This window comes from Acipenser ruthenus, chromosome 34 (assembly GCF_902713425.1).
Source record: "Acipenser ruthenus chromosome 34, fAciRut3.2 maternal haplotype, whole genome shotgun sequence".
Lineage (NCBI taxonomy): Eukaryota > Metazoa > Chordata > Actinopteri > Acipenseriformes > Acipenseridae > Acipenser > Acipenser ruthenus.
Genome location: NC_081222.1, coordinates 3,644,875 through 3,753,307, shown reverse-complemented (window position 1 = coordinate 3,753,307; position 108,433 = coordinate 3,644,875). Strand labels below are relative to the sequence as shown.

The 108,433-nt window shown below is 43.3% G+C and overlaps 4 protein-coding genes across 6 annotated transcripts; 2 read left to right on the top strand and 2 right to left on the bottom strand.

Annotated features, from left to right (window-relative positions):
- Positions 1-21,517: 21,517 nt before the first annotated feature.
- On the bottom strand, positions 21,518-40,953 carry LOC117401992 (kinetochore-associated protein DSN1 homolog). The gene is made up of 12 exons (XM_059007086.1): positions 40,779-40,953; positions 40,127-40,163; positions 39,903-39,960; positions 38,840-39,226; positions 37,212-37,285; positions 36,309-36,381; positions 35,953-36,031; positions 33,866-33,925; positions 32,549-32,620; positions 26,627-26,783; positions 26,056-26,143; positions 21,518-23,618 (listed from the first exon to the last, which is right to left on the bottom strand). The coding sequence occupies exons 1-12, from the start codon at positions 40,868-40,870 to the stop codon at positions 23,548-23,550; spliced, it is 1,248 nt and encodes a 415-aa protein (XP_058863069.1). The 5' UTR covers positions 40,871-40,953; the 3' UTR covers positions 21,518-23,547.
- Positions 40,954-41,032: 79 nt separating this feature from the next.
- LOC117962730 (multivesicular body subunit 12A-like) lies at positions 41,033-61,187 on the top strand. 3 transcript variants are annotated; one of them, XM_059007088.1, is made up of 10 exons: positions 41,033-41,280; positions 46,221-46,304; positions 47,262-47,345; positions 48,257-48,353; positions 49,739-49,868; positions 50,903-51,040; positions 51,392-51,498; positions 52,339-52,397; positions 53,758-53,817; positions 58,956-61,187. In XM_059007088.1, the coding sequence occupies exons 2-10, from the start codon at positions 46,221-46,223 to the stop codon at positions 59,034-59,036; spliced, it is 840 nt and encodes a 279-aa protein (XP_058863071.1). In that variant the 5' UTR covers positions 41,033-41,280; the 3' UTR covers positions 59,037-61,187. The 3 variants fall into 3 exon arrangements, with proteins under 3 accessions (XP_058863071.1, XP_058863074.1, XP_058863073.1); XM_059007091.1 differs by having other exon boundaries at positions 41,035-41,280; positions 51,395-51,498; XM_059007090.1 differs by lacking the exon at positions 41,033-41,280 and adding an exon at positions 41,356-41,618.
- Positions 61,188-61,902: 715 nt separating this feature from the next.
- LOC117965653 (endoplasmic reticulum transmembrane helix translocase-like) lies at positions 61,903-99,564 on the bottom strand. The gene is made up of 26 exons (XM_059007085.1): positions 99,154-99,564; positions 98,201-98,290; positions 97,329-97,519; positions 96,695-96,767; positions 93,734-93,889; positions 93,415-93,484; positions 91,454-91,560; positions 90,819-90,948; positions 90,029-90,084; positions 88,429-88,555; positions 86,449-86,586; positions 86,017-86,137; positions 82,760-82,917; positions 82,144-82,319; positions 81,105-81,215; positions 76,261-76,386; positions 75,728-75,836; positions 74,753-74,952; positions 73,933-74,029; positions 72,885-73,066; positions 72,428-72,542; positions 67,645-67,841; positions 65,686-65,828; positions 65,032-65,143; positions 64,147-64,290; positions 61,903-63,612 (listed from the first exon to the last, which is right to left on the bottom strand). Exons 1-26 carry the CDS (start codon positions 99,484-99,486, stop codon positions 63,502-63,504), a joined length of 3,573 nt encoding a protein of 1,190 aa, XP_058863068.1. The 5' UTR covers positions 99,487-99,564; the 3' UTR covers positions 61,903-63,501.
- A 589-nt stretch (positions 99,565-100,153) lies between these two features.
- Positions 100,154-106,872, top strand: LOC117968258 (coiled-coil-helix-coiled-coil-helix domain-containing protein 5-like). Its single transcript, XM_034915883.2, has 4 exons — positions 100,154-100,287; positions 101,761-101,901; positions 102,754-102,905; positions 104,633-106,872. Coding segments are annotated over exons 1-4 (324 nt in total). The 5' UTR covers positions 100,154-100,285; the 3' UTR covers positions 104,662-106,872.
- The last annotated feature ends 1,561 nt before the right edge of the window (positions 106,873-108,433 follow it).

The window sequence follows — 108,433 nt, the reverse complement described above, 5'->3', positions numbered from 1 at the left end:
GGGGAAGGGGAGAAGAATGTTCATGTCTTCAGACCGCCTTCTCCGCTGTGATTGGCAGCTGCGGTTGTCTTGGAGACGGTGTGGGGGAGGGGGAGTAGAAACGTTTATTTTGACCAGCACCGCCCCTCGCTCGGAATGATCGACAGGCCGGGAGCGGTTGCTAAGAGACGGCTTTCTTTATATATTTTGAGGAAGCCACTTTGAGAATCCATCCATTGTTTCGTAGTTTAAGAATATGTGTTCTGGTGTAAGTGTTGAATTTACTGGGTCAGTGCTGTATTTTTAACAAACGTACATTTAAAGTTATAGTAAACAACTTAACACTACCTCCCCTCATCCCAGTCCCTCAGCTCTAACCACTACAGTCCCACACTGTCTCCCAGTCCCTCAGCTCTAACCACTACAGTCCCACCCTGTCTCCCAGTCCCTCAGCTCTAACCACTACAGTCCCACCCTGTCTCCCAGCACCTCAGCTCTAACCAGTTAAAGTAACAATTGAATATTCTAAATATGTGAAAAATATATACAGTATATCTGAAACATAACACCGTGTTTGATTATATTTCAGATACAGTGTAGAATTTAGTATACAAAAAAACATACAGAGTTAGCAGTTCTTGGAGACAGAATGGCTGTAGGGATGCAAGCTCCCTCCCTCTGTGCAGCATCTCTGTGCACCAGACAGCATGGAGCACACTAGGCATGTTGTGTTGCACAAGAAGACTAGGCATGTTGTGTTGTAAGAGAAGACTAGGCATGTTGTGTTGCACTAGAAGACTAGTCATGCTGTGTTGCACAGGAAGACTAGGCATGCTGTGTTGCACAGGAAGACTAGGCATGTTGTGTTGCACACGAAGACTAAGCATGTTGTGTTGCACAGGAAGACTAGCCATGTTGTGTTGTAAGAGAAGACTAGGCATGTTGTGTTGCACAAGAAGACTAGGCATGTTGTGTTGCAAGAGAAGACTAGGCATGTTGTGTTGTAAGAGAAGACTAGCCATGCTGTGTTGTAAGAGAAGACTAGGCATGCTGTGTTGTAAGAGAAGACTAGGCATGTTGTGTTGTAAGAGAAGACTAGGCATGTTGTGTTGCACAAGAAGACTAGGCATGTTGTGTTGCAAGAGAAGACTAGGCATGTTGTGTTGTAAGAGAAGACTAGCCATGCTGTGTTGTAAGAGAAGACTAGGCATGCTGTGTTGTAAGAGAAGACTAGGCATGCTGTGTTGTAAGAGAAGACTAGGCATGTTGTGTTGTAAGAGAAGACTAGGCATGTTGTGTTGTACAGTACAAGACACGTGCTGTAGCGCAGGAAGCAAAACAGAAACTTCAAAAGGACTTCTTTTCTAAATGCAGGTTCTGTTACACTGATAGTTGAGCTGATATTACCAATGTGGGCTTAATCAGGGCTTCTGATTTCATCCTAATAGAATAAAACAGTATTAACGTGACCATCTATATTAATGTTGTGTAGCTGTCATAAATCAAGGAGGCTTCCATTAAGTGCCATTGTGCTCATTTGAGGACAGCCTGCTGTGTAACTCTAATTGGAGCATTTTCAACTGGCATCTATCTGTTATTTTAATTTGCTCTTTAACTATATTGTTATGATAACTTACTCTAATTTTGTTAATAGAAAAGGTTAACTTTAAATGTAGCTGTTAATTCTGCAAATACAGCCCTTCAGATGCTTTTATGACGCCGCAGTATAAAATAAGAAACTGAAGCCAAAAAATGATCCATTTCTTGGTGTTTTCCTCCCCACAGTGATGATGAAGCTCCATTTTCTATGTGTTGAGCTTCATAGCCGGTGTGATATTTCACTGCTCTGATTACAGGCGCGTCTAACTTGACTGTCCTCAAAACAGGACGCAGCAGTTTGCAGCTAAAACTAAGGTTTTAAAACAAATGTTAAAATGTAGCAAATTACATAAATACAGCTTGTGTTTATTATTCCAAAGAAAATGTTATTTGGTACCTAATGGATTAAATATTGATCTTTTAAAGTGTATGATATATATATATATATATATATATATATATATATATATATATATATATATATATATATATAAAAGGTTTTTTAAAAAATGTACACAAAAAGTTTAAAAGCTTAAAAAATATTTTAAATATTTTATTTTCAGGACGTTTCGGGCAAAAGCCCTTCTTCAACTGTTTAAAAAGAAAAGTAAACTCAGTGCAGTAAACTTGTTGTTATTCAAGAATTGTAATTATACACAAATTCTGTGGATGGTGTCATGATTATTAGAATAGAATGTTCATTCCCAGAGGTTCCAAAGTTCCCAGTTTGAAGATAAACTCTCGTTCCTTTTGTTTCCGAGCAACATTTGTTCCATAGCACTAACTGATCACACAGACTGTGATGTCTTCAGCAGTGTGATCATCACTGTTGAAGTGATGGGCTACTGGAAATGCAGTGGTGTTTATGCGAATACTTCTTAAGTGTTATACAAACCGGTCTGCTAAACGCCTTTTAGTTTTAGAATTCACATGGGACATCTCAGAGACTGGCACCAGTATATGATCTCTAGACATTTCCATCACAGCTGAGAATTCCACTACAACACCACTATTCACTACAAACTTACCGACTCTCATTCATATCTACAATATGACTCCTCACACTCAAGGGCTTGCTGCGACTCAGTTCCCTTTTCCCAACTTAAGACTCAGACGTATTTGCAGTGATGATCAAGACTTTTTAATTAAAACTGAGGAAATGTGCGGATTTTTTTGCAAATTGCGGTTTTCCAGACAAGATCATCAACAGTGCTAAATCCTGTGTTTCGTGTTTAAACAGAAAGCATGTTTTACAAACCACTAAAAAACACACAGTGAACAGAATTCCTCTAGTCCTCACTTACCATCCCACCAACAGAGAAGTACAGAAAATTGTGCAAAGAAATTTTAAAATTCTACAGCAAGATCCATCTACAGCATCTATTTTTAAAAATCCTCCACTAATGTCCTATAGAAGAACACCTAAAAGAATACATTCGCTCTTTTGCAGAACCTTTAAAAGGCACAGTCCCATGCAACAGACCACGATGTATGACATGCAAATATATTAACTCCCAAACTGAGGTCAGAGGCCCTAAATCATCACTCCACATCCACCAGCCCTTTACATGTACTTCTAAAGGAGTAGTGAACTGCATCATTTGCACACAATGCAACCAATTATACACTGGAGAAACTAAAAGACGTTTAGCAGATCGTTTTGTGGAACATTTACGAAGCACTCGAATCAACACCTTGACATTTCCAGTAATAATAATAATAATAATAATAATAATAATAATAAACCTTTATTTATATAGTGCAATTCATGTACAATACAATTCAAAGCGCTTTACATACAGAAGAAAAAAATACAAAAATCAATAATAAACAGTAAGAAAAGAGTACAGTTATTAAAAACAGAAAGAACAATAAAACTCAGAATAAAACATAAAAATGTTATGGAAAAGCTATATTAAAAAGGTATGTTTTTAATGGAGATTTGAAGATTGCAATTGAAGGTGAATCTCTGATAAAAGGGGGTAAGGACTTCCAGAGTGTGGAGGCATTAAAACAGAAAGCAGCCTCTCCCATCCTTTTACCATTCTCCCTCGGAATACATAAAAGGCCAGCATTTGCAGATCTCAGAGTGCGTTCAGGCTGATGAGGAATTAGCATATCATTTAGATATTGAGGAGATAGTCCATTCAGTGCTTTAAAAACTAGTAATAGAATTTTAAAATCAATTCTGTAATGCACAGGAAGCCAATGCAATGATGCCAACACAGGTGTAATGTGAGCCCTTTTTTTTGTTCTAGTTAGCATTCTAGCAGCAGCATTTTGCAATAGCTGTAGACGTGATCTAGCATGACTTGTAAGTCCAGAGGATAAAGCGTTACAGTAATCCAACCTAGAAAAAATAAAATCATGTACTAATTTCTTTGCACCATCCAAGGACAAGAATGATCTAACTTTCGCAATGTTTCTTAAATGACAGAAGGACACTCTAGTAATGTATTTTATATGTGGTTCAAAGGAAAGTGCAGAATCAAAAATAACCCCCAGGTTTTTCACTTCAGATTTTATATTTGATTTTAGCATACCTAGATCAATATTTGTCAAGTCCATCTGTTGATTAGAGCCTAAAAGTAAGACTTGTGTCTTATCAGAATTTAACTGTAAGAAATTCTGAGACATCCAGCTTCTAACATCAGCTAGACATTTGAAAAGAACATTGATAGCTGTTGTGTCACCTGGTTTAACAGATATATAAATCTGTGTGTCATCTGCATCGCTGTGGAAATTCACCCGATACTTCAACAGCAATAATCACACTGCTGAAGACATCACCATCTGTGGCATCAGTCAGTGTTTTGGTACAAATTATACTCAGAAGCAAAGAGAACGTGAGCTTATCTTCAAACTCTGAACTTTAGAGCCTCTTGGAATGAACATTCTATTCTGACATCATCCTCAGAATTTTTGAAAAGTTTACTGCACTGTGTTACTTTTCTTTCTACACAGCTGAAGGGCTTTTGCCCAAAATGTCCTGAAATAAATTATTTTTTAATCATTGAAACTTTTTGTGTACATTATTTTTATTTTATTTTTTAAATATTTTTTCTTCTTATCAACCTGTATATATATATATATATATATATATATATATATATATATATATATTATATATAAAATACAGAAGAATAATGAAATAATGCCAGACAGAATTCCAGAATACTGTACCCCTTTACTCTTTTTATACTGTATATAATAAAACATTATAAAATTATAAAGACATGCATTTTACATACATATCCAAAAATGTGACTTTTTCAGCTGCAGTTCCAAATCAAATTGAAAACAGAAAATACACAGCCATATAAGAGTAAGATCATAACTGATAAAAGCACACACACACACAACCCGTAAGCAATGAGTGTACACAGATACTCATTGCCATTGGAAACAGATACACACTCAGACTTTATACTGTACAGCACCCCTCTATGGAGTGCAGAGGATGAATACCCAGCTGGGACAGTGCAAACTGCTACTCTGTCATCGGGACGCAGTTAGTTAATCAATTCCGAATGAACAGTCAATTCATTTACATGATACGTTTAGCATAATTTTATCATGTGCTAATGAACGTGGATTAATAACAGGGCTGGGATCTTGATGCCTGTATTGTGCTGAAGTGACACAGCCGCATGGCTTTTCATCTGAGCAGCACGCTTCATAACGGGTCAGCTGGCTGTCTGGGGAGAGCAAATCTTCAGACAAGAGAACAGGGGACGTGTCTCTACACCTGTACAAGTGTCTGTCACACTTTCTGCAGGTATCGGGAGAACACAAGAGGTTATGTCAAGTTACAGCATATTACTGTTCTTAATATATTCCTCCGTAACTTCAAAATAATCTGAATTCTAAGGTAAAGCTTATAGGAAAGCAAGTCTAATAGACAAATGTTTCTGCTGGTGTCTTCTGTAGTGTGCTGATGAAGGCACTAGCAGACAGTTTCACCTTACTGTGAGCAGGCATACCGTAGGGAAGGGTGTTCCCATTCACAGCTCTTGCGGAAATGTTATACTGAGAAAGACAGACAGCCACACAGACAGTCAGTCAGTCCGTCAGACAGACAGGGTTCGTTGGTGACAGTGTGGTCATCACTCGCTCACACACGTTCTGCAGAAAGAAAGACCGAACCAAATAAACAGTGAAAGATAGAATGGAAGACTGAAATATGGAGAAAAGGAAGAAAAATAAAATAGAGAAAAAAGATTGAAAGATAGAAAACAGAAAGAAACAGCTGACACTGATCTCTCGATCACATTCTGAAAAAAGAAAGAAGGAAGAAAGAAAGAAAGAAGAAGGAAGGAAAGAACCTACTGGAGCTGGGTGACTGGCTCACTGGCTGGTTGATGGTTGGCGGTTGCTGCGCGCCTATTAAAGCGGCGCCTGGAGGCAAAGATACTGCGGGAGGAAGGTTCCCCCCTGCGTCCACAGCCCCCCCCCCCCACACAGAAATGAGGAGCTGCTCCACACTGATTTGCAAATCAAAGGGCAATGGCTGTCAGGGCTGTTCACTGCGATTGCCATCACATTCAGAGCTGGGGAGACATGCAGAGAGAGAGAGGGGGGCAGGAGGGGGCTGTGTGTGTCTGCATGAGTGTCTGTCTGTCTGTGAGTGAGTGAGGGTGCATGTGTCTGTGTTTGTGTGTATGTTTCTCTGTATGGGTGCCAGTAAGTGTTTTTGTAACTGTCTGTGTGTGAGTATGTCTGTACGTATGTGTTTGTGTGAACGTGCATTAGTGTCTGTGAGCCTCTCTCTCTCTCTCTCCCTCTCTGTGTGTGAGTATGTCTGTACGTATGTGTTTGTGTGAACGTGCATTAGTGTCTGTGAGCCTCTCTCTCTCTCTCTCCCTCTCTGTGTGTGAGTATGTCTGTACGTATGTGTTTGTGTGAACGTGCATTAGTGTCTGTGAGCCTCTCTCTCTCTCTCTCCCTCTCTGTGTGTGAGTATGTCTGTACGAATGTGTTTGTGTGAACGTGCGTTAGTGTCTGTGAGCCTCTCTCTCTCTCCCTCTCTGTGTGTGAGTGTGTCTGTACGAATGTGTTTGTGTGAACGTGCGTTAGTGTCTGTGAGCCTCTCTCTCTCTCTCTCTCTCTCTCTCCCTGTGTGATGGAATGCCGATGAGCAGGTTTCTTGATCATACAGTGTAGAGATGGATTGGCCCCTTATTGCTTCAGAGTTTTCTGCAGGCGATAAGCACCCAAAAAGAGCAGCATTCAGGCTCCTAGTTATCCATCTTTCTATTTATTTATCTATCTATCTATGTATCTATTTATTTATTCATTCTAGAGGTAAAAAAAACCCAAAAACAAAACAGCAACACTGTATGCTCAGTGAAGTACTATGGAAATCAGAGTATGCTGCAGAATGTGCTCCCCACACTGCTCCAATCCGTCTTGACTGACTATACTGTCTGCTTTACTTGTTAGAATGGTTATGTATATATTAAGGGGGGGGGGGTAATTAATTAATTGCACAATCTTGAATCACAGTTTTGTTAATCGAGTCATCAAATTTAATATGACGCTATGCAAACAGGTTGACAGACAGTCAGAAAGACAGACAGACAGATGCAGTGACAGACAGACAGACGCAGAGACAGACAGACAGATGCAGAGACAGACAGACGCAGAGACAGACAGACACAGATGCAGAGACAGACAGACAGACAGATGCAGAGACAGACAGACACAGGACAGACAGACAGATGCAAAGACAGACAGACAGACAGAGAGACAGACAGACAGATGCAGAGACAGACAGACACAGACAGACAGACAGACACAGAGACAGATAGACAGATGCAGAGACAGCCAGATGAGGAGACAGACAGATAGATGCAGAGACAAGCAGACAGATGCAGAGACAGACAAACAGACACAGAGACAGACATACAGGTGCAGAGACAGACAGACGTAGAGACAGGCAGACAGACGTAGAGACAGACACAGAGACAGACAGACAGACAGATGCACAGACAGACGCAGAGACAGGCAGACAGATGCAGAGACAGGCAGACGTAGAGACAGACAGACAGACACAGAGACAGACAGACAGACAGATGCAGTGACAGACAGACAGATGCAGTGACAGACAGACAGACGCAGAGAAAGACAGACACAGATGCAGAGACAGACAGACAGATGCAGAGACAGGCAGATGTAGAGACAGACAGACAGACACAGAGACAGACAGACAGACGTAGAGACAGACACACAGACAGACAGACAGACAGATGCACAGACAGACGCAGAGACAGGCAGACAGATGCAGAGACAGGCAGACGTAGAGACAGACAGACAGACACAGAGACAGACAGACAGACAGATGCAGTGACAGACAGACAGACGCAGAGAAAGACAGACACAGATGCAAAGACAGACAGACAGATGCAGAGACAGGCAGATGTAGAGACAGACAGACAGACACAGAGACAGACAAACAGACTGACGCACAGACAGACAGACAGACAGATGCAGAGACAGACATACGCAGACAGACAGACACAGAGACAGACAGACAGACTGACGCACAGACAGACAGACAGACTGACGCACAGACAGACAGACAGACAGACGCACCATCTTTACTGCTCTGATTTAATGCAGTAATGAAAGTCTCCCTCTCCTCTCATTTAGTTTCTTACAGTTTTACCTGAGATGGCATAACTCCTTGAGCTGGTGTTTCTCAGGTACACGATGATGGGGAGCAGTGCAGGTCTCAGCTTTCTCAAATTCAAATTCAAATTAAATTAAAAAATGCTTTATTGGTATGAAAAAATGAAATTGAGTTTGCCAAAGCAATTCAACAATAAACATTATCACAAAACAGTCCAGACAATACAATACAATGATAACCCTCCCATTTCCCTCCCTCCCTCCCTCTCTGTATTTACAGTGGACATGGGTGCGCATGAGTGCCTGGTCCCCGTGCTCCAGGGTGTCTACACCAGGGTCTGTCTCTCTGTCTCTCTGTCTCTCTGGGTGTGGCAGGCAGCTACATGCTGGGCAGCTAGCTCTGCTGTCTGCTGCTCCTCTCCTAACAGAACTGGCAGGTTTTTTAAGTCAGAGAGCAGCTGGAATGTTGTAGCCTGATTGGCCAGTTTGGGAAAGTAAGTGTCCCTGGTTTGCTTATATTGGGGACAGTGTAACAGGAAGTGCATTTCTGTCTCTACCTCTCCCAGATCACAGTGGCAACACAGCCTTTTTTCTTTGGCAATCCAGGTTTTTTTGTGCCGGCCAGTTTCGATGGCCAGGCTGTGGTCACTGAGTCTGTACTTGGTCAGGATCTGTCTATGTTTTGTGTTTTTGACCCTGATCAGATATTCTGCCAGGGTAAATTCTTTTTTTAGGGCCAGATAGCATTGTAATTTATTGTGTGATTCAATTTCGTTATTCCAATGTACTTTATAATTGTTTTCCAGATTTAGATTAATTTGTTTCATTTTTTGTGCTGGGAGTTTTTTGTTGGTGGTGTTCTGAAGCTAGCTGGTGTTAATTTGACTCATTTGGCTGAGCGTCAGTACCATTCTACTGAGGGGATTCTCTTGTGGGGGCTGTGTGCAGCTCCGCAGTGCAGTGTGGTGGTAGGACTGCGGATCAGCCTGCTGTAGATGGACCCAGTAGTTGACGTCTCGTTTCTGTATGGAGTGGAGTAAGGGGAACCGGCCCAATTCAGCCCTGCAAGCGCTGTTGGCTGCACTCCTGTGAACCTGCAGGAGGTGTTTACAAAATTCCAAATGGAAAATTTCTATGTGGCTTTGATCCCATTTGTTATAATCGGGGTTCATAAGGGGAAATAAGCCAAATTTTTATTGGTGGTTTAATTTTGAATAGCCGATTTTTAATGGCATAAAAAGCCCTGAGCGCTTTATCTCTTAATGCATTTATAGCCAGGTTGAAGTTCCCAGACGCACAGATTTTTAGACCCAGGTAATTGTAGCTGGTGCTGTGCTCTCTCTCTCTCTGAGGTACACGATGATGGAAGAGCAGTGCAGGTGTCATCTCTCTCTCTCTGGTACACAATGATGGGGAGCACTGAAGGTCTCAGCTTCGCCCCCCCACCCCCCGCTCTCAGTGAAGGTCTCAGCTCCCCCCCCCCCAGTGCAGGTGTGTTCAAGGGGTCTGTGGGCTGCCTGACCCCTCTGCTGGAGTTGGGTTGGGGGGGGGGGGGGTTGGGGCTATCAGGATTTCTCCTGGGTTTTCAGCCTCATTTTCATTTAGATAAGTATTGATCGCCACAGCAACAGCTAAGGCTGCCCTGATTATCAGGCATATTCCACACACAGCCCCCTCTCCCTCTCTTTCTCTGAATTAAGATGGTGTGTACAGTACACAATGCTAGGACGGACAATCGTGTGTGTGTGTATATACACAGACGCAGAGACAGACAGACAGACGCAGAGACAGACAGACACAGAGACAGACAGATGCAGAGACAGACAGACACAGAGACAGACAGATGCAGAGACAGACAGACAGATGCAGAGACAGACAGATGCAGAGACAGACAGACAGATGCAGAGACAGACAGATGCAGAGACAGACAGACAGATGCAGAGACAGACAGATGCAGAGACAGCAGTTCCTAATAATTTTCCTTTAAGGTCTCACTGAACCGACACATTTCAATTGAAAGCTGGTTAAACTTTTAATTCACACAGTTAGGTTGTGCTGTGTGTACAATCTCCAAAGTGCTTTCAATTAAAAACAAATTGTTGCCTTTTAATGTGTAGACAGGTGAGTTTCGATGCAGATCCACATTATAAACACATAAGGATAACAATATAACAATAGTGTGCAACGTCTTCAGGTAGGGTTATATATATATATATATATATATATATATATATATATATATATATGCACTTGCATTATTTCTGTTGTATTTATTTATTTATATATTTGAATAAATGCGTCTTGTTTTTTTGTAAATCATTCAATAGTAAAGGTGTTTTTGAAGTCTCTCTCCCTGTGTCTCGGTCTCTCTTTCATTCTGTCTTTTTTTCACCTGACAGACACAGATCCTCCTCATTAGAATGACGGCTGTCAGCGCAACACTGAACCACACCAGTCTATTCCACTGTCACGCTGCAGCACACTCTCATTTTTTTTAGGAGGGGGGGGGGGGGGAAATGAGGTACAAATATCAATGATGCCACTGCAATTGTGGGACGTCTTGCTTATTAAAATCATGAATACCCTTGGCTTAAACCATGAATAAAAGTTTCCCGCACTCAAATCACAGCAAAGTGTAATAAAGCACAGTGGAAGCATGGTAAAGCATAGGAAAGCATTGTAAAGCACAGAGAGCTGTGGTAAAGCATAGGGAAGCATTGTAAAGCACAGAGAGGTGTGGTAAAGCATAGGCAAGCATTGTAAAGCACAGAGAGGTGTGGTAAAGCATAGGCAAGCATTGTAAAGCACAGAGAGGTCTGGTAAAGCATAGGGAAGCATTGTAAAGCACAGAGAGGTCTGGTAAAGCATAGGAAAGCATTGTAAAGCACAGAGAGGTCTGGTAAATGAAATTATGATTATGGCAAATGAAAGTGTAGCTATGGGAAAAGCGCAGTCATACTGTGTAAATGTACTGTGAGAAAGACTTTCCCAAGCAGTGGAAGACTCGTAGAAAACACAAACTCATGAAATATACAGGGTGAGCCTTTCACATTGTATCAATGAAACCAAATGAAAAGCGGGCTCATGCAGAACTGCTAAACACCCAACAGTGCTGGGTTTAGAAACACTAAAAGAAACAAATTCAAATGAAGACATTGAAAAAGACTTCCAGTTCAATTCAATTTCCTATAGTATTTCCAAATTATAAATTGCATGGATTGAGATGTTCTTAATATTTTTTTCCCCACTGGCTAAAGCTTTAGTTGCATATAGCTGTTAATTAAGGGTAACATCTTCATGCAACTAATAACAATACTACTACTACTACGACTAATACGACTGCTAATAATACTCATAATAATAATAATAATAATAATAATAATAATAATAATAATAATAATAATAAGTCACCAACTGACTACTGCACACTGTACGCAGTATTAAATAGTGGTCCGTGTATTGTTGAATTTCTCTATATTGTCTCTATATTTTCTATATTTTACCCAAGAGTTCTGCCACCGCGTGTTCGTTTGGAGTCACTACATCACTATTTTTCTTTTCTTTGTAACGGAGCTGCCGCTCTAGGTAGGCTCCTGCACAATATAACCATGCTGGCTCCCGCACAATATAACCATGCTGGCTCCTGCACAATATAACCATGCTGGCTCCTGCACAATATGACCATGCTGGCTCCTGCACAATATGACCATGCTGGCTCCTGCACAATATAACCATGCTGGCTCCTGCACAATATGACCATGCTGGCTCCTGCACAATATGACCATGCTGGCTCCTGCATAATATGACCATGCTGGCTCCTGCACAATCTGACCATGCTGGCTCCTGCACAATATAACCATGCTGGCTCCTGCACAATATGACCATGCTGGCTCCTGCACAATATGACCATGCTGGCTCCTGCACAATATGACCATGCTGGCTCCTGCACAATATGACCATGCTGGCTACTGCACAATATGACCATGCTGGCTCCTGCACAATATGACCATGCTGGCTCCTGCACAATATGACCATGCTGGCTCCTGCACAATATAACCATGCTGGCTCCTGCACAATATGACCATGCTGGCTCCTGCACAATATGACCATGCTGGCTACTGCACAATATGACCATGCTGGCTACTGCACAATCTGACCATGCTGGCTCCTGCACAATATAACCATGCTGGCTCCTGCACAATATGACCATGCTGGCTCCTGCACAATATGACCATGCTGGCTCCTGCACAATCTGACCATGCTGGCTCCTGCACAATATGACCATGCTGGCTACTGCACAATCTGACCATGCTGGCTCCTGCACAATATAACCATGCTGGCTCCTGCACAATATGACCATGCTGGCTCCTGCACAATATGACCATGCTGGCTCCTGCACAATCTGACCATGCTGGCTCCTGCACAATATGACCATGCTGGCTCCTGCACAATATGACCATGCTGGCTCCTGCACAATATGACCATGCTGGCTCCTGCACAATATGACCATGCTGGCTCCTGCACAATCTGACCATGCTGGCTCCTGCACAATCTGACCATGCTGGCTCCTGCACAATATGACCATGCTGGCTCCTGCACAATATGACCATGCTGGCTCCTGCACAATATGACCATGCTGGCTCCTGCACAATATGACCATGCTGGCTCCTGCACAATATGACCATGCTGGCTACTGCACAATATGACCATGCTGGCTCCTGCACAATATGACCATGCTGGCTACTGCACAATATGACCATGCTGGCTCCTGCACAATATGACCATGCTGGCTCCTGCACAATATGACCATGCTGGCTCCTGCACAATATGACCATGCTGACTACAGCATAAGTGTCCTGCAGTCAGTACTTTCAATGCCCTCTATCTACCAAACAAACATCAAACAAACAACCAAGGAAAGAACTGAAAGCAACCACGGGCCGGCGGGTTAAACTAAACCTAAACCGACACCAATAAACTGCCTGCAGCTTTAATCGCCTTGTGTCACCGAGCCTCTTAATCATGCGCTGTTACCCCCAATCATCAGCTCCTGGGCTTCTGAGAATGCAATGCCATCGCCTGCCCTGAGTGCATTGCAGCTCAACAGTCGTGATTAGATTTCCGTGCCACAATTCGCTTTTTGAAAGGAAGATGTTTTTGCTTCCCTAACGGGCCGCGCATCTCCCGTCCCGTCCCTAATTCTTCTGTCAGTGTGAACTATTTCATTAGTTCCGCTGTTCGTGGCCCCGAACGAGCGCCCTCCCCAGGTTTGCTTCTCCGCAGCTGGGCCCGGCAGAGCGGCCCCCTACCCTTCTCCAGGTCTGGTGCCCATCCTCCGGTAATTAATCAGACACATTTAGCAAATACAATTAACCACAAGAAGCAACGCACCGACCTGTCCTCACGAGCTGTACTCAACAGACCCTGCTCTCCGAGCCCATGCCAATACCCACAGCATCAGCAAAGTGGAACAAAGCGCGGTGAAGCACGGTAAATCACAAAGAGGTGTGGTAAAGCATGGTAAATCACAGAGAGGTGTGGTAAAGCATGGTAAATCACAGAGAGGTGTGGTAAAGCATGGTAAATCACAGATAGGTGTGGTAAAGCATGGTAAATCACAGAGAGGTGTGGTAAAGCATGGTAAATCACAGATAGGTGTGGTAAAGCATGGTAAATCACAGAGAGGTGTGGTAAAGCATGGTAAATCACAGAGAGGTGTGGTAAAGCATGGTAAATGCATGCAAGAAGTGTGGTAAACCTTTGACTTTTTTATAAGGGTATACAGCACATGTATTAAGCTCGCAAAGCTACAATATACAGATTCAACATTGAAACTGTTTCTGTTGTGTTACGCAATACAATCAAAACGCACAGCTGATTATGGGCTTACGCTAGTTTTGCATTCCGTTTGATTTGCATTGCTGTTCACACGCAGTGTTCAGTGGCAGTGGGTTACAAGTGAAAAGGATATTGTTGCTCTACAAAGAGTGCAAAGAAGAGCAACCAGAATTATCCCGGGTTTAAAAGACATGTCGTATGCAGACAGGCTAAAAGAATTTAATCTATTCTGTCTTGAACAAAGAAGACTACGCAGTGATCTGATTCAAGCATTCAGAATCCTAAAAGGTATAGACAGTGTCGACCCTGGGGACTTTTTTGACCTGAAAAAAGAAACAAGGACCAGGGGTCACAAATGGAGATTAGATAAAGTGGCATTCACAACAGAAAATAGGAGGCACTTTTTTTACACAGAGAATTGTCAGGGTCTGGAACCAACTCCCCAGTAATGTTGTTGAAGCTGACACCCTGGGATCCTTCAAGAAGCTGCTTGATGAGATTCTGGGATCAATAAGCAACTAACAACCAAACAAGCAAGATGGGCTGAATGGCCTCCTCTCGTTTGTAAACTTTCTTATGTTCTTATGTTCTTAAGACTCTTTGAAACAATGTGAAAACCAACGAAATATCACGTTCTAGTTTACGTACAATAAAACACCGTTTAGGAATCATATTTTAATTTACCGTTTAAACCTGCAGACCCGCGACAGTCATTGTACAAAATCAAACTGATATGTGAGGTCTCTGTTTGGGTGATGTAATAAGCCGGAGTTTGTCATTATCAGCATGTGATTGTGATTGTAGGTCCACTCATTTCATTGGTGGGCTCTTAATTCCAGTTCAGTTTTGCTGGCTTCATGAACAAGGCTCATTGTGTGTGTGCTCGGCCAGACTCCGCTCTTTGTCGGTATCGTGTGTCACTCGCCTCACAAGGCAGACAACCCGACGCTGGGCTAAATACAGACTCACTGACTCTCTTCTTTATACAACCGACCATTACAAAATGTGTGCCAGCCACTCTGTGTTTTCATCTCTGTGTTTTATTGTGCTTTATTACACTTATAAATGCTTTTACTGTGAGAAACTTTTACAAGGCTTAGTTTACCATGGTTTGTGTTTTTTTTATTATGCTTTACCACAGCTCTCTGTGCTTCACAATGCTTGCCTATGCTTTATTACACTGTGCTGTGCTTTTACTGTGAGAAACCTTTATAAGCTTTAATATTCTGCAAGACCTACTTGCCACAAAAGCAACATAACCAATGCAATGAGTTTCAGTACATGCGCAGTACATGTATACTTTGTGATGCTAATTGCACACTACATGTATGCTTTGTGATGTACATGCACAGTACATGTATACTTTGTGATGTTGACTGCGTGTTTTTGTATGTGTTAAGTAAAATAAGTGTGTGTATTTTTGTGACTGTCTTTTAGCAGGAATGTGAGTGTTTTAGTAGGAGTGTGTGTCTGTTGGTGTGTGTTTTAGTAGGAGTGTGTGTGTGTGTCAGTGTGTGTCTTAGTAAGATTGTGTGTTTCAGTGTTTGTGTGTGTGTCAGTGTGTGTGCGTGCGTCACTCAGTGTGCGTGTGTGTTGGGGTGTGTGTGTTTGCGAGCCCCTCTGCAGGCCCTGGTTTGGTCAGTGCCCTTGCCGTCTCGGCAGGGTCGCCCTCACAGCTTGTCTTGGGGACGAGGAGGTTTTTTGTTTTGGTTTGTTTTTTCTATTGATATTATTTTATTGAACAGGGTTTCAGGCTGGCTGCTCTGGCACAGACCTCTCTCTCTCTCTTTCACAAGGGGCTCGCAGCCAGGCTTTCATACATCACATTAGCATAATGGGGGAGCAACTGAGTCACTCTGGAAATGTCAAACCAGCGTTCTGCATCAGCAGCTCTGCTAGCTGTGCTGCTGGAGACAGCGAGAGAGGAGAGGAGAGGGGGGCAGGAGACAGGAGAGTGGAGATGAGAGTAATGGAGAGGAGTGGGGAGATTTGCAACAGAGAGATACAGAAGAGGTTTGAATACAGAATACAGAAGGGAGTGGAGGGGAGAAAGGGCAGTGGGGAGTGGAGGGAAGGGAGAGAGGGCAGCAGGGAGGGGGAGCGGGGAGTGGAGGGAAGGGAGAGAGGGCAGCAGGGAGGGGGAGCGGGGAGTGGAGGGAAGGGAGAGAGGGCAGCAGGGAGAGGACAGTGGAGGGAAGGGAGAAGGAGAGGGAGAGGGCAGCGGAGAGGACAGTGAAGGGAAGGGAGAGAGGGCAGCGGGGAGGAGGAGAGGGGAGTGAAGGGAAGGGAGAGAGGGCAGCGGGGAGAGGACAGTGAAGGGAAGGGAGAGAGGGCAGCAGGGAGGGGGAGAGGGGAGTGGAGGGAAGGGAGAGAGGGCAGCAGGGAGGGGGAGAGGGGAGTGGAGGGAAGGGAGAGAGGGCAGCTGGGAGAGGACAGTGGAGGGAAGGGAGAGAGGGCAGCAGGGAGGGGGAGAGGGGAGTGGAGGGAAGGGAGAGAGGGCAGCGGGGAGAGGACAGTGAAGGGAAGGGAGAGAGGGCAGCAGGGAGGGGGAGAGGGGAGTGGAGGGAAGGGAGAGAGGGCAGTGGGGAGAGGACAGTGAAGGGAAGGGAGAGAGGGCAGCAGGGAGGGGGAGAGGGGAGTGGAGGGAAGGGAGAGAGGGCAGTGGGGAGAGGACAGTGAAGGGAAGGGAGAGAGGGCAGTGGGGAGAGGACAGTGAAGGGAAGGGAGAGAGGGCAGCAGGGAGGGGGAAAGGGGAGTGGAGGGAAGGGAGAGAGGGCAGTGGGGAGAGGAGAGTGAAGGGAAGGGAGAGAGGGCAGCAGGGAGGGGGAGAGGGGAGTGGAGGGAAGGGAGAGAGGGCAGCGGGGAGAGGGAGCAGGGAGTGGAGGGAAGGGAGAGAGGGCAGCGGGGAGAGGGAGCAGGGAGTGGAGGGAAGGGAGAGAGGGCAGCAGGGAGGGGGAGAGGGGAGTGGAGGGAAGGGAGAGAGGGCAGCGGGGAGAGGACAGTGGAGTGGAGGGAAGGGAGAGAGGGCAGCGGGGAGAGGGAGCAGGGAGTGGAGGGAAGGGAGAGAGGGCAGCGGGGAGAGGGAGCAGGGAGTGGAGGGAAGGGAGAGAGGGCAGCGGGGAGAGGACAGTGGAGGGAAGGGAGAAGGAGAGGGAGAGGGCAGCGGAGAGGACAGTGAAGGGAAGGGAGAGAGGGCAGCGGGGAGGGGGAGAGGGGAGTGAAGGGAAGGGAGAGAGGGCAGCGGGGAGAGGGAGCAGGGAGTGGAGGGAAGGGAGAGAGGGCAGCGGGGAGAGGGAGCAGGGAGTGGAGGGAAGGGAGAGAGGGCAGCAGGGAGGGGGAGAGGGGAGTGGAGGGAAGGGAGAGAGGGCAGCGGGGAGAGGACAGTGGAGTGGAGGGAAGGGAGAGAGGGCAGCGGGGAGAGGGAGCAGGGAGTGGAGGGAAGGGAGAGAGGGCAGCAGGGAGTGGGAGAGGGGAGTGGAGGGAAGGGAGAGAGGGCAGCAGGGAGTGGGAGAGGAGAGTGGAGGGAAGGGAGAGAGGGCAGCAGGGAGTGGGAGAGGAGAGTGGAGGGAAGGGAGAGAGGGCAGTGGTGAGGGGAGGGGGAGGGGCAGAGGGAGAGGTTAGATAGGAAGGGAAGGAGAGGAGTGGTTAACGCAGTGCAATCAGAGCCCAGGTATTTTCAAGGGGTACGTTTTAAACACGTTCCTCCTCCATATGTTTTTTTTTTTTTTTTAACCAGCTCCACACATCCTATTCCTGATGCCTGACTTGCACTGATTTCCAAAAAACACCCTTTCAAAAAGTAGCTTGAACTGCCAAATCAAGCAGGTCTACATGCTGGTGAACCTTGCATTCTTCCTGTTTGTTATACACACAGCATCAGATAATACAGGCTCTCTGTCAGCACCAAGAGCCTGTACCCTGACAAACATGATGGGATTCCTTTAGAGCATTTCACAGCACGAAGGAATTCGCCTGGACTGCATCAGTTTATATTCCGGGATAATTATGTGGTTGATGCAATCCAGTGGGATTCACTCAGTGCTCTAATAAAACCCAGCTGTAGCTTATCAGGGTATGAGTAAAGTGATTTATTTATTTATTTTTACAGATTTCACAACTTTTGTGAAATATACCCATCGCAGTTATCTTGGCGAGAGCCAAGTTCAAATCAGCATGAAGTTTTAACATCTACTCTCGTGTAATGGAAATCATGTAATTCCCCACGAAAATTCCCATTTCTGAGAAAGAATAGTGTAAATAGATCTTTTTTTTTGCGCTTGGTTATTTTTACGTATGTTTTTTTGTTGTTGTTTGTTTTAGTTTGAGAATTCACTGATGGTGAAAACAGACTGCCTTTAAAATGTAGACATGAAAATGTAAATCTTCTACAATGTAGGAACATTTGTTGTATAAACTGTAGAGAAAAATGATCATTTTTCAATGTGACAATGCTGTTTTTTCTACTTTCATAAATCTTATATTTAAATCGTGAAACACTGTCAAATATCTATTTTTAGACCGTGAAATAAGTAATTTTCTTAGGGTGAAAAACAAAAAAACACTGCCCAGGGTATGATTAAATCGACCCCATAGCAATTTTGCAAAAATACTACACTAGGGTAGCTATTGTTTCAATAAACATTTTTAAACTGCATAGGGAAAAGACTGAAGAAACAGTGCATATGAAATGAAACGGTCTGACTTACTGTACCCTTGCTGTACAGTGAACACCAAGGATAATGCCTACATTTGGACTGCTGTTTTTGACCACGCTTAAAATGATGTATTTCTATATTTAAAAAGGAGATAAGCTCAGTGAGCAAGGGGCTTGAGTGGGAAAAACTGGGTGATAAAAGGGCCACCCCTAGTCATTCTGCATTCCTGAAAACACATAACATTAATGCCGATTAACTATTCAGGGATAGCCGGATATTTAGTAAGTTAGGGGTCCGAGTGGGGTAAAAAGGGCAATAAATAAATGTGTCCCCCACCCTCATTCTGCGTCAAGGCTGAAGACACCGCAAGTGTGTATCAGACACATACAGAGACTCTAAACCTTTAAAAAAAAAATCAGTTAAAAAAAAAAAAAAAAAACAAGAAACCGAGCAGCCAGGATTTGATTCCAGACAGCTAGACACTCTGCTAACAAGCGAGCCTGTCATCCCAAGCAATCTGCTGGCAGAAAGCGCTGACAAGGAAACCTGTCTGTGCAATTTTACTGCAAGGTACTGATGACAAGGAGCCCGCCACCTGGGCTGCAGCACACGGTCCTTCGAATAATACTGCAAGACATCGCCGAGGGCGCGGCTGCAAAACACAACCCCAGCCTTGCAAACCAACCCCAATCCTGCCACACTGCCGTGCAATAGGAGCTTTACACAGCTTCTTTACTTTGTATTCCTGAGTAACTCCAGTTTCCATATACATCGCTTGATTTTCTTAATTAGGATCGATAGAATTTTGCTCAGAATTAGACATTAGCAAATGACTTTGCTTGTGTGATGATAGGACACCCATGCAGCTCTAGCTGTGGTGGAGGCAGCACAATTGCAAGCAGCCTACCAGACCTGGGGAGAGGTCTGCTTGGAGACAGGTGTGATAGTGTGTGTGTGTGTGGGGGGCAGGTGCCACAGAGGAAAGGCTGGTTAGACTGCTCCCAGACTCCGTGGATCAGCAATGGCAAACTGCACCTTTTTACAGCTCCACTGACGTCAGCACAAAGCCACCTTCAACAGTAAGGCCACCCCTTGTATTCGGTATGAAGGCCACCAGCTGCATCAAACCACTGCTCGATTAGCTCTCTAATGAGACGGACAGGCTCTAACCTTTTGTAAAAAGAACAATTAGAAACTAGAAAAGTAATCTGAACAGTTTGCATAAATAACATTGAAGTAAAATTCTGGTTGAGTCACAGCACCATCAGAATGCATCAGAATGTATTAGAATGCACCATAATGTATCAGAATGCACCAAAATGTATTACAATGCATCTGAATGCATCAGTAGCAGGTGGAGATCTTGCACTCAGAAAGTCAGTGATAAAACATTTGAAACGTTCAAACCACATCACATTACTGCATTCAATTGTATTTCTGGATGGCGAGGGGCTAAAACTGGCGAGCGCTTTAGTTCACCGACAGGCGGGTTTCCTTGTATGTAAAAAATAAAAAAGACAAGTTGACATCCTCTCCGGGATAGGAACAGGAACCCCGTGTTGAACTCAGGAGAGATTACAGTGACACGCTCCCCTCCCTCTCGCTCCCTGTGCGCGCACTGACAGCCATTTGCATCTTCATCTCTTTCCATCAGCTGTGGCCCAGGCCGCTAGCAGTGCATAGAAAACTAAACTGTCTCTCGCGGCCGAGACACAGAGAACGAGGGAGAGGCTGAGCCCACGCCTCTTTAAGCACATAATTCATGTTCTGTTTTCTGCTGTCATGTATCATTTGATGGCTGATCACAAACACAGCTGAATTCTGCATTTACTGTGCAACTGGAGAAGCGGGGCTAGCATTGTCATTTGAATTAATTTGGATTTTTTTTTTTTAATAAAGCCCTTTGATAGTCAAGCATCTTTACAGTGATAAAAATTAGTGATGGAAATAAGACTCCCACTGCATAGCAGTTTGATCCACTCCTGGTTTTACTGTGAGTTTAATAAGACACATCTGAGCTTGTTACCTATACACTGTGCCTAATAAAGGTCGTAGTAAAACCTGGAATGGGTGAAACCGCTCTGCAATAGGAGTTATTTCTGTCCCTGTAAATTCCCCTTGTATTTTCAATATTGTTAGACACACAGCGCATGGTTTTATTTGTCTGCAGTTGAGATAATTCTATTAACAGTATAAAATATAACAAAATGTGGTATTAAGATTTTTATAACATGATTTCTTTTTTTTTTTTTTTTAATTCAATTTGAAATGCCCAGTTGTATTTAGGGAGGGCGAAGATGAACACATGCTGTCCTCCGAAGCGTGTGCCGTCAGCCGACTGCTTCTTTTCACTCTGCAGGCCTGCCATGCAGCCAGCCCAGAGCTACAGCATCGGAGGACAACGCAGCTCCGGCCAGACTACAGGGGTCGCTGGTGCGTGGTGGGCCGAGGACACCCTGGCCGCCCTAAGCCCCCCCGGGAGGTCCGGTCCGGTCCATGGTCGGCAGTGGAATAGCCTGGACTCGAACCAGCGACATCCAGACTACAGGGCGCATCCTGCACTCCACGCAGAGCGCCTTTACTGGACTCGGGAGCCTCATAACATGAATTTTTAAGTCATCTTGTCCGTAGATGTTCGATAAGAATATAAGAAAGTTTATGAACGAGAGGAGGCTGTTCAGCCCAACACTGCTCATCCGGTTCCTAGCAGCTGATTGATCTCAAAACTTGGTCAAGTCGGGTCTTAAAGAATCCCAGTGATTCTGTCACAAGGCACTGTTCTCTCACTTAGACACTTAAGACATGTGAATCTCAAATGAGCAAAACATTATTTTATTAGGAAAGTACAAGTTAAAAAAGCTTACAACATTAAATAGCTTAGGCATACAAATACATACATGCCATTGTTACATTCCAAGACACAAGCCACATTTAACTTCTTGCAGTGAACCAAGACAAAAACAAAAATGGAACATTTCTTAGTCACCTTCAGGAACAAAAATTCTAAAACTAAACACAGGGATGGAAATAAGACTCCTAATGCACAGCAGTTTCACCCATTCCAGGTTTTACTACAAACTTGATTAGCCACAGTGTATAGGTAACACGCTCAGGTGTGTCTTATTATTAAACTTACAGTAAAATAAGAAATGGATCAAACTGCTATGCAACGGGAGTCTGATTTCCATCCCTGAAAAGATTAAACACATTTAAAACACTTAACTTATTGGGAATGCTGGTAACCACTCAAGATAACCTCCAACAAGAAGCTGGAGGAGAGTTTTAAATACAGGACTACAATATTAATGTGTACAAGTGTACAACACCAAGGTATACATGGAACCGACTATAAAGAAATGCTGGCATTTACTGGTAACTAAATAACCACACTCTGCATCGTTCCTGCTGTATTTCACATGCACATCACTCATAGTTGAGGCTGCATTGTTTTTCACGGTTATCAGAGTTCCGTTAAATGTACCCTTTACCATGTAATATGGAGTTCCCCAGTGAAAATTCCCATTTCTGAAAGAACAGTGTCAATATGCTTTTGTTTTTAGTTTGATAATTCACTGATGGTGAAAATAGAATGTCTTTAAAAAGGTGGCCATAATAAATCAAATATTCAGCAATTTAGCTGTTTTTCAGGAAAGTATTTAAATATTTATTTTTAGACCGTGGTGTGCTGTGAAATAAACATTTTTTTACATTGAAAAAATACATCCCAGCTGACAATGCTTAGACAAAAATTCAAAAATATTTGGATAACGTTTAAACTCTAAAATTAACTATTCACACCCCCTACAGTGTAGACAGGGACTTGGCAAAACTTAGCAAAAAAGAAATCCCTGGGCTTTTAGCGAAATGACTCGCAGGCTTCATACTGAGCAGCGTCCTGATTGCTACACTCCAGAAATACCAGGATCACAAACACACCACTGGAGCAGAACATGTTTCAGCAAGAGTTCAGAATCATATCCACAGAACAAGGGCGCCGTCCAGTGGTTCCGCAGCGGAACTGCATCTTTACCCAGGTCACATTTCTACCAGACTCTTGCGTCAAAGCATGAGTGGGCTGTATGTACAGCGTGTGAATTTCCACTGTCCGAGACCTCGTTCTACAAACAGTGTTTAAAAGAGCACTGCGATTTCCAAACCATCACCAGCCACTAACTATGCCAAAATGCAAGCGATACAATCTGCAGTAAAATAAATGTTATAAACTAAGATGAGAAAGACTTCTTTGACATTTATTAGGTTTCTTTTAGCATTTCTAAAGCAGCAACTGACCCTTGACTTGCATTTTAGAGTAACTATCTTAAGAAAAAAGCTAGTGGAAACGTCTGCCATTGAAGTTTCCTTTAGTCTAAATGCTTTTGAAAAGTAAGGAAAAAAAATAAACAACTGGGGTAAAGATTAGCGGTAGTTTTGTTTGCTTTACCATTAAATACATGCACAGTTATCGTAAGCTTTTATCTGTTACTTTTAAAAATAGAAATATAATCCAAGATGAAATCCCCCCACATTTTGACACAAAGTAATTCACTTTGCAGTCCTTTGATAACTGGGCCCTCTCCATCGTGTTTTTATAGGACAGGCTTCTATTGTGTGCTCAATAAGAACACTTCTAAGCCCTGGCCAGTGGAAGGGGTCTGCGCAGCCCTCTTTCATGACCCTGGCCAGTGGAAACGCAGTGGAAGGGGTCTGCGCAGCCCTCTTTCAGGACCCTGGCCAGTGGAAACGCAGTGGAAGGGGTCTGCGCAGCCCTCTTTCAGGACCCTGGCCAGTGGAAACGCAGTGGAAGGGGTCTGCGCAGCCCTCTTTTAGGACCCTGGCCACTGAAAGTCTAGCAGCTCTTGGGGAGATGGAGAAGCTTCTTGACCGGAGATCCCTCCAGGCCTTCGAAAGCACTGGCAGCTGCAATAGCAAAAAAAAAAAAAAGTTTCTGAATATGTTAACATTGAATGTTATGTGTTATACATCAGTATTTAACAGGGGTGGGTATTTGCAGCCTTCATTAATACAGCATGGACAGATATAAGACTCCCGTTGCAAAGCAGTTTGATCCATTCCTGCTTCATTATGAGTTTAATAAGACACTCCTGAGCTTCATAGCTATACAATGTGGCTAATCAAGCTGGTAGTAAAACCTGGAATGGGTGAAACTGCTATGCAATAGGAGTCTTATTGACATCCCTGTACAGGGAGTATAAAGTTGTTTTTGTTTTTTTAATAATGTTAAATGTAGTGTTGATTAAACCGGGGCTTCTCAAACTCGGTCCTGGGGACCTCCTTGTGTCTGCTGGTTTTCATTCCAGCTGAGCTCTCAATTACTTAACTAGACCCTTAATTGAACTGATAATTTGCTGAATTACACCTTTATAATTGTTTTCAGCTCTTAAACAGTTGCAGAGTTCAAGTTACTTATAAAATTATTATTATTATTATTATTATTATTATTATTATTATTATTATTATTATTATTATTATTATTATTATTATTATTTATTTCTTAGCTGACGCCCTTATCCAGGGTGAATTACAATTGTTATAAGATATCACATTATTGGAATCATAGTTGGAATAAAAACCAGCAGACACAGAGGGGTCCCCAGGAACATGACTGGGAACCACTGCTCTAACCCAGTGCACCCAGACTACCCCTGCTCTAACCCCCTGGAATAAACATCACGCATCACAGCGATGGAAATAAGACTCCTGCTGCACAGCACTTTCACCCTTTCCAGGTTTTACTACGAGCTTGATCAGCCACAGTGCACAGGTAACAAGTTCAGGTGTGTCTTATTAAACTCATAGTAAACCCAGGAATGGAACAAACTGCTATGCAATGGGGGGCTTATTTCCATCCCTGCATCAGGTCTTTGGAGATGTTGGGAGTTCACTGTGTTCTGAACACGTAAATACATTTTTACAACCCCTCATCTCTTATTTTTTTTATTATTATTTTTTTTTAATTTAGTAGTCGCCAATTAGTTTTTTGTTATATTTTTGACTCGGAAGGGGCGAAGATGAACACACGCTGTCCTCCGAAGCGTGTGCTGTCACCGACCGCTTTTTTTCACACTGCAGACTCACCGTGCAGCCACCCAGAGCTACAGCGTCGGAGGACAATGCAGCTCTCGGGCAGCTTACAGGTGCCCGGCCAGACTACAGGGGTCGCTGGTTCGTGGTGAGCCGAGGACACCCTGGCTGACCTAACCCTCCCTCCCCCCGGGCGACGCTCGGCCAATTGAGCGCCACCCCCTAGGAGCTCCCGTCCACGGTCGGCATAACCCCTCATCTCTGATAAATACCAAATTTATAACACATAAGCTTCATGCATGTATGTATGTATGCATGCATGTATGTACAGTATGTATGCATGTATGTATAGCATATAATTCTGAATTGAAAACCAAAAGCTCTGCTGCCCTTTACCAGTTGAAAGCCAGACTGTCTGGAACATCCTGAACTTTATAAGAAGTCAGTCTGTGTATATTTTGAGCTTAGATTGTTGATAATGGAGAATTTGGTTTTGTATTTCTCCATTGTGTTTTGCTGTTGTGCAATAAAACTTGCCATTAATCAAAGTGAACCCCAGAGTCTTTCAAGTGGCTCCCCCAAAGCCGAACCTCTATTCCATTCATAGATAAACTGAGGTGGAGGAATGGATGCAATGTGACGCTGTTCTTTATCAGTGCTGCATTCAAATCAGCTTTTTTTCTGATAACATTATAGACATTTATGCATTCATTGTGTCATCTATCTGGCAGCAGTGTGGAGTAGTGGTGAGGGCTCTGGACTCTTGACAGGAGGGTCATGGGTTCAATCCCAGGTGGGGGACTCTGCTGCTGTACCGTTGAGCAAGGTACTTTACCTAGATTGCTCCTGTAAACACCCAACTGTATAAATGGGTAATTGTATGTAAAAAATAATGTATAAAAAATAATGTAATTGTATGTAAAAATGTGATATCTTGTAAGAATTGTAAGTCGCCCTGGATAAGGGAGTCTGTTAAGAAATAAATAATAATAATACTTATTTTATTCATTTTACAAATTTACCTACAAAGTAGGTATAAATATAAAACTGATGCACAAGTGGCACACAGACCAGCGATATCCAGTACATGAATACACTACATTCAGATGTGTTTATAAACCCCTCTGTTAAATACTCATTTATAACACTACACTTTTGACCGGAGACTCTTCCAGCCCTTTGAAAGCATTCACAGATGAAATACAACATGTTTGTTGCTGGTAATATTAAGCTGGATTTGTCGGGTATTGAGTTTTCGCAGAGCACGCCTCGCATATTTCATTCCTGTTTACTTTTTTCTCAGGTTTCTTACCGAGTCTTGAGGATGTTTCTTTTAGGGTCCTCTCAGCCTCGTCCTGAAAAGATCTCAGCGAGCGAAGCAGCTTCTGGTGAGAATCCATCTGTGTGACCAAAAACAAGCCATTATTTCGTCTCTCTTTCAGCGTTTCTTCATCCAGAAATTCAAACACGCATTACTCCACAGCCTCAATTTAATAATCATTTTTCAGTCCAGGATAAACCCTTGAGATGAAACATCTCATTATCAAGAGTGCCCCAGGCAGGTTACAACTCGCATCCATTCATTCGTACAAAAGACGTATACTATGATCATACAGCATGAGCTGAATAAAGCAATTGTTACCCCGACGAAGGCACTGGCCGCTTGTCTACTTGATTGAAGTAGTTGATTTGAATAAGCCATGGCTGTTTGTTTGTTTGTTTTTTAAAACCACTTTACAGCACTTGCTTGCGCACCCCCCCTCCCTGGATTATATCAACTACTTATCCCTGGTACTGGTCAAAATGTTTGCCACTGAATTTCAGCATTTCTGAATTCAGCAGCTATGGATGATAAACTCCCAAACTGAGCTATCTCCACTCACCACCAGATCCAGTCTGCTGACGACGGGTATCTGGCCACGCAGGATGCGTTGATAGTCCGGTTTGCTGCGCAGCACGGCAGCCACAGACGGGTCCAGTAAGCCCAGATCCTGCTCCGGGGGCAGGGGTACACCAGACACCTTCGCCTGCTCCAGGGAGCTGAGCCACAGACACACACACACAGACAGACAGGGGGTGTTAAACTGCGAGACTGGGCAACTGGGACAACAAAAGGGGAGTGGTTGGGGGAAAAGAGAGAGGGGCACTGTCTTGCTATCTGTGCTTAGAGGATGCTAGTGCCAGTGAAAAATTGCAGACATATTAAGAATTTCCATATCACAATATCGTGGGATTAAAATAAATAAATAAATAAATAAATTCACGTACGCTCGCAGAGACATTCTTTTTATTGCTAATACTGCTAAACATACAAATGCAGTATAATCAAGTTTATTTTATATTAAGATACAACAAACCCTATGCATACCATTCATTCTCTGTCTAGCAGGCAAACACCTCACACTAAAGTATTATTAACCATTGTATTCTATTGATTGGCGTTTAGATACCAAACGCTATTTGCATGCTGCATAAAGCACTATTGGCATTATTTTGAGATATGCACATGCGTTAGCGGCTCATTACTTCTGCCATTATTAATGTATTTTTAAAATGTGAACTGTCAGTATTATAAATTAGATGTACTTTTAAAACTTCAAAACACTCAAAATAATGCAAAATTCATCATGACACCGTGCTTAATACTTTAGAGGTGTCGTGAGTCAGCATTCACACGCAGAGCAGCTGAAGATTCAGTTATTTCCAGACTGGCTAGAAAGCCTGTGTGCAGTGAAGTTCAGAAATATTTCAGTTTTGAGGTGGCTGATGATGGAACAGTAAGATAACAGACCTTGTTTTTCTCCACTGATATTGTGAAGCAAAGCACCGCTAAGTTAAAGTCAGTTACTGCTTTGCACATGTAAACGTCTGCTGATGTTTGACATTGCAATTGCGTTATTATATTTCTGTGTTTTGGAAGACTTCGATATTATCGATATCGAAATATGTGCACGATATCGGTATACAATTTTCATATCGTTACCCACCCCTAATTTTTATATTTATATATATAGTGGAGTGTATTGTATACAGGAGCTATTTTATTTTTAACGTTGTACAGCGCTCTGTGTGTGTGTATGTATATATATATATATATATATATATCATGGTAAAGTAGTGGGAGGATGTGTGCAGAGCACAGGATCTGCACATGGGTGCTCGTGTGTGTGGTTGTCTGGTGATGGGAATTGTGTTTAATTGTTTAATTGAGTGATATAAAAGGAACAAAACAATGAATGTTTGGTGTGGGATTAAAACATTGGATAATTATTATTATTTGTTTATTTAGCAGACGCATTTATCCAAGGCGACTTACAGAGACTAGGGTGTGTGAACTATGCATCAGCTGCAGAGTCACTTACAAATACGTCTCACCCGAAAGACGGATCACAAGGAGGTTAAGTGACTTGCTCAGGGTCACACAATGAGTCAGTGGCTGAGGTGGGATTTGAACCGGGGACCTCCTGGTTACAAGCCCCTTTCTTTTACCACTGGACCACACAGCCTCCTAATATTCAAGCTATAAGGGTGTGTGCAGGATCTATGAAATCTGCTACGATTAATGCGCTGCAGGTTTTGGTACATGAGATGCCACTGGAATGAAGGAGGAAATTATTAAGCATTAAATACTGGATTGAGGTTAATTCTCTTCATATAGCATTTCCTCCATGGAAGATAGATGGATAAATCACTAGAAAAAGGAGATTTGGGAGACAAATGGAGGAACGTTGGGTTTTTGGATGCAGAAATGGATAACGGAGTCAGGAACTGAGAACCTGAATTTAGTAAAGAATGTTAATTTGAATGCGTTACCAGAACGGTTGGTGGACAAACCGATTTGCTGTATAGATTTGAGTGAGCAAGTGAAAAAAGGAGGGGAAAAAAGTGACTTGAAAAGAAAGTCAAGCTTTTGTAAAGGATAAGAGTAAAGAGGCTTTGTGTTTATATACAGATATAGAAAAATCCAAAAACAGGAAGAGTGGCAATGGCGTCCAATATACCAGAACTGGATATCTGTAAAATAGCCAAGCTGTCTGACCAGTTATCAGTTCATGTAGCAGAAAGGTAGCTATTCTATTTGCGATAATTAAAATTGCAGAATTAAATCCTAAGAAAGCAGTCATATTTACAGACTCATTAAGTGTGCTTAATGCTTTAAAAGGAGCTTTTGTGAATAGGAAAGAGATCCTTTCTGAGATAATTCAATGATACAAGGATTGTACAATAAAGGGAATTGAAGTTAGGTTACTATGGATTCCTGGGCATTCTGGTATACTGGGCAATGAAATGGTAGATCTAGCAGCAAAATAATGGGTTAAAAAGTGAGACGACTGATGTGGTGATTCCTCTGGGATCTCAGGAAACGGAAGTCTTTGTAAAACAAGCAATAGTAAAAGAATGGCAGGAGAGATGGGATACACATGTACAAAAAGAGTTTATTACAATATTCAGAAAGAGGTAAATAATAGCTGGGTAAATAAGGAACTGGACAGGAAAGAGGAAAGATCTTTGGATCGGATAAGGATTGGGCATGCTACTCTGAATGAGCATTTATTTAGATTAGATAAACAGATCAATGGTTTAGTGAGAAGTGTACAAGGGCAGCAGTGTGGAGTAGTGGTTAGGGCTCTGAACTCTTGACCGGAGGGTCGTGGGTTCAATCCCAGGTGGGGGACACTGCTGCTGTACCCTTAAGCAAGGTACTTACCTAGATTGCTCCAGTAAAAACCCAACTGTATAAATGGGTAATTGTATGTAAAAAATAATGTGATATCTTGTAACAATTGTAAGTCGCCCTGGATAAGGGCGTCTGCTAATAAATAATAATAATAATTCCAGAGCATTATGTAATAACGTGTGAGAGATCTGAAGAACAAAGAAAGAACTGGAAGAGGAAGTTGGTGAACATGGAGATATATGATCCAAGCATTAATAGCTTGTTGGGAAAAGGGAAAGAGGAAGGGAGGCAAGAAAAAGAAAAGATAATAATGAATATATTACAATAACAGGAACAGCAGGAATTTTATAGATGAGAAATTAAGACGATATGGGGAAAAAACTACAGACAGAGGGCGCTAATCATCTAAATATATTGATAGAATGCACTCTGAAAAATAAAAAAACATATATAAAAAAAAAAAGGTGTGGTGTTTGTTGTGTATTCGAGTGCTTGGAGCAGAGACGGAGAGTGAAACAGAGCAAAACAGAGTAAGGAACCGTGATAGCGAGGCTTGGGTGCTGGTTTGTTTACTCTAAAGAGTTCAGTGTGTAGGGTTTTTGTTCAAACTTATTTTGTTTCTGTGTTTGTTTTGTGTTTATTAAAAGTGCGCAGAAAAGCGCTTAACCTGCAAGTTCCTGTTTCTGGGTCATATTTAAAGGGTGCAGACCAATTATATATATACAGCTCTGGAAAAAATTAAGAGACCACTGCAAAATTATCAGTTTCTCTGGTTTTACTATTTATAGGTATGTGTTTGGGTAAAATGAACATTTTTGTTTTATTTTATAAACTACTGACAACATTTCTCCCAAATTCCAAATAAAAATATTGTCATTTAGAGCATTTATTTGCAGAAAATGACAGCTGGTCAAAATAACAAAAAAGATGCAGTGTTGTCAGACCTCGAATAATGCAAAGAAAATAAGTTCATATTCATTTTTAAACAACACAATACTAATGTTTTAACTTAGAAAGAGTTCAGAAATCAATATTTGGTGGAATAACCCTGATTTTCAAGCACAGCTTTCATGCGTCTTGGCATGCTCTCCACCAGTCTTTCACATTGATGTTGGGTGACTTTATGCCACTCCTGGCGCAAAGATTCAAGCAGCTCGGCTTTGTTTGATGGCTTGTGGCCATCCATCTTCCTCTTGATCACATTCCAGAGGTTTTCAATGGGGTTCAGGTCTGGAGATTGGGCTGGCCATGACAGGGTCTTGATCTGGTGGTCCTCCATCCACACCTTGATTGACCTGGCTGTGTGGCATGGAGCATTGTCCTGCTGGAAAAACCAATCCTCAGAGTTGGGGAACATTGTCAGAGCAGAAGGAAGCAAGTTTTCTTCCAGGACAACCTTGTACTTGGCTTGATTCATGCGTCCTTCACAAAGACAAATCTGCCCGATTCCAGCCTTGCTGAAGCATCCCCAGATGAGTCCAATTTTCAGCTTTGCCCAACACCTGGTCGTCTAATGGTTAGACGGAGACCTGGAGGGGCCTACAAGCCACAGTGTCTCGCACCCACTGTGAAATGTGGTGGAGGATCGGTGATGATCTGGGGGTGCTTCAGCAAGGCTGGAATCGGGCAGCTTTGGCATGAATCAAGCCAAGTACAAGGTTGTCCTGGAAGAAAACTTGCTTCCTTCTGCTCTGACAATGTTCCCCAACTCTGAGGATTGGTTTTTCCAGCAGGACAATGCTCCATGCCACTCAGCCAGGTCAATCAAGGTGTGGATGGAGGACCACCAGATCAAGACCCTGTCATGGCCAGCCCAATCTCCAGACCTGAACCCCATTGAAAACCTCTGGAATGTGATCAAGAGGAAGATGGATGGTCACAAGCCATCAAACAAAGCTGAGCTACTTGAATTTTTGCGCCAGGAGTGGCATAAAGTCACCCAACATCAGTGTGAAAGACTGGTGGAGAGCATGCCAAGACGCATGAAAGCTGTGCTTGAAAATCAGGGTTATTCCACCAAATATTGATTTCTGAACTCTTCCTAAGTTAAAACATTAGTATTGTGTTGTTTAAAAATGAATATGAACTCATTTTCTTTGCATTATTCGAGGTCTGACAACACTGCATCTTTTTTGTTATTTTGACCAGCTGTCATTTTCTGCAAATAAATGCTCTAAATGACAATATTTTTATTTGGAATTTGGGAGAAATGTTGTCAGTAGTTTATAAAATAAAACAAAAATGTTCATTTTACCCAAACACATACCTATAAATAGTAAAACCAGAGAAACTGATAATTTTATATATTTTTTTATATATATATATATATTAGCTCAAAGAGTCAGCTGCCCAACGTTTCGATATGTTGTACATATCTTTCTCAAGGGAGCCTGTGTTTGAATCAAAACATTGGAGGTATTTATAGGTTTTTGACAGCATGACAACTACTACTCAGGTGTCTTATTAAACTTCTTGTAAAACCAGGAATGGATCCAAACCACTATGCAATAGGAGTCTTATGCCTCGTTTCCACTGCCAGTCCCCCAGGTACAGCTGAGCTGGCCAGTCTGGAAGAGGTGTAGCTGGAGGCTGTTTCCACTGACGCTCAGCTACACCTCAAACAGCACAGCTTTGTATCTCATACCCAACAGGGCCAAACTGTGGTTTTGACACAAACGGTTTTGAACAATGGAGGCTGTCAGCGAAAGCTGTGCTGAACACAAACCGACAAAGTTATTGCTTCGTGGGACGCAGAAAAATTCCAGCTTCTCCTCAACATGTGGACAGAAAACCACATTGAAGAGGAGCTGTCAGGCACAGTTAGAAATCTGAAAGGGTTTGACAAAATCACTGGAACTCTGCGGCAGCAAAGGATCGATTGCACTGCTATTCAGTGTTGAGATTTAAAAAAATGTAAAAATGAATACAAGATTAAAGATAATAACTCAATATGACCTTTTTACTGCAGCACCACTACTTCCTGGGTCAGCTCTACCTGACAATGCCACTGGATCTTTAACTATCCCTCTCCCAGACTGGCCAGCTCAGCTATACCTGGGGACAGGCAGTGCAAACAAGGCATTATTTCCACTCCTGCAAGAGTACAGACAGGGGGACAGTTTCTCACCGGAGAATATTCTCAGCCCCACTTTTGTGTTTGTGAAGAAGATCATCCCAGGCTTTGCACTCCCCAGTGAGCCTGCCAGGAAAGAAAGAAAAAACTGACTTGAATAAAACAGCCTCACACTGCAGCGCACACGTCCTGCTGTAGAACACACTGCCGCTGACCTCTGCATTCAACAAGCTTGTCTTTGACAATGATCAGGAGAACAATTTGAATTTATTTATTTATTTTTTTTAATAAATGTAGTTGTTGCCAATTATTTTTTAGTATTTTCTCCCAATTTGGAATGGCCAATTATTTTATTATGCTCAGCTCACCGCTACCACCCCTGCGCTGACTCGGGAGGACGAAGACAAACACACGCTGTCCTCCGAAGCGTGTGCCGTCAGCCGACCGCTTTTTTTCACACTGCGGACTCACCATGCAGCCACCCAAGAGCTACAGCGTCGGAGGACAACGCAGCTCTCGGGCAGCTACAGGCAAGCCCGCAGGCGCCCGGCCAGACTACAGGGGTCGCTGGTGCGCGGTGAGCCGAGGACAACCTGGCCAACCTAACCCTCCCTCCCCCCGGGCGGCGCTCGGCCAATTAAGCGCCGCCTCCTGGAAAGAATAGCCTGGACTCGAACTCTACGCAAGTGCTTTTTACTGGATGCGCCACTCGGGAGCCCCTATTTGAAATGTTTAAAATTTGGAAAATGTGTTACGGCAAGAGTAGCACTAATCATACACTGCCTCACCTAAGCAGTCCAAGCTCAGTGCTAATCAGGGTCTGTGAAACCTGCCATCCACGTTTAAACTCAATGGGTCATGTTTTCAAAGCGTTTACCGGTCTTGAATTCACTCCTATTTTCTGAAAGTGGTAAAACTCCCTGTTCATTTGACAAAACTAGAACCAAAACAACCAAGTTACGTGTTTCAAGTTCACTTGAACCCTTTAAAAAGTTAGTTTTGTTTCCTATTTTGTACTGCTACCAGGATTTTTCTTTCTCCGTTCAGAAAAATAGTGAGGTGAACCTGCTTCTGAGAGCATGTAAACTTAACATCTGGTAATAATATTGGATGTGCCATTTGAAATGGGCAATGATAATAATAGTCATGAACTGTGCCTTGCATAGATCTGAGATCTAAACCTTTAAAACCACAACAGGTTTTCTAAAAACAGATCAGGAACATTAACATCGTGGTTTCGTCTGTTTTTTCACTGACATTGTGACTGTGAGATCTACACTCTCAGCTAAATTGTAAGTGTAGCTGCTGTGAACAGGTTGCAATGGGGACATGACAGCACAGCAGGGGTGACAGGCAGGAGGCAGTACGTACCTCTCCACAGACTCTCTCACCTCGTCCATGGCTTTCTTCATCTCTGGGTTTGGAGGAACACTGACAAAGGAAAAAAATACATAGCGGTCCAATTCATCAGCATACTTAGAAATTAAGAAACACTTTTGGGAAAAAAAAAAAATCGATTCAAGATCCCAGTGACACGCCACATCCTCTGTTTGATAAAATACTTGTTTAAACCTTTTTAAAATCAGGGGTGTACAATAAATGAATATCACAATAGGATATCATGACATGCAGGTCGCAATGCAATGAGCATCACGATACGAGCAATGGTGCTGATGGGCTACTTCCGATGCCTAGTAAGATCACATGATCATTTAAACGATGGACCATTTTGTTAAAAAGACAAAAATGAAATTAGTTAGGGAAGAGTATGTATTCATCATACCAACTATGAAACCCACTCATTCTTCATTCGAAACCCACTGGGTGAACTGTAAGGAGCTGCGCTGTGCTGTGGGGTGAACTGTAAGGAGCTGTGCTGTGCTGCGGGGTGAACTGTAAGGAGCTGTGCTGTGCTGTGGGGTGAACTGTAAGGAGCTGTGCTGTGCTGCGGTGCGTTTGTCTTGTGTTACGATACAATCGATGCGCACCTCTGTTACGATGCATCATGTGAAGAAAGTATCGCAAAGAACTGATACGCAGTAAATCGGTACACCCCTATTTAAAGTATCACTGCTTCAGAAGACACAGTGCCTGCAAACACAGTCCCTGCGCGCACACAGTCCCTCCACACAGTCCCTACGCACACACAGTGCCTACGCACACACAGTCCCTGCGCACACAGTCCCTCCACACAGTCCCTACGCACACACAGTGCCTACATACAGTCCCTACGCACACACAGTCCCTACGCACACACTGTGCCTACATACAGTCCCTACGCACACAGTCCCTCCACACAGTCCCTACGCACACACAGTGCCTACGCACACACAGTCCCTACGCACACACAGTCCCTACGCACACACTGTGCCTACATACAGTCCCTACGCACACACAGTCCCTCCACACAGTCCCTACGCACACACAGTGCCTACGCACACACAGTCCCTACGCACACACTGTGCCTACATACAGTCCCTACGCACACAGTCCCTCCGCGCACACAGTCCCTCCGCACACACTATGCCTACACACAGTCCCTACGCACACACAGTCCCTACGCACACACTGTGCCTACATACAGTCCCTACGCACACACAGTCCCTCCGCGCACACAGTCCCTCCACACAGTCCCTACGCACACACTGTGCCTACATACAGTCCCTACGCACACACAGTCCCTCCGCACACACTATGCCTACACACAGTCCCTACGCACACACAGTCCCTACGCACACACTGTGCCTACATACAGTCCCTACGCGCACACAGTCCCTCCGCACACAATGCCTACACACAGTCCCTACGCACACAGTCCCTACGCACACACTGTGCCTACACACAGTCCCTACGCACACACAGTCCCTCCACACACAGTCCCTGCGCGCACACAGTCCCTGCGCGCACACAGTCCCTCCGCGCACACAGTCCCTCCACACACAGTCCCTGCGCGCACACAGTCCCTCCACACACAGTCCCTCCGCGCACACAGTCCCTCCGCGCACACAGTCCCTCCGCACACACAGTCCCTCCGCACACACAGTCCCTCCGCACACACTATGCCTACACACAGTCCCTACGCACACAGTCCCTACGCACACACTGTCCCTGCGCACACAGTCCCTCCGCGCACACACAGTCCCTCCGCACACAGTCCCTCCGCACACAGTCCCTCCGCACACACAGTCCCTCCGCGCACACAGTGCCTCCGCACACACAGTCCCTCCGCACACAGTCCCTCCGCGCACACAGTCCCTCCGCGCACACAGTCCCTCCGCGCACAGTGCCTACGCGCGCACAGTGCCTACGCGCACACAGTGCCTACGCGCACACAGTCCCTCCGCGCACACAGTCCCTCCGCGCACACAGTCCCTGCGCGCACACAGTCCCTGCACGCACACAGTCCCTACGCGCACACAGTCCCTACGCGCGCACAGTCCCTCCACATAGCAACTTACTCTTGGGGTTTGTCGGTGCATTTCTGAAAGGCTCCTTCGCGCTCCAAGCTCTCAGTAAGCAGGTTCACCTCATTTGTGACTAAAACCAAAAAAAAAAAAAATGAGGAGTTGGGAATTGGAATAGAAAAACAGGGACTGATCCCAACCCTGTTCATGCCTTCTAATTTAAAGTAGTGCGTTGGATTCACTTTATCAGGTCCATTTAGGATGTTATAGACTTCAATCAAGTGCCTTCTATGCTGAAGAGGTGGAATTGTTTAACCCCTTTGAGCTGCTCTGCATGCAGAAGAGGTGAAACACAAACATGCCAATAAATCAATCAATCAATAAATAAACAGACAGACACAAAGGCTTACTGTCAGCTTTAAACTCCTGCAGATCAACCTCTTCTGTGGGTTTTAAAGAAGTTTCAAGCTTCTGTATTGCAAACTGTAAAAAGAAAAAAAGGAAGAAAAAAAAATCAAAAATCGATCAATTAGTAAAATACAGGAAACATTTCCAAACCCTATTGCATCACTGGAATTAAAGAGTCATTTAAAACCTCCAGTTCATTGGAAACGTTTTCAACAGAACTGTTATTTAAGCACACTTCATCTTTTTAAACAGAAAACTGTTTAACTTTGTAGAGCAGAAAAAAAAAAAACTAAAAAGAAAATATAAAAATATACATCAAATGTAGAAAGAACTTAAGAGTAATTAGCCAAGTTATATATTATACAGTATATATGTTAGGACCCCCAACCCGAAATACACCCCCCATCTAGATCCGGTCGGGGTTAATTAACACTTTTAGAACCCCAAAATCTTTTCGTGTTCGGGGTGGAGTTGTCTTGCGAATGACCCCATCATCGCAATGCAGAACATTCACTTAACCCAAACCCGATCTGGAGATCATCCGAAGACACAAACAGTGAGCAGCAACATCACAGTGCGCGTCAGTCTTCCAATTAAAGCTACAGTACCACATTAGATGCGCAGTACACAACACAGTACCATCATTTTTGCTGTATTCAGAATAAAATAACACATCAAATAGCAACCTAAATATTTTACATTTGTTTAATTCTAACAATCACATTAATAAAATATATATATTTTTGAATTCATCTGCAAGTCACTGTGCAGCTTTCAAACTTAAACTACATCCTCAGTCTTCCTAGCTATTTCTACCATGCTATCTGAAGAAGGTGGAAGCCGAAACGTAGAAGCTAATTATAAACATTGAAGTTGAATCTGTACATGTTATACAAGGACATTACCTGGACAGACTCCTGAAACAGTTTGGCCAGCCTCTTATGCTCGGGCATTTCTATGCTGATAGCCTGACTGAGCCCTGCAAAGAAGACACAAAAAGCAGGCTTTATTTACTGACCAGTTTGTCATCACAGCTCCCCAGAGGCCCACAAGCTCCCCTCTACCATCAATGCCATGAAGCCTCCCTCTAGAAGACTCATACAGCTTGTCAGTGCCCACTATTAAAGGTGGCTATTTTGGTGCCTCTTTATAACTGCGTGCAATTAAATGTTTGGCTGACAACAAACAGCTTTATTTTTTTGGTTCCGCAAAAGTCTGTTAATACATGGCCTCCCTTTTCTGTTGGTTTTTTGCTTTTGTGTCGTACAGTGCTTACAAAGACAACACTATACAGCTACACAAGAGGAAGGTGTTCCCTGTGAGGTCCCTGGTTCAAATCCTCACTGACTCACTGCGTGACCCTCAGCAAGTCACTTAACCTCCTTGTGCTCCGTCTTTCAGGTGAGACGTTGTTGTAAGTGACTCTACAGCTGATGCACAGTTCACACGCATCCCCTAGTCTCTGCAGGTCGCCTTGGATAAAGGCATCTGCTAAATAAACAATAGTGGAGGTGGGCCGTACATTTACACTATTTATCCATTTGTCATGTAACTTGTCATTAACAGGGACGGCAATAAGACTCAGGAATAAGACAGCAATTTCACCCATTCCAGGTTTTGATATGAGCTTACTATTACGACAAGATTTTTAATTTTTTTTTTTTATTAAATCCAAGATTTCAACCAGACTGCAATAGTAAGTAAAGCACCTGAAGACGATTACATGTCACAATGTTTATAAACATTGCTTGGCTCACAAACGCTGTGCAGCGGAGTCACTACATCCTTTACACAGGAAAGCCATCAATTTCCTTGAGCGCAGTGTTGGGTCTCAGTTTTTCAGCACAGAAGAATGCAGTGCTTTGCATTTGTTGCTGTCTCTTTTGCTTTCTTGTTCTCTACGTGTTTACGACAGTATGATCTCAATGGTATTGACTCATACATGATCAATGGAATGACAGCAAAATCTGTAGAATAGTATCCCACCGACCATCCTCATATAGATAATCAGAAAATGCTTTAGCTCTGTCTGTTGCTGAAACATTTTTTTTTTTCTTTGTTGGTGCAGTTGCCATGTTGAGTTTCAGCAGATGAGCGAGTCCCATGAAGAATTAATTCAACTTGGCTGGATGAAGTGCAAAAAATGCAGAAAACTTGGTTTGCTAGGAGAAAACACAGCACTGCAAAACTCAATTTCCAAAATGCCTAATATCGCGATTCCGTCCACGGAAAATCAGTAGCCCTATATAGGTAGCAAGCTCAGGTGTGTGTCTTATTAAACTCATAATAAAACTGGACCAAACTGCTATGCAGGGATGGAAATAAAGCCTGCATTGCATAGCAGTTTGATGCAATCCTGCTTTCACTATGAGCTTAATAAGACACACCTGAGCTTGTTACCTATACACACTGGGGCTTATCAAACACATGCTAAAACGGAATGGGTGGAACTACTATGCAATGGGAGTCTTATTGCCATCCCTGGGAGACACCCACACTGACAGGCAAATAGACAGATAGACAGACAGCTGACCTGCAGAGTCCTTGGGCAGTGCTGGGAGTGACCTCCTCCCCCTGGCCCCTGCCTTGCTGATGGATCTCCTCCAGGACTTTCTCCTGCTGCGAGGGCTCAGCCCTGTCCTCTGCTTGGGACTCTTCCAGCCAGCCCGCCCCTGGTTGGGGCTTTTCCCCCAGGGACTGGCTCCTCGGGGGCTGGCTTTCCTGGACAGGCACTTGGGGGAGGGGGAGGTGCGGGGGGTCTTGCGGCGTATCCCCCCGGGGCTGGGGCTCGCAGAGGAGCGACGCTTCGTTGGGGCAGGGCTCAGGGAGATGGGCCCTTTGTTTCTGGAGACGCGCCTCGTCTGCATTGCCTGCTCTCCCCCCTTCTCCTCCTCCTTCTCCTCCTCCTCTGGTTCAGGCTCTGTGGATTATAGAGATGGAACCATGTTATACGTTTAATGTGAGCGAGAGTAAAAATAAATAAATACAAATCATAACATGCTTAGAATTTGAAGGTACACTTGTGATTATGTTCCCTATTGGAAACTTTCCCCAGCTTGCTGGATGAAACACAAACACCAAATATTATCCATAACTATTAAACACTCAATAGAGCTACATATAGGAACATTTAAATAAAACTTCAGTTTCTTTTAGTATTTATAAATATGAAATATTAAATATTGCGAACATGGCTGAGCAGCGTTTCCTACACTTCACAAAAGCAGACCTTATTGAAGACATTAGAGTTTTAATCCGGGATGCTAGTTTTTCACAATAATAATAATAAAAAAAATCTCTAAAAAACAATGTTTATTTTTTGCAGTTAAAAAAATAAAACAGTCCCCAGTCTACATTATTCTGAATTAAGTGGATTCCTAGCATCCCTGGTTATAGGTACAGTCATTAAACAGAGTTGTACTGTCGATACGGATTCTGTCCCGTTGGGGAGATGAGTCGAGGTTCAAAGCTGTATAACCATGAATGCAGACGAGCCGGCTGTTTTGCACAGTGGTTGTCTCTCGTTGTAGTGTGCAGGGTCGCCTCTGCACCCAGCCTCCGTTCTGTTTGGACCAAAACATTGCTTATATTCTTACCAGTGCCTTCCATAGCCCCTGGCTCACACTCTGCCATAGACTTCTGTTCTGTGGAAACCTACGAGAAAGAACAAGTCACATTTCGAATGCAGTATCAGTCATTACTATTTCAATGGTCGACAAAACACATTTTTTTACATCTTCTATAGAATCTGGCTTTCTAGTGCTGTCTAAAAGAAGAGTCTTTTATATGTACAACATTTACAGATTTTTACAAACCTCACCTTCGGAGGTATGACTTCATCCTGAAAATCTTGACAGCTGTAAAGTAAACAGAAAATGGTCTCAGAACTCCCCTCAGTGAAGTCTATTGGAATGATTAGGAGCCAGGAGTTTGAGCAGGGTTAGAAACTCACACAAACCCTGGTTTAGACCCCTTGTTTAAATATTATTGTATTGATCAATTGACAGCAGAACAATCTTAGCTCTGCTCCGAACTGCCACATTATAACGACATGAATAAGTTCCATCTGAAGGTTTTACTATACTGACATTTAGTACAGGCGATTATTTAATTAATAGCACATTATTCATTCATGTTCCAGCGACATACCAGTACAGTAATTACATAACAGTAGTTCTGTGATGGAACTTCCAGTAACCAACAGCAACCAGTTCAGTTTATAAAGCAACAAGCAAATAAATAAAGCAATGTTTCGTGCTACCGGAGAATCCGTACCGTTTACACAGCGACAATATAAAATTAAACAAGATGAACATTCGGAGTGAAATATAAAACTGCCATTCGGTTCATGTATGAAAGGTAATTCGTTGTATTTTTTTTAACATTACTGCTGCACTGCTACACTAGCGTAGTTTTTTTATGCATGTTGCCATCGTTTATGTAAATAAACTACACGTAAATAATCCTCAAACCTGTCTTTCAGTGTCACGCCGAGGTCCTGGTCTGTCATTTTGTTTTGCTCTCTTGAATCTTGCCCTGCAGTTGAAGTTTCAGCCATATACATATATATATATACAGTATTTTTTTTAACTAAACCCGCCAATAACACCACAAAACCAATGGGACACTGGGAAATGTAGTTTTTAAAAGAAGCATTCTCGAGCCCACTTTCTACTGCGCATGCCTGCCGGGATTTGTAGTTTTTAACCACAACTTCCGTTGCAACGTCAATAGACAGACAACAGTGTCTTGACTTCTGCTTATTCGGAAACATATTAGACAGAACAGAAAAAAAAGTTGACGAACGACTCGCAGCAGCTTTCTTACTTAAGAGGTCTTAAATATTTTTGTTTTATTTTGCCATAAAAAAAAAAAAACAACGATCAAAACCGGAACTTTAACAAAACTTCCTGGTGGCAATTTGGAAAACAGACACCTAAGTAAGATTATCGTTACGTGTGATCTGCTTAAAAGGTAAGTTATTGTTTTAACGCGTCGTTATATAACAGTGTGTGTTTTAATTGGATAATTTGGTGAATAGATAAGGATCGTTACCGTGTCGATATCGTGCTGTAATTAGCGCGATTGCGTTTGCGTGGCATTGTTACAGCAACAGGTACACAGACACACCTGTGTATGTACCCTCAAAACACCGTACACATAATGGAGGCTCATTGTGTGCGGTATTAACAGTGCAGCTCTCTTTAAATATAAAAAACGAATCCGTAGAAAATCTACTGGCACTTTTTGAGGTTCATTATTAACTCCAGCATAAATTGTACGGTGAGAAAATCAGGAAAAGACTGCTGCCGGTAAGTTTCACACCATCAAGGGTGAAGAAATGTCAATGTTGTATTGTAAGTTTTGAGAAAGCGAAATGGGACGTTATATTACGCATGTGATCTCTTTACAACGCGTTTCTGTGCCTTTACCCATGCTTTTAATTTGGCACTTTGCTAGGGTTTTACTGTGGAGGTTTTTTTTTAATGGTAGCAGTGATTGCAATATAGCCGTTTTAGTTTCAAAGATGTGTTTCCCGAACAAGCACCTGTTTAATTAAGCTTACGACAACTACAAATGAAGCCAACAGGTATAATTTAAATAAACCTGACTTTATGATTTTATAATTGAAAGTGCGTGTTATTAAATTTTTTTTACCTTTTGAGAAAAACAAAAAAATAAACAAACAAACGTTTAAAGGTTACCCGATGCGGAAACAGACTAACAGAAGTAGATTGGAGTAAAATATTGAAAACATCCACAGAAAAAGGATGGCTGTTTTTTAAAAATGTAGTACTGAGGCGCAAAACAATTACATCCCAAAAGCAGACAAATCAACATCTAAAACAAAATGGTTTAATAGATTCGTTTTTTTTAAATGTTCAGAGAAAAAAGACACTTTACAGAGCGTTTAAAAGGGACCAAGAACAAAGTACACAGAGAGAGAATGTTTGTACCTGCAAACTCAAATCAAAAAGGAAGTTAGAAAGGTCAAGAGAGAGATAGAAATCAATATTGCTAAGGGGGCTAAAACCAATTCCAAAATGTTTTTCCAATATTATAACAGCAAGAGAACATTCAAAGAGGAGGTTAAATGTCTAAGAGACACAAATGGCAAAATCATAGATGAAGAAAAAAAAAATAGCAAATATATTAAATGATTACTTTTCACAGGTTTTTACAAAGGAGGGCATGGACAACATGCCCCACATGTCAACCTGTTCATATCCAGTTTGAAATAAGAGTGCAAAGAAGAGCAACCAGAATTATCCCGGGTTTAAAAGGCATGTCGTATGCAGACAGGCTAAAATAATTGAATCTATTCAGTCTTGAACAAAGAAGACTACGCGCTGATCTGATTCAAGCATTCAAAATTCTAAAAGGTATAGACAATGTCGACCCAGGGGACTTTTTCGACCTGAAAAAAGAAAAAAGGACCAGGGGTCACAAATGGAGATTAGATAAAGGGGCATTCAGAACAGAAAATAGGAGGCACTTTTTTACACAGAGAATTGTGAGGGTCTGGAACCAACTCCCCAGTAATGTTGTTGAAGCTGACACCCTGGGATCCTTCAAGAAGCTGCTTGATGAGATTCTGGGATCAATAAGCTACTAACAACCAAACGAGCAAGATGGGCTGAATGGCCTCCTCTCATTTGTAAACTTTCTTATGTTCTTCCTCTGGTCACTGGAGCAGTGAACCGGGTTTGTGGCACGCTTCATGGTTGTAACCAGAGGTACTGTGGGATCGAGGTTTCCTGTCAAGACGGCGACACAAGTTTACAACTTGTTTCTGTAACCTTTTCTGAAAAAGATGGACAACAGACATGTACCGTGCTCGTGCTCCCCGCAGTGCAGGAGGTGTGAGAGGTGGGCACAGCACATATAACACTGTGTAGCAGTTACTGTTCATAGTCACAAAAGACTGAGTGGAGGCGGTTGTGTAAATGTGTTTAATATTTTAATGTAAGATGGTCTGTAGATTATAGTCATGTATAATAATGGGGCTAATATAGAGATCTATCTATCTATACTATATAGGAGGCTGTGTGGTCGAGTGGTTAAAGAAAGGGGCTTGTAACCAGAAGGTCCCCCGGTTCAAATCCCAGCTCAACCACTGACTCATTGTGTGACCCTGAGCAAGTCACTTCACCTCCTTGTGCTCCGTCTTTCGGGTGAGACATAATTGTAAGTGACTCTGCAGCTGATGCGTAGTTCACACACCCTAGTGTCTGTAAGTCGCCTTGGGTAAAGGCGTCTGCTAAATAAACAATATAAACAATATATATATAGTGTGTTACGGGCAAAAACACAAAACCAGTAAAACAAACAGATTACTAGCAGATGAGTCCATTTAGTAATAAATAATAATAATAATAATAATAATAATAATAGTCCCGAAAATAAAAATGCTGTATAAATCAGATTTTGTTTAAACATCCAGAAATATCCAGTCCCCCAAAAATATATATTTTAATCCCAAAAATAACTGGGGGAAAAAAAAAAACAATGGCAAAAGAAAAAGCTTGGTCCCACCGGTAATCCAAATGGAGAAGGCTGATTCTTCAGAGATAATATTCTTGCTGATCACGGCTTAGGAATGAAGATCCGCAGCAGGGCAAGGCATTCACTCTAATAACACAGCTGCACTGGAATTGTATGCCTGTTATTTATAGCTTTTTTGTATTTTTACATAAGCTATACTGACTGAACTACAATGGATTACAAACTTTACATTTCAACTCCATTTCAAAAAGTGCGTGCATGACCCAGGACGTCTTTTTTTAAAGGGATACACTCCTATAGAAAAACAAACAATGGGCTCATTTTTTTCTTTCTGCGTACCTTTTTCTAAAAAAAGTGTTGCCTGGCCAGGCTTACTGTTTCTAAAAATAAGAGACAGCAGGTGGAACTCTTCTTGTCCCACGTTAGGAGGTATTTGCTACAGATTGGCACAGTTCCACACATTGTCCGAGAGTCACGGAATTGTTGACAATGGCTGGTTAATGTTAATAATATAATATATACTGATGCACAATGAAAATGCAAAGGTATAAGTTTTACATCAATAGCTCATTGGGCACATACATAATGTTATTTACATTTTAAATAGTGAGCAGGTTTTTTGATTGTTTGAATAGTATTATGCCTTGGGATAACAAAATACTGAGCTCAAGTCGTGTGATTTCATAAAAACGCCAGGTGCTCAGTGTTTGGTATTTGAGTTGAGTTAAAATTGCCAAAATGAGTTGATTAAGATTCTGTATAAATCGCCATTCGAAAAGACATGATTTTAATTAACGCAAGAACAGCAAAAGATACGCCCATGCCCCGCTTGAGTAATGAAGATCGCCTGGTTGCTATCGGCATGGTTGAAGGTGGCCTGTCTGTGAGAGAAGGTGCCCGGAGAATGAGATGTTCTGCTTCAACAATCAGCAGACAAGTCCAGATAAACCAGGAAACCAGCTCTGTGAGGTACAGGCCACGCCCTGGAAGGCAGAGGTTCACCACAACGGCCCAGGACCGTCACATCTGACTGATCCATCTGCGTAATCGTTTTCGGACTGCAGTGGATACAGCATGAGAAATTCCAGGAAGAAATAACCCGCGCATCAGCAGAATGACTGTAGCTCGCCGTCTGCATGAAAATGATTTGCATGCTCGGAGGCCGTTCAGGAGCAACATGTTGACAGCTGAGAGACGAAATCACCGTCTTCTGTGGGCCAGAGAACATCTGAGGTGGCGGCAGAGAGAGTGGTGGAGTGTTTTATTCACCGATGAATGCTGTTTTGCCCTTGACAGACCTAACAGAAGACAATGTGTGTGGAGACGTCGTGGTGAGCGTTATGCTGACTGTTGCGTTGTTCAAGCCAACCGGTGTGATGATGTGGGGAGGAATCTCCTTTAAAACAAGAACACCTTTGGTGCAGATTGAGGGCAACCTTACTGCTCAGTAATACATTGATGAAGTCCTTGAGGCAACAGTTTTTCCGTTCCTGCAAACCAATCCAGAAGTGTCAATTTTTATGCAGGACAATGCAAGACCACACAGTGCTAGGATTACAATTGCACAACTTCAAGAAAACAATGTCGAGGTCTTGCTGTGGCCAGCTTTTTCTCCTGACCCGAGTCCAATAGAACATCTGTGGGACCAAATCGCCAGTGCCATCCACAGGAGACAACCTTCACCAGCTGTCTGCAGCTGCACAGGAAGAGTGGCGGAACATCCCACAGCAGTCTATCCAGAGGCTGATCAGGTCTATGCATCAACGCTGCCAGGATTGTGTTAATGCTCAGGGAGGTCACACCCGATACTAACTTTGTAATGTTTTCATTTTGACAGTGTGTCACGTTTCATACTGAAAACTTATCATGATTCTTTGATCTGTATTTTTGTTCACATTTTCTGTGATTTTGTTTGTTTAAAATATTTGATTTAAATCCAATAAACCTGAGTTGCGTTTCTTTTGTGCATCAGTGTGTGTGTGTGTGTGTGATATATATATATATATATATATATATATATATATATATACATACATACATACATACATACATACATACATACATACAGTGTTTTGCAAAAGCATTCAGACCCCTGACCAATTCTCTCATATTACTGAATTACAAATGGTACATTGAAATTTCGTTCTGTTTGATATTTTATTTTAAAACACTGAAACTCAAAATCAATTATTGTAAGGTGACATTGGTTTTATGTTGGGAAATATTTTTAAGAAAAATAAAATAAAAAACTGAAATATCTTGCTTGCATAAGGACGCATGTTGGTGTTGTAAAGAGCTCTGTCGGTTAACAGAGGGTGTGCTATCTTGCAGGCTGTGGGTCGGGACAGGCTCTACTGTACTGGGGGGTTTATTTATACTGCCTGCTTCTGCCCCTCCCTCTTTTGCAGATGTCTGTGGAGGCTGCCTCTGTACCCCTGACTGCGCTGGCGTGGGCTTCAGGCAGCAGCACCTGTCCCAACGATTTTAAACTGGTAACGGCGGGCCGGGTCCCATTCCCTTTACTTCCCCAAACGTTTAACCCATTCATTACCAAATTAGTTTTTCTTTGAAAAAAAATCAGTCATTTGATACATTATGTTTAGAATTAGAGTAAGTTATCACAGCAATATGTTAGAACATTTAAATAACAGGTAGGTGCCAGTTAAAAATGCTACAAACAATTACAAAATAGCCTTCAAATGAGGGCAGTGGCATTTAATGGGTTAAACAGTAAGAATAAAGTGGTGTGGCTGAGTAACTTGTGTACAGTATACGAGACGGTGAATTCAGAGGTGAGAGTTGTGTTAGTTATTTCAAAGTGTTGACAGCAGTGCTTGGGTTTTGTCCCCGCTGATGATGATGTTATTGCTTGTTTCAGCACCTCCGTATCTATACAGAATGTATACGTTTTTAACAGTCGCTCACAGTAAGATATCAGGATAATATTTTGGTTCCAAAAGATCTCTTCATGCTACAGCTGTGGCCAAAAGTTATGCATCACTCTATAGAATTAACTAATTCTGCTTCATAGTCAAATGAAGGCTGCTGAATAATGTTATGAGAACATATTGAATTACATAACGCTTTGTAGCTTTCCATATACTTAAGGAAAAACTGACCACATTTGAAAAAAGTGACATTTCAAACTTTAACATGAAATACTGTACTGCTATTCTGGCTTGAGGTAGGCTTTTGCAATATCATTGTGTAGTTTATTTGCTATACATGATGTTAAATAAGATCTACATTGTATAGTTTATTTTTTAATTCTCAGTCCTATAATTCTAGGTGGTGCAGCACTTTTATCCAGAGCTGTATGCAAAACACACTCAAATACATGCATTCTATAAAATGATTGATTTGTATAGTGAGTGTAATGACTAGATATATATTTTTAAATTCCTAAAACAATGGATAAAACAATTACTTTATTTTTTATTTTTTCATAGATTTCCACGACTTTCGATGGATCTAACGCAAACTTCGGGAAAGGATTCGGGATGAAATCAAGTTACTACCTCTGCTGCAGTTCGGTAATTAAAGACAAACCGATGAGAAAGCAAACCCAATTAGCACCAATCTGAAAGAAAGAAACGCTGAATGGATATCTGGTGATGCATTCTTTATGTCATTAACCAGCTAGCTGAGGGGTGTCCAATCACAGTCCTGGAGGGCTAGTCCACTCCAGGTTTAATAGCTAAAATGACATAATGAACGACTTCAAGGTCTGGATGGAGGTTTAATTGGTTCAATTGGTTCAATTAAACCATTTAGAACAGGGTTGGAACAAAGACCAGGAGTGGAATAGCCCTCCAGGACCGTGATTGTCTACCCCTGAACGAGCTTGTGGACTGAAACACTTTGACCACCGAGACCTGAAATGCCCGAGGAAGTGCAGCAGAAACAGACGTGAACATTTTCTTGAACCTGGTGTAGTACTGCAGGGTTTCCCAGTCCCGGTCCTGGGGACCCCCTGTGTCTGCTGGATTTCATTCCAACTGAGCTCTCCCTCACTTAACTAGACCCTTACTCAAACTGATCATTTGCTTAATTAGACCTTAATTAGACCTTTAGTAATTGTGTTCAGATCTTAAACAGTTGCAGAGTTCAAGTTACTTATAAAATGTTACAGCTAACGTGAAATCAGCAACTGTTTAAAAGATGAAAACAAGTAAAAAGGTCTAATTAAGCATATTATCAGTTCAATGACGGGTTTAATTAAGTAATTGAGAACGGAGTTGGAGTGAAATCCAGCAGACACAAGGGTGTCCCAGGGCCAGGGTTGGGAAACTCTGGATGTTCTGGATGCTGTGAATTTAAAATGAAAATGGAAATACATTAAAATCAAAACTGACGACGAGAGACTTGCGGAATTGTGTGAAACTTCCAGAATTCCGTTGTTGGCTCCAGTCATTTTAAAAGGATCGCTCTGTGTCTCCTTCAGAAGCCCCAGGGCAGCGTCATCACGGATATCCAGTTTGTCTCGGAGAAGGAATCCCTGCCGTCTGGATTCTATTACATCGCAGAGTTCCTGGAGCCCAGTGAGTATCACGATGTGGAACACACAGCAGCTAATCACCAGCACCAGGAGCGAGAAGCACCCACTTACGTTAGTGCAGGGCTTCCCAATCCTGGCCCTGGGGACCCACTGTGTCTGCTGGTTTGTATTGCAACTGAGCTCTCAATTACTTCATTGAACTACTCATGAGCTTAATTATACCTTTTTAATAGTTTTCAGCTTTTAAACAGATGGAGATTTCAAGTTAACCATACAGTTTTAGAAGTAAATTGAAATTGGCAACTTTTTAGAAGCTGACAAGAATTTAAAAGGTCTAATTAAGCACATTACGAGTTCAATGAAGGGTTTAATTAAGTAGTTGAGAACTCACTTGGAATGAAAACCAGAAGACGCAGTGGGTCCCCAGGACCAGGATTGGGAAATCATGCATTAGTGCAGCTACCCAACATCTCCATTGCACAGTGGAGCAGTGCACTGTGCAAAGCACACTCCTCCCATAGCCCCCTCTCAGAGAAACCGTGCACTCGCATACACAAGCTCCTACATACATATCATGAAATCTGTATTAAATGTATCGGATTATAGCTAAATGTGTTCCGGAGTGTCTACAGGAGGCTAAGAGTGTGTGATTAGAAGTTTGGTGCAAAATCAGGGCAGTTGAGAGTGAGACAGACATGGTTCTGATAAATTGTGCTAAACTCAGCTGACTCTGAGAGGATTTAACATTTTTTTAGCAAGTTTTTGAAAATCAAACCTCTAACAATGCATGTGATCTCTTCAGTACATTCCTTCAAAATACCCAAAAACGCCAGGGAGAGTCTGTGGCAGGACAGCGCTGTGTTACGGGCAGGAAGAGAGACTCGGAGACGAGAAGCTGCAGTGAAACGCTGCTGTGCATATTTTAATTTACAACAAAAACAAACAAAACAGGCACAAGAGCCAAAATGAAAGGTTTAAACAGAATTATAGTAAATACACCCTGATGTCAGGCTGGGCTGTCTCCTTCACTGACCGATACAGAGTATCTACACACAGCACAGCACAGCACAGGTTACACCCACACCAAACAGGATGTGTCCTTCCTTAAATACCATGTGGCTGTGGCCTAATTAACCATCAATTACTAAATTAAGGCCCCAGCCACAATTTCACATCTCCATGGATGAGCCACTCGGGGACCCCTCCCACATGTTTTCTGGCAGGGAGGATTTTAACCCCCTCCCTGCCAACCCTATATTTACAACACACACACACACACTATTTACATTCAGGGATTTCGCCCTGCCACAGTCTTACTGTATCTAGTGGTCAAACAACCAGCAGTGCTAGATACAGAAATACTGAAAGGTAATAAGTTCAGTGGCTACTGTCCGCTTTGACCGGAGGTCTTTGTGATTCTGTGCACAGGGGCGTCTGTTTCCAAGAAGAAGCGTCTGTGTGTGAAGTCCGTCTCCTTCAACACTGCAGACGTGGCCGTGCTGGATGTGCAGCTGACAGCCAAGAGCAAAGTGATCCTGCCACACTACACATGCATCGGGTAAGCAGGGGAGCCCCGCCCTAGAGAAACACACTGTCAGAGATATGCACTGCTTTACCATGCTTTCACTGTGCTTTACCACACCTCTCGCTGCGTCTTTACCATGCTTTCACTGTGCTTTACACACCTCTCTCTGCGTCTTTACCATGCTTTCACTGTGCTTTACCACACCTCTCTCTGCGTCTTTACCATGCTTTCACTGTGCTTTACCACACCTCTCTCTGCGTCTTTACCATGCTTTCACTGTGCTTTACCACCTCTCTCTCTGCGTCTTTACCATGCTTTCACTGTGCTTTACCACACCTCTCTGCGTCTTTACCATGCTTTCACTGTGCTTTACCACACCTCTCTCTGTGTCTTTACCATGCTTTCACTGTGCTTTACCACACCTCTCTCTGCGTCTTTACCGTGCTTTCACTGTGCTTTACCACACCTCTCTCTGCGTCTTTACCGTGCTTTCACTGTGCTTTACCACACCTCTCTCTGTGTCTTTACCGTGCTTTCACTGTGCTTTACCACACCTCTCTCTGCGTCTTTACCGTGCTTTCACTGTGCTTTACCACACCTCTCTCTGCGTCTTTACCATGCTTTCACTGTGCTTTACCACACCTCTCGCTGCGTCTTTACCATGCTTTCACTGTGCTTTACCACACCTCTCGCTGCGTCTTTACCATGCTTTCACTGTGCTTTACCACACCTCTCTCTGCGTCTTTACCATGCTTTCACTGTGCTTTACCACACCTCTCTCTGCGTCTTTACCGTGCTTTCACTGTGCTTTACCACACCTCTCTCTGCGTCTTTACCATGCTTTCCTATGCTTTTACGGTGGGAAACTTTTCTAAGTGCCCACCTTTAGAAGGACACTACATTACAAGCGCACCTTTACAGAAGCCCTGTGCTGTATAAAGAGGGGAGAGAGAAGCCGTGCAGCCCAGCACGGCCAATCATGAGCGACAGGTACAGTTACAGCTCAGACTGGCTCTGCTTGAGAAGAAGGACACTGATTCGCCTGGTTAACTCTTTGCTCCCCGCAGCGACATGAATGGCTTTGTGCTGTGGTGCAAGAAGGGGAGGGTGAGACCTCTCCCCAAACCCCGCAGCATCAACCTGGACATGAGGGAGCTGTCACTGGAGAAGGGGGAGGCGGAGCCACAGAGCCCCGCCCACAACAGGTGCGTGAGCGAGAGGAGAGGTCTATAGCATAACCACTGGAAAAGCATGGGGGGGGGCTGCAAAAATACCATGGTAAACTTTTCTAAGGGTGCACGATAATTAAGATTAGTTTGTTGGCTAAAGCCGCTAACAGCCAGTTAAGTAATTAAGCTGCATTATAAAGTCAATAGCCTGAAGAACGACGTTTTGGCAACACAGCAGATGAGTTGGACTGACGTTTGAGAAAAGCACTCGTATCAAACTACAATAAAGGACATGGCTACAGAACAGTATCAAAGAAATACAGAAGACACAAAATCCACAATACATTAAAGTGACCCAGTGTTTGAAATGAGTCTCCTCTCTGACAGCAGTGCAGCCTCCAGGCCCGTTCACCCCAACAAGCTGAGCAAACGCCGGAGCACTCTGGAGATCAAAGAGGCGGTGTACGACACTGGCAACATCTACAGCATCTCAGGTACCAGAGCCTTAAGAACTATACAGTGCAGTGCAATAGTAAGCATTGTAAAGTACAGAGGGATGGGAAAGCATAGGGAAGCATTGTAATGCACAGAGGGATGGGAAAGCATAGGGAAGCATTGTAAAGCACAGAGAGGTCTGGTAAAGCATAGGCAAGCATTGTAAAACACAGATAGGTATGGTAAAGCATAGGCAAGCATTGTAAAGCACAGAGGTATGGTAAAGCATAGGGAAACAATTTGAAAGCACATAGAGGTGTGGTAAAGCATAGGGAAGCATTGTAAAGCACAGAGAGGTCTGGTAAAGCATAGGGAAGCATTGTAAAGCACATAGAGGTATGGTAAAGCATAGGGAAGCATTGTAAAGCACAGAGAGGTATGGTAAAGCATAGGCAAGCATTGTAAAACACAGATAGGTATGGTAAAGCATAGGCAAGCATTGTAAAGCACAGAGGTATGGTAAAGCATAGGGAAACAATTTGAAAGCACATAGAGGTGTGGTAAAGCATAGGGAAGCATTGTAAAGCACAGAGAGGTCTGGTAAAGCATAGGGAAGCATTGTAAAGCACATAGAGGTATGGTAAAGCATAGGGAAGCATTGTAAAGCACAGAGAGGTATGGTAAAGCATAGGGAAGCATTGTAAAGCACAGAGAGGTCTGGTAAAGTATATTAAAGAAAACATGGCAAACCAGGATAAACTATAGTGAATGCAGAGTATTACTATTTCATGTGATATAAACTAATATCAGCTGGCTGTATCACTTCAGTGTCAGGGTCTACTATTTATTCTATATGAATGCATCCTTTTTATTCTAATGTCTGTATTTGTATTTTTCAGCTATGGACGGAGTGCCCTTTGCTCTGCACCCGAAGTTTGACTGTCAGCCCAATGGCAATGTAAGTGTTGAGGCAATCGGCTGCTGCAATACAAAAACTGTCCTGGGATGCTCTCCACAAACACGCCTGGTGTCTTGTTTTCATTTTAGAGTCAGAGCTGTCCAGCTGCACAGTGCAGCTCTTGATTTGGAAGTAGAGGCTCCCACTCTCGTAACGGGTTCAATTAGTTGTCTTTGCTACAAGTTACAATCAAAATGCATCAACACTGACGCATTTGAAGCAATGTCTGCTTATTCTTAGAAAACTAAACCTATTCCTAAAAGAAACTCAATGACATACATTTCAACTAGAAGTCTCTTTCAGTGTCTGCAAAGGAAACATTAAAAGAAACTTAATAAACTCAATGACAAGCACTTTGACTTGAAGTCTTTCTTCTTATTATTTATTATTATTTATTTCTTAGCAGACGCCCTTATCCAGGGCGACTTACAATCATAAGCAAATACATTTCAAGTGTTACAATACAAGTAATACAATAAGAGCAAGAAATACAATAACATTTGTTCAAGCAAAGTACAAGTGTGACAAACCACAATTCAATAATACAGCAGATAATAGTGATAGTTACATCAGGATATGATTAAATAGTGATAGTTACATCAGGATGTGATTAAATACAAAGTACTACAGGTTAAACACTTGGCAGATTACAGTATTCTGAAGTACAGGATTAAATGCAGTAAAATAGGGGGCAGATAAGAGCAAAATAAAGCACATTTACATGAAGGGTGATAGTGTCCCAGGATACAAACAGAGGAGTTCTACAGGTGCTCTTTGAAGAGGTGAGTCTTGAGGAGGCGCCGGAATGTGGTCAGGGACTGGGCAGTCCTGACATCTGTAGGAAGGTCATTCCACCACTGCGGAGCAAGGGTGGAGAAGGAGCGGGCTCTGGCGGCAGGGGAGCGTAGCGGAGGTAGAGCTAGTCTTCTAGTGCAGGCGGAGCGGAGAGGTCGAGTGGGGGTGTAGGGAGAGATGAGGGTCTGGAGGTAGCTGGGTGCAGTCTGGTCAAGGCATCTGTAGGCTAGTACAAGAGTCTTGAACTGGATGCGAGCGGTGATCGGGAGCCAGTGGAGCGAGCGGAGTAGTGGAGTAGCGTGGGCGAAGCGAGGCAGAGAGAACACCAGGCGGGCAGCAGAGTTCTGGATGAGCTGGAGCGGACGGGTGGCGGACGCAGGGAGGCCAGCCAGGAGGGAGTTGCAGTAGTCTAGGCGGGAGAGTACCAGGGCCTGGACCAGGAGCTGGTTTCAATAGAAATACGAAAATAAATTGAATAAACTCGATCACAAACATTTTGATGAAGTTGTCTTTGTTCTCAAATCTTGAAACGATCTCTTCTTTCCTCCTCCCTCCCTCTTCTCAGGTACCCCTGGTCAACCTAAACAACATTCAGATCAAATCAATCACTGACATAGAAAACGAGGTGAGACACTTCAACTGTTTATTTTAAACTATTGCAGGGGCTGGTTTCACAGACCCAGATTTGAACTAATCCTGGACTACCTCGCATTAATTAACATCGGTAAGTAGGACTAGTCAGGGTCAGTGAAACCAGCCTTTTTAGAGGTTTTATTTTCTTTTAAACTACCACCCGGTGGAGAAATATCTTAATTGCAGTTTCACAAACTATTACACCAAATCCCATTTATTTCCTTTTACAACTAAATATTCCATTGATTATTTTATTCTACAGAACTTCATAGAGTAGCTGTACTATCGCATGCATTGTGACTGTATACAGACTGTGTAGTGATACATAGAGAATATCATGCAGGGTGCTGTATACACACTGTGTAGTGATACATAGAGAATATCATGCAGGGTGCTGTATACACACTGTGTAGTGATACATAGAGAATATCATGCAGGGTGCTGTATACACACTGTGTAGGGATACATAGAGAATATTGTGCAGGGTGCTGTATACACACTGTGTAGGGATACATAGTGAATATCATGCAGGGTGCTGTATACACACTGTGTAGGGATACATAGAGGATATCATGCAGGGTGCTGTATACACACTGTGTAGTGATACATGGAGAATATCATGCAGGGTGCTGTATACACACTGTGTAGGGATACATAGAGAATATTGTGCAGGGTGCTGTATACACACTGTGTAGGGATACATAGTGAATATCATGCAGGGTGCTGTATACACACTGTGTAGGGATACATAAAGAATATCGTGCAGGGTGCTGTATACACACTGTGTAGGGATACATAGAGAATATTGTGCAGGGTGCTGTATACACACTGTGTAGTGATACATAGAGAATATCGTGCAGGGTGCTGTATACGCACTGTGTAGGGATACATAGAGGATATCGTGCAGGGTGCTGTATACACACTGTGTAGGGATACATAGAGGATATCGTGCAGGGTGCTGTATACACACTGTGTAGGGATACATAGAGAATATCGTGCAGGGTGCTGTATACACACTGTGTAGGGATACATAGAGAATATCGTGCAGGGTGCTGTATACACACTGTGTAGGGATACATAGAGAATATCGTGCAGGGTGCTGTATACACACTGTGTAGGGATACATAGAGAATATCGTGCAGGGTGCTGTATACACACTGTGTAGGGATACATAGAGAATATCGTGCAGGGTGCTGTATACACACTGTGTAGGGATACATAGAGGATATCGTGCAGGGTGCTGTATACACACTGTGTAGTGATACATAGAGGATATCGTGCAGGGTGCTGTATACACACTGTGTAGGGATACATAGAGAATATCGTGCAGGGTGCTGTATACACACTGTGTAGGGATACATAGAGAATATCGTGCAGGGTGCTGTATACACACTGTGTAGGGATACATAGAGGATATCGTGCAGGGTGCTGTATACACACTGTGTAGGGATACATAGAGAATATCGTGCAGGGTGCTGTATACACACTGTGTAGGGATACATAGAGAATATCGTGCAGGGTGCTGTATACACACTGTGTAGGGATACATAGAGGATATCGTGCAGGGTGCTGTATACACACTGTGTAGTGATACATAGAGGATATCGTGCAGGGTGCTGTATACACACTGTGTAGGGATACATAGAGAATATCGTGCAGGGTGCTGTATACACACTGTGTAGGGATACATAGAGAATATCATGCAGGGTGCTGTATACACACTGACCTCCACTCCGCAAGAGGTCAGTGCCACTACTCTGACCTGGAGGAGCATGAAAATCATCTTGTATCACCCTAGTGTGTGTGTGTATATATATATATATATAGTTCAATAAGAATTACACTATGTAACACAATTTTTGTTCCTGGGTAGTAACTGTTATTTCCTAATTGCTTATGCCTCAAAAGTATAGAAAATGGCTATTATTCCCCACAAACTTTGCTTTTGTGACCAGGACAGTGATATTTTGAAATTTACCTATTTCCAATGAGAACACGGGCGAATCAGCCCCCAAATGTAGTCTCCCATCATGTTCTCGTTATACTGTCCTTGGTAGCAGCGTTCAAAGTCCAGTATATCCTGGTGGAAGCACTCGCCTTGCTCCTCCGAGTACGCTCCCATGTTCTCCTTGAATTTATCAAGATGAGCATCAAGGATATGGACTTTGAGGGACATCCTACAGCCCATTGTGCTGTAGTTCTTCACCAGAGTCTCAACCAGCTTCACATAGTTTTCGGCCTTGTGATTGCCCAGGAAGCCCCGAATCACTGCGACAAAGCTGTTCCAAGCCGCTTTCTCCTTACCAGTGAGCTTCTTGGGGAATTCATTGCACTCCAGGATCTTCTTTATCTGTGGTCCGACGAAGACACCGGCTTTGACCTTTGCCTCAGACAGCTTAGGGAAGAAGTCTTGAAGGTACTTGAAGGCTGCCGACTCCTTATCTAGAGCTCTGACAAATTGTTTCATAAGGCCCAATTTGATGTGCAGTGGTGGCATCAGCACCTTCCGGGGGTCCACCCGTGTCCCACGTTGTTCCTCCCCACAGAGAACTCGGTCCGCTGTGGCCAGTCCCGCCTGTGGTAGTGCGCCTTGGTGTCCCTGCTGTCCCAAAGGCAAAGATAGCAGGGAAACTTGGTAAAACCGTCTTGGAGATCCATCAGGAATGCCACCATTTTGAAGTCTCCTATGACCTTGATGCCATCTCAGAAAAATGCAGATATGTATCCACTTAGGCAGCTGGAACTAAACTGAACTGGTGGGCTTAAGGCCCCTGTATTTATACTACTATTTATATTACTGGAAAGTTCTAGAAAGTTCTAGAAGTTACTCCAAGTTTACTCAGCACTGAATCTATCTGGAATGTTCTGGAAAATAGGTAAATTTCAAAATATCACTGTCCTGGTCACAAAAGCAAAGTTTGTGGGGAATAATAGCCATTTTCTATACTTTTGAGGCATAAGCAATTAGGAAATAACACTTACTACCCAGGAACCAAAAAAAAAAAAAATTTGTTACACGGTGTTATTCAAAAGTATAGCTAATTTGAACGTGACGTTGTTACGGTTCATGTGTAAAATCAGTATATCTATAGATTAACCGGTATATGTGTAGATTTACCAGCTAACTGATCAATCTGTAGATAAACTGGTAAATGTGTTTACCAGCTCAGCGGTCAATGTATAAATAACTAAGGAGATGGTAGTTAATGCTACAGCATTTAGGGTGAATTAGAAATAAAATAACGTCAGGGAGCTTAATGGCTGCATATATATATATATATATATATATATATATATATGTATGTGTGTGTGTGTTTATAAATAAAATAAAAATAATGTGCACAAAAAGTTTAAATGATTAAATAAAATCATTTATTTCAGGACGTTTTGGGCAAAAGCCCTTCAGTTGTGTTGAAAGAAAAGTAACACAATGCAGTAAACTATATATATAACTATAACTAATATATATATATATATAATGTGCAAGATCTGTTACTTGGGTAAATTAACACTAGCCTAACTCCAACACCATGAACTCCAGCCTTAGGATTTTTTTTTGTATAATTTGATTCATCTCTCTAAACTTCACTGCATCCCTTCTTGCAATATTATTATTATATTACTACTACTATTACTACTACTAATAATAATAATAATAATGTGTGTATTAATGTTTTGTCTGATATACAGACATGATTAGAGATTTCTGGTTTTATTTCTAACCATTTTATCCCCCTTGTCTTTCGATTTTATGTTTTTTTTTTTTTTAAAAAGCAGCTCACTTTCCTAATTTATTTTATTTTAAATCAAAATTTACAAAGGGCCAAGCATTAGGTATGGTAATAATGACATCTCTGCAGCAAAACTCATGCCTCTACTAAGTGTGATTTAGTATTAAGTCTAACTCATTTAGGAAAAAGCTTAACCTCCCTGCACGCATGTTTTGCATTTCAGTGAGAATCAGACAGTGTGCTGCGTCATTTTGCCAGCAAAACATTATTTTGTATTGTGAATTGTTGCCAGTTATTTATACATTGAGCTGGTAAATCTACACAGATACCGGTTAATCTGTAGATTTACTGATTTTACACATGAACCGTAACAACGTCATTTCCATCTGATACAAACGGTCTTATGAAATGAATGTTCAGATGGCTGTATCGCATCAATGTCAGGGTCTGCTGTATATTATAATGAATGTTCAGATGGCTGTATCGCATCAGTGTCAGGGTCTGCTGTATATTATAAATGAGATGCAATATGAATTATAATGAATGTTCAGATGGCTGTATCGCATCAATGTCAGGGTCTGCTGTATATTATAAATGAGATGCAATATGAATTATAATGAATGTTCAGATGGCTGTATCGCATCAATGTCAGGGTCTGCTGTATATTATAAATGAGATGCAATATGAATTATAATGAATGTTCAGATGGCTGTATTGCATCAATGTCAGGGTCTGCTGTATATTATAATGAATGTTCAGATGGCTGTATCGCATCAGTGTCAGGGTCTGCTGTATATTATAAATGAGATGCAATATGAATTATAATGAATGTTCAGATGGCTGTATCGCATCAATGTCAGGGTCTGCTGTATATTATAATGAATGTTCAGATGGCTGTATCGCATCAGTGTCAGGGTCTGCTGTATATTATAAATGAGATGCAATATGAATGTTCAGATGGCTGTATCGCATCAATGTCAGGGTTTGCTGTATATTATAATGAATGTTCAGATGGCTGTATCGCATCAATGTCAGGGTCTGCTGTATATTATAAATGAGATGCAATATGAATTATAATGAATGTTCAGATGGCTGTATCGCATCAATGTCAGGGTTTGCTGTATATTATAATGAATGTTCAGATGGCTGTATCGCATCAGTGTCAGGGTCTGCTGTATATTATAAATGAGATGCAATATGAATTATAATGAATGTTCAGATGGCTGTATCGCATCAATGTCAGGGTCTGCTGTATATTATAAATGAGATGCAATATGAATTATAATGAATGTTCAGATGGCTGTATCGCATCAATGTCAGGGTCTGCTGTATATTCTTGTGTGAGTGTGTGTGGGGTCACACTCCTGCTGATGCCTTTTTGTTATTCTCTGTATTTCAGTACAACTACAGCTTCACAGTGGAGAAGACGGCAGCTGACAGACCTCAATTCCGGAGTGCACTGCAGTCACTGGAAGCATGAAGTTCAAGCACAGCGACTGGCTTGTAGCTAACGCAATCATTCCACGAGCCTGCATTGCACTTCCATTAGCTACGCAGCTCTTAAGTGTGTGTGTGTTACACAAAGGCTGCATTTTCACTTTAAAACATCATATCTGGTACTGCTTTCGGTTATAGAAAGTTCTCAGTTTCTACGCCTTGTTCTTAGGGTATCTGGTGCACTTGGATCATTTTCATCGCTGCAGTGTCTCTGAGGTCAAAGCATGCTAGTCAACTGGGGAAGCAGCAGCTGGTTGGCTGATGACAGGAAAGAAGCCAGTAAAGGGGTGGGGACAATTTCACCCTCCAGGATACCAAGCAAGTGCAACGCTAACTGAAAACATGGCTTGAAAGTAGAGGTTCTATATAGCAAGTTTTTAAAATGAAAACATGTGTTTCTTTCAAAACTGCACATTTGAGACCTGTATATCCCCGTCAGTCATGATTTTGTTATTTACATTTTTATATATTTTAAAACAGTTTGTGTGAACTCTTTGACAAAACATCTATGCCTTATAAAATAGATACATAGATAGGAAACTTAACACTTAACACGGTACAGTTCTGTACGCAGTGACTGAAGGGGATAGAAGCAATGGAAGTGCAAGCAAAAAAAACCCCAGAAGATAATCAATACTGAACTAGAAGCTAATCAATAATCAAACCTCTCTCTCGTGCAATAGAAGTCTTTTCTGGCTAGTTGCAATCATTTTATTCCTTTCTGAAAACTGTGTGCTTTCTTCGAATCAGGGACCCCTACAGTATCTGTAATGAAATATAATCAGCGTTAAGATATTATCTTCAAAAACCTTGCAACCTTTCTTGCTATTTAGGTAAGATACGCACAAAAAAGCTTTTTCCGTATCACTGGGTCCAAGGGAGGCTCTGAACTCCTCCACAATCCAAAGCCTCCCCAAACTGCAGGATCATATTTGTCGCTCTCCTTATATTGCAAAACCGCTCTGAGACCGGAACGCAGAACCCGGGTCACAAGAATGACAATTTAAAAATAAATGCAAACTCACAACACAAGCTGTAGTTTGATACATTCTAGTTAATATTTCTTAACAGAATTATTATTATTATTTTTTTTTTAAATCATTTTTGCTACAACCTGCTTTGTCCTGTTTTGAGGACAGTCAAGTTAGATGTGTTCCTGTAATCAGAGCAGTGAAATTTCACACCGGCTATGAAGCTCAACACATAGAAAACTGAGCTTTATCATTACTGTGGGGAGGTGTCATAAAAGCACAAGCTACATTTAGACTTAACCTTTGCAATTAACAAAATTGGAGTAAGTAATATAGTTAGAGAAAATTAAAATAGCAGGTAGATGCTACGCTCCAAAACATTACAAAGCAGCCTGTCTTCAAATGAGAGCAATGGCACTTAATGGGTTAACATGCAAGCGTGAACTTACATAGGATTCAATTAATACACTTTAATAGGCAAGTTCCCATCCACAGACGTTTGTCCTTGTAGGTCAGTTGGAGCCTACATTAGTTTTTAGATCAATGATTGCAATGGAGAGCCACTACAGAACAGATTGCTGAAGCCTCTGCTTCACTAAATAGTGCCTGTTACACTACCGGTCAGTGGACCAGAACCAGCTTTACATTCATTTAGAGCAATGACTTCTCACCAGTCAAAACCAGAGACTTGGCAAGCTTTTGTAAATAAAGTGTGCATTTTATCTCAATTGGAGATCAAAGGTAAAACAGCCAAGTAGATAATATTGCAACTAGTGCCATCTTCAGTGCACTGTAAAATACATGCAATAAGTGCATCAGAAGAGCATTTATATTATATTATATATATATATATATATATATATATATATATATATATATATATATACACAGTTTAAGTAAAGGCATTCATACGATATGAAAAAAGAACAGCACAAGAGGGTTGTATTGCGAATGGTAGCGCTCGTCTTTGTTATACTGTTGTGACAGAGCATACTATGTATATATTACGCACACTATGTATATGTCTGTGTATATTTCTGTGTATACACATTCCTTATGACCTGTATGTATTCTGGTGAGAGGTGATGGGTGTCTCAGAAAATGTTATTCTTGAATTCTGTTCAAGAACAAATTAAATACAAGTGCCTCTTCTTTTCAGTTGAGATGCATGTTGCGTTTCTTTTCTGCTTTTCATCCTCATACACAACGGTGCAAAGAACGACACTGGTCCAAGCTGAGAAACTCCCAAGTACCATTGGGCTGTGCAGTTACATCTCATTTACATTGTTTGTACCTTGTAAAATAAAACACATTAAAATCTTCAGTCATCCACACCTTACAGTGAGCTTAGTTACACCTTACAAAGATGCCACATTCCCATCTGCACCATGAAACCAGTCTGTAAAACTCATCTCGTTCCCAGTATCAAACTGGGGCTGCAGCCGGTTCCATCTGCAGTCTACAATCCAATCTGCAACCGGACACATTGATGAGACAGAAGTCAAAAATCACAATGCATCACGTTTTCTTATTTCTATTTATAAATGAATTTGCCAACCTCCAATATCTCGCTGACAGTATAATATATTCACAGCCTTCATATTTTTTTTTCCTGCAATCAGAGATTTTTGTCATTGGACGCTCATGACCTTCTGTCAGCAGTGTGGAGAGATTGAGTTCTGCCAGCCTGCAATCCTAACGGGCTGACGTTGGTGGCATCTCATTGAATTTTTGTCTTAATGTATTAATAAATGATCTGATTGTGCAAGTAGCCAATCAGGACCACCCCGTGCAGATCGCGATACACATCGTGACATGAGTGTACTGTTACACCCATCCTGCTGATGGGAATGAACGATAATGAAGATCATGACAGGGTTTCCAATAAAATCCATTGACACGGTTTATTTATTTCACACACCCAATAAATACTGTCCTCCTGCAGTTGGAGCATTCTATTATTGTCTTTACTAAAACACCCAGCAATAAATCAACAATTCGGAGTGTTTGACAGCTCTTGCAGTTGCGTGTTGGGAGGAATGCCTCCAGGTTCTTGGTATTATTAACATAGGAAAGGTCCTGCTACATTATGTCCAATGTTACTCTGTTCTCTTGGCTATTGTTTTTCAGTTCATGAAATAACAAAACTGGCCAAATAAAACTGCAAGTAATCAAGCCTGGATGAAACCGTCACACTTCTTTGTTTATTTATACAACAGTGGTGGGTGAGCGTCAGCGTTGTAGACAAAATAAATACATTCAGTAAAATAAAAAATATATATCTGGTCGGAGGACTTGCTAAAAAGATGTCCAGGTAGTGTTGGGTTCTCAAATTAAAAACACAGATGCCGTTTTTGTGTATATTACTACACATCTTTGAGTTAATGGCTGCTGCTGGCATGTGTCTTATTCTCTTTTTATACAACGACAAGTATAGAGGGAAACAAGCGGTCCATCCTGTGCTGATATGTCGCCATGGCAACACGGCTTGTAACTTTCAGAACCTGATTCACTGGGCAAGCCCGACTCACTTTGGGTGGGGTGAGGCGGGGGTGACAGTTTATAAGCGGAATAACACGAGAGGGTATTTAAACACGATATAAAATCTGAAGCAGTAACACCCCAAGGAGTGCCAAAGGGACTGCATTTGAACACCCGGTGGTGTGCTATTGCTTTCGTAGTGAAAGCTGTTTTTACAGCTCCCCTGATCAAAGCGGTCATTGCTCTTAGCAGCCAGTAAACCACAGAACACTTTTTTATTTAGTGTTTTCAACACTAGTGAATTACAGACGCACTCTCTTGAACATGAGGCAGATCCTTCTCGCGGGGGTTACAAACGCTTCCTTTTGGTGACTGCCACTCTATTCACTGTGAATACATAAATTACTTGGGATTCCAATGCCTTGTCTAAATAAATGATTTAGAATGGTTTTGTTTAGTTTAGGCAGTGAAAGGTTGACCAAAATACTTTGAATTTTTTTTATTCCCATTTTTTTTAAACTAAACTCAGACAGCACCATTCCCAAGAAAAACAAACAAACAGAATAACAAACAGGGGAAAGAAAAAAAAAGGAAACCAATAGCAACACCGCCACCTGCTGCTGCCTGAAAAGTAAAACAGCAGTGACTTTTTTAAATAGATAAATTAAAGCAGGAAACTATTCATCTTCCGTGTCGCGGCTCAGCCGAACAATTCTCCGACCTCCTTTCGTTTATTTATTTTTTATAAAACATTTTAAAACGGCTGTTGTTGTTGTTGTTGTAGTTTTTGTTTTTTTTACTTCTGAAATGTAAACAGATCGTCACAGGCTGGCGAAATGAGGGAGGGGGTGGGGCGGTCAGGTGGTTTGTCCTGGGGGTGTAGAGGAGGGGGTAGCGGGTCGTCTCTCTCTCTCTCTCTCTCTCTCTCCCCCTCTGATTTAGCTCTACCCCACTACACTCGCTTGGGAGCAGCATCCATACTGCGCTGGCTTGTCCTCATGAAGGTATCTTGAGACTCACGCTGCCCAGTACAAACTGGAGCAGTCTGTCCACCAGTAGAGCTGCGAAAAAATCCACTGCCAGCACCTGAGCGATCACCAGTTTGAACTGGGAACGAGAGAACCAGACAGAGAGAGAGCGAGAGAGAGAACATTAGTTAAGACCTGTTTTCAGCACACAACTAAAACAGAACACTCCATAGTGCAACATTTTGAATACAGTTGTATAAGAAACATAATATATTCAGTGACATTCTTTTACAATGTCTTCAATTGAAGATAGCTGACAAGCGTTTGGACTAAGTGTTTTTCAATGTGAAAGACTTCTGGTCAAAACGTTGATCGTCGAACCTAAGTTTCTCTTCAAATAAAGACATTCACAAATGTTTTGACTAGAAGTCTTTTTGAAAACAAAACGCTTGTCACAGAATGTCTGAGGTTGCTTTTAGTATTTCCGTAGACTAACGATGCAGCGTTTTCTCCGTGAATGTTACAGAGTAAGACACATTCTGAATGGCCGTGTCGTTTCGTTCGCACAGCGCCCTTGTGAAACGTGCAGTTTATGTTAAACTGTGCTTCTAGTCAGACGGCAGGTATGTGGGCTGCATGCGGAGTCACAGCCGGGAAGCGTGTGTTTGCTCACCTCAAAGGGAATGTCGACCAGGGAGAACTGCTCGTTGAATTCAGGAGAGGACCCTGACAGCAGCCCCACGATGGCCAGACCTGATAGAGCGATGCTCCAGAGCAGGGGCTTGTTCTCCTGAAGACTCTCCATAAAGGGGTGACCCTGAGAGGGGGGGAGAGAGATGGGGAGGGGGAGGGAGATGGGGGGAGGGGGAGAGGGGGAGAGGAGGGGGAGGGGGAGAGGGGGGAGAGGAGGAAGGAGAGAGGAGGGGAGGGGAGAGAGGAGGGGGAGTGAGGGGGAGGGAGAGGAGGGGGGAGAGAGGGGGAGAGAGAGGAGGGGGGAGAGAGGGGGAGGGGAGAGAGAGGGGTAGAGAAAGACGGGAGAGGGGAGGGAGAGAGGTAGAGGGAGGGGGAGGGAGAGAGAGGAGGAGGGAGAGGAGGAGGGGGAGGGGGAGGGGGAGGGAGGAGGGAGAGGAGGAGGGGGAGGGGGAGGGAGAGAGAGAGGGAGAGGAGGGGGAGGGGAGAGGGGACAGAAAGAGCGGGGGGAGAGAGAGAGGGAGAGGACGGAGAGAGAGGAGGGGGAAAGACAGGGGGAGAGACGGGGAGAGAGAGGGGAAGAATGTTACTTGAGTCCTGACTTACACACACTATGTACTACAGTAACACACTCCATAGTGCAACATTTTGAATTTGCAGCTGTGCCTTTAGGATTAAACACGTTTAAAACATTAACAATGTTAACATATTGGGAATGCCTGTAACCAATCAGAGAAGCCATCATGAGAAGCCATCTATCCCTTTTTGGAGCCCCAGTGCATAGGTGTGTCTTATTAAGCTCATAATAAAACTCTTGTATCTGTCCCTGCATGGTTCTGCCAGGCAGTGTGGATCTCTCCTCTCCTACCTTGTAGTTAATGGCGAAGGTTGCCATCTGCATGGCCATGGACATGATGTAGACCGTGCTGTTGATCAGGCTGGGCTCAAACTCCTTGTAGAGATCCACAAACTGATCCTCCCTGCAGCATGGGAGAACAGCAGGGTGAGAGCTCTCTCCAGGAGGGAGGGAGGGAGGAAGGGAGGGAGCATGGGCTGAAGGAGGGAGGGAAGGATGGATTCAGGGGAGGAAGGATGGACTGAGGGAGGGAGGGCAGGGTTTGCATGGTAAACGTTCTAATATACTACAGATTAGAGTTGTCCGGCAGTCTTGTAAAAAGTAACAGACTCACACGCTACAGGTTCTCTAGTCGATTGATCTAATACAGTGCTGGATCTCAATACTGCCCGGGTTCAAACCTGGTGTTTTTACTTGCTTTCTAAAAACAAAAATAAATCAGGGTGCGAGGTGTAAGGAGGAGAAGCCATTTTTCATTTACAGACCTCACACAGTACTACACAAGAGAAATCATTCTACTAAAACTATATGAACATGGCTTCTTTCACACATTTCCATACATCAAATGCTGCAACTTTTGAAAGTACAATTTTTCTTTGACACAGTAGAAAGACTCTGCTTTTTGCTCGTAGTGTTAAGGGAGCTGTTGCACTCAGGCCTGGTTACCTGGGGCTGCTGCGGAGTTGAGCCCCTTTGTACAGGTAAACCAGGCTGCAGAAGTGAACCAGGAACTGCAGCAGCACCGTCAGAACTGTGTAGAGGTTGAAGATGTTCGGCAGGGGGCGCTCTTTCGAGAGTGTCTTCAGGGGCTGCAGAGAGAGGGGGAGGGGGAGAAAAAAATGATGTTAAACTAGACGACTAATTAGAGAGGGGGGAGAGAGAAAACAAACCTGGGTAAAACTGACCCTCCCACAGTAAAAGCACAGCAAAGTGTAATAAAGCACAGTGAAAGCATGGTAAAGCATAGGGGAAGCACTGCAGAGGTGGCACACCACGGTGAACTATAGTAAATGCACAGCAGTATAACTGTGGGAAAGCTGAAAAATTACTGTGCAAATCTGCGGTGGTAAACTTTTATAAGGGCAGCCTTACACCACATACATGGATGCATGAATACATGAGTGAATGGATGAATTGATGCATGGGTGAATGGATACATGGGTGAATGGATGCATGGATGGATACATGGGTGAATGGATGCATGGGTTAATGGATGCATGGGTGCATGGATGCATGGATGGATACATGGGTGAATGGATGCATGGGTTAATGGATGCATGGGTGCATGGATGCATGGATGGATACATGGGTGAATGGATGCATGGGTGAATGGATGCATGGGTGCATGGATGCATGGGTGCATGGATGCATGGATGCATGGATGGATACATGGGTGAATGGATGCATGGGTGAATGGATGCATGGGTGCATGGGTGAATGGATGCATGGGTGAATGGATGCATGGATGGATACATGGGTGAATGCATACATGGGTGAATGGATGCATGGGTGAATGGATGCATGGATGGATACATGGGTGAATGGATGCATGGATGGATGCATGGGTGAATGGATGCATGGGTTAATGGATGCATGGGTGCATGGATGCATGGATGGATACATGGGTGAATGGATGCATGGGTGCATGGATGCATGGGTGAATGGATGCATGGGTGAATGGATGCATGGATGGATGCATGGATGCATGGGTGCATGGATGCATGGGTGAATGGATGCATGGGTGAATGGATGCATGGGTGAATGGATGCATGGGTGAATGGATGCATGGATGAATGCATACATGGGTGAATGGATGCATGGGTGAATGGATGCATGGGTGAATGGATGCATAGATGGATACATGGGTGAATGGATGCATGGATGGATACATGGGTGCATGGATGCATGGGTGAATGGATGCATAGATGGATACATGGGTGAATGGATGCATGGATGGATACATGGGTGCATGGATGCATGGGTGAATGGATGCATGGATGGATACATGGGTGCATGGATGCATGGGTGAATGGATGCATAGATGGATACATGGGTGAATGGATGCATAGATGGATACATGGGTGAATGGATGCATGGATGGATACATGGGTGAATGGATGCATAGATGGATACATGGGTGCATGGATGCATGGGTGAATGGATGCATGGATGGATACATGGGTGAATGGATGCATAGATGGATACATGGGTGAATGGATGCATGGATGGATACATGGGTGCATGGATGCATGGGTGAATGGATGCATAGATGGATACATGGGTGAATGGATGCATGGATGGATACATGGGTGCATGGATGCATGGGTGAATGGATGCATAGATGGATACATGGGTGAATGGATGCATGGATGGATACATGGGTGAATGGATGCATAGATGGATACATGGGTGCATGGATGCATGGGTGAATGGATGCATGGATGGATACATGGGTGAATGGATGCATAGATGGATACATGGGTGAATGGATGCATGGATGGATACATGGGTGCATGGATGCATGGGTGAATGGATGCATGGATGGATACATGGGTGCATGGATGCATGGGTGAATGGATGCATGGATGGATACATGCATGCATGGTGGCTCGTTGGGGGTCTGACCTTGGATCTGGAGATGAAGAGGAAGCAGCCCGCCAGTAGCAGCCCCTGCAGGGTGGCCTGGAAGTCGCTGAACTTCACCCCCTCCAGGTACAGGACGCTCTGACTGTACGCCAGGATCAGAGCGTTCAGGGCCAGGATCTTAAACATCTGCAGAGTCGTGACCAGCGTGCAGCGGCCCTGCTTAATCACGTGGCAGACTGCGGGCAGACAGGCACACAGGGAAAAACACACATTCGTATGGGACTATAATACACAGAGGACCCTGATATTGATGTGATACAACCATCTGCAGGTTCTTTATAATATATAGTAGACCCTGATATTGATGTGACACAGCCAGATGAAATGTATTCATAATATATCTTATTTATAATATATACTAGATACTGATATTGATGTAAAAATAATGTGATGTTTTGTAACAATTGTAAGTCGCCCTGGATAAGGGTGTCTGCTAAAAAATAAATAAATGTTACACAGCCATATGAAATGTCTTTATAATATATTGATGTGCCACAGCCATATGACATTTCTTTACAATATACAGAATAGTAGACCCTGACATTGGTGTGATACAGCCGTCTCCAATTTCTTTATAATATATAGTTAACCCTGACATTGCTGTCATACAGCCTTCTGAGATGTATTTATAATATACAGTTGTATACAAGTACTGTATCAAATAGCTTGAATCAGATGGAAATAACACCACAGTGGCTGCAGCTAACAAAATAACAAAATCATTCAATACAATCCTTCATTCGCTATATATATATATATATATATATACACACACACACACACACACACACACATACTGTAGGACAGCAGGAAGGGGGTTAATATCTTCCCTGCACAAAACATGTGCGTAGGCACATCCTGTGTAATTGTTTTGATTTATTTTATTGTTAATTATCCCCTACACCTGGTGGTAATTGTAAATTAGAACCAGGTGCAGAGTATTTAAGAGAAGCAGTCAGTCTGCTCGAGGCTGCTGAAGAGTGAAGAGCCCGGCTGGGAGTTGTGTGCAACCGTAAAGGAAAAAAAGGTCGTGTTAAACCTGTGTGATTTATTTTGTCATTTGTCAGGTAAACGGCTTAGCCGTCCTGCGTGCTAGTCAGCGCTCCGAAGGAGCTAGGTGTTTGTTTTGTTTATTTTGTTTTTGTTTGTCTATTAAAAATAGCGCGTCAGCGCTGAAAAACTCAATTTCTGTGTCCTGGGTCTGTTTTTAAAGGGGCAACGAACCGCAGAGAGTGCAGCTCCTTTACAATACATACATACATACAGGTGTACTCCATTTATAATGGAGTTCTGTTCATATCGTATTGAGGAGGCAGGTCCAACATGGGCTTTAATGGGGAGTTACTCTGGTTAAAACGGACTCGCTTATAACGTATATACTGTTTAATACGTACAGTTTTCCTGTTCCACAGGCACATTTACCAGTATTTATTTGACAGGGACAACAAGCATTTAACATTTGACATGTCTACAGAGAGTAAATATTTAAGGTACGTATGTTCGCAGTTACACACAGCATTTCGAATTGGGTTTACAACGTACCATTGTCCCCTTGGAGTCCGTTATAAGTGGCATGCACCTGTATTATGAGGTCGGCACTGGTGCCCGAAAACTGGTACTACCCGGGTTTTGATTTATTAATTTGAGAATTTAAAGAAATGTAGAAAATATGACAGTGCAGTTGTAAGCGCGGGTCTCTGGACGGTGTAATAAAGAGAACGTTAAAACCAGCTTTTGCATGAAACCTTTTCTTAGCTGACAGGATATCAATGTTTTACACAAAACAATAACACACAGCAAGCGGCAAGCACACCTCAATAATAAGAACTGCAGAGACTATTCTACTGAGGAACTAAATCGGAAACAAAACAGCATAACACCATCCTGCTGGTTTATATCAGTGATAACTCTGTGATCAGAGCTTCATTGATAAAGAAAGAGCAGAGACAATAATACCGTTCTTAAGAAGCACACATTCAGAATCATAGCAAGCTGAAAGAGCATTATACAAGTCCTAGTGTTAGACTTTATAATCACGTAGTCTACATCATCTACAAAGTATGTGCAGATGAATAAATTCAGGGGTGGCGGTGACGACTGTGTACTTTGCCCGTCCACTTTTTATGCTCTGTGTGGATGCATTATTATTCGATGTTTTGTTATGGTTTGGCATTTAAACGGTTTAAAATGAAATAAAAAGTGGAAAGGCATTCAGATGACTCCAGAAGACCGACATTGATTTAAAAGAAACAACACACCACACCCTACACAAACATTGGTTTGGCCCATTGTCCTCACTGTAGTAATATCTAGCTATATCTAACATTATCAGTGCTGTAAATGCAACGGAACCTGCAGTTTGTGGAGATTGAAAAAAAAAAAAAAAAAAAAATTTAGGCTCGATAATTGTTAGCTTGCGTTGTTTTTATTCTGTATTCGTTAAATTCTACTAATTGAAAAAAGGCGAGAGAGAACCAGACTGTTCTTATTGTTTTTATATGTTTTGAATAGGGGATGTTAGCAGGGTTGGGTAGGGGTTCAACACCAACCCTAAATAAAACGTTCTTCCTGTTATTAAGCAGTAGTATAACCAGAAGCAGTGGTATTTAAAACAGAAGCCAGCTTTCACTTTAGCGAAGTAGGCTACAATATTTTTTTTTTCATTAAAAACTTGTTGTTTATTGAAATTAATGTTCAGCTTTCATATTGAAGCTTGTTGGGTACTACTCATTCAATCCAAGCATTCACTTCAAAAATAGCAGTGTAGGAATTTGCTTGTAGACGTTTTTCAAATCAAGTAAGCTTATTTAATTTGTGTATAAAAAATGACAATAGAGTCGCAGTCCTTCTTTCGCAGCCAGTGTCATCTTTATGACACGTAGCTGAAATTGTAAAGTAATTAAATGTCCCTGGCAGTAGACTGTCTCTGTTTAGCGCACGCAAGAACTTGCAGAATTGATAAAACTGTTTTAAATCAACTGAATTTTAAGAAATTGCCTTTAAGAGCAAAACATTTTATGACATTTTTAACTTTCATAGCTGAAGAGGGGGGCCCAGGGGGGCCGGTGCTGAGCCTCGTCAAGCCCAGAGAGGGGCTGAGCCTCGTCAAGCCCAGGGGGGCCGGGGCTGAGCCTCGTCAAGCCCAGGGGGGCCGGGGCTGAGCCTCGTCAAGCCCAGAGAGGGGCTGAGCCTCGTCAAGCCCAGAGGGGCCGGGGCTGAGCCTCGTCAAGCCCAGAGAGGGGCTGAGCCTCGTCAAGCCCAGGGGGGCCGGGGCTGAGCCTCGTCAAGCCCAGGGGGGCCGGGGCTGAGCCTCGTCAAGCCCAGAGAGGGGCTGAGCCTCGTCAAGCCCAGAGGGTCCGGGGCTGAGCCTTGTCAAGCCCAGAGGGGCCGGGGCTGAGCCTCGTCAAGCCCAGAGAGGGGCTGAGCCTCGTCAAGCCCAGAGGGGCCGGGGCTGAGCCTCGTCAAGCCCAGAGGGGCCGGGGCTGAGCCTCGTCAAGCCCAGAGAGGGGCTGAGCCTCGTCAAGCCCAGAGGAGCCGGGATGAGCCTCGTCAAGCCCAGAGAGGGGCCAGGGCTGAGCCTTGTCAAGCCCAGGGGGGCAGGGGCTGAGTCTTGTCAAGCCTTGAGGGGCCGGGGCTGAGCCTCGTCAAGCCCAGAGAGGGGCTGAGCCTCGTCAAGCCCAGAGGGGCCGGTGCTGAGCCTCGTCAAGCCCAGGGGGGCCGGGGCTGAGCCTCGTCAAGCCCAGAGAGGGGCTGAGCCTCGTCAAGCCCAGAGGGGCCGGGGCTGAGCCTCGTCAAGCCCAGAGAGGCCGGGGCTGAACCTCGTCAAGCCCAGAGAGGCCGGGGCTGAACCTCGTCAAGCCCAGAGGTCAAGCCCTGAGCCCCAGCACAAATTAACCACTGTCTGTGATCCATTAATAGTAACTGTATGGCTTCCAATACGGAATGCTTTACCTACAGTTATTGCGCAGACATAGTTTCTTCAAAAAGATCAAAGAAGTAGCCTTTATTTGAAAATAAACAAGGAAATAAATAAAATAAAAATAGCGTTGCTGTACTACTGCATTAGTTTTAAAACTGAACATAACAGCCATGTCAACAACAACAACAACAGTAGAATATGACCAATATATGTCACAAAGAATCCCACAGCATGAAGCACAGTTAACATTAATAACTGCATTCAAACGGATATGTTTTATTATTATTATTATTATTATTACTACTATTTTGATGTTTCCAGTACTGAAAAAGGTTACACAAGTCTACAGATCTGAAGGGACTAAATGTATGTGTACTATATAGTATTTAAACATGTATCATGCACTTAAAACATTAATATATGTGATTTTTTAAAAATCATTACCCGAAAAACATCCGGGTACCCGGGTATTTTTCACGGCGGGTACCCGGTTCCGGATTTTCTACCCGTGCCGACCTCTAATATATATATATATATATATATATATATATATATAAATATATATATATATATATAGGTCTAAAATGTGACATTGAGTTACATTGTTAGCTACAATCAACTTGCGTCTAGTCAAGTTTACACCAAGTCTATGTCTAGCCCTGTTCATGCCTAGCCTGGTTTACACCTAGCCTGGTTTACGTCTAGTCCTGGTTTACACCTAGCCTGGTTTACGTCTAGCCTAGTTTACACCTAGCCTGGTTTACGTCTAGTCCTGTCTACACCTAGCCGAGTTTCACCTAGTTTACGTCTAGCCTGGTTCAGAGTTTGCTTGCGGATACTCACTGCACTGTATGGAGGAGAGTTTGGAGGTGAAAGGAGCAGCGATGGAGGCGTCTCCCAGTTTAACCACCTGAATCTGGTCCTCTTCCAGTTCCTTTAGCACCTGGCTGATTCGCTCCTGCAATAAAACACAAAAGTTCAGATATAAAAGTTTACTGTGGTAAATCTGCTTGGTAATTTTGCAGTTTCACCCCATGCTTTTCCCATGGTTATAATCTGCATTGGCTGTCTGTGCTTTACCATGCTTTCACTATGCTTTTACACTTTGCTGTGCTTTTACTAGTGTAAACTTTTATAAGGGTTAGTTTAACATGTTTTTTTTTTTTTTTTAATATGCTTTACTATGCCTCCCTATTCTTTACGATGCTTACCTATGCATTACCATGTTTTCCATGGGCTTTGTTACACTTTGCTATGTTTTTACTGTGGGACACTTATTAGGGGAGTGCTGCTGACTGACCCTCTGCATCGCCAGCTGCTCCTCGCGCTGTGACATGGCTCTCTGTTTGGCGGCTCGTGAGGCCAGCTTGACGTTGCCGCTGGGCAGCGAGGGGAGGGAGGGCTTGGTGTCGTTCTGAGTCTCCCTGGACTTCCTCTTCCTCTCAGGAACTCGCTCTGGGGCATTGGCTAAGAGGGCCACCCCTGAAACACAGAGAGAGAGACGGGGGTAGGGTCACTGCCTGGTCCACACGCTGCTGCACCCAGTCCTGGGGTTCAGAACTCCCCTCAATGAAGTATATTATTAAAATGATCAGGAGCCAGGAGTTTGAGCAGGGTTAGAAACTCACACTAGCCCTGCTGCTGCACCCAGTCCTGGGTTTCAGAACTCCCCTCAATGCAGTCTATTATTAAAATGATCAGGAGCCAGGAGTTTGAGCAGGGTTAGAAACGAGCCTTGCTGCACCCAGTCTCAGAATTACTAAGTATATATATATTTTAAATGATCAGGTACCAGGGGTAATTCCTCCCTTATAGCTGCATGAATAACTCTAATCAGTAAACGTACAGACTCGGGTGATGCTGTGATGAGAGCTGTGATGAGTTCAGAACAGATTGCTCAATTTCCTGGCTCCCGGTCGTTTCAATAATATACCTAAACATGGGTAGTTCTGAAACCTAGGACTGGGTGTCCTGATATTGATGTGATACATCCTTCTGAGGTTTCTTTGTATCAGATGGCTTGTATCGGATAGAAAGACGTCACACTAAGATTACTGCTGATTACTCTAATTTTCTAACTATACATTATTTAACTATATATACACTTTCTTGTCTTTTATAGCAACTGCATTGGCGAAACTTGAAGAACCTTGACTCGCTAACAAAGACCTTTTTTAATTGGATTTCAACATCCAATTGCAGTTTCACCCATTCCAGGTTTTAATACATGCTTGATTAGCCACAGTGCACAGGTAACAAGCTCAGGTGTGTCTTACTAAACTTGTAGTAAAACCAGGAATGGATCAAACTGCTATGCAACCCTGAAGCCCAGCCCTGCACAGACTCACCTATGTGCGCGTGTTTCAAGGCTCCCACGTCATTCGTACCGTCTCCACACATCAGGGTAATGAAACCCAGGCTCTTCAAGCTGGTGATCACAAACTCCTGCAACCCAAATCACAACTTTCACTCAGCATTTACACAAAGCTCCGGCATGGCATACTGACTGAGAAAGAAAGTGCTGAAAAGAGAAAGGCTACAGCACGTTATCTCATCAACGTATAAAAAGGTAAACATGGAAAGAGTCCAAAGAAAGAGCAACCAGACTTATCCCAGGACTTAAAAGAATGAGCTACGAAGACGGACTGAATACAGAACTGAATCTATTTAGCCTGGAACACAGAAGAACGTGGGGTGGAGGGTGGGAGGGGGACGACGACAGTGAAGACATGATTGAAGTCTTTAAAATCTTTAAAAGAGTTGACAGTTAATCCAAACCATTACTTAAAGCACAAAACAGATACCAGGACCAGAGGACACACAGTTGGAAATTAAGTGGCGATAGACTCAGGACAGACAGAAGGAGACTCTTAGTCATGTTGTCCCCACTGAAAATTGGGGAATGGCAACTCACCAGAAAAATAAAACTCTTCACTAGTGAAAGCAAATGCCTCATATACAGGCTGATTCATAATTCACACAAAGCTGTTGGAGCATCACAGGAAATGGAGGGTACGTGGAGGATGATAACGCTCTGTGATGCAAGAGGGTCGCATGTTGCACCAATTATGAATCACCCTGTATGTGTGGTTTATCAAAAGAGAAGTTTCTGGAATTTTCAGGGGACAGGACCCCAGTTCGAGGACCACTGAACCAGCAATCACTGACCTTCTGCTTGGGGGCAACCCTGGCGAACACCTGAATGTTGGGGATGAGTTTCAGGAGGAGCCCTGAGTTCTGCACCTGTAAGCAGGCCAGCCCCTCTCCCGTGACACACAGGTCAAACTCCCTGACCAGCTCCTTCACAGAGTGAGGGACCAGGGGCAGCTCCACAGAGCCGTCGATGGACTGCCACTGCCAAGCCGCACCTGCAACACAGACACACCCAGATAAAACAGAGACAGACACAAGCACAGACACCCAGAGTCACAAGCACAGACACACACACAGGTAAAACAGAGACAGACACAAGCACAGACACCCAGAGTCACAAACACAGACACACACACAGGTAAAACAGAGACAGACACAAGCACAGACACCCAGAGTCACAAACACAGACACACAGAGACACAAACACAGACACACAGTCACACAGAGACACAAACAAGCACAGACACATAGTCACAAACACAGAAAGACACAAACACAGACACACAGAGTCACAAGCACAGATACACAGAGACACAAACACAGACAAACATAAACACAGACACACAGAGACACAAACACAGGCACAGAGAGTCACAAGCACAGTGATCCCCATTGTTTTGATAATTTTTATTCTCCCACTATGGGTCATAAATCAGGAAGGGAATTCAATGCCTTAGAAGTCAAAAGCCCAGAAACTAGCGCTCCTCATTTAACAAGTGTCGTTGCTCCCGTTCATCAGATTACTCGCCCCGCCGCTGGTGTTGTTCAGACCTGGAGATTATGTTTAAACACGGCGAGGGGAAGGTCAGCATGCAGCTACCGACAGCAACAATAAGACACGAAACCAACAAGCAGAGGAGAACTTGAAGCATATATGGAAGATACTGTAAATCAAGGTCAGTATATTAACTTTCTCCCCCCCTCTCCCTCTCTCTCTCTCTCTCTCTCTCTCTCTCTCTCTCTCTCTCTCTCTCTCTCTCCGTGACTCACCGTGAGTGGGCGGGGCCTGCAGGATGAGGGTGTGAGGCTTCTGAATGAAGTGCAGCTCCCTGGCCACATGGCAGGCTGTCAGCGGGTTGTCTCCTGTGATCATCACCACCTGGAAGGGAGAGACAAACAATATGAAAATGAGTTGAAAATGATAGTCTTCAATATACTATCATTATAATTACTGTTAGTATTACGATTACTACTAAAATAAGATTCCTAATGCATAGCAGTTTCATCCATTCCAGGTTTTGTTACGAGCTCCATTAGCCAAAGTGTATAGGGAACAAGCTCAGGTATGTCTCACAGTAAAACCAGGAATGGATCAAACTGCTATGCAGTCTTAATTCTATCCCTGTAGTTTACTTCCACTGCATAGCACTCCAGGTTTTGCATACATTAAGATTTAATGTCAGTTGTAGAATGACTCTCTCTACACAGTGCTTAGCGCTTGGTGCTTCAGTGATGATTTAATATCTCCTCGAGCGCTGTGGGCTGGATATCGAGGATCCTCCTGTTGAAAGCCTGGTTCTTACGTGGTGTGAGGCGTTCTGTATCTCTTTGATCACGGCTTTGGAGTCGGTCTTGAGGGGGCAGGACACCACGATGAACCCTGCGAACTTCAGACTGCACTCCAGAGCGTCACGGGAGAGCTCTCGCACCTGCGGCACACCAGAGCACACGAGCAATCAGGACTTACAGGCGCAACAACACACACAACAAACCACCCTGAACATCCAGAACAATCAGTCAGTCCAGTACAACTTATCCGAAGCTAAGGGCCGATTCTCCAAGCGTTTATTCCAGTCTTTGACCAACTCCTGTTCATTTTACAAAAACATGAACCAAACAACTCATTTATGCAATTCAGGTCCTCTTAAGCACTCTCTGTGTGTTTTGTTTTTCATGCTGTAACATTAAGATGATTTCTTCTCTTTTAAAATAAGAATTTAAAGAACGGAGTTATTTAAAGAATGGAGGAAACGTTTTGAAAATATGGCCCCAAGTCAAGTAGACACATGCTTCAGCTCGTGCCTCTTTCAGTGCACTGTATAAGGCTTGTTTGAGCTCTTTCAGTACACTGTATAAGGCTTGTTTGAGCTCTTTCAGTACACTGTATAAGGCTTGTTTGAGCTCTTTCAGTACACTGTATAAGGCTTGCTTGAGCTCTTTCAGTACACTGTATAAGGCTTGCTTGAGCTCTTTCAGTACACTGTATAAGGCTTGTTTGAGCTCTTTCAGTACACTGTATAAGGCTTGTTTGAGCTCTTTCAGTACACTGTATAAGGTTTGTTTGAGCTTTTTCAGTACACTGTATAAGGCTTGTTTGAGCTCTTTCAGTACACTGTATAAGGCTTGTTTGAGCTCTTCAGTACACTGTATAAGGCTTGTTTGAGCTCTTCAGTACACTGTATAAGGCTTGCTTGAGCTCTTTCAGTACACTGTATAAGGCTTGTTTGAGCTCTTTCAGTACACTGTATAAGGCTTGTTTGAGCTCTTTCAGTACACTGTATAAGGCTTGTTTGAGCTCTTTCAGTACACTGTATAAGGCTTGTTTGAGCTCTTTCAGTACACTGTATAAGGCTTGTTTGAGCTCTTCAGTACACTGTATAAGGCTTGTTTGAGCTCTTCAGTACACTGTATAAGGCTTGTTTGAGCTCTTTCAGTACACTGTATAAGGCTTGTTTGAGCTCTTTCAGTACACTGTATAAGGCTTGTTTGAGCTCTTTCAGTACACTGTATAAGGCTTGTTTGAGCTCTTTCAGTACACTGTATAAGGCTTGCTTGAGCTCTTTCAGTACACTGTATAAGGCTTGCTTGAGCTCTTTCAGTACACTGTATAAGGCTTGTTTGAGCTCTTTCAGTACACTGTATAAGGCTTGTTTGAGCTCTTTCAGTACACTGTATAAGGCTTGTTTGAGCTCTTCAGTACACTGTATAAGGCTTGTTTGAGCTCTTTCAGTACACTGTATAAGGCTTGTTTGAGCTCTTTCAGTACACTGTATAAGGCTTGTTTGAGCTTTTCAGTACACTGTATAAGGCTTGTTTGAGCTCTTTCAGTACACTGTATAAGGCTTGCTTGAGCTCTTTCAGTACACTGTATAAGGCTTGCTTGAGCTCTTTCAGTACACTGTATAAGGCTTGTTTGAGCTCTTTCAGTACACTGTATAAGGCTTGTTTGAGCTCTTCAGTACACTGTATAAGGCTTGTTTGAGCTCTTCAGTACACTGTATAAGGCTTGTTTGAGCTCTTTCAGTACACTGTATAAGGCTTGCTTGAGCTCTTTCAGTACACTGTATAAGGCTTGTTTGAGCTCTTTCAGTACACTGTATAAGGCTTGTTTGAGCTCTTTCAGTACACTGTATAAGGCTTGCTTGAGCTCTTTCAGTACACTGTATAAGGCTTGCTTGAGCTCTTTCAGTACACTGTATAAGGCTTGTTTGAGCTCTTTCAGTACACTGTATAAGGCTTGTTTGAGCTCTTTCAGTACACTGTATAAGGCTTGTTTGAGCTCTTCAGTACACTGTATAAGGCTTGTTTGAGCTCTTTCAGTACACTGTATAAGGCTTGTTTGAGCTCTTTCAGTACACTGTATAAGGCTTGTTTGAGCTTTTCAGTACACTGTATAAGGCTTGTTTGAGCTCTTTCAGTACACTGTATAAGGCTTGCTTGAGCTCTTTCAGTACACTGTATAAGGCTTGCTTGAGCTCTTTCAGTACACTGTATAAGGCTTGCTTGAGCTCTTTCAGTACACTGTATAAGGCTTGTTTGAGCTCTTTCAGTACACTGTATAAGGCTTGTTTGAGCTCTTCAGTACACTGTATAAGGCTTGTTTGAGCTCTTTCAGTACACTGTATAAGGCTTGTTTGAGCTCTTTCAGTACACTGTATAAGGCTTGTTTGAGCTCTTCAGTACACTGTATAAGGCTTGTTTGAGCTCTTTCAGTACACTGTATAAGGCTTGTTTGAGCTCTTTCAGTACACTGTATAAGGCTTGTTTGAGCTTTTCAGTACACTGTATAAGGCTTGTTTGAGCTCTTCAGTACACTGTATAAGGCTTGTTTGAGCTCTTTCAGTACACTGTATAAGGCTTGTTTGAGCTCTTCAGTACACTGTATAAGGCTTGTTTGAGCTCTTTCAGTACACTGTATAAGGCTTGTTTGAGCTCTTTCAGTACACTGTATAAGGCTTGTTTGAGCTCTTCAGTACACTGTATAAGGCTTGTTTGAGCTCTTCAGTACACTGTATAAGGCTTGTTTGAGCTCTTTCAGTACACTGTATAAGGCTTGTTTGAGCTCTTTCAGTACACTGTATAAGGCTTGTTTGAGCTCTTTCAGTACACTGTATAAGGCTTGTTTGAGCTCTTTCAGTACACTGTATAAGGCTTGCTTGAGCTCTTTCAGTACACTGTATAAGGCTTGCTTGAGCTCTTTCAGTACACTGTATAAGGCTTGTTTGAGCTCTTTCAGTACACTGTATAAGGCTTGTTTGAGCTCTTTCAGTACACTGTATAAGGCTTGTTTGAGCTCTTCAGTACACTGTATAAGGCTTGTTTGAGCTCTTTCAGTACACTGTATAAGGCTTGTTTGAGCTCTTTCAGTACACTGTATAAGGCTTGTTTGAGCTTTTCAGTACACTGTATAAGGCTTGTTTGAGCTCTTTCAGTACACTGTATAAGGCTTGCTTGAGCTCTTTCAGTACACTGTATAAGGCTTGCTTGAGCTCTTTCAGTACACTGTATAAGGCTTGCTTGAGCTCTTTCAGTACACTGTATAAGGCTTGTTTGAGCTCTTTCAGTACACTGTATAAGGCTTGTTTGAGCTCTTCAGTACACTGTATAAGGCTTGTTTGAGCTCTTTCAGTACACTGTATAAGGCTTGTTTGAGCTCTTTCAGTACACTGTATAAGGCTTGTTTGAGCTCTTCAGTACACTGTATAAGGCTTGTTTGAGCTCTTTCAGTACACTGTATAAGGCTTGTTTGAGCTCTTTCAGTACACTGTATAAGGCTTGTTTGAGCTTTTCAGTACACTGTATAAGGCTTGTTTGAGCTCTTCAGTACACTGTATAAGGCTTGTTTGAGCTCTTTCAGTACACTGTATAAGGCTTGTTTGAGCTCTTTCAGTACACTGTATAAGGCTTGTTTGAGCTCTTTCAGTACACTGTATAAGGCTTGTTTGAGCTCTTTCAGTACACTGTATAAGGCTTGTTTGAGCTCTTTCAGTACACTGTATAAGGCTTGTTTGAGCTCTTCAGTACACTGTATAAGGCTTGTTTGAGCTCTTTCAGTACACTGTATGAGGCTTGTTTGAGCTCTTTCAGTACACTGTATTAGGCTTGCTTGGCACACTGAAGAAGGCACTAGCTGAAAAGTTTGTCTACTTCACTTAGTTTCTTATCAAGTCTTGGGCACACATTGGGAAACATATCTTTTGACCGATCTGAACCTAGACTTTAGTATCGGTCCACCACATCCTTGTTTACCATGCTATGTCAAAACGTTGTTGAAACAAATGTTGCAAATATAGTCTAAGAAAGTCAAGACAGTAAATAGACACATTTGTTTAATGTCACATTGTTCTTTAAAGTATTGTCGGTTTTTTATGAAATTGGTAACATAAAAGTATAACTTGGCAGCTTTGAGTGCATTTACTTACAAACCCTTGTGGATGGTTCTCTGCTGGTGGGTGAGGTGTTTGGGATTGGGGATGGTTCTCTGCTGGTGGGTGAGGTGTTTGGGATTGGGGATGGGTCTCTGCTGGTGGGTGAGGTGTTTGGGATTGTGGATGGGTCTCTGCTGGTGGGTGAGGTGTTTGGGATTGTGGATGGGTCTCTGCTGTTGGGTGAGGTGTTTGGGATTGTGGATGGTTCTCTGCTGGTGGGTGAGGTGTTTGGGATTGTGGATGGTTCTCTGCTGGTGTGTGAGGTGTTTGGGATTGTGGATGGTTCTCTGCTGGTGGGTGAGGTGTTTGGGATTGTGGATGGTTCTCTGCTGGTGGGTGAGGTGTTTGGGATTGTGGATGGTTCTCTGCTGGTGGGTGAGGTGTTTGGGATTGTGGATGGTTCTCTGCTGGTGGGTGAGGTATTTGGGATTGTGGATGGTTCTCTGCTGGTGGGTGAGGTGTTTGGGATTGTGGATGGTTACCTGCTGCTGGTGGGTGAGGTGTTTGGGATTGTGGATGGTTCTCTGCTGGTGGGTGAGGTGTTTGGGATTGCGAATGGGTCTCTGCTGGTGGGTGAGGTGTTTGGGATTGTGAATGGTTCTCTGCTGGTGGGTGAGGTGTTTGGGATTGTGGATGGTTCTCTGCTGGTGGGTGAGGTGTTTGGGATTGTGGATGGTTCTCTGCTGGTGAGTGAGGTGTTTGGCATCAAGGATGGTTACCTGCTGGTGGGTGAGGTGTCCGATCTCCTTGTACCCCAGCGCCAGCACACGGGCCCCTTCCCTGGAGATCTCAGTGTGAACCGCGTCGTAGTTATCAGGGCACTCGGAGAACTGCCAGCACAGAGAAAGAGTCACACACTTACACAAGCACACAAACACACAAAGATACACAGACATAGAGACACACATACAGACACAACACAAACAAGATGCATATACACAAAGAGGCACAACACCAACATACACAACCAGGACACTCGGAGAACTGCCGACACAGAAAGGATCACACACAAGAGACACACAAATACAGAGACAACACAAACAAGATACACATACACAAAAACAGGCACACCACTGGCATACAGACACAAGCACAAAGAGAGAGACACAACACATGCATGGTCACACACACAGACACACCACAGACAAGATACAAGGACACAGAGACACAGACACACAACACAGACGTAGAGACACAACATAAACAACACACACAGAGAGACACATACACACATACAAAGAGACACAACACACGCACACAGTGACACACACACACACAACACAGACAGGCAGATAAAAGACAGACAACACAGACGCACACTCGATAGACAATCAGGTTCCGGGTGAAGCCTGCATTATCCTAGGGACATACCCTCTCTAATCTATCAGTACCAGGGGGTACAGCAGACCCCCACCTTCTGATGAAGGCACAAGACAACACGCTCGTCTAACTAGAGCCCACCTGCCCACCTGTTTGTCTAAAAGTGCAGTTCCGATTTCCACATAGTTCTTATACAGCCGTACTAATAAAAAAGGTTAGTTTACTATGAAGCTGAAAAATTAGGAGCAGCTTCACTAAGGCACTGCCACAGTATTAACATGAACAAGAGCAGGGATGGAAATAAGACTCCTATTGTATAGCAGTTTCACCCAGTCCTGCTTTTATTACAACCTTGATTAGCCACAGGGTATAGCTAACAAGCTCAGGTGTGTGTTATTAAATGCATAGTAAAACCAGGAATGGATCAAACTGCTGTACCATGCTGTGCAGTGTCTCGGGCGCTCCCTTGACTGTGGAGATGTAGGTGAGGTCACTGGAGCCCATCTTCTCGTAGGAAGCCAGAACGGACATTCTCTTGAGAGCGCTGGCGAAGTGGAAGCGCTGGTGAATCTTCAAGCCCTGAGTCTTGATGCTGCGTGGAAACACCTTCTCGTCTGAGTACAAGAGGAGGAGAGAGAGGAACAGCTTGTTAACCGTCCCCTTCGGTCACAATTTAATTTTTTGTGCGGGGGTATGAGAAGTTGCGCTGGACAATTCAAAATTTGCCAATAAAAAATAATTATTAATCAATTCCCCAAATTATCACAGAAAATTGAATCGCTGTTGTCTAATTCAGTGCACACTGTTGGTCTATAAAGACACTGTACCAGCACAGCAATCGTAATAAGACTCCTGTTGCACAGCAGTTTCCCCCACTCCAGGTTTTACTACGAGCTTGATTAGCCACAGTGTACAGGTAACAAGCTCAGCTGTATCTTATTAAACTCAATGGACTAAACAGCTGTGCAATGGGAGTCTTAATCCCATCCCTGCACTGTGCGATACGCCTGTCTGCCCTGTTAATGTACCTGCACCCTGTCCTTCAGCCCAGTACCTTTAGTCAGGGTCCAGTCCACTGCAGTCAGCATGGCTTTCTCTAGGGGATCACCCACCAGCGTCCCATCATCCATCTGCACGAGAGAGTGGCAGGTCGCCACCACTCTGTGAGTCTCTACAGGAATCTCCGACACTGGCATCACCTCCTTGCCATCTCTGAGCAGAAAAACACACACACAGGGATGGGAATAAGACTCCAATTGCTTAGTAGTTTGGGCGATTCCTGGTTTTACTATGAGTTTAATAAGGTCACACAGTTGAGCTTATTACCTATACACACTGTGGCTAATCAAGCTCGTAGGAATAAAACCTGGAATGGGTGAAACTGCTATGCAATAGGGAGTCTTATTTCCATCCCTGCACACACATTAGGAACATGCCTGTCCACTTTATTAGGACCCATCTGTTGGATTTGGCATTGCCCTGGTGTGGGCCGTGTTCTCCTGGTATACCCTGGTGTGGGGCGTGTTCTCCTGGTATACCCTGCTGTGGGGCGTGTTCTCCTGGTATACCCTGGTGTGGGGTGTGTTCTCCTGGTATACCCTGGTGTGGGATGTGTTCTCCTGGTATACCCTGCTGTGGGATGTGTTCTCCTGGTATACCCTGGTGTGGGGTGTGTTCTCCTGGTATACCCTGGTGTGGGATGTGTTCTCCTGGTATACCCTGCTGTGGGGCGTGTTCTCCTGGTATACCCTTGTGTGGGGCGTGTTCTCCTGGTATACCCTGGTGTGGGGTGTGTTCTCCTGGTATACCCTGGTGTGGGATGTATTCTCCTGGTATACCCTGGGTCCCTTGATTACTCCGCAAGAATGCTGTAGCAATGCTGCACTTGCATCCTGGTGGAGCTGCAACTTTCAAGACAATAATGCACCCATCCACCAAGCCAGAATTGTAAGAGGCACAGAAAATAGGAGGCACTTTTTTACACAGAGAATCGTGGGAATCTGGAATCAACTCCCCAGTAATGTTGTTGAAGCTGACACCCTGGGATCCTTCAAGAAGCTGCTTGATGAGATTCTGGGATCAATAAGCTACTAACAACCAAACAAGCAAGATGGGCTGAATGGCCTCCTCTCGTTTGTAAACTTTCTTATGTTCTTATGTGTGTGAACGGTAGAAATGAATGTAAAACTTGGACTGGCCTCAAACTGATCTGCAATGGGAGTGTTACTATTATTAAGCTCAGAGAATGAATGTAAAACCTGGACTGATCTGCAATAGAAGACTCATTAATAAGCTCCCATGATATAAAACATGGACAAACGTCATGTGTGTTTCACATCCTCAATACCACTGCAAGAGGACTGGTGTAAAGAGGTTAATGAAATTACATTAAAAAAAAAACTTAAAGAAAGATGAAACACAAGAATCCCATCTCGAAGGGGTCGCCAAGGGGTCAGGTGGAAAGGTAAAAAGCATCCCCTGTGACCCATCAATCGTCTCCCTGCGATATCAGCTTGAAAGGCAGGCGAGGGGTGCCAACGGAGTGGCCTGCACCTGCGCCGGCTGCAAGAATAGCCTTCTTTATACCGGAGAGCCTGCAAGCCTGTCACGAGCACCGGCCAGCAGAGTTCAGCACTGCAGATTTCATCAGGTACAAACTGTACTGCAGCCGCCCCCCTCCCCTGTCTCTCCCCCTTTCTCAGAGCCCAGGCACATTCTTTCAGGCCAGGCAGGGGAATTCCAGAGCACAAAGACTTTGTGAGTGTGTGCAAGCGTCCCTGCGCGGCTCTGAGACACAGCTGTGAGCGGCGCGGGAGGAGGGGGAAGGTCACGGTAAAGTCAAAGCTAATCTAATGGGTTTTTCGAGCTTGAAAGCCAAGCTTGCTGTCAGGAGCGTGTGTCCGTCTGTCAGCACTGCAGGTGTTCCAGACCTGCTCTAGCTGTATAAATAACTGTGTGTGTGTGTGTGTGTGTGTGTGTCTTGCTCTGCAGGGGTGAATAAAATAGGGACCCTTGTGTGCTGATCATGCCCATCCGCCTGTCTGTCTGTCCGTCCATCCGTCCCACTCTACATGGTGAATACTATAACTGCCTTTTATCACAAACTCTTAGCCTCCGATAGACTTTTCAGACTGCATTTGGCTATCATCCGATACGTTCCCCATTTTACACAAATATCTGTAACCTTCCTTGTATTGTGTGATTATGACATTATTGATTACGTGATTGTGAGGACCCTCTGTATGTCTGTGCACTGGGTAAGAATCAGACGTTATTATACACTGGGGAGTCAAGGCAATATCCTCACTGGTATGTGTGTCTGTGTGTGTCTTTCTGTGTGCCTGTACTTGTGTCTGTCTGTCTCTCTGTGTCTTTGTGTCTTTCTACCTAGTAGGCTTTTGGAACAAGGATATGACAAAATTGCAAGACCTAAAGTCTAGTCTTAATCGATTAATGAATGGGAGGCATAAATGGAAGCTGAGTAAATGCATGTTTAGAACGCAGCGTAGGAAGCTCTTTCTTTACACTAGAGTTATAAATTCATGCAGTATCTAAAACACAAAGAACATGCAAAACACAACTAGATTCCGTCTCATGAAACCCTCCTATAGGGGTTAGCTGTGCACTACGAAAGGATGAGCCTTGATGAGCCGGAAAGCCTCTTCTGTTCCCACGTTTCTAATAGAGGAATGAATGTAAACCAAGGGAAGCCAAGGGAAGCCTTGCATGCAGCGATGCGGAACCCCCTAAACCATCCAGGTTTTGTGTGCCAACAAGGTAACTTTTGTTTGTTTTTCTTAATTGAACTTTCTTTAGTATTTACCACACTGCTGTTATGAGAGCTATGACTGTAGCTAACTAGTGCAATCCCTTATAAGTTTATCATGTTATTTTTGCAGTTTTACCATACTTTTCCATGTTTTTACTATGCATTTACTGTAGTCTACCCTGGTTTGCCATGTTTATTAATATGCTTTGCCATACCCTGTCTTTACAACACTTCCCTAAGCTTTACAAAGCTTTCACTATGCTTTATTAAAACTGTGCATTCTTCAAAATAAATCATTACTTAACTGTGCTTTACTACACTGCTGTGCTTTTACTATGGGACACTTTTATAAGGGTTAGTTTACCATGGTTTGGTTTTTAATGTGCTTTACACTGCTTGCCCATGCTTTCACTGTGCTTTATCACGCTTTGCTGTGCTTTTACTGTGGGGAATGCTTTCTAAGGGATATCAGATGAGTGTGTTGGCAGCCCGTGCAGGGGGGTGGTTGAGCCCCTCTCCTGCAGGATTAGAGATGCACTCACTTGAGCCCGGCTACTCCTTGCACCACCAGGTTGTCGCTGGTCAGAGTGCCCGTCTTGTCGAAGCAGCAAATCTGCACCTTACCAGCGAAGGGGATGCGGAAAGGCTCTGTGCAGTACACGTCTGGAACAAGAAGAAGAACAATCTCACAACTATAAACACGAAGGGATCACCTCCTAGCGGCTGATTGAAACTGACTTCAGCATAAGACACCTCCCGACTGCAGAGCTGTCTCTTTAGCTGACTGTTAAGACGCTTGTCTTTGAACCGTGTGGTTAGCGCTTTGCATCCAATCCTGTTTATTTCTCATTTTGTAACTTGAAGCCTGATATTTCCAGCTTTGTAAAACCAGCCCTGTTGTTTCAGTGGAAGATCTGGGAAGGGGTTGGGCTGTGGCGGTGCCCGGGGAGGGGGGTTGGGGGTTGGACACTCACAGAGCTTGGCGAGGGCGATGAGGGAGGTGTTGACGGCCAGCGACAGCTCGATGGGCAGTTCGGGAGGAACCACGGAGGTCAGGATCAGGGTGCACTCCAGAAACAGCTTGTACCGATTCCGACTCGGATCCTTCGTGCCTGCAAGGACAGACGACAACAACCTTTCCTTCAGTGCAGGGAAAAGGATAAGATCATAAGAACATGAGGAGATAAGAAGACTCAGCCCATCAGTGCTCATCTGCTTCCTAGTTGCTGGTTGATCCCAAAACTTTGTCAAGTCAGGCCTGCGTACCTCATTAAGCCCTGGGATTAGACTGGTTGTTCTTTACTGGACTCTCTTCAAGGAATTCGATTATGTTCTACTAAACCAGATTCCTTTAGATCCTCCTCAGTAGGGAGGAACCGTGTGCAAGCAGGTTGTGATAGAAAACACTCTCTTATCGTTTGTGTATTTGTTATGTTGCACTGGATGCTTAAAACTATGACAATCTTCAGTAGTTCAGTGTGATGGACAGACGGCCGGACGCAACGATCCTAATTTTATTAAAGAGGACGCGAACACAGCAGTGCGGTCAGTGCTTTGTGGATCTGGTCCACATGGCTCAAGGATGTCCACAGGGGTAACACCCGCCTCCCCAGGACACAGCTGCACACTGTGTTTGCGTCCTCACTATTAAAATGAGGACCCTTCAATTCACACTTAGAAAACATGATAAGGAGGCTGAACATTACATTGATCTCCAAAAGCTACCCATGCAAAACTCCCATTCGGATTGGTAAGAGATATTAAAAAACAAAAACAAAAACAAATCCCCAATTAAAACACCGGGTTCTGATGGGATCTACATCGTAAACGATTATTTATAACGATAAAAATCTAGCGTCCCACGTCCCCACGTGTTGCTACAACTGTTTAAATAGCGCACCTGTCATTTCTCTTTTAATTGTTAACATCCTGACAACTCTTTACACTTACAACTTTAAAGTCTGTTTCAAAGCTCTTTCTGTTCTGTTCTGTACTGCATCATGGATCGCTATTACCTGTTTGACAATGTGGGCAATAATCCTTACACTATCAGTGCGCTAAAACGGACATTTTCAAAAGAGCTTTGAAACAGACTTTAAAGTTATAAGTGTAAAAAGTTGTCAGGATGTTAACAATGAAAAGAGAAATGACAGGTGCGTTATTTAAACAGTTGTAGCAACACGTGGGGACGTGGGACGCTGTATTTTCTGGAACCCCGCTACTTACACTTGAATGCATGGAACAGCCTACCAGATGAAGAGTAGTAGAATCTATAACTGGATTCTGATGGTGTATAAAACTTGCAACAGAACGTTAGTTTTTTCCTTTGGAAAGCAGCGTGCGCACATACAGAGGATCCCTGTAATCAGGTAATAAATCGCACAGTAGCTAAAAAATATCTGGGTTGTATAAAACCCAGGTTTATCAGATTATAGCCAAATGAAACCCGAATCACCTACAGGAGGCTGGGAGTGTCACCGAGTTATAACAATAAAATGCCTGTCTATCTCAATAACCTGTTCCACGAGTTGAATTGTGTTTTAAGAAATGTCAGTGATACTAAATATTTCAAAATACTAACAGTGAGAAGAACTATTGGAAGTGAAGCTCAGACTGGAATAAACTACCCAGATCCACAGTTTCACGTTCTCATTTTAAGAGATTGCTGCTTGATCACTTGAACCAGCCTTGTGATTGCACGGGATGCGATGTGATGCGAATGCATTAGTACATGGATTGTGTGCTTGCTGTGTGCTTGTATGGAGCTGTAACTTGCTCCTGCCTTCCTCCTGGGACTCCTTTGTAAACAAGCTGTTTGCAGCTCATAATGCAGCAGTGTAGTAAATGCTTTGTAAATGTGGTCCAAACGGTCCTATTTACAGGAGCCCCCCCACCCAGACTCAGATATCCAAGGAGTTAAGCCCCGCCTCCCCAGGGCGTGGCCGGGCACTGACCTTCGATCCACACGTAGCCAGCGGCGGCGATGGCGAAGACGAGGAGGAACAAGATGAAGATGAATGTCTCCAGATTGTTTGCTGTCACTCTCTTCACTCCAAACAGGATGGTGCGCAGCAGCTTGCCCTGAAGGGGATACAAAGACACAGCGATGGAAATAAGACTCCTGTTGCATAGCAGTTTGATACCTTCCTGGTTTTATGAGGAGTTTAATAAGACACACCTGAGCCTGTTGCCATACACTGTGGCTAATCAAGCTCTAAAGCCTGACTGAAATGATTTGTAAAGTTCATTTTTCAGTAAATTAAAATGCAATTGAAAAGCTAACACACGCTCCAAAATTTTGGCCAAAAAAGGCAGATTAGAGAAATAGGCCTGTAATTACAGAAACTTCACAATCTAAATGTTGTTTTTTGTAGCAAGGGTTTGACAGCATTTTAAACATGTTAAACAGTTAAACCTGTCTATTTAACCCACTAAGTACCAAATACATTTTTCTTTGGAAAAATCAGAACACAAGCTGTATTTATTTAATTACAGTTAGACTTAAAGGGTACATAAGGACCTTTTTATTTTATGGTGTTACATGTTCCCATGTGTTGCTAAAACTGTTTACGTAAGGTGTGTGTATTATTTAATTTATTATTATTTTTTTTACATTTTGACCACTTTTTTAAACTTTTAAATTGCATTCCCTGCCTCAAGATGGCTTCCCATGTACCCGCATGGACCTCTCAGAACTACATTACCCATCATCCTCCTGCTCACATATGTAACTGAGATGGATTTACCAGTGAGGAGGAGGGTGATGGGAAATGTAGTTCTGAGAGGTCCATGTGGGTACATGTGAAGCCATCTTGAGGCAGGGAATGCAATTTAACAGTATAGTGTGTGAAAATGTTAAACCACTTTGTGCTTTTAATTAGGCATCTTAAACAACTTCTAAAAAGTCTCCTGCATTTTACCATTTGTGGCTGTGCGTTCCCTTTCTCTTACTATTTTAAATTAATTGAATATGTGGCCTATTAAAGACATTCATATTATTATTATTATTATTATTATTATTTGTTTATTTAGCAGACGCCTTTATCCAAGGCGACTTACAGAGACTAGGGTGTGTGAACTATGCATCAGCTGCAGAGTCACTTACAATTACGTCTCACCCGAAAGACGGAGCACAAGGAGGTTAAGTGACTTGCTCAGGGTCACACAATGAGTCAGTGGCTGAAATGGGATTTGAACCGGGGACCTCCTGGTTCCAAGCCCTTTTCTTTAACCACTGGACCACACAGCCTCCTATGCCTAATTTGCCGATTGTGACACTTTTCCATGATTTTCAGTTGCAGTGGTTTGATTTCATACGCACAACAAATCAAAACTACAGAAGGGAGTTCTAATAAATGTGCACGCTGCTGTACAACCACACAGTCGACAGAAATCTCTATACAATTACAACATTAATTCAAACCAATCAAAGAGTTTTCTTTTTCTCTATAACAACAACACTGATAATTGGAAAATAAAACACTGAGATTAGCCTGTTAATAATATCACATTTAATTCTCTGTTTAACGAGTGTTTAGGAATTTCTTTCTGTACCTGAGAGGTGTAAAACCCTGTCCTCAGCACGTACGCCACGCACCCACTGTCAACCGCTGAAAAAACAAAACAAACCAAAAAACATCACATGAAACAGTAACCTGCCGTCTGGGGCTGCACTGTGTGCTGTGGGGGGCTGTACTGTGTGCTGTGGGGGTCTGTACTGTGTGCTGTGGGGGTCTGTACTGTGTGCTGTGGTTCTGTGGGGGTCTGCACTGTGTGCTGTGGGGGGCTGTACTGTGTGCTGTGTGCTGTGGGGGGCTGTACTGTGTGCTGTGTGCTGTGGGGGTGTGCTGTGTGCTGTAGGGGGCTGTACTGTGTGCTGTGGTTCTGTGGGGGGTGTGCTGTGTGCTGTGGTTCTGTGGGGGTGTGCTGTGTGCTGTGGTTCTGTGGGGGGTGTGCTGTGTGCTGTGGTTCTGTGGGGTCTGTACTGTGTGCTGTGGTTCTGTGGGGGGTGTGCTGTGGTTCTGTGGGTTCTGTGGGGGTGTGCTGTGTGCTGTGGTTCTGTGGGGTCTGTACTGTGTGATGTGGTTCTGTGGGGGTGTGCTGTGGTTCTGTGGGTTCTGTGGGGTCGTGCTGTGGTTCTGTGGGTTCTGTGGGGTCTGTACTGTGTGCTGTGGTTCTCTGGGTTCTGTGGGGCGTGTGCTGTGTGCTGTGGTTCTGTTGGGGATGTACTGTGGTTCTGTGGTTCTGTGGGGGTCTGTACTGTGTGCTGTGGTTCTGTGGGGGTCTGTACTGTGTGCTGTGGTTCTGTGGGAGTGTGCTGTGTGCTGTGAGGAGAGCTCCCTACGTTTGAGCCCGGCGCTGGCTTTGTGCGGGGGGGTGTGCTGCACCACCTTGGTGCCCCCTGAGATCACGTGCAGTCGGGAGTCACTCTGCAGGTCCAGGACTCTCCCGGGATCCAGCTCCTCCACAGGCTCCTGTAACAAGAGCAGCAACAAACCAGAGTCAGGAACGCAAGGGCCAAAGAGCTACAGAGCTCTGCTGCACCGTGCACAAGCAAGCCGATCAGAGGTGGAAATAAAGACTCCCATTGCATACCAGTTTCACCCATTCCAGATTTTACTGCAACCCTGATCAGCCTCAGTGTATAGGTAACAAGCTCAGGTGTGTCTTACTAAACTCACAGTAATGCATTCTAAAGACAGGCACTACACAGTACAACTATAGCATATATTGGAAACCTAACATGGTACGACAGGGATGGAAATAAGACTCCCATTGCATAGCAGTTTGATCCAATCCTGGTTTTGATCAGACAAACCTGCGCTTGCAATCAAGCTTGTAGTAAAACCTGGAATGGATGAAACTGCTAAGCAATAGGAGTCTTATTGCCAGCTGTTCACTTCTACGTGTGGTGCATGGTTTGTTACTACAGGTCAGTTTGGAGCAGCGCTGGGATTAGCGGAGGCAGAGCTGACCCACCTTCATCTGTGGCACAGACTCTCCTGTCAGCATGGCTTCATCCACGATGCACCTCCCTCTGAGTAGGAGCACATCGCAGGGGACCAGGTGCTCCTGAGGGGACCGGCCTGCAGGGGGCGACAGAGACAGCATCACAACACCACCAGAACTGGAGAGGTACTAACAGAACCAGTGTCTTCAACAGAAATACTAAAATAAATGTACCCAGCTAAGTCCTAAAGTTTTGCATCACCTAGAATTTTAGGATTGAGACCGTTAAAAAAAAACCTTTATGAACATAATTGAGATATTTTATTTAACATCATGTAATCAAAGAAACTACAAAATGATATCGCAAGAGTGTACCGGAAGCCATAAAAGTAGTACAGTATTTCAAAATGTTACATTTTTCAACTTTTGTCAGTCATTCGTACACGGAAAACTACAAAGCAGTGTGCAATTCAGTATGTTAACGTAACATTATTCAGCAGGTTTCATTCGACTTTATGAAGCAAGATTTGTAAACTTTATAGGGTGATGCAATGCTTTTGGCTATAGCTGTAGATTCAATGACAAATGTTTCGATTAGAAGTATTTCATAAGGTCTTCAGAAAAGCGAAACGTTTGTCATTAAATCTATTGAGTTTCTGTTAGTATATCTAAATGTAGCACTGTTGAGTTAATAGTTGTGGATAACACACCCAGAAAACTTGACTCACTGACTAGCTTTACCACGATACAGTTTTCAAACTGCAGAAATACTCAAAGAAACATAATGGATAAAGGTGTCTGCCAAATAAATAAATAATAATAAAAATAATAATTACGGCAGACGTTTTGACTAGAAGTCTTTTCTTAACGTCTTCGATGAGAACACTGAGAAAGACTTGCCAGTCGAAACGGTTGTCACTGAAATGATTAGTTCTTTCAGTGTTTCTCCAGTTTGAAAACTGTTCTCTCATACTCTGACTATGCCTCATACAGAGGAGAGCTGCTGTTTCTTCAGCAGTCCAGAGGACAGTATCTTTAACTTCTAATTAGCTGACTGAGTGAGGGACTGCGTTCCCTCTACAGTATACCTGTCATTTGTATCGCTGGCATGTTTAAAGAGTGCCCCCACCTAAAACCGTCCGATTTCGCTTTAGATCCAGAGACCACAAGATCTGCTTTTGGAACCAAACAAACTGCTCTATAAATCAAATCCTACAGGATCAGGCACATGGAAACCCAATTAGACCATTATAGATGTATTCATGTTTTGCCCGTGGAAAAAAGGCATATGTAACTTTGTTGAAAGATAAACCCACTAAGCCTAATTCAAATAAAAACCTTACCAGTAAAACTGTGCTACCAGCAAGGTTTCAAGATACCTAGTTTCGGTGTCTGATATGAAATTAGGCATACCAAAATTACACAGGGGGAAACCCAAGGCCAGGACTGCTAAACTGGTCTGCTGTGTACAGCTATGGGCAAAAGTTTTACATCACTCTATAGAATTAACTAATTACTGCTTCATAGTCGAATGAAACCTGCTGAATAACGTTACGTTAACATATTGAAATTCTAATGTAGTTTTCCATATACTTAACGAAAGACTGACAACATCTGAAAAATGTGACGTTTCTAAATTTAACACCATACTACTATTATGGCTTCCGGTAGACTTTTGCGATATCATTTTGTAGTTTCTTTGATTACATGATGTTAAATAAAAGATCTAAATTATGTTCATATAGTTATTTTTTTAATGGTCTCAATCTTAAAATTGTAGTTGCTGCAAAACTTTTGGCCACAGCATCTCATTAACCCAGCCAGACGCATAAGAGAACAGATAATCACCCCTAATTCTTGTCTGTAAGTGGTATTCAAGGGCTAGGATGAATGGGGTTGGACCACCAACTGGAGGCAGTAGAAAAAGCACTGCTGCAGCTGCCTAGTAAATCGTTACAGTCACAAGGAGAGGGGAATAAAGTGCTGCTTACCTATGGAGACGATATCCCCAGGAACGAGCTCATCGCTTTGTATGGGTCTCCACTTCCTGCTTCGGTAGACCTGCCAGTTCATACACAGGGGTTATAAGGATGGAATTAAGACACATCGCTATAAACTTTGTTCTAGAAAAAGAAACTGTGTTAGAATGAACCAATAAGAAACAACTGGAGACTACTTCAATGTGCCTGTAAGCAACATCCGAGTGGTTAGTGTCTGGCTTGTTAAACTTTATTGGGTGCGTACTGATACACTTGAATGGTGCTCATGACGGTGGGGAGCGCAGAAGCTCTGAGAATCCAAGGCGCTCACCTGGATCATGTAGGGCTTGTTGCCCATCTTGCGGATCTCTGACATGTTCCTCTTCTGCTGCTGGACCAGCGAGGCCTCGAACGCCACCAGCATGAACAGCGTGAAGATGCTGTAATACCAGTACTCATCCAGACACCACAGCCCCACACAGAACACCTGCACAGGTAACAAGGACAGGTGAGGCAGGTACAGAACACACTACAGTGCACTGTAATACCAGTACTCATCCAGACACCACAGCCCCACACAGAACACCTGCACAGGTAACAAGGACAGGTGAGGCAGGTACAGAACACACTACAGTACACTATAATACCAGTACTCATCCAGACACCACAGACCTCTGTGTTTGTGCATGTGTACGTGCCTGTCCAGGGATGGTAATAAGATTCCTGTTGCACTGCAGTTTCGCCCATTCCAGGTTTTACTGTGAGCTTGATTAGCCCCAGTGTATAGGTAACAAGCTCGGGCGTGTCTTATTAAACTGCTATGCAATTGGAGTCTTATTTCCAGCCCTGCTGTCTGTCTGTCTGTGTCCTTTGTCCTTTCCAAGCTCAGTTCAGTCTTCTAAATCCTTTCCACCTGACCCTGGTAATCACATGAATGGGAGCCCATGCCAACTGTGGCACCCGCCCACTCTCCCCAGACATGCTCAGATAACCCCACTCCCAACTCCCAGGGATTTCTCGGAGCTCAGCCAAGGGCACGCTGCACTTCAAAGCCCCCAGCCAGACCCTCCCTTCCACAGCACCCAGCTGCCTCTCAACAGTGCTTGGAGGCTTCAATGAACAGGCAAGGAGCCTCACATTAAGACACACACAGACACAGATATCAGATCAGTCTAGCCGCTGGAAGATTACTGTACTGTCAAGGATGTAAGCGCAACGCACATATTAGCACAGCACAGGGATGGAAATAAGACTCCTATTGCACAGCAGTTTCGCCCATTCCAGGTTTTATTGATTAGCAGTGTATAGGTAACAAGCTCAGGAGTGTCTTATTAAACTCATAGCACAACCAGGAATGGATCAAACTGCTATTCAACGGGAGTCCTATTTCCTTTTTTTCTGCATAAATCTTATTGGCTAGATTTCTTTTTTAAACCCTCACATTGGCTCATGCAGGGTCAAATGACAAAAAAATGAATATATTTGTGTCGCTGCCCAAATAAAAGTCTCTAAAGCCGCGCCCTGACGCTAGCACACAATAAATAAAGACTGCGGATTAGCCACAGCATCAGGGATTTCTCCGGATGGCTTATTTATTCATTTTGTATTTTAATGGAATAAAAATGTAAGAAAACCGGAAGTGACTGCAGTTTTCACCTTAAGTAGAAAAGTGTTCTGATCAGATTGGAAAAAATGACCTTTCAAATTTTTTTCCCATTTAAAGCCTCAACTCATATCAATCCTTCTATAATAAAAGCCAACTGTGCATTAGGAAAACAATCTGCAGGTTAGATAAAAACACTTTTTATCTAAGAGCGGCTGTGGACGACTAGGTTATGATCTTATTCAACATTTCTTTTTTTTTTTTTGGTTTGTTTTTTTAAATCAGTGAAACGCTTTTAGCTTAGTTATTGGTGCCTCAACCCTCCTCCACATGTGAATGTGCTTATATCTGTGAAAGTACAGCACTGCTGCCAAGTCTGTCCACCCTCCCCCCTTTTATTAAAACCACAAGCTATTCATCCATATTCACAGGAAGAAAAGCATCTGTCATCCGGAACTACACAAACAGAACCACGGTCAGATAAATATTAATGCCTACACGCTTTGGCAGGGGGAGTTACAGTGGGGAAAAATGTTTGGAATTATTTTTTTTTATCCCTTTATCTTTTTTTTTTCGTGACCCGCAAGTCCGGCATTCTCATCGGCACTGTGGTTCATACTTGCTGTCTCTCAGTTTCTTTCGGGTGTGCAATGTCTCAAAGCAAAGAGGAACAAAATCATCTCACTAGCGCTGCACAAACCCATGCTTTGTGATTCCAATCGAGCGCTCCACAGGCGAGGGTCACTGCCGTTGGCTGGGCTAGTTTACCATTCAAAGTGAAACGAGTGAAGAGACAGCGGCTTGGGTTTGTGTGGATCGCTGTTCTCCACAGAGTCTAAGAAAAGCAGCGATCAGCACAAACCCAAGCAGCTGTTTCTTCACTCGTTTCCCTTGGAACGGTAAACTTGACCCTCACCTGATTGTCAGCACTTGATTTCAGTGCAGCGCTCAACCTGAATAACTGAATGCATGCGCAGCACTGCAGATCACTGTGATGTGCGGTGCAGACAGTCAAGGAGTGGTCACCTAATTTAACAGTCAGCGTACTAATCGTGTAATAGATGATATTGCCTATAATGCCTGACTTGCCAGACACCCTGTACAGTATATCACTCCTGGTCTCCCATCCAAGTACAGACCGGCTTCTCAGAGCAGACAAGACCACTGCCTTGTGCCACATTCCCATCTGCACCATGAGACCAGTCTGTAAAACTCATCTCGTTCCCAGTATCAAACTGGGGCTGCAGCCGGTTCCATCTGCAGTCTACACTTTACACAGAAGTCAAAGATCCCCTGTATGTATCAGGTTAAATATTACAACCTCCAATATTTCCCTGACAGCATAATATATTCACTTCATTTTTTTTTTTTTCTGCAGTCAGATTTAAACCCCGCCCCCCTCTCTAGCGTCCTTCTCATTGGACGCTCATTGGGTAACTTCCACCAGCAGTGGGGCGAGATCGAGTTACAGACAGACAGAGTGCCGACTGAAACTGATTTGATCTCAATCTGCTGCTCATGGAAACAAACAAGTCTGATTTCAAATCACTTTCAAGTTCTACCAGATCATTTCTGTATTGGAAAAGACAATCTCGAGCCTAGCATTCACCCCGATCATTACAGAGCAGGCTGAGGGGCACTTTACAATTGAATCAACGTCAGTATTTTCTAGTTTTCTTGTCTCCTTACCTGAAAGACAAAGAATGGTGCAGTCGCCCTTTCCTTAAACAGCTGCAGAAAATCAGGCACCACCATCTCAGCCCTGTGACACAGAAACAAATGATTAAATGTACGAAAGCAGTCGTTTCTGTGATAGTGACGAAATTCCTTGCTCACTGGTTAAGAAAATATTCCTCGTTTATAATACCTACCACATTAATGAAAGGATCTGTCAGGCTAATACAACTCCACATTGACACCATTTACAGACCTAATCACCCCACATGGGGAGTGTACAATTGACACAATTCAATTTAATTCACTTTCCTCGTTCCCTTCATGTAAAATTCTCTTATATGAAGAGATCCGAACATGGTCATTTTTTGCCAGCAAATACATTCCCGGCACTGTTTATTTGAACAATATTGAAATCTAAACATGAAACATATCTCATTGATTTGGCTGTTCACTAGTGAGCAGTCTGGAGCTCTTTTGGCTTGCTCTGTATTTCTGTAAAGCGCCCTGGGATGCTTGCACAGGAAGAACGCTGTATAAATGATACTGGTATCTATGGAATAATCGAACAATCAAATATTTGTCTCAGTGATCCTCATCACAGAAGCGCTCCTGAAGAGTCTGCCCCCCTCGTCTTTTTGGCACATACTTGTTCATCCCGTATTTCTTCTCCGCAGTCCGCAGCTCCGATTCCTCCTGGTAGCCCTTCCAGGTGTGGAAAAAGCCGAACGGCTGCTCCACGGGGAAGGCCACGGGAACGAAGCGCTTCCTCTCCTCCCTGTCGTACCAGTACCGCAGCTTCTGGAACTCGAACGAGATCACCTCCCGTCCGCCCTCGTCCTGCCGGGGGAACCAAACCAACCGCCAAACTTTTAAAAACTGGACAGCTTCGAAACTCAATCACGAACTCGCAAAAGAGGTCAAAGTTACAAGTTAAAAAGTAAGTAGCGGGGTTTTGAAAAAATCTAGCATCCCACGTCCCCACGTGTTGCTACAACTGTTTAAATAAAGTACTTGTCATTTGTCTTTTCATTGTTAACATCCTGACAACTTTTTACACTTATAACTTTAAAGTCTGTTTCAAAGCTCTTTTCAAAACATCCTCGGATATTGTCAGGATTATTGCCCACACTGGCAAACAGGTAACACAGCAATCCATGATGTGGTACGGAACAGAAAAGCCAGAGCACTTGTTGTTATGTTTTTTGTATTTTTTAAATCGCTCTTCCTGCAGTGATTTAGAGGACAGATCTCAAACCCCAGTGCACTAGAGCAGCCATTTTGGAAAGAGCTTTGAAACAGACTTTAAAGTTATAAGTGTAAAAAGTTGTCAGGATGTTAACAATGAAAAGAAAAATGACAAGTTCATTATTTAAACAGTTGGAGCAGGGGAGCAGCACAGGGGGAGCAGGGTACAGCACAGGGAAGCAGGGTACAGCACAGGGGAGCGGGGTGCAGCACAGGGGAGCAGGGTAGAGCACATGATAACGCTGCAGCGTGGATCTAAGGAGTGAAGTATACCTTGTTTCTCTGCAGAGGCACAAGCTCTGCGGATCCATTGTTCGGCATGGGGACAACCTTCGCGAAGGTCGCCTTGTTTGGGTCCGGTTCCTGGGTAAACAATAGTGTACAGTTAAAGAAAGTTGGTTGATTTGCAAAACGAATTTGATCCAATCATACAGTTACAGAATGCGCACCACTATGCTGGTGAAATGAATCTGTCCTTTCAATTATTAAGAAATGACACAGCACTGATCAAAATCGATTCTAGTAACACGGCACACAGCTGCTGTGGTTGAGTACAAATCCATCTTTTGAAACAATACCTGAACAGCACATTCTCCAAAACCAATAGTACAGGTGGGCTTTGTTGTTTTAGGGGAAGTGCTTGAGTACGTTGTGTGCATACATAATGTATGCTGAACCTGTAAAAGGATGGAAATAAGACTCCCATTGCATAGCAGCTTGATCCATTGCTGGAGCTGCTATGAGTTTAATAAGACACTCCTGAGCTTGTTACCTAAACACTGGGGCTGATCAAGCTCGTAGTAAAACCTGGAACGGGTGACACTGCAATGCAATAGGAGTCTTATTGACATCCCTGTACCTAGCAGCCTTCTAGATTTTTGTCAAACAGCAAAAAGATACAGTTTCTAGCATTTTGTTACCTGTTTTTGACAGCAGAGCTCAGCTCTGAACTGGGGCACAAGCCCAGTTGACTGACTGATGCACAAAACGTCCATCACAGCTGTATAATATTATAGCTAATGATCCTTTCTTTAAAACAAAATACAAACGTTTAATTGTGAAACTGAAAAACCCAAATCAGCAGCCCCACGTGGGATGGGGGAGTGATTTGGACGGAAGTCCCCTCTCACAGTTAGCGATGCCCCCACACACAATCCGAACGAACCCCAAATGATAATGATGATGATGCTGAGGGTGATGGTGACGTCACCCCCACCCACGTTTACCTTGGAACAGGTAAACCAGCAGTGGGCGTGCACAGACCAGTGCCCCGAGAGCGCGGTGAGGACGTGCGCGATCCCGATGGCGGCGAGCGCGATGAAGCCGGCCTCCGGGTACTCAGCGACGCCGTACACCGCCAGCCACAGGTACAGCCAGGCCGGGTAAAGAACCGCCACGAATGGCAGCACCGTGCCGTGAAGGAGCCGAGGACGCCGGCGGTACAGCGACACGGACTGGACCAGCTCGTCTGCCGGCTCCGGAGCAGCCACCGCGGCCGCGTGATTCCCGGCAGGGACCGTCTTTCTTTTCCCCAGCGCTTCGGCACTCTCTCCTGCCATGTTTACTACACTACAAGCCCCGGGACTGAGGGGGGATAGACAGGCCAAGCAGCGACCTGCTCCTTCCGCATACGTAAACACGCCGAGGCTACGCAAGGGTTTCACACGAAGACGTGGAGGGGGGACTTCCGGGTGGGGTCACCTTAGCAACTGTCCGAAGACTACAAAAATATGTTTAGATAATAATAATAATAATAATAATAATAATAATAATAATAATAATAATACTATTCAATTTCATAACATGTGTATATTTATGAGGTTTTATTTGTATTTTTTTTTCGGGCGGGGGTCGAATAAATACACTAAAGCACTGACCCTAATTATTAGTAGAGGATGAACCCTTGAATACTGTTGTCTTTTTCATATCCAGCCAATATATTTATTCTATAAAGCATATAGAGCTATAAACATCTCTCTCTCTCTCTCTCTGGGAGCTATTTTTGAGTTGTCTGTATTACATTCAATGAAGTATGTATTGATTTACGCTGTCTAAGGAACAGAATACATTTATCTATTTTTTTGAACAAAATGTGCTGTGCCTTTAACGGAGGGCGGGGCTTGAGCGCGAAACAGACAGGAAATAGTGGAATTAAAACTCCCCCCTGAAAGACGTTTCGCTTAAACCAATTGGAAATATTATCCACCCGTGTCGTCATCGCGACTGGAATAGTTTGATGCAATCAGCAGCGAGAAGGGCGGTGCTTGTTGTGAAATTGAAAACGTGCGGTAGCGGGTGTAATTTTTAATAACCTTGGGTTTCAGTGTGTGATCGTGATCCGTGGAAGGTGAATTTAAAATGTAAGTGAACTGTAGCTTGTTTTAATTACTGTTTGGTTTGCTAAGTTGCTAAAGTATGCATTTACAACAACACATGCTGATCGGCCGCAAGAGTGTACTTTTATAGGCAAGACTATGAACGGTGCTTAGATTCAAGAAAAATGTTTTTAATATTATTTAGATTTTCAGTAAACAACATTACAACCAATGTGAAACTAATAACAACAATGCATTCACATAATGCATGTAATACATATAGGAAACTCACCCCCATCCTGGAAATGAAATCATGTCATTCCGTCTAATATAAACATATTGAAACGAAAGCATTTGAAACTCTGTCCTTTGGTCCTGATTTCCGTTAATATCTTTTAACATTTTAAAGACTTCATGTCCACCCTCTATGATAGCTGTGGAGTTATTCTAAGAAAATACAACTTCAGAACTGGGCAGACACATGGCAAATGACATTTAATAGAGAAAAGTGTAAAGTACTGCAAGCAGGCAATAAAAATGTGCATTATAAATATCATATGGGAGATACTGAAATTGAAGAAGGGAACTATGAAAAAGACCTAGGAGTTTATGTTGACTCAGAAATGTCTTCATCTAGACAATGTGGGGAAGCTATAAAAAAAGGCCAACAAGATACTCGGATATATTGTGAGAAGTGTTGAATTTAAATCAAGGGAAGTAATGTTAAAACTTTACAATGCACTAGTAAGACCTCACCTAGAATATTGTGTTCAGTTCTGGTCACTTCGTTACAAAAAGGATATTGCTGCTCTAGGAAGAGTGCAAAGAAGAGCAACCAGAATTATCCCGGGTTTAAAAGGCATGTTGTATGTAGACAGGCTCAAAGAATTGAATCTATTCAGTCTTGAACAAAGAAGACTACGCGGTGATCTGATTCAAGCATTCAAAATTCTAAAAGGTATAGACAATGTCGACCCTGGGGACTTTTTCGACCTGAAAAAAGAAACAAGGACCAGGGGTCACAAATGGAGATTAGATAAAGGGGCATTCAGAACAGAAAATAGGAGGGACTTTTTTACACAGAGATTTGTGAGGGTCTGGAACCAACTCCCCAGTAATGTTGTTGAAGCTGACACCCTAGGATCCTTCAAGAAGCTGCTTGATGAGATTCTGGGATCAATAAGCTACTAACAACCAAACGAGCAAGATGGGCTGAATGGCCTCCTCTCGTTTGGAAACTTTCTTATGTTCTTAGGTAAGTAAAAAGAAAAAGATTACTGTTATCCCATCTATGATCCAGCAGGCAGTCTCTAAACCTGATATTCTTTATGTAGTTTGAAAAACCCATTTAGTGATGCCATTATGGGGGTTGTAGCATAGGGATTAGGCTGCAGTGAAAGGAGAAAGGATTTCAGCTCCAACGCTGTTTAGATCATTCAAATAGACCCCTGTGGGATGTTCGTAGTTCTGGATGAAGTTCATGAATCTCCTGACAGCTCCCCTCTCCCCTCTCCCCAGGCAAGCCGCCATGGAAATCACGGCCAAGTACTGCCGCAAGGAGATGGAGGACTATGGGATGTGTGTGGCTTCAAACCCGTCGTCCTGGCAACAGGACTGTTACCAGCTCAAAGTCAAGGTGGCCCATTGCACCTCTTCACAGTGAGTGGGAGCCCGGGTGCTTTTCGAAGCCTGCGTGTGCATTTAAGGCCCAGTGACTCGCTGGCCTTTCACATCTCTCACTGGGTTAAAAGAGATTAGAAATAATCAGTTATAAGATGTACTGTTGCTGGCAAAGCTGCACTGTGAAGTCTTTATCAATGTGTTATAGCCTACGTTCACACAAAGACCTTGAGAAAGAGTAATCGTACAGAAACATTTCATTGTGTAGAAGCACTGGAAAAGTTTAATGGATTTGGTTGTCTGAGCCCACTGGACGTCCATGTCATTTTGACAGACTGTGTTTGGGTGAGACCCTGGACTGAATGACATATTTGCCAGGGATGGAAATAAGACTCCCATTGCATAGCAGTTAGATCCATTCCTGGTTTTACTAGGAGTTTAACAAGACACACCTGAGCTTGATAGCTATACACTGGGAGCTAATCAAGCTTGTATTAAAAGCTGGAATGGGTGTAACTGCTATGCAATAGGATTCATATTTCCATCCCTGTATGCAAATACATGCAAACTTTGCTGTGGAGGAAAAGCTTGAAAAGGCTGAGAACCACAGAGCAACTGTTGTGAGGGTCTGGAACCACTCCCCAGTAATGTTGTTGAAGCTGACACCCTGGGATCCTTCAAGAAGCTGCTTGATGAGATTCTGGGATCAATAAGCTACTAACAACCAAACGAGCAAGATGGGCTGAATGGCCTCCTCTTGTTTGTAAACTTTCTTATGTTCTTTGTTCAAGCAACTAGTTTTAGGTGACATTTTCAAGGAATTGTGCCCAGAAATGGGTTTGACGACCCCAGCTGCAGATCTCACCACTGCTCCCCTCCGCTCTGTTTCAGCCCGGTTATCCAGAAGATCCGGTCGGACTGTTCCGAGCCCTTCTCTGCTTTCGAGCAGTGCCTGAAGCTGAACCAGACCTCCGTGGGCAACTGCTCCGAACACATCAGCAAGTTCCTGGCCTGTGCGGAGACTGTGAAGCTGTCCAGCCTAGGTACAAAACCACAGTACCTAAAAGCAATGTAGCGCTCCACACTGTATTACAGAGTAACCACACCTCATGAGCCAGCTGTTCCACTGGTGTTTCCTGCAAAACGTTCTCAGCAGACCTGGAGACTATGATAATTCCAATTCCAATTCCAGCAGCCTTGTTTGCTGAAATTTCAATTACAATTACAACACTGTCTTGTTCAATTACAATTACACAGTTTGCCAAGGTTCAGCTGCAGTTACAATGTAGTTGAACCCAGGTCTGGTTCTCAGCAGTCTCATCTACAGAGTGGTTCCTCCTATTGGAGACACTGCTGTAAAGGCTAACAGACTGTACACTTTTCAGGATTGGCGGTGCAAATGCATGCACAATATTTTTCTTCTAGGACATGCTGAAATGAAACTAGAATGTTTTTTTTCTTAACGCACAAAATAATTTTGCTCACAGATCTGTTATTAATAATTCCCCCACCATTCCAAGCCTGCATACAGAATTTCAGATTCATCCGACAAGGTGTTCAGAAGTTATGAGCGTCACAAGCTTTCATGCAAGAACATTCAAACATACAGAAACGGAGATATTAGTTTCCGTTAAATTTCCTGATCTTTAGGATAGACAAAGAGAAGGAGATTTTGTTGGACTAACTAAACAAAAGTGAATCGCAAGCTTTCAAGACCTCAAAGGTCTCTTCTTCAGGTGAAAGTAGAAAGAGAGATTGATCAGTGGGGATGTGTGTAACCCTCATGAGAAGCCCTCCAGCACAGTGCTCTTATCTTATGATGAAACACTGATGTGGACGAGATCAGCACACATATGTGTATGCAGTCACTGTAAGTCGCCTTGGACAAAGGCGTCTGCTAAATAAGCAAATAATAATAATAATATATGAAAAAGACTTTGAATAAATAACCTTACACTGCACACATCCTACTGCATAAACACTACAGCTGACTGCTATAGTGGCGAGTGGCGCATCCTGTAATGGCGCTCCGCGTGGAGTGCAGGATGCGCTCTATAGTCTGGATGTCGCCGGTTCGAGTCCAGGCTATTCCTTTGCCGACCGAGGGCGGGAGCTTCCAGGGGGCGGCGCTCAGTTGGCCAAGCACCGCCCGGGGGTAGGGAGGGTTAGGTTGGCCAGGGTGTCCTCGGCTCACTGCACACCAGCGACCCCTGTAGTCTGGCCGGGCGCTTGCCTGTAAGCTGCCTGGGAGCTGCGTTGTCCTCCGACGCTGTAGCTCTTGGGTGGCTGCATGGTGAGTCTGCAGTGTGAAAAAAAGCGGTCGGCTGACGGCACACGCTTCGGAGGACAGCGTGTGTTCATCTTTGCCCCTCCTGAGTCAGCGTAGGGGTGGTAGCAGTGAGCTGAGCCTAAAAATAATTGGCCATTTCAAATTGGGGAGAAAATAATAAAAAATAATTGGCAATGACTAAATTATTAAAAAAAAAAAAAAAAAAAGAATAACACAGATGGAAATAAGACTCCCACTGCATAGCAGTTTGATCCATGCCTGGTTTCACGGAGTTCAATAAAACACTACTGAGCTTGTTACCTATACACTGCGGCTAATCAAGCTATGTATTAAAACCTGAAATGGGTGAAACAGCTATGCGATAGGAGTCTTTCCGCTGCCTGGATAAATTCTAAACGTGTAACACTTTGAAAATGTTAACACTCTAAACTGTTAATGTCCTAAGTATAAAGATGTTAATGTAACTCTGTTCTCCTGCAGGTGAACCCGTTGCAGTGCCCCACGTCTAGTGCCCAGAACACTCATCTCGGGGCACCACAGACTTTATTTATCTGTTTTTAATGGAAGAATTTTTACCATACAGTGGAAAGAAAGTCAATATCCCTTTGTAATACTTGACGAGGGAACCATTGAATTAAAAAAGACTCTGGATCAGTGTTAATCCCAGTAACTTGCAGTGTCATATTCTGGTACAGATGACAGCACACTCACAACTCCAGCAGGAATAATATTGAGTCAAGGGGCTGCATCTGGGCTAAATGTGCACCATTTAGAATTATTCTAGCTGACAAAAATTCCACCAATCTTACCTGTTGTGCACTTGCGTAGATACATAGGTCTCAAATGTTCATTTAACAAAACAAAACAAAAAAAACCCTCATTTCTAGCATTTATGATATGCGGCACTACACTAGGTTAAGGAAGTTCTCAGTTTGCTTACCTTACTCTCTGAAAATCTGTTGCACTTGACCAAGGAAGTGCAGCACCATCTGAAAGCATTTCTTTAACCTAGCATAGAACCAGATATCGTGATTTCAAATGAAAAAAAAAAAAACTAGAACATGTTGTCTTCAAAACTGCCCATTTCAGACCTGTGTGCACAGCAGATTTCTGGAATTCGTTGGTTAGTTACAGAGACTGTAAGAAGAGGATCTGTGATCATGTAAATAACCCTACAGAATAACTCCATTCAGTAACTCAATGCAAGCTATGTTTCTGTCAAGTACAGACAGCATAGTGCATTCTGGTTTTGCAAGGTTTTGTGTTTTTTCTAAATGCCTGGTCTCATTTACATCTGTCACATTCTGTACAGTGTGAATCTCTTTGAACAGTAAAAGTTGCTGTGCTGGTGATTGTGAAAAAAAAAAAAAAAAAAAAGTCTTTGTGTATACTTCCTCGTTTCCATGAGCACGGATTGACCATTAATCCGAGCTGATCCGGGTTCTCCCGCATCCCTCCTACAAACCCGAAAAGGATGGATGCTATTGCTTTGCTTCCAATAATCCGAACAATTCTTTGGAGCTTTTTGTTACTAAAAAAACAATAGGAGAATATTAAAGCACGGAGCTTTGGCCTGCTTTGGTGAAGGGTCAGAAAAAAATCCGGGGCAGATTGGGATCCAATGCGGGTCAGCTAAATGAACATGGAAACGCAGTATCAGGGGCAGGTTTTCAACCCGGGCTGAGTGGTGTGTGGAAACGAGGTATACAGGTTTTTGAAGAGCTGAATTTCTCAACGTAACATCCAGAGATATAGCCAATAGGGTACATGTCGCAGCTTGATTGACCAAAACTACCGGAAACCTGAGCTGCACACTTTTTACACAAAAATAACTTCAGCGACGGCACAGCTGAATCGCCCCGGAGTCTACCCGCAGACTTTCAATAAAGTTTGAATGTGCTTTATTGAAAGTCAAGAGGCGCAGGAATCCAATATTGTAACTTCTTAGCTCCTGCATTGTGCAAAGTGCTGGTCAGCTGCAGGACACGGCAGGGTCGCAAGATCTCAAAGAGACTGATTGGAGCACAAGAAAATTCACGAGCGAGAGGAGGCCATTCAGCGCATCAGTGCTTGTCCGGTTCCTAGTAGCTGATTGATCTCAAAAGTTTGTCAAGTCGGGTCTTGAAAGATCCCAGTGATTCAGCATCAACAGCATGGCTGGGTAACCCGTTCCACACCCTCACCGCTGTCTTGTGCTGTGTTTCCTTTGTTCTAAGTGCTCATGAAAGGTGAGGGTCAGGGCTAGAGTCAGGCAGGCAGAGACAGGTGCCAAGAGAACTCAATGCTGAAAAATGAAATGTTTTAAACTTTCCTGTGAGAGATTGTTTGTCCCTTCAGATCCGGTCAAGCTGATGGCTGTATGTTCTGCCCAGCGTGCTATAAAGGGTGTAGCAGCCTGATCTAACGGAGAACATCCGAGTTGCTATAATGCATGATATTGACTTGTCAGACACCCTGCAGATTTAAAGGGTAATAATGCTCCTGCAGCAGTAGATTCTTCTCTCCCTCGCTGCCTCCCTACCTGTCAATCAACCCGGTCTGTAATAAAGTTGTGTTTGGAGAAAGCGCTGTTAGGATGCAGTAATCTGCGCTGAGGAGTATCTGTGTTTGTGTTTCTCGCGTGTGCCGCACTTCCAATTGAAATGTCAGCTTGCCGGCAGAGAAAGCCGTTTTTCATTAAAGTGGAGTTTGCCGGATCCCCCCAGGGTCCTGACATCGCACTGAGCTCGCTCTGTCTCTCTCTCTCCCTCTCTCCCCGCCTCCCTCCCTACCCGCTGTCCCTCAGGCGGTGGCACGCTGACACATACTGAGCTGCCAGTTCAGAGCTCTGCGCCGGCTCCCCTAGCAGAATCCCTATTTTATCAGTGTCAGTAAGGAGGATGAAATGTCTCCCTTATTTCTGTGTATTTGGAGCAGGACAGCAGGAGGTACATCTCTCCTGCTGTTGGGCATCTGTCCCAGTTTTTGGGGTTTATTATTTAGGATTGGTCCCCAGATTTCACTGCCATACAATAGAATGGGTTGAATTATACTATTAAATATTTTTTAACCAAATTTTGATTTGATTTTGAAAAAATGACTCTTTATGGCATAGAATGCCCTGCATGCTTTATCTTTCAGTGCTTTTCTAGCCAGGTTATATGTGTCTGATGCACTAATTGTGAGCCCCAGGTATGTGTAACTGGAGCAGTGCTCCAGGGTGTTATTCCCCAGGTTAAAGTGATACCCGTTTCCCTGAGATCTGGCTTTCTTTTGGAAGATCATAATTGTAGTCTTGTCCAGATTTACTGACAGGGCCCAGGTCTGACAGTACTGCTCTAGCAGTGACAGGCTCCGCTGTAGACCCTGCTCTGTGGGCGACAACAGGACCAGGTCATCTGCATAGAGCAGGAATTTAATTTCAGTGTCATGTAGAGAGACCAGGGGCTGCAGACTGCTCCAGCACTGTGGCCAATCCATTGATGTAGATGTTGAATAGTGTTGGGCTCAGACTGCAGCCCTGTCTCACCCCACACCCCCGAATGAAGAATTCTGTTCTTTTGTTGCCAATTCTCACTCCACATTTGTTCTCCGTGTACATTGACTTGATAATGTCACAGACTTTACCCCTTACACCACTTTGAAGGAGCTTATAAAATAGTCATTTGTGCCAGGTTGAATCGAAGGCTTTTTTTGAATCAATAAAGCAAGCAAATATTTTACCTTACTTTTTTTGTTTTGTTATACATGTTTGTTGATTACGGTGTGTCGGGTGTAAATATGGTTGGATGTGTGATGGTTTGGTAAGAATCCACTACTCAGGACACTGTGTTGGGTAAGGAAGGCCAGTATCCGGGTGTTAATGATACTGCAGAACACCTTCCCCAGATTACTGCTCACACAGACGCCCCGGTAGTTGTTGGGGTCGAATTTGTCTCCACTCTTTTAAATTGGGGTTATCAGTCCTTGATTCCAGATCTCGGGGAAACACCCAGCTCTCAAGACCAGGTTAAATATTTTGAGCAGGGCCTCAAGCATTTCATTGCTGGTGTTGTCTGGGCCACTAGCTTTTTTGGACTGCGTATTTGGGCTGTCAGCTCCTGCCATGTGATAGGGGCATCTAGTTGGTTTTCTGAATCATTTAATTTATGGATGATAGTGGCCTGATCGGAAATTAGTGTGTCCACAACTGGTTGATATACATTTTCGAAGTAATTTTTCATTAATGTTACTGTTTTGAATTGCCAATTGTTTATGGTTTTTGGGTGTTTGAGTTTCCCAGAAGGAGTTTTGCTCAATAGA

Bases quoted from the DNA above. Each gene is read 5' to 3' on its own strand.
- LOC117401992 (XM_059007086.1), bottom strand. From the start codon at position 40,870: ATGTATATGGCTGAAACTTCAACTGCAGGGCAAGATTCAAGAGAGCAA. The intron at 33,926-35,952 runs GTAAGTTGCTAT...TTCCTTTGTCAG, and splicing joins TGCACCGACAAACCCCAAGA to TGTTCCTCCAAACCCAGAGA. The intron at 23,619-26,055 runs GTAAGAAACCTG...TTGCTATTGCAG, and splicing joins AGAAACATCCTCAAGACTCG to CTGCCAGTGCTTTCGAAGGC.
- LOC117962730 (XM_059007088.1), top strand. From the start codon at position 46,221: ATGTCTGTGGAGGCTGCCTCTGTACCCCTGACTGCGCTGGCGTGGGCT. The intron at 51,499-52,338 runs GTACCAGAGCCT...TGTATTTTTCAG, and splicing joins CAACATCTACAGCATCTCAG to CTATGGACGGAGTGCCCTTT. The intron at 52,398-53,757 runs GTAAGTGTTGAG...CCCTCTTCTCAG, and splicing joins ACTGTCAGCCCAATGGCAAT to GTACCCCTGGTCAACCTAAA.
- LOC117968258 (XM_034915883.2), top strand. The intron at 101,902-102,753 runs GTGAGTGGGAGC...GCTCTGTTTCAG, and splicing joins GCCCATTGCACCTCTTCACA to CCCGGTTATCCAGAAGATCC. The intron at 102,906-104,632 runs GTACAAAACCAC...GTTCTCCTGCAG, and splicing joins TGTGAAGCTGTCCAGCCTAG to GTGAACCCGTTGCAGTGCCC.
- LOC117965653 (XM_059007085.1), bottom strand. From the start codon at position 99,486: ATGGCAGGAGAGAGTGCCGAAGCGCTGGGGAAAAGAAAGACGGTCCCT. The intron at 93,890-96,694 runs GTAAGGAGACAA...TTACCTGTGCAG, and splicing joins CACCATTCTTTGTCTTTCAG to GTGTTCTGTGTGGGGCTGTG. The intron at 76,387-81,104 runs GTAACCATCCTT...GGTGTGCCGCAG, and splicing joins GACACCTCACCCACCAGCAG to GTGCGAGAGCTCTCCCGTGA.